Source organism: Loxodonta africana, chromosome 6 (assembly GCF_030014295.1).
Source record: "Loxodonta africana isolate mLoxAfr1 chromosome 6, mLoxAfr1.hap2, whole genome shotgun sequence".
Classification (NCBI taxonomy): Eukaryota; Metazoa; Chordata; class Mammalia; order Proboscidea; family Elephantidae; genus Loxodonta; species Loxodonta africana.
The window spans coordinates 114,393,108-114,537,286 of record NC_087347.1 but is presented as its reverse complement, the minus strand read 5'-3'; the positions used below and the strand labels follow the sequence as shown (position 1 = coordinate 114,537,286).

Here is a 144,179-nt window from a genome sequence, read left to right as displayed (position 1 = left end):
TTTTCTTTAAGCTCTTCTAAGAGAGGCAGACATTTGGTTGATTGCTGTTACTTAATCATCATTATCCCACCCATTAACAGTTATTAAGCAGTGTGCTTGGAACTTTACTGAGGGCTGCAGGAGCAGATGATACACTTGAGATCAGGCCACAGAAAATTTAAAAACCTGTGCACATGTCTGTCCCAGCAAATTGCTTTGCAGTTTGGATTTATGTACACGGGTTTTGTTTTTTTTTTTAATGCAATAGCATTTGCAATATCATTTCAGGTAAAAGAAATGCTTCAGAAACAAGGGGTCATTAAAACCTATCCTTCAATAAAGCTGAAAATCAGCTATTCAAATAACAACCAGGCAAGAAACACATTTTTATATCACGAGCGTATTCATAAAGCAGAAATAAAACCTCAGAGGGATTTATTCCAAGAAAATTATTACCTAGCAATGAAACAACTTATGTAAGTAATGGATTTTTTAATTTACCTCTTTAATGTATACTGTAGCATTTCACAAGAAGTATGGTATCTGTGGACTCCCTGGGTCATGTATGCAATTAATACACTCAACTGCTAATGGAAAGGTTGGAGGTTGGAATTCACCCAGAGGTGCCTTGGAAGAAAGGTCTGGTGACCTGCTTCTGAAAAATCAGCCGTTGGAAACCCTATGGAGCCCAGTCCTACTCTGATATACATTGAGGTGAGTTGGAATCAACTCAATTTCAACTTTTTAAAAAAATGGTAGCTACAATCTAAAATAAAAATTAAGATTTAAGCCAAGCTGCAATCCCAAAATCAGACCTGGGCGATGTGGTCATTATTTGGTCATCCATTGTCTCACACTCTCAGCAGCGGCTGGAGTAGGACAATGAAGATTGAATCGACATATAGCAGTACCCCTGTCTACAGGCCACTCTTGAATCAACATGGACAGACCCTCATTGCTTTATTATTAATGAGCTCCAGGTCTGACCTTCCATCTGCACCTTTCCATTTTGTTTTTTTGATAAGAAAACATTTCTCAGTTTTCATTTAGCATTGTTTTGCTCAATGATTTTAAGCAATAATGTATCATTCCACAGGAAAATCTGTTTTAGCATCTATTGAAGCCCAGTTTAAAATTTCATGATTTTATGCATCATTTATTTACTTGTAAAACAAAATCTTTTTATCATGCTCAACACTTAATTTGGAATCTTATGTAATTAAAGCTCGAAGCAACTGGAATCCCTGTTATGCTGAGAAAACATAGCTAAGAACACATGTATACAATACCGAAGAGGGTATAAGAAGGCTTATGACAAGTAGAGTTAACACACATTTTGGTAAATAAACTAAAATCAAAGAATGTCCCTTGATATCATTCAACAGAAGCAAGTGTTTTTATTATAACTTTTTTGTCATTACTAGGTTAGCCTATGACCTGGAGGTGTTTCCGTAAAGTATTAGAAGAGATTGTCAAAATATTTGAAAAGTCAAAATGAGCTTATTACAACAACTCTAAGGATATAATTATTTGAGACTAAGGCACACTTTCCTCTATCATATTACCTGATGTTTCCCCTCTGGGAGATCCTTCGGGGAGGAAAAAAAAAAGTTGCAACATACAGTATTCTTTAAAACTGGATGAAAAGTAGGGATTTGGCTTACCTATGGTATGTTTTGCTGAAGGAGTTGGTACACAGTAGAAGAAACACCAAGCCAAAGAGCAATAAACATCATCCTAATTTATTGATGCATTGATTTCTGGGATCGTTATCAAGCCACACTTCAACAAGGGGTCCATTTAAAAGCACCATCGATTTAGACTTTTTTCTTTGATTATTTTCCAATGTTGTACAGCCCAAAGTACTTCAGTTAGCTGCAAAGAGACTGCTTAGTTTACGCCTGTCACCCTGGCAACCATCCACTGTGCATCTAGCTTGGAGAATTGAAAGCAGGAATAGCCTCGTCCAGGACGGAAAACAAGTGCACACCCTTCAAACCTACTGTTTAAGTGCTTCGAAGAGTTGGACCCTGTTGCACTTCTGCGATTGGCATGATCACCACTATCGCCTTACCTCTGAGATTTTCTCCAGGAAAGCCATATCTTTGTAGTCAGAAGGGCTCCTTTCCAAATCTAAATATAGGTCACAAATACAGTGAAAATCCAAAAGAGAGAAATCATCAGGGAATGCAAATTCTTACATTAGAACATATTTCTTGTCTAGACAGGTGTGTGGTATCCCAAAGCAAAACTTCAGCAAGTGGACTGCATTTTTATCTGAGTCATAAATGGCAATAAGCTCCACTGAAAGAGACTTCAAACTGTGGACTATAAGAACATGCTCATGAGGAAGTAGACCTAGGGCACTCCAAAACACAAGGTCACCTGGTATTCTTATGTTGCTAGATTTTTTTTGGCCACTTACTGAAAAAAAAAAAAAAAGTTTTGACTGAAGCACACAGGAATTTCTGTTCTAAAGATGTACTTAACATTATATATCCTCACCTGAATAGAGTACAGGTATTTTATTGTAATACCAACAGCTAACATTTATGGAATACTTACTACGACAGTCTTTTACATGAGTGATGTCATTTAATCCTCATAAAACCTATATGGAGTAAGTAGTATAATTATTCCTATGTTACAGATGAAGACACTGAGGCTTAAAAGTTAAACTAACAAATGGTGGAGCCAGGGAGTGAACCTAAGCAGCCTGATCACTATGCTGAAACACTCACCACTATTACCATGCTGGAGCCCTGGTGGTGCAACGATAAAGAGCTTGTCCTATGAACTCAGCTGCTAACCAGCAGGTCAACAATTCAAATCCACCAGCTGCTCCTTGGAAACCCTATAGGGAAATTTTACTCTGTCCTACAGGGTCGCAATGAGTTGGAATCGATTCAATGGCAATGGGGCATTACCATGCTGGAGTTCCTGAGTAGTACGATTAATGCCCTTAGCTGCAAACTAAAAAGTTGGAGGTTGGAGTCCACCCACAGGCACCACAAAAGAAAGGCCTGGTGATCTACTTCTGTAAAATCAACCATTGAAAACCCTACAGAGCACAGTTCTACTCTGACGCACAAGGCGTTCCCATGTGTCTTAGTCATCTAGAGCTGCTATAACAGGAATACCACAAGTGGATGGCTTTAACAAAAAGAAGTTTATTTTCACGTGGTAAGGTAGGCTAAAAGTCCAAATTCAGGGTGTCAGCTCCAGGGGAAGGTTTTCTCTCTCTGTCAGCCTTCTCATCAATCTTCCCCCAGACTAGGAGCTTCTCTCCTCAGGGACCCCAAGTTGTGCTCTACTCCCGGCACTGCTTTCTTGGTGGTAGAACTCTCTGCTCACTTCTCTCTTTTATATCTCAAGAGATTCTCTCAAGACACAATCCAATCTTGTAGTTTGAGTCTTGCCTCACTAACGCAACTGCAGCCCATCCTCCCTCATTAACATCATAGAGGCAGGATTTACAACACACAGGAAAATCACACAATACTGGGAATCATGGCCCAGACCAAACATACACACATCTTTGGGGGGACATAACTCAATCCATGATGCCATGAGTGAGAAGGCAACTATTTTTTTTTTACCATGCTACTAACATACACATATGTGCACACATGCACACACACGCATGTACATGACCAAAAAACCAAAGACCAAACCCAGTGCCATTGAGTCGATTCTAACTCATAGCGACCCCATAGGACAGAGTAGAACTGCCCCATAGAGTTTCCAAGGACCACCTGGCGGATTCGTACTGCTGACTCTTTGGTTAGCAGCGGTAGCACTTAACCACTACACCACCAGGGTTTCCCAAGTACATGAACACACATGTAACTCCAGTGAATGAAAGTTTCAGGGTAAAAACCGGTCAAAGATTGCTAGGTTTATGCACACTCTTTCATCACCCAATGTACTCTGAAGCAGCCTGATGCTAATTCAGACACATACAAGCTGTTATTTTCCGTTCTACTTCCTACACCCTATCTTGTTTCTACTCCCAGCAGAAATTGTATTCTTTCTTAGCTTTTATGTCAAGAAGAAGTTATAAGTACTGTACTTTTTTCAGTTTGGGGATTTCTGCAGGGTTACCCGTGGTTTCAATGAGCCCTGGTGGCACAATTGGCTGCTAACCAAAAGGTTGGCAGTTCAAACTCAGCCAGCCGTCCCATGGGAGAAAGACTTGGTGTTCTGCTTTTGAAAAGATTTTAGCCAAGAAAACCCCATGGGGCAATTCCACTCTATTATATGGGGTCACTATGAGTTGAAATCTACTCAATGACATCTAACAACAACACAACAACAACCCTTGGATTCAGGCTAGTCTGCAATCCCTGAATCTTTCAATTGGCTTCACAAAAGGTAATCCTCCTTCTGTATCTCTCTTTGAGAAATAGTCATTCATTCACATCACGTGTTTTTAAAGAAACTCACCGTTTAATGGATAGACAGGCACACAAAGCAGGACAGTGTTAGGTGACAAGACTACTACAGAGACAAGACTACTACTACTACTACACACTCTAAGGACGTGCAGGAGGCGAGTGCCTGAATCTCTGGGTTGGCGACGGGTAGACTTGGGGAATATTTGAGTTGAGACACGAAGCACAAATAGTTCACCAGGCAAACTATAGGCCAAAGGGTATTTCAGGTAGAAAGACCAACAGTATATCCAGAGAAAAAAAAAACCAAACCTGTTGCTGTTGGGTCAATTCCAACTCATGAAGATCTCATATGTTACAGAACAGAACTGCTCCACAGGGTTTTGTTTGTTTTGTTTTTTAAATAATATTTCAATGTGTTTAAGGTGAAACTTTCCGCAACAAATTAGGTTTCCATTTAGCAATTTCTGCACAAATTATTCAGTGATATTGGTTATGTTATTTTACAATGTGTGATCATTCTCATTTATTCCATTCTAGTTGTACCATTTCCATGCAGTACTCTAGTTTCCCTGCCCTCTTGCCGTTCTATCTCTTTTTTTTTTTTTTAGAGGAACTTTTGACCATTTGGTCTCATGTAGATGATTTTTTAAAGGAGCTCATTACTCACAGGTGATATTCTTTATTTTATGAGCCGATCTGTCATTTAGCTAAAATGTGACTGTGAGGGATAATTTTGGTTTAAGGCTTAAAGAGTATCTCAGGGCGATAGTCTCAGGGAGTCCTCTAATCTCAGCCGGTCCTCTTGGCTGTAATCTTTACAAAAACAGACCACCAGGTCTCTCTTCCACACCAACCTTTAGGCTAGTAGCCTGTCACAAACTGAACAAGGAATATTCTCAGTGTGATTGGAATATAGAATACATAGGGAAAAAGGGGGAAAGGGAGGTTGTTTCCAACTAATTGAGAGAGAAACTAAAGGGTTTCACTCAGAGAGACATGGTTAAATCTGTATTTTAGGAAGATCATCCTGGCAGCAGGATTGAAAATTAACTGGAGGAGAGAGGCAGGTAGAAATGTTAGACAATTATTACAGTGGTTTAGGAAAAAATGAAGGTGACCCAGCCTAAGTGAACGACAGCAGGGATCAAGATTAAATAAAACACATTTCAGGTTTTCCAGAAATGTGGTCACTTAGGTTATTTGGATCAGTCCTTCTACTGAGAACAGCTAAATACCCAGGATGAAATATTTTTAAATTTTCTTAAAAATAGTAAAGAACTAACAAGATAGTAAAAAAAAAAAAAAAAAAAAAACCAGGCCAAAATCTAAGTCAAAACTAGAGATTCCAAGGATGTCTGCTACCACCACTTCTTTTCAACATCGTGCTGGAGATTTTAGCCAGCATATTAAGGTAAAAAGAAACAAGTTAAAGATTAACCCAAACCTGTTGCCATAGAGTTGATTCCAACTCATAGTGACCCTATGTGAAAGAGTAGATATAGCATGTTCATGGATTAGAACATGCTGTAAATTCTTCCAAATTGTCTCAATCAAAATCATAAGTTTTTTTTTCTTTTGGTGGCATTGACAAACTGATTTTAAAATTTGTATGAAAATTTAAAGGGCCGAAAAGAGCCAAGGTACTCATAAAGAAGAATAAGATGAGAGGACTTTTCCTGCTAGATAGAATGAACAGCAGAGACAGCCCCTAAAATACATGGACACTTGGCATTGCAAGTTAGTAGAGGAAGGGTGGTCTTCTCAGTAATGTAAGGCCAGTTGGGTATCCTAATGGGGAACAAAAATTAATTCCATGGCTTCGAGACCTAAATGTGGAAGGCAAAATGATAAAACGTTCAGGGGCAAATATAAGAGGATATATTCATGAGCTAAGCCTAGGGGAAGATTTCTTAAAAAAGACACAAAACATACTACGATAAAGTCAGAGACTGAAATTTTGCCTACATTAAAATTAAGAACTTTTGTTCATAAAAAGATACCATTAAGGGAATATGGCAGACACAGAGATGTGCTACTCAGAAACCCTTTCAAGAAAGGACTCGCTGCTCCGCTGCGAGGAGAGTGGTTAGATGACAGCCTTCAAATGTCAACTTCATCAGGTTCACTTCACCTCAGTTGTGGTGCTAAAGTCATGCTATTATTTGGGTGGTCCCAAAATCAAACACTGAGCAAACAGTTACAGTCAAGTTTACTCTCTTCTCCGAGAGGTCCCAGCCAGTGACCAACTGTGCAAGGCACTGGTACAAGGTACTAGCCCAAAGGAGGACCCTTTTAGTGGGTAATTTTTATCCTGGAGATCCCCATTGGGTAGGCAGAGACTTTGTCAGGTCGAAATTGTGTTCTGCTGGCAATCCCTGCCCAACCCTGCTTCCTCCCTTTTCCTTTCACATGTGTTCCCCTCAATAATCTATTTACACTTCTAACTCCAACTCAGTGTCTGCTTTTCAGCACACCAACTGCAATAGAAAGTAAAAACACAAGCCACGGAGTAGGAGAAGATATTTGATATGTTTATAAACAATATAAGGCTAATATGCAGACTATATGAATAACTTATATATCAATAAAATAAAGACATACAGCCTTATAGAAAAATAATTTTTAAAACTACATTAAAATAATAAATGTAATAATAAATAAGTTTAAAACTTACTTCTCAAAAGTAAGATTTTTTTGGCTTTTTTTTTTAATTGTACTTTAAATGAAGGTTTACAGAACAAACTAGCTTCTTATTAAACAATTAATACACACATTGTTTTGTGACATTGATTGCCAAACCCATGACACGTCAACCCTCTCCCTTCTCGACCTTGGGTTCCCAATCACCCACCAGCTTTTCTGTCCCCTCCTGCATTCTAGTCCTTGTATCTGGGCTGGTGTGCCCCTTTAGCTTCATTCTGTTTTGTGGGCCTATCTAATCTTTGACCAAAGGGTGAACCTCAGGAATGACTTCATTACTGAGCTAAAAGGGTGTCTGGGGGCCATACTTTCAGGGCTCTGTAGCCTCTGTCAGGCCAGTAAGTCTGGTCTTTTTTCTGTGAGTTAGAATTTTGTTCAACTTTTTCTCCTGCTCTGTCTGGGGCCCTCTACTGTGATCCCTGTCAGAGCAGTTGGTGGTGGTAGCTGGTCACCATCTGGCTGTGCTGGGCTTAGTCTGGTGGAGGCTGTGGTAGCTGTGGTTTAGTCCTTTGGACTAATCTTTCCCTTGTGTTTTTGGTTTTTTTCATTCTCCCTTGCTCCCGATGGGGTGAGACCAGTGGGATATCTTAGTTGGCTGCTCATAAGCTTCGAAAAGAAGATATACAAATGGTCAATGAATAAATGAAAAAGTGCTTTACCTCTTTAGCAACCAGGGAAATGCAAATTAAAATCACGGTGAGAAACTCCATACACCCACTGGAATGGTAAACATTTGTTAAATCTGACAATTCCAGTGCTAGTTCAGATATAGAGCAGCAGGGACTCTCATAAACTGTAGGTGGGAGGATAACTGGTAATCCACTTTGGAAAACTAGCTCTATCCAGTAAGATTTATGATACTCATATCCAATGATATGGTAAATCCACTTGCAGGTATCTCTTACAAAGGACACAAGTATAGGAATATTTACAGCAGCATTATTCATAATAACCCAAAACTGAAAACAATCCAAATACCCATCAGTAGTTGAATACATAAATAAATTGTGATCTACTCATCTGATGGAATACCATAAAGCAATAAAATAAATAAATTGCTACTGCACACAGTAACAAGGATGAATCTCATAAAAGCAATGCTGAATAAAAGAAATCACACCAAAAAAATTATACAATGATACCACTTAAGGCGAGCAACACTAAGCTATATTGTTTATAGACAGAATTTTATTATAGATGGTAAAACTATACAAAATAGCAAGGAAATGATTACCACAATAGTCAGGATCATGTTTATCTCTGTGGTGAAGAAGGGACAATAACTGGGGAGGGGGCACATAAATGCAGGCCTTTTACTATTTCTTTACCTGGATGGTATTTCCATGTTTTTTTTTCTGGAATAGGAAAAAACTCACTTTCTTTAGTTTTTTTACTGTTGCAGAGGAGATGCATGAGCTGAGACCTGGCGGATGAAAATGAGCAGATCTTACGGAGAGCTTGGAAGAGTATTCCTGACAGACAGTATCATCAGTGCAAAGGCCCTTGGAAAGGGAAGAACTTAGAGCTTTATTCAAAGAATAAAAGCAAAGAATATGGTTTAAGCACATTGATTGAGGGAGAAAGTGGTAGCTAATGAGGCTTGTGGAGTCCTCGTGGCACAGCAGTTAAGCGTTTGGCTGCTAACCAAAAGGTCGGCATTTCAAATCCACCAGCGGCACCTTGGAAACCCTATAGAGCAGTTCTACTCTGTCCTAGGGGGTCGCTATGAGTCAGGATCAACTCAAAGGCGATGGGTTTGGTTTTTTGGTTTTTAATGAGGTTTGTACAGAAGAAAAAAGCTAGATTATTCAGGCAACAGTGAGAAGTTTGAATTTTATTTCAAGGGTAATGTGAAGCCATTGATAGGTTTTAACCAGTAAATTGGCATGGCCTTATTTCCTTTATTTAAAATATCGTCCTGGTTGCTGTATGGAAAATGAACTGAAGGATGGTTCCACTTTCAGTAACGGCCAAGTAGCTCCAGTTAGACAAATCCTTCTGGGAAAAAATTTTTAAACAATTACTTGAATGTATTGGAGAGTAACCAAAATGAAGCAGAAACTGCAGAGAAGCCACCACTAGGTAGGAGGAAACAGAACTGGGTGAGTTTACCATTTTTAATAGCATTTAGCCTGAAGGAAGGCCTAGTTTGTTTTGCATGGGGTTATTAAAATTTAAGTAGAAACCAGCTGTCTTACCGGTTGTGGAATAAGAGAACAGAGTTGAAGCAACAACGGTGACAGGACAGTGAGGAGGAAGGGGAATCTTGGAGAGAACCACAGAGTGGAAGCAGCAAATTCTGCATAAAAACTCTACCTAAATCTCTGTCTGACTCCTGAGATACATATACGTGAGGAAGACTTCAGGTAACACAGAAAGACTGAACAAGGATTGCGGCTGCCACCAATCGTAACTGAGACAGTCTGGCACTTGAATATAGCAAAGTTGACAGACTGCTAGCACAAAAATCAATGCACTCCAGAGAAACATAACAGCATCCAGTGTCTCTACGATGTCAGGATACAGGCCAAAATGAAGAAACAGGAAAATGTAAAGAAAGAAGACAATCGGTGGAGACAGATCCCAAGGTGAGCTAGATGCTGAAATTAGGAGAGAAAAATTTTAAAACAACTGTAATAACTATTCTAAATGACAGAAAAAGATGCTGATAATACAGGGACAAATATGATAACTCAGGTATATATATATATATATAACAACCAAACGGAAATTCTAGAACTGAAAATTCACTATACAAAATTTAAAATTTCCGGGATGGGTTTAACAGCAGATTGGAGATGACAGCAAAAGTGTCAGAGAATTTGAAGATAGAAATGATCCTATTTGAAGATTAAAGATAAAAATGACAAAAAATATTAACATCCTAAGGAGAGACCCGGCAGCAAGAGAGACCCGGCAGCAGGAGACAGAGCGATGGGCTTCCCGGCCCACATAGAGAGAAGAAAGCTGAGTGTCTTTGGGCAGAGACTGAGAGCCAGGGAGAAGTGTGCCTGAGAGCACAGTTGGGGAGAGGCTACCCTAATGGAAGGACTCTACCCTGAGTGTTCTTGTGGCTGAATTGTAACTGTTACTTCCCTAATAAACCCCATAATTGCGGGGGTGGGGGAGTGGGATTAGCAGTCTGAGTGACAACAGCAAAAGACCTAGCAAACAAAACCCGTTGCCGTTGAGTCGATTCCGACTCAGAGCTACCCTATAGACAGAGTAGAACTGCCCCATAGGGTTTCCAAGGAGCGCCTAGCGGATTTAAACTGCTGAACTTTTGGTTAGCAGCTGAGCTCTTAACCACTATGCCACCAAGGTTTCCAAAGACCTAGCAGATGTGTTATATGACTGTAAAATGGAGACGTTTCCTTATATAGTTAATATGACAAACTTATGTGGGAAGAAAGGACCTGGGGAGCAGGTGTCAATGTCTCAGACCTCTCCCTAATTTCCCTGTGCCTCTTTTTTTTTTTTTTTTTTTCCCTGGGTCAATCGTATTCTTAAAATTATTAGTAAAGCTTGATACTAGGTAAGATCTTTGATTTGTGTGAGTCTGATTTGACAACGTGACCTTTTGTGTTAACACAGGCTTGTGTGCACACACATACACATTTGTCTAATGAGTGCAATTGTCTTTGAAACATGCTTTTGAGTTACCTTCTAAAAGGTGATACCAGATACTGATATTTCAGCAAAGAAGTTAAAATAATAGAGACAATGAAGACTATGTTTTGTTGTTGTTTTGTTTTTTGGTGAAGGAGTCCTAGAATAGGAGTTAGGATTACTGAGCTTTCATCCTAGCTGTGTCACCTGGTCTTAGTTTTTCCATTTACAAGATGAAAATGTTGTATAAGAGGATTTCAAAAATCCCCTCTCGTTGTAAAAACCTAGGATTCCAAAACAGTACAAAAAAACAATTTCTTTATACCTGAAAAACGAAGAAAATGAGAAACAAGACAATGGTCAAGTTCTCCCTCTGGTGGCCAGAATGTTCAAAAGCCTACCCTCATCCAGCTGTACTGAGAACTTTTGTACCTTTCAACCTCCTGTAGCCGCTCTGATCCAATATGGTGTTTTTAGCTGCCATCAGGTCACCCAACTCATGGCGACCCTATGCACAACAGAAGGAAACACTGCCCGGTCCTGCGCCATCTCCATGATTCATTGCAGATTAGATAGTTGTGATCCAATTGGGTTTTCATTGCTGATTTTCAGCAGTAGATCCCCAGGCCTTTCTTCCTAGTCTGTCTTAGTCTGGAAGCTCTGTTGAAACCTGTTTAGCATCATAGCAACATGCAAACCTCCACTGACTGATGGGTAGTGGCTGTACATGGGGTATATCAGCAGGGAATAAAAGGCATGGAAGGGAAAAATTCTACCACTTAACTGCCATTGCCACCCCCAACCCAATGTACTCCCCTCTAATTGTGACACAGTGGTTAAGAGCTCAGGCTGCTAACCAAAAAGTGGGCAGTTCAAATTCACCAGCTGTTCCATGGAAACCTTATGGGGCAGTTCTACTCTGTCCTTTAGGGTTGCCATGGGTCAGAATTGACTCAATGGCAATGAGTGTGTAGTGGTGTGTCTTTATAATTTTCTTCGTTTTTATTTTGGTGAGTAAGTTTATTAATTTTCTTCGTAGTTACTCTGAAATTTACCTTTATCTAAGTTTAAAACAGTCTGTTATTTCTTGATATTGCCTTGACTTCCTCTCCATATGGAAGTTCTATAACTACATTGTGATGGTTAAGGTTGTGTGTCAGCTTGGCTGGATCATGATTCTCAGTGGTTTGGCCGTTATGTAATGATGTAATCGATAAGATCTGCTATGAGCAGCCAATCAGCTGAAAGAGAGTTTTTTTGGGGGTGTGGCCTGCCTGTAGTATACAAATGGATGTCCCAGCAAAGTTCTCGCTATGGACCCTGCAGGCAGCTTTTCACCATCTGACCTCTGGTTCTTGGAACTTGAGCTAGCAGCTTACCTGCCAGTCTTGGGATTTGTCAGCCTCCACAGCCTGTGAGCCAGCAGCCTGCCATCTGACCTGCCAATCTTGAGTTCATCAGCCCCTGAAGCTACGTGAGTCAGGAGAAGCCTCTGACTGACACCTGACCCATGGACCTGGGACTTGCCAGTCTCTACAACCACGTGAGTCATTTCCTTGAGAGAAATCTCTCTCTCTGTCTATATATGTGTGTGTGTGTGTATACGTTTCAATGATTTCGCTTCTCTAGAGAACCCAGCTTAAGATAGACACCATTTATTCCTTTTTTGTTTTTAGATTTGTTGTCATTTACAAATTGACATCTCTGGCTCCCTGTTTTCAATTTTGTAGCTTTATTTTGCTTTTGGAATTTTTTTTTAACCTGGATTGGTATCTGGGTAATTGAGTTTTATTTTTATTACTTCTGGCTAAATGAAGAGGAGGAGAAATAATTTCAGAAAATGATAGTGCCAAACGAGAAGCTTGAAAGGAGGGACCTGGAAGAGATGACGGTTACAGTTTTGAATCCAACATTAACCAGAAGAGAAAAATAATTTTGCGACACCTGGGCAACTCCAGTGTGTTGACTAGAATGGATTAAAGAATATTAAAGCTCTGAAAAGAGCTTTTCTGCTGAGTCAGCAGTGGTTTCAATGTGAGCTGTATCTTCAGCATGTTAAGCATGCCGATTTGTCCCTTGCAAGCAGGCTTGTGGAAAAAGGTGGAATCATTTTCAGAAAGATCATAAAGGCGGATGTTGCTTTTAAAGAACGTAATCTTGCTAGCAACACTTTGACCCAATTCTCTTCTTTTCCCCTTAGAAGCATACGAGATGGTGGAGGGAGTAGGGGTGGAAGAAAAGTGGAAGAGGAACAGGGCATCTCAGTTGGCTGAGAAGAGAGATAAAGGACATCACTGATACCCAAGAGTCAGAGCAGCTGAGAGAAATTTGAGAGAGACTTGGGTTTTCCATGATACTAAACGGGTCTGCTGGTTTCATTCACAGGAGCAATGGTGGTACAATGGTTAAAGTGCTCAACCGCGAACTGAAAGGTCAGCATTTTGAACCCACCAGCCACTCTGTGGGAGAAAGATGTGGCAGCCTGCTTCTGTGAAGATTTACAGCCTTGGGAACCCTGCGGGGCAGTTCTACTCCGGCCTAGGGTAGCTGTGCGTTGGAATCAACCAAACAGCAATGGGTTTACTTTTGGTTTGGTTTCATTAACTAAGGTGTTTTGGTACTCAGAAGGACAATATTAGCAGGGAAGTCCTCGCCTCTATGACATGGAGCCAAATATGACATTCCTTAAAGCACTGGCTCCCAAGAATAATTGAATATAAGCTTCCTCTGAGAGATTGTATAGAAACACAGATTTCCCATAGAAAAACAAGTGAAGAATTTGAAACCACTCTTCACGGGTGAGGAATACAAATGGCCAACAGACATATGTAAAATTGTTTAACCTCACCAAGGATTAGGGAAGTGCATATCGAAACAATTTTTTGTTCAACATTAACGAAAATTTAAAAGATTGGTAATATTAAGTATTGTGAGGATACGGTGCTCCACATGTACTATTAGTGGGTACATAAATTAGTAAAGCTCATTTTGGATATTACAGTCCAGTAGTGCCTATTACGTTTTTAAAATGCACGTACTCTCTAACCCAGCAATTCCATTTCTTAGTATTTATACTAAGTAATTCTCACACACAATCTCACACACAACCACAAAGATGCAGATATAATGAATTTTTACTCTAGGATTTAAAAAAAAAAACTTTCATTATGGAAAATTTAAAACATATACAAAGTAAACATAGTAAGTATAATAACCCCCCATGTACTCATCATCTATGTAACACTGTTACTAACAGCAAAAAATTGTAAGTGGTCTACATACATGTCAAGCCATCAGGACTGCTAAATAAAATGTGGTATATCCATATTTTGACTTTCAGAATGCTGTGCAGCAGTTTAAAAAAGGAGTAAAGAGCTTTAAAAAGTGTCATAAACATGCTCCAAGACGTATTGTTGTTGTTGGTTGCTGTCAATTCGATTCCAACTCAAGGCAACCCCATGTGTGCACAGTAGAACTGCTCCACAGGGTTTTCAAGGCTGTGATCTTTCAGATCACCTGGCCTGTCTTCCAGGGTGCTTTTGGGTGGGTTGAAACTGACAGTCTTTCTGCTAGCAGCTGAGCGCTTACCCATTTGTGCCACCCAAGAACAGCTGAAAAAAGCACGTTGCTGAATAATGCATGTAATACGATACTGGTATGGTAAGGAGGTTCACAGCACACTCTTAGGACCCAGACCACTTGCTTTTTATGACAGTCCTCTCGGTTACTGTTTGACTTGCACAAGTTACTTAAGCTCTTTCTGCCTCAGTTTCCTCATCTGTAAACTAGGGATTATAATATTCATAGTACCTACATCATAAGATTATTGTAAAATTAAATCAGTTAATACGACTAAAGCACTTAAAAGAATGCCTGGCACATACTAAATGTGAGCATTATTATTTGTGCAAAGACATGGATTTAAAAGAAGGTAAAATATTTCTGTATGTACAATTATGTTTGTAAAGGCATAGGAAAGGGTCTAAAAGGATTCATACTTTACTAGTATCAGTGACTAGATCTTGGAGGGTATGGGAGGGATTGAAAAGACAGTCAAGGAGGACATTTGACATATGCATATCCTGTGAATCTTTTACAATGAGAAGACATTCCTCTGCCTTATGGAATATTTAAAACAATTTAAGTTAAAATACAGATTCCCAGGCTTCACTTTTGGTGATAAATAGTGATTTAGTATCTCCTACTTGGCAACCCTGGTGGTGTAGTGGTTAAGAGCTACTGTTGCTAACCAAAAAAAAGGTAGGCAGTTTGAATCCAGCAGGTGCTCCTTGAAAACCCTATGTGGCAGCTCTACTCTGTCCTATGGGGTCACTGTGAGTCAGAATCGACTCGATGGCAATGAGTTTGTTTTTTTTTTTTTTACCTGGCAGTATAAGGAGCTCCGGTGGCACAGTGGTTAACCACTTGGCTAGTAATAGAAAGATTGGCAGTTAGAACCCACTAGCCCATTCTGCAGAGAGAGATGAGACAGTCTGCTGCTGTAAAAAATTTACAGCCTTGGAAACCCTATGAAGCGGTTCTACTCTGTCTTACAGGGCAGCTATGAGTCTGAATCGACTCCATGGCAATGGGTTTGGTTTTGGTTTACCTGGCTATGTATCACAGTGTATAAATGGGCATATGCAAACAGCAGAGATAAATAGAAGATACAAGATTAACTGCAGTAAAATAGGAGAAGCAATTAACATGGAAATCCTTAAACACTAGCAGCTAGATTGACGTGAATGTTGAACGGCATCTGAGGAGCAGGTTAGCAAGCATTCGGAGATGCTGTTACTGTGAACTAGTTAGTGGAACTTAGGACCGAAAAAAAAAATGCATTGCCTTCAAGTCGATTCTGTCTCCTAGCGACCCTATAAGGCAGAGCAGAACTGCCACATGAGATTTTCAAGGACAGGATGGTAGATTCGAGCTGCCCACCTTTTGGTTGGCAGCCAAGCTCTTAGCCATTTTGCTGCTTAGGACAGTATGACACAATAAAGTCAGGATTAGATCTAAGATTTTGCATTTATTAATCACCCATAACTAGAATAGTTCACTATCCCTAACAAGGAAAGATTGGTTGCCGTGATGCTGAACAGGTTTCAATAGAGCCTTCAGACTAAGACAGACTAGGAAGAAAGGCCTGACGATCTACTTCTGAAAATCAGCCAACAAAAACCTTATAGATTATGAGTCCAATCCCATTGTGTATGGAGTCACCATGAGTTGGGGGCTGACTAGATCTCAGATAATAACAAATGTCTTATTTCAGACCACGAGAACCTCAAAGGCAGGGTTCAGGGGTTATTCTTCTATGAATCCTTCCATAGGATGGACCACAGTGTCATGACAACGTTGTCGTTATTAGTTGCCATTAAGTCGATTCCTACTCAGGGAGACCCCCACGTGTGCAGAGTAGAACTGCCTTCCTAGGGTCTTCAAGGCCAAGACCTTTCAGAAGCAGATCGCCAGTGAAAGGGCTCTGAACAATACAAGGTGGATCTTCCCCTCAAAGGCTCTGGGAAAAAGCCAGAGTACCTTACTGAGCAATGATCTGGGCCAGGAAGAAACACACCAAAACACCTGACTTTATGGCAACATCAGTTGGAATCCATTAAATAGTACCAACACTTCCATCCATCACAAAGCAGACATGTTTCTCCTGGCTCCCCTGCACGTATGTATCCTTGCATATAAGCCTTAAGTATATAAACAGCCACCTCTACACTTTGTGCACTGACCTCTACCCAGGTGGTTCCGCACATCACTCTCCACCGCGGGAATCTTGGAGCTGACCTCTGTCTGCAAGTTCCCTAATAAAAGCACGATCTGATCAATCCGGCTTTTTCCACCTCTTTTTTTGGAATCTGACCTGTACCTCTCAGACCCACTCCTGCCACTGGTCCAATGGGGTACGGCAGCCAGCCCTGTCTTCCGAGGCTCCTCTGGGTAGGCTCGAACTGCCAACCTTTCAGCTAGTAGCCAAGCACCTAACCATTTGTGGCAACCAAGGACTTCTGTCATGACAAGAGATGCTTATTAAACATTACTGCACGAATGAATCAATACTGCCCAATAATTCTGATTTAGAGGATTTTTCTCTGAAGTGTTTCTTGTTCTCCTAGCATGTCTTTCTCTTCCAGTTGTACCTCCTATTGTAATTGTCCTCATGGCATCATCATAGAGAATTCTTAGTTTCTCTTTGCTCAAAGCCAGCAAGGTAGATGAGGATGGGGTAGTCCCACTGTTGCTGCTCCTTTCACAAACAATGTTTGCTCTGTCACTAAGACCTAATTAAACTGTTGTGCCACCACATTCCTCTGAGGACTAAACCAAGGCGGATCTTTCAGGCTCCTAATCTCTTAAATTTTCTATGTATCAAAATTCTCTCCATGGCTGTATTGATAACACCTTGAAATAACTGAGAATTATGCCAGAGAGGAAACACGCTTGCATGGAAAAACCCTTGCCTTTTGTTGTGTAGCAAAATAGCTCTTGATACTGAAGAAACAAAATCTTTTCTGTTTCACCAACCAGTGAAAATCTAATAAAAGTGTGTCTCCCCTGGGTACTTCACATCATTAGCATCCCGGCTTCACACATTGCTTTAACAAATAACTTATTTTAAAAATTTCTCCAGGGAGAAGACATGGAGACAAAAATATCTTGGAAGAAAACTTTACCTAACAACCTATAAGGCTGTTTCATACATTTTAAACTCATGTGGCAAAATCTTTGTGATTTTTTCTCTTTTTTCTGATTTGGGCATATATTAAAACTTCTTTATGGCCAAGCAAGGGGAAAACAAGAGCAAAGCCTTCCAAGTGAGTAGCACTTCACGGTTTTCATAGCATATTCATTATGAATGTTACCATAATTGATCACCTACCGTATACCAGGACGTTGTGCTATGTGTTTTACATGTATATATAGAATTTAGTCTTTGTCACAATTGTACGCAGTCCATTTCATTTTTTACAACTTCCAATTTTCCTACGTTCATCCTTTGTACCTCCCAAGTTCTGAACATGAATGGAGGTTTGTAGCTGTTTCTTCACATTTTGAGTCATGCCACCCCAGCAAATGAAGGTTCTGAAAGTTTTACCCCATCCAAGACATTAAAATTGACTCTACTTTGAGAAGGCAGCTCTTCCCCAGTCGTATGTTGAGTGCCTTCCGACCCGAGGGGCTCATCTTCTGGCACTATACTGCTGTTCCGCTGCTATTCCTAAGGTTTTTGCTAGCCAATTTTTTTTTCCCCTAAGTAGACAGCCAGGTCCTTCTTCTTAGTCTGTCTTAGTCTGTAAGCTCCACTGAAACCTGTCCAACATGGGCTACTTTGCTGGTATTTGAAATACTAGTGGCATAGCTTCTAGCATCACAGCAACATGCAAGCCACCACAGTACAACAAACTGACAGACACATGGAAGAGGAATGATGTCACATTCATCGTCAAAAAGAACACTTCAAGATATATCCTGAAAGACAGCACTGTCGGTGATAGGATAATATCCATTCACATTCAAGGAAGACCAGTTAATATGACTATTATTCAAATTTATACACCAACCACTAAGGCCAAAGATGAAGAAACTGAAGAGTTTTATCAACTTCTACAGTTTGAAGTTAATCAAACATGCAATCAAGATGCATTGATAACTACTAGTGATTGGAATTTGAAAGTTGGAAACAGAGAAGAAGGATCAGTAGTTGGAAAATGTGGCCTTGGTGATGGAAATGGTGCTGGAGATCACATGATAGAGAGTTGCAAGACCAACGACTTTTTTTTTTTTTTTTTGGCAATTCAGCAGCTTTATTTTCTTGTTGTCCTTTTGACCTGTTGTAAAAGGAAACAAGAAAGTAATTTCGGGAATACTGCATTAATATTCCATACAAGAAAATTGATAAACTGAATCCCTTGAGTGACAAACAAAGTTGTTACTCAAGTTAGTGGCACAAAGTATGCACCCAAGGTCAGCTGGAGAGGGAAGGAAGCCCAGCCCTGGATGAGGCATGGGTGGAGGCCAGAACCCCCTGTGGGACTGGCTTCAGAAAGAGACAAGACAAAGGGGCAGCCAGTGAAGGCGGCAAGACCAATGACTTCTTCATTGCAAATACCTTTTTTCAACAGCATAAACCTTAACTATACACATGAACATCACTGGATGGAATACACAGGAGTCAAATAAACTACATCTGTGGAAAGAGACGATGGAGAAACTCAGTATCATCAGTCAGAACAAGGCCAGGGGCCAACTGTGGAACAGACCATCAATTGTTCATGTGCAAGTTCAAGCTGAAGCTGAAGAAAATTAGACCAAGTCCACGAGAGCCAAAGTACGACCTTGAGTATATCCCACCTAAATTTAGAGACCGTCTCAAGAACAGATCTGATGCATTGAACACTAATGACTGAAGACCAGATGAGTTGCAGCATGACATCAAGCATATCATACATGAAAAAGCAAACAGTCACTAAAGAGATAGGAAAGAAAGAATAGACCAAAATAGATGTCAGGGGAGACTCTGAAAACTTGCTCTTGTATGTAGAGTGGCTAAAGCAAATGGAAGAAATGATGAAGTAAAAGATCTGAACAGAAGATTTCAAAGGGCGGCTAGAGAAGACTAAGTAAAGTATTATAATGAAATGTGCAAAGACCTGGAGTTAGAAAACCAAACGGGTAGAACATGCTCAGCGTTTCTCAAGCTGAAAGAACTGAAGAAAAAATTCAAGCATTGAATTGCAGTACTGAAGGATTCTACAGAGAAAATTTTGAATGATGAGGGAAGCATCAAAAGAAGATGGAAGGAATATACAGAGTCACTGTACCAAAAAGAATTGGTCGATATTCAGCCATTAGAGGAGGTAGCATATGATCAAGAACTGAAGGGAATGCCAAAAAACAAGGCTCCAGGAACTGAAAAAATACCAATTGAGATGTCTCAACAAACAGATGCAGAAATGGAGATGTTCACTCATCTATGTCAAGAAATTTGGAAGAGAGTTTCCTGGCCAACGTACTGGAAGAGATCCTTATTTGTGCCAATTCCAAAGAAAGGTGATCCAACAGAACATGGAAATTATTGAACAATATCATTCATATCACACACAAGAAAGTTTTGCTGAAGATCATTCAAAAGCAACTGCAGCAGTGCCTCGACAGGAAACTTCCAGAAGCTCAAACCAGATTCAGAAGACATCATGGTTGATGTCAGGTGGATCTTGGCTGAAAGCAGAGAATACCAAAAAGATGTTTGCCTGTGTTTTATCGACTATGCAAAGGCATTTGATGTGTGAATCATAACAAATTATGAATAACATTTCAAAGAACGGGAATTCCAGAGCACTTAATTGTGCTCATGAGGAACATGCACAAAGACCAAGAAGTAGTCGCTCAAACAGAACAAGGGAATACTGTGTAGTATAAAGTCAGGAAAAGTGTGCGCCAGGATTGTATCATTTCACCGTACTTGTTCAATCTGTATGCTGAGCAAATAATCCAAGAAGCTGGACTATATGAAGAAAAACATGGCATCAGGATTGGAGGAAGACTCATCAACAACCTTCAACATGCAGATGACACAAACTTGCTTGCTGAAAGTGAAGAGGACTTGAAGTACTTACTAATGAAGATCGAAGACTACAGCCTTCAGTATGGATTACACCTCAATATAAAGAAAACAAAAATCCTCACAACTGCACCAATAAGCAACATCATAATAAATGCAGAAAAAACTAAAGTTGTCAAGGATTTCATTTTACTTGGATCCACAATCAACACCCATGGAAGCAGCAGCCAGGAAATCAAAAGACATGTTGCATTGGGCAAATCTGCTGCAAAAGACCTCTTTAAAGTGTGTTAAAAAGCAGCAAGTTCACTTTGGGGACTAAGGTATACCTGGCCCATGTCATGGTATTTTCAGTAGCTCAGATGCACGTGAAAGCTGGACAATGAATAAGGAAGGTGGAAGAAGAATTGATGCCTTCTTTGTTGGTAAAAAATATTGAATATACCACGGACTGCCAGAAGAACAAATAAATCTGTCTTGGAAGAAGGACAGCCAGAATGCTGCTTAGAAGCAAAGCTGGCAAGGCTTCGTCTTGTATACTTTGACATGTTATCGGGAGGGACCAGTCTGTGGAGAAGGACATCGTACTTGCTGAAGTAGAGGGTCAGTGGAAAAGGAAGACTCTCAACAAGACAGGTTGATACAGTGGCTGCAACAAAGGGCTCAAACATAGCAACGATTGTGAGGTTGGGGCAGGACCAGGCAGTGTTTCGCTCTGTTGTACATAGGGTCACTATGAATTGGAACCAACTCGACAACACCTAACAGCAATAATCATATGCACTAGTAGGGTATCCTAAGTCTCATTTTACCAATGAGGAAACTGAGGTTTAGAGGAGTTAATTTGCCCAAAATCATTTAGTTGGTAAATGGCTGAACTAAAATTTTAAACCTGGCTCTGTCTGATTCTAAAATCCTTTGACTTATTTCACTTGGTGAGAATCTTAAAAGGTAAGTTAATAAATAATTATTTTTCTTTTGTATATACTATCTAATCTTCTTCATTTCCCATTTCTACAAATCTCCCTGTGTCTGTATCCATCTTCTTTCCTCCCTTCCCTTCTTAAAAAGTCTGACCTCACTTCATCTGCTTCATTTCCTTCTGCTACATGAGCTCTGGATTCCTGGTACCACTTTACTGCACAACTTCAGGGGGCACCACTCACATGGTATTTTCTGTGGTTGGACTATTTCAAAACACAATGTGAATGCTGCCCCCTTGAGTTGCATGACCATCACATCATTGGATTTCCTCCTCTCTCACCTTATCAACGACTATCTTTCAGTTCTCCCCTCTTTCCTACATCATCTCTCTCTCTATCTCCTGATTATTGCCATCAGCATACAAACATGTCTACTATCCTCTACCCCAGAGACAAAAAACCCAAGAAAGAATAACCAATCACCCTTGCCTCTATATTCACCTCCTGAGATCACCCCATTTAGGGGGCAGTGTCTGCAATGGCTCACCTGTCTGTCACTCTTCAGGCTATTCTAATCTGGATCCACTCCCTGAAACTGTTCTTGTCAAGATCACCAGTGACTTCCCTGTTGCCAGATCAAATGGACTTTTTTTTTTTTTAACCTAAAGCTTACTTCCTTTTTCAGCAGTGGTCAATATTTACCATCTTGAAATACTCTCCTCCCTTAGGTTTTGTGCCATCACTTTTTCTGTTTCCCTCCTATTTCTGTAGTCACTTTTCTGCCTCTTTTGTTGGATACTTTTCCTGTATCCAATCTATAAATGTAAAATTTCTTCAGGGCATTATATAAGATTCCTTTCCTTCTCTTTCTATATTCTCTTCTTAAATCATTTCATCTATTGTTGTAATTTTAAATACCATCTCAATTCCTAAATTTATGTCTTCACTCCAGGTCTTGCCTCTGAGCCCTATTCATGCATCTACTTTTCTCTTTGACAACTCTCCTTCAGTATCTCACAAGCCTGTCAAACTTAAACTTGATTTCTTCTGTCTTCAGATCTGCTCCTTTCCGTCTTCTCCATCTCAGGAAATGGCACTAACCTCACACAATTGTTTAGGCCAGATTCCTTCCTTTCCTTTATCCTGTTACCCAATCTGTCAGTAAATTCTGTATATCTTATCTCCAAATTACATTTAAAATATCAATTTACTTCTTCTGCTACCACCTTAGTCAAAGCCTCCATACCATCTTTCATTGGATGCTTTAATAGTCTCTTAGTTGTCACTACTTCTTTTGCCCCTCCAATTTACCCTTCATAAAAAAATTTTCTTTTTTTTTTTATAGTATCCAGAGTGATCTTCTGAAAAATATAAATTGAATCACATCACTCTCCTGCTTAAAACTTTTTAGCGACTTCCATTGCCCTTCAAATAAAGACCAACCCTCACCTACGAGGGTCTAGGTGGTTTGGCCCATGCCAACATCTTCAACTTCATTGCAAACACTATGCTTTAGGTGCAAGACCATCTTTCAGCTCATTAAAAGACTAGGCTTTCCTAACTTAGAGCCTTGGGACATGCTATTACCTTTGCTTAGAATTCTTTCCCAGTCTCCACCTTGCTGCTTTCATCATATCCTTCAGCTCTCTTGACAAGATTCTTCTTGTTAAGGCTACCATTGAGCTCCACATTGCTAAACCCAATAGTCAATCTTCTGCTCTCAGCAGTATTTAATACAAGTGATTTCTCCCTTCTCCTTGAAATATTTTCTTTACCTTGCTTCTATAACATCACTATAGATTTCCTCCTACCTCATGGGCCATTCCTTTAAGTCTCCTACGTTGGTTCCCCTAATCTTTCTCTGTTTACATTTACTCTCCAAGTGACCTTTTCTGGTTTTATGGGTGACATCTTCCAAATTTATTTCTCTGTCTAGACCTCTCCCTTATACCCTAAAGTTATAATGCAAAGGCTTCCAACAGGGTATCTACTAGGCAACTCAAAGGTCCATGTCCAAAAATTAATCTCAGATATTCCCCAACCTCTGTAACCTCCCACAAGTCACTCCTCCTTCCTCTTCACCATCCCAGTATTTACTCTGGCTAAAATACCTTGGAGTCAACCTGAATCCAATACATCAATAAACTTTGTTGGCTCTACCTTCAGAATACACAGAATCTTGAGAACACATGAAAAGACTCAGAAGACAACTTGAAGAGACTCTCACTGGCCAAATCAGGAATAATTTGAACATTAAATAAATAATGATAGTAAAGGGTCATAATTATTTACTAAAATAGGAAACCATGAGTTCATACAGATAGAAATAATAAATTGAAAGCTTTAGGAGGAACTAGATATTTACATAACTCTCCTCCACTAAATACAAAGCAGAAAAGAATAAATTTACAGAGGAGAAGTGTGTATCCTTAATCAAGTGATAAAATGAATAGCATCAGTAATGGAACAAATTGATATCATGCATCTCCAAACAGAATTCAAGGAGAAGAACACAGCCTCAGCCCTGTAACATTCCTGCCAAATATGCATTTTAAAAAAGCACAAACAACCAAACCCGTTGCCAGGGAGTTGATTCCAACTCATGGTGACCTTACTCTAATCGTGAAGAAGCATCAAAAACAAATTGAGAGACATTCTATAAAACACCCAAAGCTGTTGCCACTGAGTCAATTTCAACTCATAGCAACCCTACAGGACAGAGTAGAACTGCCCCATAGGGTTTCCAAGGAGTGGCTGGTGGATTCAAATTGCCGAGCTCTTAACCACTGCGCCACCAGGGCTCTTCTGCAAAACAACCCTTCTATAATTTTCAAAAGTACAAGGTCATCAGAGTCAAGGAAAGGCTAAGGAACTATTCAAGCCTTAAGTAGACTGAAGAGACACAGTAAAGTAAACGCAATGCATGATTCTGAATTGGATCCTTTTGCTATAAAAGACATGGAGAAAATTGAATGGAATCTGAGGATTAGATGGCAGCATAATGTACTGATGTTAATTTCCTGATTTTGTTGATTATATTATGATTATTAAAGGGAACACCCTTGCTTTTAGGAAATTTCATTAACGTATTCAGAGTGATGGGGCTTTAGATCAATAATTTATTCTCAATTGTTTCAGGAAAAAAGTGTTCTTCATATAGTACTTCCAGATTTTCTCTAGATTTATTATTGCTTCAAAATAAAAAAGAAAGAAATGAAAAAAAGAAAAAATATGTCCATATCTGGTTACTTTTCATTACTCCTGCTGTATTCACTCTGGTATGAGTCACTGTCATCTGTAGACTGGAGCATAGTAGCAGATTCCTGACTGCTTCTGGCCTTATCCCCTACCATCTGTTCTGAATTTAGCATCTAGGGTAATCCTTTTAAAAATTAAGTCACATTAGATCGCCCCTCAATTTAAAAGTACTGTAAAGGTACTGGGTGGCAGTTTTGCACTTGACTACTAACCTGCTATGAGTTGGAATTGACTCAGCGGCAATGGGTCTGACTAACTTAAAGGTTGGTGGTTTGAGCTCACCTAGAGGTGCCACTGAGAAAAGGTCTGATGACCTGCTTCCATAAAGATTACAGCAAAGGAAACACTATGGAGCAATTCTACTCTGCCACATGGGGCTGTAATGAGTTAGAATCAACTCGATGGCAACGGGTTTGGTTTGGTTTTGATAGCTTCCTAGCTTTGAGATGTGAAAGAACACCTTAAAACTGAAGCCCTGGCATGACTAAGCAACTGACACAGGTTTGATTTCAAACTTTCCTTTACCCTATATTCTCTTTTTTCTTCTGCTTTCAGAATATGCACATACCCTCTTAAGTTAACAAGTATGTAGTCATATGTCATAGCTATCTAGTGCTGCTATAACAGAAATACCACAAGCAGATGGCTTTAACAAAGAGAAGTTTACTCTCTCATAGTCTAAACCCAAAACCCAGTGCCCTCGAGTAGGAGGCTATAAATTCAAATTCAGGGTGCCAGCTCTAGGGGAAGGCTTTCTCTCTGTCGGCTCTGGGAGAAGGTCCTTGTCATCAATCTTCCACACTCAAGGAGCATCTCAGTGCAGGGACTTGGAATCCGAAGGACATGCTATTATCCTGGCTGTTGTTTCTTGGTGGTACGAGGTCCCCCTGCCTGTCTGCTAGCTTTTCTCTTTTATATCTCAGAAGAGATTGACATAAAACACAACCTAATCTTGTAGATTGAGTCCTACCTCATTAACATACCTGCCTGTAATCCTGCCTCATTAACATCATAGAGGTAGGATTTACAAAACATAGAAAAATCACATCAAATGACAAAATGATAGATGGTCACACAATACTGGGAATCATGGCCTAGCCAAGTTGACACACATTTTTGGGGGACATAATTCAATCCATAACATCATACTTACTATGATAAAAATGTTTTTTCTCAGCAAGAACACTTATAACTGATGTATGATAAAGTTGTAGTTTATGGTTAAGCAAATGATAAGAATATTCCAGGAAGAGAATAACAATAATGCTCCCTGAAAAGATGTTTATGTACACAGTTTGTTCCCAGAAAGCTTGTGATGGAAAATAGATTAACTGATATTGTGAAAGGTTTACTTGTGATGTAGTTTGGCCGCCATGTGATGTGATCACTTCCCTGATGAAATTTGATACAATGTGATCACCTCCATGATGGGATCTGTTGTGGAGTAGCCAATCAGTTGAAAGGGAGTTTATTGGAGATGTGGCCTGCGTCAAATATAGGTGGACTCTCAGGCAAATCTTGTGGACTTTTGCTAGCTCTGGCTCCTGCAGCTGGTTCCTGTTCATCTGACCTCCAGTTCTTGGGACTTGAGCTAGCAGCTTACCTGCTGTCTTGCCTGCCAATCTTGGGATTTGTCAATCTTCACATCCTGTGAGCAAAAGTCCTACTGTCTGACCTGCTGATCTTGGATTTGCCAGCCCCTGTGGGTACATGAATCAGAGGAAGCCTCCAGCCTGATCCACGGACTTGGGAAGTTCCAGCCTCTACAACTGTGCAAGCCATTTCCTTGATATAAATCAGTCGGGAAATCAAATGATGCATTGCATTGGGCAAATCTGCTGCAAAAGACCTCTTTAAAGTGCAAAAAAGCAAAGATGTCCCTTTGAGGACTAAGATGTGCCTGACTCAACCCACGGTGTTTTCAATTGCCTCATATGCATGCCAAAGCTGAATGACGAATAAGGAAGACTGAAGAAGAACTGATGCCTTTGAATTACGGTATTGGTGAAGAATACTGAATATACGGTGGACTGCCAGAAGTACAAACAAATCTGTCTTGGAAGAAGTACAGCCAGAATACTCCTTAGAAGTGAGGATGGTGAGACTTCGTCTCACTTACTTTGGACATGTTATCAGGAGGGACCAGTCCCTGGAGAAGGACACATCATGCTTGCTAAAGTACAGGGTCAGTGAAAAAAGGTGAAGACCCTCAAAGAGATGGATTGACACAGTGGCTGCCACAATGAGTTCAAGCATAACAACAATCATGAGGGTGGCACAGGACCAGGCAATGTTTCGTTCTGTGGTATATAGGGTTGCTATGAGTTGGAACCGACTCGAAGGCACCTAACAACACAACAACAGTACTGGTTTTGCTTCTCTAGAGAACCCAGCCTAAGACATCAGTAGAATGTAAGCTCCGTGAGGGCAGTGACTTTGTTTTTTCACTGTGGTATTCCTAGTGCTAGTCTAGTGTGTAAGGAGCCCTGGTGGTACAGTGGTTAAGCAGCTTGGCTGCTAACCGAAAGATTGGTAGTTTCAATCTACCAGCCACTCCGTGGGAGAAGATTTACAGTCTTAGAAACCCTGTTGGGCAGCTCTACTCTGTGCTATTGCATCACTATGAGTTGGAATTCACTCAATGGCAGCAGTTTTGTTTGTTTGTTTAAGACTAGTGTGTGGAACGTTGTAGGAACTCCATAGATCCAATTAATCAATAATACAAAATGTATGCTGAATGGGTGACTGAATCTTAGCCTAAATTTCTCCTTCTTAGAGAATTTTTCCCTGTCCACCTGCTCTAGAGAGGGCCCCCTCTCCTTTTTATTCTCTATTGCAACCATTGACCTGTTCTTGTGCTTCATGACGATCCCCATCCTATAATTACCTGCTTGTTTGATTTCTTGTTTATTGGCTTACAGTAAGCTTGAAGGTGGGAAGGTCCTTTTCTGTACAACCCTTGCCTTTTGGAGTGCCTGCCACATAGAAGGCAGTTGATAAGTATTTGTAGAATGAATGAATAAACGGAGTTTTTCTCAGATTAAGGCTCAGCATTATAATCCTTTTGCATTTGTTTCTTATTTAAAGTCAACATAAGATATTATAACAATGATACTGACACATGTAGCTCCTCTCCTTTGTGTTAAAACAAAACAAAAAAACAAACCTGTTGCCATCGACTTGATTCCGACTCATAGCGACCCTATGAGACAGAGTAGAACTGCCCCGTAGAGTTTCCAAGGAGAGCCAGTTGGATTCGAACTGCCGACCCTTTGGTTAGCAGTCGTAGCTCTTAACCACTAGCCACCAGGGTTTCCTCCTTTCTGTTAGTGTAGAAAATTTTCAGTTTGTTCACTAGAATCTAAGTTCTTTGACATCGGGGGCAGTTTCTGCAATATACATTCAAATCCCTAGAGCCTACCATAGTGATTGACTTAACCGGTTGCCATCAAGTCAGTTCTGACTCTTGATGACCTTCTGCGTGTCCGAGTAGAATTGTATTCAATAGGATTTTCAATCGGTGATTTTTTTTGGAGGAAACCCTGGTGGTGTGCTGGTTGAGTGCTATGGCTGCTAACCAAGAGGTCGGCAGTGCGAATCCGCCAGGTGCTCCTTGGCAACTCTATCAGGCAGTTCTACTCTGTCCTCTAGGGTCGCTATGAGTCGGAATCCACTGGACTGCAGTGGGTTTTTTTGGGGGGATTTTTTGGAAGTAGATCACCAGGCCTTTTTTCTGAGGTGTCTCTCCCAAACTTTTGGTTAGAAAGTTGCACCACCCAGGGACCCAACTGGTTTATAGTAGATGTTTAATAAATGCTTACGAATGAATGAAGGTACAAGTTGAGTCCTCTTAGGAAAGGTTGCTGCAGTAATAACCCACAGCATCTCACTAATGTAGTGGGTTGAAAGTGGAAGGGGCGTCAAGGACCAAGGATTCAATGCCTGACACTGACGGTAACTATCTGTGGTCAAAATTTTCTGTCTAATCTTTCGTTTCCCCATCTGCTCTATCTACATCACAAATTTCTTACATCTCTACCCTTATTTTAAAATCAAGTATTTTTATTGCCGAAACTTCATTTCTTAGTCCTCCACCTCCAAATTCCCTCTCGGAGTTGCAAAATTCATTAAATGAGATTTGATTTTAAACTTTTAATTATGAAAATTTTTAAACCCAAATAAAAGCAGAATTAACAAAACAAAACAAACAAACAAAAAAAACCTTGCTTTGGGGTCCTTTCTGATTCACAGCGACCCTATGGGACAGAGTGGAACTACCCCCACACAGTTTCCAAGGAGGGGCTGGTGGCTTCGAACTGCCGATCTTTTGGTTAACATTTGAACGTTTAACCACTGTATCACCAGGGCTCCGTATAATAAATAGCCATGTACCCACCCCCTGGCTTAAATAATTAAGGGCTTAAAAAGTGAAGCGTTCATGGACGTGTGTTTGCTCTTCCCAGTAACTAAAAAAAAAACGGAAGTATTATCATTCTATTTCAAGAACAAACTGCGTAAGTTCTTTGTGCATGAGTGTGGATGGGGTGATATTAGGGCACCTAGTTCATTGTCTTGCAACCAATAAGTAGGGGTTGAATGGAAACAAACCACAGCTCTTTGGGTTTTTTAATACAATCTTGGCCAACAAGAGTTTAGGGTCTTGTCCTACCTCTTCCCGGTCCCAATTCATTTCTCTACAGGAAAATTTCAAATGTTATTAAACCAGCTAGAGGAGAGAGAGTTGAGGGCCGACTGAAGTTCTTCTTGCCTGGGAAAACGAAAAGCATTCTCATTTTTTTTAACCTTGTATCTTCCCCCTGAGACAACTTTCGCAACCACGACTTAATAACGGGCGGGTCTCCGCGGAGGCCCCGCCTCCGAGCCAGCTTTTCCCCGCCCTCCTCCTCCCCTCTCCCTGCGGCTCTCCTTCCCGGCAGCCCTAGCGTGCGCCCGGCGCTCCTCAAGATGGCGGCCGACAGTGAGGTGAGGTGTTTGCTTCCTGCTTTTCGCTACTTCTGCCTCTATCCATGTTCGTCTCCCCTCCGAATCAGCGCCCCGGGTTCAATCTCTTTCTTTCTCTCTTTCCCCTTCCTGCAGCCCGAGTGCGAGGTATTTGAGATGACGGACTTCACCACTGCTTCGGAGTGGGAAAGGTAAGTGAGTCACATCACTGGCACGAGCACTCCGGGCCCCAGCGTCCCCCAGCCTCTTCCCCAGTCTAGATACACCCCATGCAGTGCCACTTCTGCGAGGAAAGTAAGACGCTTATAGCCCCTGGTTCTCCGCTTCTTCCCTTCTCTAGCCAGCTTCAAGCCTCTTCCGCGCTTCGCGTCTGACAAGCCCCGGCCCGCCTCCGTCTGACAAACCCCGGAGACTCGGGCTCTCAGAAAAAGTTTTATTTCCTCTATTCTCAGACTGTTTTCTCCATTTCCTAGACTTTTGAGACTCCTTGTTGTCCACCCGCAAAAACAATTTCCGAGGCTATTCCTTGTTTCCTGTTCCATTTCCTTTTAAATTTACTCGGTTAGCTTTAGCGTAAGCAGTGAACTTCGCAGATGCTTTTTATCCCCCTTTACACTGGCATAACCGTTTTAGGAGAAGCTCTTTCTTCAGAGTGTTGATGATTGTCCGTCTGCCACACTCCCACCATCTCCATCCTGTCTTTTAAAATAACATTTTTAATTAAAGAAAAAAAAAGGCTGCATATGGCTTTGGAACGCTTTATTTCAAGTTGTTATATTTCACTGGGTAAGTGCCCAGGCTTCTTGTGCCTATCAAACTCCATTAAACAACTGTCTGTGTGAAACTTGTATCACTGAAATTAGTTGCAAGCCAGGTTTGTGGGGGAGTGAAGGCTTAGATGGAGAAGCTTTCCTATTTGGTGTCACAGAAACCCTTTGGTTTTCTGGGTGTGAAAGTTTATATTAGCTTGTGGAAACATTTTATAATCTTCCTGATATGGGAGAGGAAATTTTTGGACTTAATGTCATTAGATCGCATAGGAAAATATAAAAGATCTTAGTACCCCACTTGCACCAAAAAAGAAAACTCAATAAGACATAACCACACTGGCAAGGCTTTATTGAGCACATACTGTGTGTCCAGAACTACTTTAAGGGGGGAAAAACACAACTTGATCCATATGTTTAAAAGTGAAAAAACCCACCAGCAAATAAGTTGTAAGCCAAGTGATACTAACTATAAAAATAGTAGAAGTTTAAATAAGGATGAGATTGTATAAATTACAGTTGTCAGAGATATTTGCATAGAAAAAATAGGAAATGAACTAGGCCTTGAAAATGCCAAGTGGTTGGTTAGATGTGAGAAGGGACTGTCATAAGCAGGGAGCCCATAGATGAAAATGAACCTTTGGGATTTCATGAAGAAATAGAAGTCTTTTACTATGTATCGAGAGCCCCATGATAGATTTTAGAGTGGCTAAGTGATAGTGTGGAACCAAAAGTTCCACAGTTTGAATCCACCAGCTGGTCCTTGGAAACCCTGTGGGGCAGTTCTACCCTTTCCTGTAGGTAGAGTCGCTATGAGTCAGAATCTACTGTTTGCAATGGTTTTTTTTTTTTTCTTTTTTAAGTGCAGTATCATGAGAGTTGTTTCAGGAGATAATGTAACATGAAGGGAAGTAACTTACCTTGTCACATATTTAGGATGGTGATTTGGGGATTGGAGAGAAAGGGAGGGTAAAAGGATTATAAGACATTTCAAAGAAAATTTAGATAGATAAGCTGGATGGAAGAGTGGGAAGACTCAAACATGGAGCTGCAGTTTCTTGCCTGAAAGAATGAAGGTAAGTAAGTGGCAAATAGAGTTTGTTTTAGACCTGTCAGGTTTGAAACAATATTTCAGTGTCTTGAAGGTAGTCAGAAAAAGGTAACTGGAGTTTTGGAGGTTGGTAATGGAGGAAATATCAAGGTATTTAATGGAAAATGGCTACTTTCCCTTAGCTAAATATTTAGATTGTCCTGAAGTGGAATGTTAAATCCTTTAGTTCCTTGTACAGAAATTCTTGTTTACACAGTTACCAGAATTGTCTCAAAGTCAGAAATCTGCTTTTTGGCTTTTATATTCTTCTAGAGTAAAACTAGTGTTTTACAGTTCTTGAGAAAAAATGTTAAGACTTTGGAGTCTCTTACCTTGAACTTCATGTTTGAATGAAAGTTCTCGTTAATATGTCATGAGCCATATGACAGTCTACTAAGAGAACTAAGTAGAAGTCTACAGCTTTTTTTTTTTTCATGTTGTGCAACGTACTTTAATAAAGTTTTTACATTTAGGGAAGCTCTTACACAAACAAATTCAAAGCTATTTTCTCTTTTCAAATCTTTTGTTGGGCCAGTGTTTTGGGCCAAACACTGTTGCCCCCTATTTTCTGAATTCTTAATTTCTATCATTTCTGCTCATGATGATCTTGGCTGTTCCCCTGGCAAGACATGGCTGTCAGTTAGCCTGACTGCCCTGCTTGAGGCCTGGTGGTTCACTAATAAAAGCCAGAAGGTACATTTGAAAAATAATATTATTTTTTGTTGAAAATATACGCAGCAGAACATACACCAGTCCAACAGTTTCTACCCGTACAATTCAGTGATATTGACTACCCTCTTTTCTCTGGATTGTTGTTCCTCCATTAATGTAAACTCACTCACTGCCCTGTAAGTTCCTGTCTAACCTTTTGAGTTGCTATTGTTGGTTTGATCCCATGTAGATAGTTCTTTAAAAGAGCCCACTGCTCAAGGCAATCATTCTTTACTAATTAAGCTGAACTATTGTTTGGTTTAAAGAAGACTTTAGGGGGTATTTTTGGTTTAAGGTCCATAACTCTTTATCATTTACACACTGAAAAATTTATTGAATGCCTGTGTGTCAGGCACAATCAGGACACTAGAGATGTAGTGATTACTGAAAACAGAGATGGTTCTTGCTCATATGAGTACAGTCCAGTGGAAGAGACAGACATGAACGAAATAATGATACAAATGAGTCTAATTACAAGTTGAAATAAGAGCTTGGAAGGGAAAGAAACTGGGTTTTTCTTATAATAGCATATAACAAAGGAATCTAATACAGAATAAGGAGTTAGAGAAAATGACTGTTCAGCTAAGATCTGGAGAGCTTTTAGGGGAAAAGTTACTAAATTTTTCATCAAATCTCAATACGTACAGAATAGAGTTCAAATTTTTTCTTTTAGGTAGTACTGTTAGAATTCCTACAATAAATACTTGAAGATATTCTTTTAATGTGAACGCTGTGTTATTTTTATTACGGTGGTAGTATCTCATGGTAGAATATTGTTCAAAATACAGTTTGTAATGGGTTTATATTAATCCATTGAATGAATATACCATTAATTTACAACTGTTTGCTGCAGTTCTAAAATTAAGGTAGCTCCTAGTTTTTTAACCTCTATAAATGCAGTGTACATTTCACAGGTAAATTTTTGCTCACATATGGATATATTTTAAATTTTTTATTTTTCTTTTGTAAACATGTTGACTTGTTTCTAGAGCACCCATTTTCTTTTTTTTTTTAAATAATTTTTATTGTGCTTTAAGTGGAAGTTTACAATTCAAGTCAGTCTGTCACATATAAGCTTATATACACCTTACTCCATACTCCCACTTACTCTTCCCCTGAGTCAGCCCGCTCCCTCCTTCCAGTCTCTCCTTTCGTGACGGTTTTGCCAGTTTCTAACCCTCTCTACCCTCCTATCTCCCCTCCAGACAGGAGATGCCATCACAGTCTCGTGTCCACCTGATACAAGTAGCTCACTCTTCATCAGCATCTCTCTCCAACCTATTGTCCAGTCCCTTCCATGTCTGATGAGTTGTCTTCAGGAATGGTTCCTGTCCTGGGCCAACAGAAGGTTTGGGGACCATGACCGCCAGGATTCTTCTAGTCTCAGTCAGACCATTAAGTCTGGTCTTTTTATGAGAATCTGGGGTCTGCATCCCACTGTTCTCCTGCTCACTCAGGGGTTCTCTGTTGTGCTCCCTGTGAGGGCAGTCATCGGTTGTGGCCGGGCACCATCTAGTTCTTCTGGTCTGAGGATGATGTAAGTCTCTGGTTCATGTGGCCCTTTCTGTCTCTTGGGCTCGTAGTTATCGTGTGACCTTGGTGATCTTCATTCTCCTTTGCTCCAGGTGGGTTGAGACCAATTGATGCATCTTAGATGGCTGCTTGTTAGCATTTAAGACCCCAGACGCCACACTTCAAAGTGGGATGCAGAGTGTTTTCATAATAGAATTATTTTGCCAATTGACTTAGAAGTCCCCTTAAGCCATAGTCCCCAAACCCCCGTCCTTGCTCCACTGACCTTCGAAGCATTCAGTTTATCCCGGAAACTTCTTTGCTTTTGGTCCAGTCCAGTTGAGCTGACCTGTGTATTGAGTATTGTCCTTCCCTTCACCTAAAGTAGTTCTTATCTACTAATTAATCAGTAAATAACCCTCTCCCACCCTCCCTCCCTCCCCCCCTTGTAACCACAAAAGTATGTGTCCTTCTCAGTTTATAGTATTTCTCAAGATCTTATAGTAGTGGTCTTATACAATATTTGTCCTTTTGCCTCTGACTAATTTCGCTCAGCATAATGCCTTCCAGGTTCCTCCATGTTATGAAATGTTTCACAGATTCGTCACTGTTCTTTATCAATGTGTAGTATTCCCCTGTGTGAATATACCATAATTTATTTAACCATTCATCTGTTGATGGACACCTTGTTTGCTTCCAGCTTTTTGCTATTGTAAACAGAGCTGCAGTAAACATGGGTGTGCATATATCTGTTCGTGTAAAGGCTCTTATTTCTCTAGGGTATATTCCGAGGAGTGGGATTTCTGAGTTGTATGGTAGTTGTATTTCTAACGTTTTAAGAAAACGCCAGATTTCCAAAGTGGTTGTACCATTTGACATTCCCACCAGCAGTGTATAAGAGTTCCAATCTCTCCGCAGCCTCTCCAGCATTTATTATTTTGTGTTTTTTAGATTAATGCCAGCCTTGTTGGAGTGAGATGGGATCTCATCATAGTTTTAATTTGCATTTCTCTAATGGCTAATGATCGAGAGCATTTTCTCATGTATCTGTTAGCTGCCCGAATATCTTCTTTAGTGAAGTGCACGTTCATATCCTTTGCCCACTTTTTGATTGGGTTGTTTGTCTTCTTGTGGTTGAATTTTAACAGAATCATACGGATTTTAGAGATCAGGCACTGGTCCGAGATGTCATAGCTGAAAATTCTTTCCCAATCTGTAGGTGGTCTTTTTACTCTTTTGGTGAAGTCTTTAGATGAGCATAGGTGTTTGATTTTTAGGAGCTCCCAGTTATCGGGTTTCTCTTCGTCATTTTTGGTAATGTTTTGTATTCTGTTTATGCCTTTTATTAGGGCTCCTAACGTTGTCCCTATTTTTTCTTCCACGATCTTTATCGTTTTAGTCTTTATGTTTAGGTCTTTGATCCACTTGGAGTTAGTTTTTGTGCATGGTGTGAGGTATGGGTCCTGTTTCATTTTTTTGCAAATGGATATCCAGTTATGCCAGCATCATTTGTTAAAAAGGCTATCTTTTCCCCAATTAACTGACACTGGGCCTTTGTCAAATATCAGCTGCTCATATGTGGATGGATTTATATCTGGGTTCTCAATTCTGTTCCATTGGTCTATGTGCCTGTTGTTGTACCAGTACCAGGCTGTTTTGACTACTGTGGCTGTATAATATGTTCTAAAATTAGTTAGAGTGAGGCCTCCCACTTTCTTCTTCTTTTTCAGTAATGCTTTACTTATCCGGGGCTTCTTTCTGTTTCATATGAAGTTGGTGATTTGTTTCTCCATTACATTAAGAAATGTCATTGGAATTTGGATCGGAAGTGCATTGTATATATAGATGGCTTTTGGTAGAATAGACATTTTTACCATGTTAAGTCTTCCTATCCATGAGCAAGGTATGTTTTTCCACTTATGTAGGTCCTTTTTAGTTTCTTGCACTAGTACTTTGTAATTTTCTTTGTGTAGGTCTTTTACATCTCTGGTAAGATTTATTCCTAAGTATTTTATCATCTTGGGGGCTACTGTGAATGGTATTGATTTGGTGATTTCCTCTTTCATGTTCTTTTTGTTGATGTAGAGGAATCCAAGTGATTTTTGTATGTTTATCTTATAACCTGAGACTCTGCCAAACTCTTCCATTAGTTTCAGTAGTTTTCTGGAGGATTCCTTAGGGTTTTCTGTGTATAAGATCATGTCATCTGCAAATAGAGATAATTTTACTTCCTCCTTGCCAATCCGGATGCCCTTTATTTCTTTGTCTAGCCGAATTGTTCTGGCTAGGGCCTCTAGCACAATGTTGAATAAGAGCTAGGGCCTCTAGCACAATGTTGAATAAGAGCGGTGATAAAGGGCATCCTTGTCTGGTTCCCGTTCTCAAGGGAAATGCTTTCAGGCTTTCTCCATTTAGGGTGATGTTGGCTGTTGGCTTTGTATAAAAAGATGCCCTTTGTTATGTTGAGGAATTTTCCTTCAATTCCTATTTTGGTGAGAGTTTTTATCATGAATCGGTGTTGGACTTTGTCAAATGCCTTTTCTGCATCAATTGATAAGATCATGTGGTTTTTGTCTTTTGTTTTATTTATATGGTGGATTACATTAATGGCTTTTCTGATATTAAACCAGCCTTGCATACCTGGTACAAATCCCGAGCACCCATTTTCAACATTAATGATTGTCATTTGATTGAACCCCCCAAAAAGTGAATTGGTATATTAGTACTGTCTTTAATTTTAATGAGGAATTAATTAGCAAGTTCAGTTGAATCATAAACTCGAATTTATCATTACCATCATTACTATTTTACAGCAGAAATGTAAATATTTATGTCACTGAAGGAAAAATCTAATGCCTTTGAATATAATTTTCTAATATTCTGGCAATACTGCCTAGGTGTTTTAGGAAAGGAATGTTGTTATTAGATTGCATCATACTTGTTAACTTAGAAGAAGTCAGCTTCTTAGAGTAATAACAAGTCTTCTCAAAGTGTTTTATAGTATGTATTGACCACTACCACTGAGATTTTGGCAGTTCTCTTTTATTGATGTTGAGCATGTTACTAGTCAAAATTCAATTATTTTTTTAATAGGTCAGCTTGATTGTTAGATTTAGGGATTAGATAGTGAATAGTTCTTAAATGTTTGTTAATTGTTCCTTATAGTTGACAGATCTATTTGTCAGCTGTCCCTTAAAGCTTGTTTTATTTTAATGAGCAGTGTTCCCAAATAATTTTATTTATTTATTTTTTTGGAAGGGGGAGCAAATCAGGGAATTCCTAAATACATTTAATAGAAAAGTTGCTTTGAGTAAGTCAGTTACTTTGAGGTGGGAGGTTTTTTCGGTTTCGTAGTTATCTTTAATAGTATCCTTTTAAACTGTCAGTTTTTACTTCTGTGCCAAATTTGTTATATTAATTTTAATCTCATTTAGACAGATTTTATTTATTCTCAATTTATATTTAGAGAAGGCAGAATGTTGGATAAGCGATAGACTTAAGTCAAAATCTAAGAATTCTTGGGCTAAAGAAGATTATTTTCTGCTTTTATTGCACATCCGTAAATTAGACTAACAATACTAAACTTAATAAACCTTCTCTGATCAAAATGTTTAAATAAAAAAATTCCTTTTATAAGAAATTGTATAGTAATAGGAAAAGATGTGCTATGTTACATAATTAGAAAGTTTTTTCCTCCTTCCTAGGTTTATTTCAAAAGTTGAAGAAGTCTTGAATGACTGGAAACTGATTGGAAACTCTTTGGGAAAGCCACTTGAAAAGGTCAGATCTATTTGCCGATGTGTCTAAATGAATTTTGACTTTGAAACCTCTCTTTTTAAGCCCTTTACTGCATTTGGGACATTTGAATTAAATGTTTTTTAAGTTATGTATAATCTGTAAATATTACCCAGTAGTATCTGGAAGTACTTGGACCTGAATCTGTGGCAAACAATATATGTAAGACTTTTGTGAAATGTTTTTTAAATAATAAAATTTGTATAATACCGTTCTTTGTGAGTGATTTTATTTCCCTGCTTCTCTGAATGTTCACTTCTTTCTGGCCTTCTCCCTTAGAATCTTAGAAAATCTTTTTTCAGTTTTTTAGTTGTCAGAAAAATATTGCAGTTACCAACTTCTTGGGCTGGGTATTTTGCTTACGTAATGAGGAAGCGCTGGTGGTGTAGTGGTTAACAGCTACGGCTGCTAACCAAAAGTTCGGCAGTTCGAATCAACCAGGAGCTCCTTGGAAACTATGGTGCAGTTCTACTTGGTCCCATAGGGTTGCTATGACTCCAAATTGACTCAATAGGAATAGGTTTAATGGAATAAGGAAATATCTTGGTCTTAGAAATTGACCTGCTGTAGTTAGCAGCTATTTTACTCTGTTTTTGTATTTTATGATAACACGTAATATTTGTCCCGTTCCCCTTTTTTATCCTTAAATGAATTTGAGAATATTTGAAAATGGAAAATTTGTTCTTCAGAATTGAGGTAGAACTCTAGTTCTAATCCATGATATTGATGGTTTTATTCATAACCTATACCCCAAGTGTTTAATGAAGAATGTTCTCTGAGAACAAACCTAGGCTTTCTGTGTTTCACTGAAGAAAACTAAATAACATTTTGGTCTTAAATTTATGTAGATGCTTAGTTTGTTAGATACATTTCTTTGAAGTAAAATTGATCATTGTTTTTTTTTTATGAGTCTGTTATTAGTTCTGCAGTTTACCCCTCTGTAAGGAACTCTCCATTCTCAATATTTGCTTCTTAGGGTTTTTCAGCTTTATGGTGATGCTAACAGAATTTGAGACTATCCAAAAGGCTTTAGGTTTTTCTTTTTTATGCATTAGAATATGATCAGAAAAAGTAACACTATGTATAGAAATCACACATGATTTAAAGATTTATTAAAATATACAAGCAAATTGATTTACCATTTTTAAATATTTTTATATTTACATTTTTGAATAAAGAGAAAATGCAAAGTTCTCAAACATTCTTCTGTTCCACTTCTTGAGACAATTCCATAGCAATAATTGCTTTGGATGCCGGCAAAATAAGCTGGATATAGTTAGAGTGGGAATTGATTTGCACTACCAAAAAGAGAGCTATACAGGGTACTTGTGAGCTCTGATAGTCTATTCCTTTATTAAAAGTATTTACTAAGTACCAAGTACCATCTGCTGTGTGCCACGTGTGAGGAAATGGCAAACAAAATAAGATCCCTGTTGCCATAGAATGTAAATTCTAGTGAAGGAGAGAAGTAATAAAGAAGTAAACAAATGAGATTAAAATTTTAGATGCTAAATTCTACTTTGGGATTTAAGTTTTTAATGTAACACATGGGGTCGCCATGGGTTGGGGGCCAACTTAATAGCAGCCAACAGCAAAAATGTATTTAAAATAGGTAGCATACTGCCAGGCATGTGGTGGTGGTGGTTGTCATGGAGTCGATGTGACAGAGTAGTACTGTGCTCCATAGGGTTTTCTTGGCTGAGATCTTTACAGGAGCAGATCGCCAGGCCTGGGTTCCAACTATCAACCTTTTGGTTAGCAGGCGAGTGCTTAACCCTTGCCCATGTAGTAGGGGCTAAAGAAGTGTTAGCTTCCTTTAACTTTTTTCTCCCTACTGCTGTTGTTAGGAAGCCTTGGTGGCACAGTAGTTAAGTGCTTGGCTACTAACTAAAAGGTCTGCAGTTCAAACTCACTCACTAGCTAGCTGCTCCTCAGGAGAAAGATGTGGCAGTCTGCTTCTGTAAGGATTACAGCCTTGGAAGCCCAATGGGGCAGTTCTGCTCTGTCCCATACAGCCACTGAGTGGGAATTGACTCGACGGCCACAGGTTTGGTTTTGGTTTTTGGTTATTAGTTGCTCTTGAGTCATTTCTTACTCATGGCCTCCACATGTGTGCAGAGTAGATTTGTTCCATAGGGTTTTCAAGCATGCACCCTTTTGGAAGGCAGATTGCCAGGCCTATCTTCTGAGACACATCTGGGTGAGTTCAGAATGCCAGCCTTTCAGCTAGTAGTGGAACACTTCACTGTTTGTGCCACCCAAGGTGAATAGAAGAGATATGGAAAACAACAGATTTCAAGGTTAGCCGTGACTATGATGAAAATATTAAAGTGTAAAGGACAGGGATTATTCAGCATACAAAACAAAGTCTAGAGAAGGCCTTAAGAGATTTTAACTTACGTTAAGGGCTTGAACCCATTTCTATAGAGTTGATTCTGACTCATGTCTGTCAGAGTAGAACTGTCCTCCACAGGGTTTTCAATGGTGGATTTTTTGGGAAGTAGTTTGCCAGCTCTTTCTTCCCTTGTGCCTCCAAATGGACTTGAACTTCCACCTGTTTGGTTAGCGGCCAAATGTGTTAACCATTTACACCACCAGGGACTCCTTTTGAAAGACAGTGATTATCAATTGCTCTCCTCCACTGAGGGGAAATGAAGAGAAATGATTTCTTTAAAGAATCTTTAATAATAGAATTTCAAATATATACAAAGTGAACAAATTAGAATAATAAACTTCTATGTACCAATAACCTGGTTTAAACAATATTTTGCTATCCCATGTGGCACAGTGGTTAAGAGTTTGGGTGCAAACCAAAAGGTCGGCAGTTCAAATCCACCAACCCACTCATTCCCTGTGGGGCAGTTCTCCTTTGTCCAGTAGGGTCACTATGAGTCAGAATCAACTCGCTGGCAACAGGATTCTTGTTTCATTAATACCTCTCCCCACTCCCTACCCCCACTAGATTTTTGTTTTACAGTTTTTTAAAATAAAATTTACATACATTGTGAGCACAAAACTAAACAGCTTAATTTTGAGAAATGGCTATATCCATGTAACACACTCCTATCAAGATACAGGATATTTCCATCACCGGAAAGGTCCCTAGTGACCCTTTCTAGTTATCCCTCGTGTTCCTTACCCCAGTTCCCCCCAGCAACCTGCTGTTCCTTTTTTTCCTTTTCCAAAGCATAGATGACTTTTGCCTGCTCTAGGATTTCATACATATGGAATCATACATTATGTACTCTTTGTGCCTGGCTTTTACTCACCTTCTGTTCTTGAGATTCTTCTAGGTTGTTGTATCAGTGTTTCATTTCTTTTTATTGCTGAGTAACATTCTGTTGTATGAATTTGTCACAGTTTTAGTTGTCGGCAGACATTAGGGATGTATTCAGTTATTGTCTATTATGAGTAATACTGAACATTCTTCCGTGAGGCTTTTGTGGACATATATTTTTATTTTTTTCAGATAAGTACTTAGGAGTGGAATTACTGGGTTTTATATTAAGTGTAAAGCTATTTGTACCATTTTACGCACCAACCAGCAGTATATGAGGTTTGAGTTGCTCTACGTTCTCATCAACAATTGGTTGTTATTGGTCTTGTAAATTTTAATAAATATGTAGTTTGTAGTTTTAGTTTGTATTTCTCATTGTGGTTGTAATTTATGTTTCTAATGAATATTGATTTGAACACTTTTTAGCCATTTGTATGTCTGCCTTTGTGAAACGTGTGTTCAGGTTCTTTGCCCATTTTAAAAGTTTGGTTGTCTTTTTATTGAGTTGTAGTTTTGTTTTTTTATTCTCTTTTAAGCCCTTTTTATGTTTTCTTTATTTTCCTTTTATTTAGGTCTGTGATTCATCTTGAACTAAAATTTGTGCATGGTTCCATTATTTGCATAGGGATATTTTGTTGTAGCACTGTTTCTTGAGAACAATTCTTTCCCCATTGAATTGCTATGGTGCCTTTGTCAAACGTTTGATCTAGGGAGTCTACTTCTGGATTCAGTATCCTGTTCTTTAATCTGTTTGCCTATCCTTGTGTCAATACCACATTGTCTTGATTATAAGGTTAGCTTAGGGTTTCTTGACTGTGAAACTATTGATATTTGGGCTGGATTTATTGTAGAGGTGGCTGTCCTGTACATTGTAAAACATTTAGCAGTATCTCTATTCTCTACCTACTAGATGCCAGCAGCAGCCTCTTAGTTAGTTGTGATAAGCAAAAAAATGTCTCCAGACATTGGCACATGTTCCCTGGGAGACAAAATTGCCCCAAATTGAGAGCCACCATATAGTTTTATAGTAATCCTGAAGTCAGTGAGTATAAATCCTGTAGATTTTGTTGTTTGCCCAAGATTGTTTTGCCTCCTCTAGGTCCTTTGTTTCCATATGAATTTTAGAATAAATCTATCAATTTCTATAAAAAAGATTATGATCATGCTGGGATTATAATTGTGATTGTACTGAATTTATAGATTACTTTGGGGAGAAGTGACATTTTAACAATCTTGAAACTTCTATCATGAACATGGTACACCTCTCCATTTCTTTAGGTCATCTTTAATTTCTCTCAGCAATGTTTTATAGTTGTTAGTATAGAAGTCTTGTATAACTTTTGTACATTTACTAGTAGGTATTTTATATTGTATGATATAATTGTAAATGGAATTATTTTAAAATTTTATTTCTAATTGTTCTCTGCTAGCGTGTAGAAATATAATAAAATTTTGTTTATTTGTCTCCTAAGAGCTTACTAAATTTACTCATTATTCATAGCCTTTTTTTGTTAATACTTTTGCATTTTCTATGTTAATAATCACATCTATAAATAGGAACAGTTTTACTTTCTTTTCCATTTTTCTTTCATTTCTTATTCTTGTACTAACCAGGTTCTTGAATAGACATGCTGAGAGTAAACGCCTTTGCTTTCCAGTCTTGGGATGCCGGTGGGGAGAGGTACATGTTCAATATTTCAATATTGAATTAATTGTCAGTGTTCTATAGATGCCCTTTATCAGACTGAGGAAATTCTTTCCTATTCTTTGTTTGCTGAAAGCTTTTTTTTTCTTTAATTGTAAATGGGTGTTTAATTGTCAAATCTTATTTTACATCTATTGAGAAAATCGTGTTTTTTCATTTTTATTCTGTGAATATGATGAGTTATGTTGGTTGGTTTTTAAATGTTAAACCAACCTTGTATTCCAGGGATAAATTCTACTTGGTAATGATGTGTTGTGATTTTTATACGTGGTTGGATTCTATTTGCTAATATTTTGTTAAAGATTTTCGCTTCTGTTCATGAAAGAGATTGTTCTCTAATTTTCTTGTGATGTCTTTGTTAGGTTTTGGTGTCAGGGTTACAGTGGCCTCAAAATAAGTTTGGCAGTGTTTCTTTCTCCCCCATTTTCTGAAAGATTATGTAAAATTGGGATCTTTCCTCAAATGCATGTTGGAATTCAATAGTGAAGCCACCTGGGCTTGGAATTTGCTTTGTGGGTAGGTTTCTGATAACAAATTCCATTTCTTCAGTAGATTGTAGGACTATCAATTTTGTATTTTGCTTTATCAGTTCTGTTTTGTTTTTCAAGGAATTTGTCCATTTCATTTAAATGCCATTTATTTTCATTAAGTTGTTTATGTATTTTCTTATTCTTTTGATGTCTACTTGAGTGTGTAGGGGATATTCCTCTTTCATTCTATAATTATGTTGGTACTTTGTGTTTGCCTTTTTTTTTTTCTTCTTCCATCTTGCTAGCAGTTTATCAGTTTCGTTAATCTGTTCAAAAACAAACTTTTGGCTTTTGAAATCTGTTTTTATTGATTTCTGTTGTTTATAATTTTCCTTTCCCTATATCTCTGGGATAATTTGCTCATTTTTTTTTAGTGGAAAGTTAGGTCCCCATTTTTTAAGCCATTATTTTCTAACGTGAGCGTTTAAAGCTATATATAAATATGTCTGAGACCTGCTTTTGTTCTGTTACATGAATGTTGAGCATTTCTTCTGTGATTTCTTCATTGACCCATGGGTAGAAGTATGTTATTTAATTTCCAGGTATTTGGAACTTTTTCAGATAATCTATTACTGATTATAATTTAATTTTGCTGTGTTTAGAGAACATACTCTAAAAATTTTTCATCTTTTGAAATTTATTGGAACTTGTTGTATGCCCTAGGGTACGGTTTATCTTGGTGAACATTCTGTTTGCACTTGAAAAAACTATGCACTCTTAATGTTCGGTGTAGAGTTTTATAAATGTAGATGAGGCTAAAGCGGGTGATTGTGTCATTTATATTTTTTTATATCTTTATGATTTTTTATCTAGTTGTATCAGTTGAGGAAGGTGTGTTAAAATCTCCAATTGTGAATTTATTTATTTCTCATTCAGTTCTGTCAATTTTTACATCTCCTATTTTGGGGCTCTGTTAAGTGCATATACATTTATGATTTTTATGTATTCCTGATGTGTTCACTCTTTTATCATTATAGATGTATCATTTTCTGTCTTTTGTAGTATTTCTGGTCTTGAAGTCTGTCATGGATGAATTGTGTCCCCCCAAAATATTTGTCAACTTGGCTAGTCCATGATTCCCAGTATTGTGTAACTATCCACCATTTTGTCACCTAATGTAATTTTCCCATGTGTTGTAAATCATATATCTATGATGTTAATGAGATGGGATTAGCAGCAGTTATGTTAATGAGGCAGGACTCAATCTACAAGGTTAGATTGTATCTTAAGTCAGCCTCTTTTGAAATTCAAAAGAGAGAAGCAAACAGAGACAGGAGACCTCATACCACCAAGAAAGCAGCACTGGGAGCAGAGTGTGCCCTTTGTACCCGGGATCCCTGCGCTGAGAAGCTCCTGGACCAGAGGAAGATTGATGACAAGGACTTTCCTCCAGAACCAAAAGAGAGAGAAAGTCTTCCCCTGGAGGTGGTGCCCTGAATTCAGACTTCTCGCCTTCTAGGCAGTGAGAAAATAAACTTCTATTTGATAAAGCTGTCCACTTGTGGTATGGTTGTTGTACCAGCACTAGATAACTAAGACAAAGTCTAATTGTCTGATAGTATATATAGCTACTGCAGTTTCTTTTGGTTACTATTGGTAACATATCTGTATTCATCCTTTTACTTCCAACCTATTTGTATTTTTGTATTTATAGTGCATGTCTTACAGATAGCATGGTTCTTGCTTTTATATCTAGTCTGACAGTCTCTTTTGTTTGGAGTGTTAAGTATAATTTATTTATTTAGGTACCAGCTTCACTGAGATATAATTCATATACCATAACATTCACTGATTTAAAGAGTACAATTCAGTGGTTTTTAGTGTATTGACAGGGCTGTAACGCCATCATCACAACCTATTTTTGAACATTCTCATCACTCCAAACAGAGAAACCCCGTACCCTTTAGCTAGCACTCACCCAACCCCTTAATGACTCTCTCCCTTATCCTTTCTGCTCTCCTTCCCATGGCAACCACTAGTCTACTTTCTATCTCTGTAGTTTTACCTATTCTGGACATTTTGTTTAAATGGAATTGTATAATATGTGACCTTTTGTAACTGACTTCTTTCACTTAGCATAATGTTTTCAAAGGCCATCCATGTAGTATGTATCAGCACATCATTCCTTTTTATTGCCAAGTAATACTCTGTTGAATGGATATATCACATTTTATTTATATATTTATCAGGTGGTGGATATTTAGGTTGTTTCTGTTCTTTGGCTGTTATGAATAATTCTGCTATGAATGTGTACTACTTTTTATGTGGACATATGGTTTCATTTCTCTTGGGTATAGGAGTGGAATTGCTGGGCCAAATTTTAACTGTATGTTTAACCTTTTGAGGAACTAACAGTGTTTCCCAAAATGGCTACACCATTTTACATTTCCATCAGCAGTTTATGAGTGTTTTAATTTCTCCATATCCACATCAAAACTTGTTACTACCTGTCTTTTTTATTGTAGCCATTCTAGTTGGTATGAAATAGTATCTCATTGTGGTTTTTATTTGTGTTTTCCTGATGACTAATGATATTGAACATCTTTTTATGCGCTTAATAGCTGTTTGTATATGTTTAAAAAAATGTCTGTTTGGATCCTTTGTCAATCTTTTAATTGGGTTATTTTCCTTTTATTATTGAACTGTAAGAGTTCTTTATATATTCTAGGTACAAGTTCCATGTCAGATACATGATTTGCAAATATTTTCTCACATTCGGTGAATTATTTTTTCACTTTCTTGATGGCGCCCTTTGAAGCACAAAGGTTTTTAATTTTGATGAAGTCTAGTTTATCCAGTTTTTTTTGTTGCTTGTGCTTTTGGTGTCATATCTAAGAAACCATTACCAAATCAAGGTCATGGAGCTTTTACTCCTGTGCTTTTTTGTAAAAGTACATTGATTTTTTTTGTTTTAATTATTGTTGAAAATATACACAGCAAAACATACACCAACTCAGCAGTTTCTCCATGTGCAATACAGTGACATTAACTACATAATCTCACCCACCCCTTTCCAATATGTTCCTTCCCTATTGACATAAACTTGTTTCCCCCTAAGCTTCCTATCTGACTTTTGAGTTGCTGTTAACAATTTGATTCCATGTAGTTAGTTTTTTAGAAGAGCACAGTGCTCATGGTAGAAATTCTTTGCAAGTTAAGCTATACGCCTGTTGGGTTTAAAAAAGGCTTTGAGAGGGATATTTTTGGTTCATGGTTTCACGGTTAAAGATTACCTCAGGGCAGTAGTCTCAGGGTTCATCCAGCCTCACTAGCTCCAAAAAGTCTGGACTCCATGACAATTGACATTCTGTTTCATGTTTCCTCCCTTTTGGTCAGGATTCTTCTATAAAGTCTTTTTTTTTTGTTTTGTTTTAGTTTTATTTATTTTATTCCACTAACAACCTCTGTGAATTGGGCGGGGGTGTGAAGGCAAAGGGATGGAGAACAGTTATCTTGGAAAGAGCAGAAGAAAGTGAAGAGGCAATAACATCATTTTGGGGAGTACCAAAAACAGGAAAATAGTTAAGATAGAGATGGCCTGGTTATGACATTCACAGTGAATGTCTTCTTCAGGTTCTCAGAACTGATGCCATAGCTCAGTCCTGCACCAGTTTCCGAGTTAATGGGGAATAAACTAAGGAATGAATGAACGCCTAAGCCCAGGGAATCTTGGCCAGTTAAGAACGCCAGTCTCAAAAGTCACTCGATGGCTGTTCAGACCCAGGAACCAGTCCTTCCAGAGATGATCCCTAGAGGCCAATGAAGAGTCACAGCTCATCCTGTCCCTCTCTAATGTTGGGCAACTGGATTTCTGCTATGATCTCTCCTCAAAATCTAATAATGCAATCCAGCTGTCCTACCTTACTTGTGCCAGGCTTTTCCAGGCTGTGTAACATCTATTACCAAAGTTTATGGCTAGGGTTCTGCCACCAACAGATTTTCCCCTAGATCTCCACTAGGCCATACTTCTGGGTGTGAGGTATGGGGCATTACAGTCTAACAGGGAAGGAGCCTATAGTCAGGTTTTTCACATGAAAGCCATATTCTTAGATCGTTAGCCACAGACCATGTATCTCTCCTTGATGAAAGGCCCAAATTCAACATGAAATGATATGACTACACTAAAAGATTTTTTTTAATTCCCATTGTTCTATCCATTTAACTATTTCAATTTAGCTTTATATCTTTTTAGACTCCAAGACAGAGCAGTGATACTGAATGTATTCAAGTTATAGCCAGCATTTATCAATTCTTTGATTCTAGTTTTTAAACTGCTTAGGCTTGAATCCAGAACCCGAGGACTTTCAGTTATTTGTGAAATGTTAATTTTTTCTTGTATGAGGCAGTCTATTTTGTCATTAAACTTTTCTTTGGCCAAGAAGATCATATCTGGATAGCTTAAGACAAACTTCTGCACCTCTTCTTCGGTACACCCACGAGAACACAGCTTCTCTTTGATATTTGTGTAGTTTCTTTTGGCATAGTCATTGGAAAGGTCTAGAATTTCAGCTCCTGGGCCACATATCAGAGCCACAGCTTCTCATTGTTCAAGTTGGAAGGTGATTGTAAAAACTCAATGTTAGTTTTCACTCGTTTGGTGCTCTGAATTAAGATAAAAGGATTTTTTAAAATTACCTTTCTGACAAAATCTGCAGGATCTTTGTGGCCCAAGGACAAACGGACTGCTTGTAAAAATTCAACCATCTGGTTATTCAAATCAAGACTATTGGAGAAGGTACGTGGAGCATTAGTCAACAATCGACAAAGGCATTTATGGGTCAGTCCAACTGAGTAGAGGAACTTTATATTATTCTCTAAGTTTAGATTGTTATTGGACTGAAAAAAGGATTCTGGAGAATGCTCCAAAATATTTACAGTTTCAAGATCTGATGCCATAATCTTCCTCCACAGATCCCATCATTTTGAAAGGCTTTCAGATGTCCAAGTTATGGCTCGTGGATATCTTGATATGATGCTAGGAATCACTTCTTTGCTAGCTCCTTTGGACAAAAGGAACATCTTCAGGTACTGCTCATTAATAACCATCCTATTAAAAACTCCAGGCTGTTGTTTCTTCACCATGTCAATATCTACTCCCATAGTAAGTAAGTTGTTCAGGAGCTCATCCTTCTCTAAAGACTCACCGTCTGCATTATTACACTTCACGCCAAAAAGCCTAAATGAAACTGATTTGAAGAAGATTTCTGTTGAAAATTGGATCATCCAAAATCTTGAACCAAGGAGAAAGTTACTTCTCATATACAAGAGGTTTCTTGGTGCCATAATGGTCAGGTAGCCCATACCTTTTGGGATGCTCATTTGTCTAAAGGAAGGGGACTTTGCATCTCTCCAGAAAGCCTCGAAATTAGCTGTTCCTGTGTGCTGTAGATGGCACTGACTTCCTGGGCTGAGGGCCGGAGCCTTCTACAAAGTCTTTGATCTAAACGTTCAGTAGTGATAGCTGGGCACTATCAGTTTCTTCTGGTCTCATGATAAAGAAGGCAGTTGTTCATGGAGGCAGTCATCCACATATTCCATTTCCTTTTCCTATTCCGACTCTTTCCTCTGTTGTTCCAGATGAGTAGAGACCAATTGTTGTACTTTGGGTGGCCACTTGCAAGCTTTTAAGACCCCAGGCACTACGTGGTGAACTAGGAGGTAGAACAGAAACACTAAACATGATGTTAGGCCAATTAACTGGGATGTCCCATGAGACCATGACCCTAAACCTCCAAACCAATAAACCACATCCCATGAGATATTTTGTTTGGTTTTTAAGTACATTGATTTTTAATTTAATTATTGATGTGATAGTATTAAGATGTACCATTTTGCTATTTGTTTTCTATTTATCTGTTTTTGTCTCCATGTTTCTCTATGCTTTATTTCCTGCCTTTTTTGTGCTAATTTAATACATTGTTAGCATTATGTTTTAATTCCTCTCTTACCTTTCTAGCTAAAATATTTAAAAAAATTTTTTAATCTTTATTTTTGATGATTACCTTACAAGTTACAATATACACCTTTAACTTAGATTTAACATTGAATTCCTTCAGGTAAAATATATCAATTTTGCAACAGTGTATTTCATTTATTATCCTGCCTTACCTGTCTTTGGTGCCATTATCTTTTTTTTTACTCTGTACCCTTAAACCCAACAGTACAGTTGTAATTTTTTATTTAAACGGTTGTATGTATTTCTTAGAAATAAAGAGACTAGAAGAAAAGATGTGTGTATAGTCTTATTTGTTTACCCACGTATTTATCATTCTTGGTGCTCTTCATTTGTTTCAGTAGATCTGAGTTGCCATTTCTTTTTAACTGGAATTCCCTTAGTAATTCTTGTAGTGCAGGTTGGCTGGCTGTAAATTGTCCATATTTGTGTACTTGAAAATATTTTTATCTTTGTATTTGAGGGATAGTTTTGCTGCAGAACTCTGACTTGACAGTTATTTTTCTTTCCACTCTTTTAAGATGTCCCATTGTCGTCTGTTCTTTATAATTTCTAAGGAGAAATCAGATGTCATTCATGTTTTTTTTTTTTTCCTCCACTTTGCTTTATTCTCTCTAGCTACTTTCAAGATTTTTTCTTTCTGTATGTAAGTTATCTGACTATGATATGTAGGTAGGTGTGTTTTCTTTGTATTTTTTCTGCTTGGGGTTTGTTAGGAAACCCTGGTGGTATAGTGGTCAAGTGCTATGGCTGCTAACCAAGAGGTCATCAGTTCAGATCCACCAGGTGCTCCTTGGAAACTCTACGGGGCAGTTCTACTCTGTCCTGTAGGGTCACTGTGAGTCGGAATTCACTCGACAGCAGTGGGTTTGGTTTGGGGTTGGGGTTTGTTAATCTTACATATATAGTTTATTGTTTTTTCCACCAAGTTGGGAGCATTTTGGGCCATTATTAAATACTTTTTCCACTCCTTTTTTTGTCACTTCAGTTATACCTTTAGACCTCTTAATGCTGTCTCACAGATCTCTGAAGTTCTTTTCTCCTTACTCTTTTTTTTCTCTCTCGTTCTTCAGGTTGGATAATTTCTATTGATTCATCTTTGATACTCTTTCTTCAGTTTCCAATTTGCTGTTAAGTACCTGGTGTATTTTTTCAGTTCAGTTATAATTTTTAGGTCTAGAATTTTTTTTTGGCTCTTTTTTATAATTTCCTATTCTCTGAGATTCCTCATCCCTAAATTTGTTTTGAGAATATTTTCTTTTTGCTCTTGAACATATTATAGCTGGCCTAAAGGTCTTGCCTTTAGATTGAAACACTTAAGTCTTTTTTTGGGTTGGTTTCTGTTGACTGTGTTCTTTCTTGAGTATAGGTCACATACCTTTCCTGGTTTTTTTGTTTGTTTGCTTGTGTGCCATGTCTGTGTGTATCCAGTGATTTTTAATTTTATGTTTACATTGTGAATGAAATGTAGAGACAGGATTCTGTTGTGTTCCTCTGAAGGGTATTGATTTTTGTTCTAGCAAGCAATTAACTTGGCTGGATTAAAACTCCATTCTCTTACTTCTCATTGGTGGGCAGCACCTGAAGTCTTTACTTTCAGACCCTGCTTTGTAGCGGTACCCAGGAGAATGGCCAGCACATATATGATTCAGTAGGTAACCAAGTTTGGGGCAGAGTTCATATGCAAAGTTTGGGGCTTACCCCCTGTAGTATTCTTCCCTTCTAGAATTTACACCTTAACCTTAGAACTGTCTTGCCAGCCTTGAACTCTGTCCTCTGACACTTGAAGCTGCATCTTCTTGCTGCCCTGAGCTGTGCACAGCTTAGAGATTGCCCTTGCATCACCATTTCTCAGTATATGGTTTGAGGGCCCCTGTGGATCCCTGGCCAAAAGATCAGCAGTTGGAATCCACCAGGTGTTCCTTGGAAACTCTGTGGGGCAGTTCTACCCTGTCATGTAGAGTCGGTATGAGTCAGAATTGCTTCAGTGGCAACAGGTTTGGTTTAATGGGTTTGGTGGGTCCCTGAGGCCCTTAGAAGGGTTATCAAGGCTCTCCCTATTCTAACTACATTTGTGTGAGGCCATATTTTCTTCATATACTTCAATCAAAACAGTGTATCAGAAGATTGAATGCAGAAGCAGACATGGTAATCTAGTTGTATTTCTTTTAACCAAACATGAGAGTTGCAAGAATGTACAAAATTCTACTCTTACTAATTTCCTTGTTTTAGAAAATATCATTAGAACTTTATTTTAATATGTGACAAGTTTATTATCATTTTAGTGAATTCCTTTTTAATTTCTTATATGGAGTCCTTAGTAATTTTTAAGAGTATAAAAGGGTTCTGAGACCAAAAAGCTTAATTACTCTTGCCTTAGACAAAAAGCTACAAATGTAATTCTCGTCAGATACACTTCCTCTCTTTCATGGGCATCCTTTCTAGTTTCTCTCTGCATTTGGTCACTTTCCAGAGCCTTGAAAAATTGTGTTTTCATCTGGATTTTATACATTTTATTTGAGGGAGGATTAATCTGACCAAGCTACTTCACCATTACCAGAAACTCGAAGTGCTGGGAAATGATTTTAAGAGGGGAAGAAGTGGTAATTGCTGAGCATCAGCTGTGGTACCATGCACTGTAATAGGGACTCTGTCTGTTAACCTATTTAATCTTTGGGCAGATTTCAGTGATGAGATATTACCTGTGTTTTGTAGACAAGAAATGAGGCTTTGGGTAATTTTAGTCATTTGTCCAGTACTGTTCTACTAGTAGGTGGAGTAAGCAGAATTAAACCTAGATCTTGCTTGCCTTCAAAACCCATGTTACTTCTGTTTTACTCAGAGTATTAGAATAGATTGCTAAGGCATGTTTTGGAATTTTACTGTCTCGGGGCTTAATAAAATAGATAAAAGTCTAGGGTAGTATGGGTATGATCGTGCTTGAAGGCAGGGGAATTAACCTTTTAAATTCCTTTTAACCTTGTATGTGATTCTGGTAACTAGCAAGAATTATAAATACTCTATGAGATGTTAAGTTTAGATATGTCATGATCTTGCAATAGACTATTTGGTCAGTGTTACTGACTCTTATCCCACTGAAAAATTATAGATGAAGAATCGTTAACTTCAGTATGCAAATAGAAAAACAATAACTACAGTAGTAGTGAAATGAGTTCAGATTTTTCATACCCACTCAGTAGACTGGAATGACATTTGCTGGTACTTTATTACTTGAAGCTCATATGGCAAATTTAAAATAACTTTGAATTATAGGTTTTTATTAGTTTGAAACAATTCCTAAACTAAGTTATTATAACAAGAAAAACTTGGGGTTGATACTAGCATTATAAGCAATGTAGGTCACTTTATTTATGTTCTCATGGACCATTGAAGTGTTTTCTGGATATTACAGTGAGGAGAAGAGCCCTGGTGGTGCAGTGGTTAAGTGCTTGGCTGTGAACCAAAAAGTCAGCAGTAGGGACCCCCAGCCACGCTGCTGGGGGAAGATTTGGCAGTCTGCTTTCATAAAGATTACAGCCTTGAAAACCCTATGGGGCAGTTCTGTTCTGTCCTGTGGGGTCACTAAGAGTTGGAATCAACTGTATGGCAGTGGGCTTATGGTGAGGAAGTAGAGATTTTTTAAAGTTGAAGTTTTTAGATACTACAGATTGGTGAAAATGCAGTGTTTCTGAACTGAATAAAAGCAACAATGAGCTGCCTACATCTTTTTTTTAAGACTAGGACTGTATTCTTATATTCCCTATTCTTTCAAATTGGAAGTTTTTGTTGTTACAGTTTTTATTATTGTGAGGTAAAATGACAGGCGATATCACTGAGAGGTAGCATAGCATAGTGGTGAAGAGTAGAACCAACCTGTTGCCTGCAAGTCACTTCCGACTCATAGCGACCCTGTAGGACAGAGTAGAACTGCTCCATAGGGTTTCCAAGACTGTGATGTTTACAGAAGCAGACTGCCACATCTATTCCTGTAGAGCAGCTGGTGGGTTTGAACTGCCAGCCCTTTCAGTTAGCAGCTGTGTGCTTAACCACTGTGCCACCAGGGCTTCTTTTGTGGTGAAAAATATGGGTCCTAATGTCCTACTTGCCAGGCAGTCCTTGGAAACTCTATGGGGCAGTTTTCTACACTGTCCTATAGGATCGCTATGAGTCGGAATCGACTCAACAGCAACGGGAGTGTCCCATTGCTTGTGTTAGAATTCTAATTCTACTGCTCACTTGCTTTGTGGCATTGGGCTGTCTCAGCTAGTTTTAGCCATTTTTGTTATTATTTTAATTATAATTACCTCTTTCTAATAAAATCATTCACAAAATTATATTTGCTTAAGTGGAGTGGAATGTTAAATAAAATTACTTAACACATTTTTGTGATGAAAACAATTCATTGTTTCTGGAGAGCACCTGGCTGTTAGGGACAAAAAGCTTCATGTAATGCGTTCTGGCTTTTTTAGCTCAGGTTTAATCTGGAATCCATGAGAGATATTTGTAAATGTTTTTAGTTCTGTCATCTCCTAGTTCTTACTTCCTTTTGTGTATTTTAAGAGAGTTTTTTGCTTGCAACACAATACTCTTTCAGTGTGCTAGGTAACATTTTCAGTAGTCATTACAAATTTGACTTTGAACTTTAGTTATTATAGGACACGTAGCATTAAAGCAAGTAGAATTAAAATATTTCTAAACAAACAAAAAGCGCTAGCCAAAGCCATTTACTCACTTATTCTTGTTCTTAATTGCCGTTGAGTCTTTTCCAATTCATGGTAAGTCCACATGCACAGAGTAGAATTCCTCCATAGGGTTTTCAAGGCTGCGTTCTTTTGGAGGTAGACTGTCAGGTCTTTCTTCCAAGGTGCGTCTGAGTGAGTTTGAACCACCAACCTTTTAGCTAGTAGTTGAGTCCTTAACGATTTGTGCCACCCAAGGACTTGATTCACTTGTTTTAGGCACTATTTCATACAATATAATTCTCTACAACGTAACTCTAAAGAATACCACAAATATGCTATGTGAGCTATTTATAAATTAATACTCCATTTCATTCACTTATATCTTAACACTGAATTTGCTGTAAATCATATTTTATTATAACAAATGTGACAAAAATATTTTTAGCAAAAAATAAATTAACAAAGCCATAGTCATTTAAGGAGGATTTTTGCCAATTAAATCTCTATTACTATGACTTTTAACCTTTTTTTCCTTCTAGAATACAAACAGAGGTTATGGCCCAATACCATTAGTAGTAGTTCATTTGCTAATTCATTTATTACATACACATAACACATTGCCTGATACATTGTATGTGCTTAGTAAATGTTTGCTGATCGGTTAACTCCCAGAATGTGTGAATAAACCCTTTGAATTTGTTGTGTTTACCATCTTTCCATAAATAAAATACAGTGAGAGCCTGAACTTGATGGGCCTGCCTTGTTTTTGTGGGTATCGCAAGCTTTCTACCTCTGACAGGGTGCAGGCTTACCACTTTTCTGTTGCTCTCCATTAGGGGAAAATATTTGAGTTTTCCTTCTCTCACAGGTTTCTACCGTATGCAGGTCCTGGCTTTTGCAGGTTTTACTGTACTGTGTACAAGCTCATATTTAATTGCCTGGGGTTTTTGTTAAAAGTGATTGGTGCAACTTTAAATAATTTTACTAAAGGTAGAAAGTTTTTTCCAGATTGTCTGGTACATTTTAAAGTAAGTATTTTCTTTTTCCACCTTCAATTTAATAATTGTTTTACTGAATTTTATATATACTATAATCAGCAAGTTTTATGAATGATGTTTTTAAAAATGCATTTGTAAAAATGGTAGAGAATTTCAATTGGATTTTTCCATAGGGGGAAAATATTTATGTTTCCAGAGTAGCACACAAAAGCTTTATTAAGTTTTTCTCCCTACTTCTGGGCTATGTCTTTTTCAGCCACTTCCTTTTGTTCATTTGTTTTATTCATTCATTCATTCGTAGAGTGCCTACCATATGTATCAGGAATTGTTCCCCTACTTCCAAAGCAACCTTTCCCCCCTACCTTCCCTCACCTCCAAGTTGTTAAATCTTTTACCCCTTTGCTCTACAGTCATTTTATTCAACCCTCAGCTGTCAGTGTTCTCTCTATTCCTCCCTCCATGAAAGGCGTAACCAGTGACTTGGAGCTGTTCAGGAAGCTAATTCCCAGCCAGGTTTCTGAACTCAGTTGTATAAGAAAATTATAATGAAAGTTAGGTTTTTAGCATGTTATTAGAATTAGAGTTTTAAGGTTCATTAAAAAACAGAACCAGTGGGAGGGAGGGAGGGAGGGGTGGGTGGGGTGGAGGGGGTGGGTAGGGTGGATGGATGGAGAGGTATTTACTTCAAGGAAATGGCTCACGAAATTGTGGGGGCTGACAAGTCCCAAATTCTTAGTTCAGGCATAGCTTTCATCAGATACCCAAAGGAGCCCTTGACCCAAGAAAAGTTAAATAAAAGCTATTGTTTTACATTTTATTTTGTATACATTTATTTATTATTTCTAAAGTTAATATGTTTGGTTTTGGTGGAATACATACCCAGAAGCTTGCTTGAACACGAGCTTTCAGGATGGTATATCATGGAGACTACAAGTCTGTGTGGTAGCAAGAAGAAACCAGAGCTTCTGTGCACTCAAGAAATCTGCCTTTAGAGGCTTCCCTGTATAATCACTGGGGTACTGTCCTTCCTGACTGCCTTTTTTGCTCACCTTCTCCTACTGCTGCCCTCTCTACCTTCTCCTTCCCATTTCCTCTCTCTCTCCTTTCCAGTGTATTCAGAGAAATCTTGCTAAGCAAATGTTGCCATTATGTCATCAGCCAGCACAGAAGCCTTCAGTGGCTCCCTGTTGCCTCTAGAGTGAAGTCTAAACTCTTAGGAGTCATATTCCTAGGCCTCTGTTGTCAGATCTCTTATTTTTCTTCACTGTCTACGGGAAACTTCAACTGAATTGGGCTATTTGTTCCCTAAATATGCCATCCAGTTTCCTGCCTCAGAGCCTTGTTTGTTCTTCTTTGCTGTATCCTTTAAAAGCTAACTGGGATCCAATATTCTGCATGAATCTATTTCTGACTCACTTAACTGGCACTTACCCAACCATCTTCTGAAGTTCTGACTCATTGATTGTTCTCACTGCTCGTATTCTTTCCACTAGAGGTTAAGGGGGTGGGGAATATATATATATGGAGAGAAAAAAAAAGTGTGTGTATATATATATATATATATATATATATATATATATATATATATATATATATATATATATATTTTTTTTTTTTTTTCCCCCCTTAGCCTCTAGTGGAAAGAAAAGGGCCATACTGGATCAAATTCTAGCTTTACCGCTTACTGATGTGGTAACCTTGGACAAGTTTTTTTTTTTTTCCTAATTTTTATTGTGCTTTAAGTGAAAATTTACTTATCAAGTCAGTCTCTTATACAAAAATTTATGTACACCTTGCTATATACTCCTGCTGTTCTCCCCCTAATGAGACAGCACACTATTTCCCTCTACTCTGTTTTCATGTCCGTTTGGCCAGCTTCTGACCCCTTCTGCCCTCTCATCTCCCCTCCAGACAAGAGCTGCCTACATAGTCTCATGGGTCTACTTGATCCAAGAAGCTCACTCTTCACCAGTATCATATTCTGTCCCATAGTCCAGTACAACCCCTGTTTGAAGAGTTGGCTTTGGGAATGGTTCCTGTCTTAGGCTAACAGAAGGTCTGGGGACCATGACCACTGGGGTCCATCTAGACTCGGTCAGACCATTAAGTCTGGTCTTTTTACAAGAATTTGAGGTCTGCATCCCACTGCTCTCCTGCTCCTTCCGGGGTTCTCTGTTGTGTTCCCTGTCAGGGCAGTCATTGGTTGTAGCTGGGCACCGTCTAGTTCTTCTGGTCTCAGGCTGATGTAGTCTCTGGTTTATGTGGCCCTTTCAGTCTCTTGGGCTCATAATTACCTTGTGTCTTTGGTGTTCTTCATTCTTCTTTGTTCCAGGTGGGTTGAGACCAGTTGATGCGTCTTAGATGGCTGCTTGCTAGCATTTAAGGCCCTAGATACTACTCTACAAAGTGTGATGCAGAAAGTTTTCTTCATAGATTTTATTATGCCAATTAGGTGTCCACTGAGACCATGGTGCCCAAACCCCCATCCCTGCTACGCTGGCCTTCGAAGCATTCAGTTTATTCAGGAAACTTCTTTGCTTTTGGTTTAGTCCAGTTGTGCTGACCTCTCCTGTATTGTGTATTGTCTTCCCCTTCACCTAAAATAGTTCTTACCTACTATCTACTTAGTGAAAACCCCTCTCCCTCCCTCCCTCCCCACTCTTGTAACTGTCAAAGAATATTTTCTTCTTGGACAAGTTTTTTAATCTCTGAACGTTTTTCTCATCTCTAAAATAGGGATGGTATTATATCACAGTTTTATGAGATTAAAATGAGATTGTGTATATTCCCATGCGTATGTACATACTTATGCATTAATTATTTGGCTTAGTAGGCACTCAGTCAATGTTAGTTTCTATTCTAAAAGGCAAGGAGTGAATCTGTACAGTCTGCTTTTACATTTTAAAAGTGTTTATAATGAACTTCAGGTGTGTGCAAATGAATTAGTTAAAAATCCTTGGCAGATGTACATAAATGTCATATGTATCCAACCAGATGAGAAATTCGTATATACATATATACAGATGAAGAAGTCAGATTAGAGATAAAACACTAGGACTTAAATAGTAAGCCAGGCTGGCTCAGAAAGGAATGTCGGCTTTGACTGATGACGCAAGCACAAGTACCAGTTAGAGCTAAGTGCCCTACATGACACTAAGGTTACTTCTTCCTCTAAAGAAGACTTACGGGTGGTGCAAATTGTGCTCTGCTACTAACCTAACAGCATTGTGAACCCATCCAGCAGTGCTGCAGAGAAAAGGCCTGGTGGTCTACTTTTGTAAAGACTACAGCCACAAAAACCCTATGGAGCAGTTCTACTCCATAATGGGGTCACCATGAGTTAGAATCGACTCGATGGCAGCGAGTTTGGGTTTTTTTTTTTAATTATTTGTTTAATCGATGTATTTTATGTCTTCTTGAATCTACCTAGCTAGGTCTCTTCCCTGAGTATTAGCCTGTTATATTTGGTGTAGCTCACTTACAGTTGGCTGTGTCTCTTTGCAGTTTTAGGTTTGTAGAAAAATTCTGCAGAAAGTACAGAGAGTTTCCATATAACCCTTTTCCACCTGCACAGTGTTACTTCTGTTATTGACGTCTTGCATTCATGTGGTACATTTGTTATATGTGATGAGTCAATGTTGATACACTATTATTAACTGGTCTGTAGTTTACATTAGGGTTCATTCATTGTATTGTGCAGTCCTATGGGTTTTGACATACACATAATGTCGTGTGTTCACCATTTCTGTATCACAGAATAATTTCACTGCTCTAAAAATTCCCCATGTTCCAAATATTCATTCCCTCCCACCCCTTTCAACCACTGATCTTTTTATTTTCTATATAGTTTTGCCTTTTCCAGAATGTCATATAGTATGTAGCTCTTTCAGACTGGCTTCCTTCACTTAGCAATATGCATCTAAGATTCCTCCATGTCTGTTTATAGCTTAATAGCTCATTTCTTTTTACTGCTGAAAAATACTCTGTTGTATGGATGTATCACAGTTTGTTTATATCCATTCACCTATTGAAGGACAGACATCTTGGTTGCTTACAATTTTTGACAGTTCTGATTAAAGCTGCAGTAAACAGTCCTGTGAAAGTTTTTGTGGGGACATACATTTTTAACTCATTTGTGTAAATACTTAGCAGCGTAATTGCTAGGTCACGTGATATGCTTATGTTTAGCTTTCTAAGAAAATGTCAGAATGCCTTTCAAGGTGACTGTACATTTTGCATTCCCACCAACAGTGAGCTAGATTTTTTGTTATCCACGTCCTTGGCAGCATTTGATGTTGTGAGTGTTTTGGATTTTAGCCATTCTAATAGATGTGTAATGGCATTTCAGTGGTTAAGAGCTCAGAAATTCACCAGGTACTCCTTGGAAACAGTATTGGGAAGTTCTACTCTGCCCTATAGGGTTGCTGTCAGAATCAGCAAGTTATTTATTTTATTTAACTCCTTTAATGACACATTGAGTATTTTTTCATACACGTTTATATTTCAATAAGGCAAACAGTCAAAAGGATTTCTTCTAGCAATAGATGGAATTGGAAAAGGAAACTTTCATTTTTAGGTTTACACCAGTGGTTCAATACCCTGCCTGCACATTAGAATCACGTGCAGATTCTCATTTAGCTGATCTTTGTTGTTACCTCGTATCAGTATTTTTTAAGCCTCCTAGATGATGATAACGTGTGGTTAGGTTGAGAACTACTGCTTTATACTACCACTCAAAGAGAACTGCTCAAATAAAAAAAAGAAAAAAAGTTCCACTATTATGTATGCTTTTCCATAGTTTCCTCCTTTTCAATAATGTGTTCATTTTGTAATTGGAATAAAACAGTAACTTTTTAAAAATGGAAGATTATATTTTTACATGGTATATGCTAAGATGTGAAATTTGTAGCTAGTAAATCCTAAAAATGGTTGTGTTTGAATGTTACAGAAAACATCTTTGTCCAGTAAGACAAAGAGCTTACTGGGATCTATCAATTTGACCTTACCTGTGCAATGAGGAAATACATTTCACCAAGAACTCAGTGTAGAGACAGATGTATACACAGAGCTCATAGGGAATATCTTTGGGATAGGGTGGTGTACTATTTCAGGTTGTTAGACTAAATCACGGTGTTATCCAGTTATATGATAATATGCTATACTGGTTGTTTTTCATCACTTCTGGGCTATATGGGGCTTATGAATACTGAAAAAGGCAATTCCTTAGATATTTATTAAGCATGTAAAAAAGCACTGTTAAATACTGAGCTAAAGACATGAGTAGAGCGTAGCCTTTGTACTTCGCAATCTAATAAAGGAAGAAACATGTAAATTAATAAAATAAGATGCCATTGTAGTGATGTGAATAAGATACTAAGAAGGAATTGCTAACTGCCTGGAGATAATCAAAACAGATTTTCTATAGCTTTAACATTTAGATTGAGTCTTAAAGAATGAATAAAAGTATGCTAAAAGAATAAAGTGGAAAACAGGATGAATAGCCTCTGTACAAGTGTGAAAGAGAAAGCACACATCTAGGAGAATACAAGTTGTTAGGCATAATTGGAATACAGATAGCTGTGGGTGGTAAAGCTGGAAAGGATTGGGGCCAAATCTGTGGGCTTTGTATTTCTACTAAAGTGGGTACGTGGCACTCTTGGAGGTGCTGGTGATGAGTCTTTTGTGTATTATAACTTCTAATTATATTACATTTACATCCATTTTAAAAATTTAATTTTGTTTAAGTATAATGTACGTTCTGCTGCTATTCATAAGGTTTTCACTGGCCTGTGCTTTTCAGAAGTAGACTGCTGGGTCCTTCTTCCTAGGATAATTGATAATTACTGGCAATTGGAATGCAAAAGCTGTAAACAAAGAAGGATCAGTAGTTGGAAAATATGGCCTTGGTGATAGAAACAATGCCAGAGATTGAATGATAGAATTTTGCAAGACCAACGACTTGTTCATTGCAAATACCTTCTTTCACCAACATAAACGGCGACTATACACATGGACCTTGCCAGATGGAACACACAGAGATCAAATTGACTACATCTGTGGAGAGAGACGATGGAAAAGCTCAATATCATCAGTCAGAACAAGGCCAGGGGCCGAGTCAATTGCTCATATGCAAGTTCAAGCTGAAACTGAAGAAAATCAGAGCAAGTCCACAAGAGCCAAAATATGACCTTGAGTATATCCCACCTGAATTTAGAGACTATCTCAAGAATAGATTTGGCACATTGAACACTGGTGACCGAAGACCAGACGAGTTGTGGAATGACATCAAGGACATCATCCATGAAGAAAGCAAGAGATCACTGAAAAGACAGGAAAGAAAGAAAAGACCAAGGTGGATCTCAGAGGAGGCTCTGAAACTTGCTCTTGAGCGCCGAGCAGCTAAAGCAAAAGGAAGAATCGATGAAGTAAAAGAACTGAACAGAAGATTTCAAAGGGCCTCTCGAGAAGACAAAATAAAGTATTATAATGACATGTGCAAAGAGCTGGAGATGGAAAACCAAAAGGGAAGAACATGCTCAGCGTTTCTCAAGCTGAAAGAACTGAAGAAAAAATTCAAGCCTCGAGTTGCAATAGTGAAGGAGTCCATGGGGAAAATATTAAACGATGCAGAAAGCATCAAAAAAAGATGGAAGGAATACACAGAGTCATTATACCAAAAAGAATTAGTCGATATTCAACCATTTCAAGAGGTGCCATATGATCAGGAACCGATGATACTGAAGGAAGAAGTCCAAGCTGCTCTGAAGGCATTGGCGAAAAACAAGGCTTCAGGAATTGATGGAATATCAATTGAGATGTTTCAACAAACAGATGCAGCGCTGGAGGTGCTCACTCGTCTATGCCAAGAAATATGGAAGACAGCTTCCTGGCCAACTGACTGGAAGAGATCCATATTTATGCCTATTCCCAAGAAAGGTGATCCAACCAAATGTGGAAATTATACAACAATATCATTAATATCACACGCAAGCAAAATTTTGCTGAAGATCATTCAAAAACAGATGCAGCAGTATATTGACAGGGAACTGCCAGAAATTCAGGCCAGTTTCAGAAGAGGACGTGGAACCAGGGATATCATTGCTGATGTCAGATGGATCCTGGCTGAAAGCAGAGAATACCAGAAGGATGTTTACCTGTGTTTTATTGACTCTGCAAAGGCATTTGACTGTGTGGATCATAACAAACTATGGGTAACACTGTGAAGAATGGGAATTCCAGAACACTTAATTGTGCTCATGAGGAACCTTTACATGGATCAAGAGGGAGTTATTCGGACAGAACAAGGGGATACTGATTGGTTTAAAGTTAGGAAAGGTGTGCGTCAGGGTTGTATTCTTTCACCATACCTATTTAATCTGTATGCTGAACAAATAATCTGAGAAGCTGGACTATATGAAGAAGAACGGGGCATCAGGATTGGAGGAAGACTCATTAACACCCTGCGTTATGCAGATGACAGAACCTTGCTTGCTGAAAGTGAAGAGGACTTGAAGCACTTACTAATGAAGATCAAAGACCACAGCCTTCAGTATGGATTACACCTCAACAGAAAGAAAACAAAAATCCTCACAATTGGACCAGTGAGCAACATCATGATAAATGGAGAAAAGATTGAAGTTATCAAGGATTTCATTTCACTTGGATCCATAATCAACAGCCATGGAAGCAGCAGTCAAGAAATCAAAAGACGCATTTCGTTGGGCAAATCTGCTGCAAAGGACCTCTTCAAAGTGTTGAAGAGCAAAGATGTCACCCTGAGGACTAAGGTGCGTCTGACCCAAGCCATGGTATTTTCAGTTGCATCATATGCATGTGAAAGCTGGGTAATGAATAAGGAAGACCGAAAAAGAGTTGATGCCTTTGAATTGTGGTGTTGGAGAAGAATATTGAATATACCACGGACTGCCAAAAGAACAAACAAATCTGTCTTGGAAGAAGTACGGCCAGAATGCTCCTTAGAGGCAAGGATGGTGAGACTGCGTCTTACATACTTTGGAAATCTTGTGAGGAGGGATGAGTCCCTGGAGAAGAACATCATGCTTGGCAGAGTACAGGGTCAGCGGAAAAGATGAAGACCCTCAACGAGGTGGATTGACACGGTGGCTGCAACAATGAGCTCAAGCATAACAACGATTGTCAGGATGGCGCAGGACCGGGCAGTGTTTCGTTCTGTTGTGCATAGGGTTGCTATGAGTCGGAACCGACTCGACAGCACCTAACAACAACATAATATACATAATATATTAAGGACAGTAATACATACTTTATGAACGAAAATATACATATATAGAGGTGTAACCTCAAATTTTTACTGATAGAATACATGGCGAAAATCATCTAGGGACCACTGTTATGGATTAAGGGAAGCTGCTGAAGGGTTTTAAAGAAGGGAGAAAATGATACCTGTTATGCATTTTAGGAAGATAAGTGATAAGGAGACCACTGGAAAGATACCGTGAAGGGCTTCACTAAGGCAGTGATCTTCATCTTGCTGAGGCCTTGAAACCTCCAGTGTTCTAGTTCAGTATATATATTAGATACTTAAAGTGTATTGAGTAGGTTGAGAGAAAAGTAGAAAGAATTGTTACATCCAAAGTATGATCAAGTTCAATACAATATTGGTCTTGTGAAATTGTCATTATTTGCTTTTCTTTTGGAAAAAGAATAACTTTCTCTTGCCATCCCCTCATTTTTCTCTGATTTTTTGGTCCTATTTCCTTATCCCCCCCCACCCCTTAATGCTATTTTACTGATTTTTTTCTTTATTGAGTTATAATTTACATGAAGTAAAATGTGCAGAACTCAAAGTGTACAGTTTGATTTGACAAATCTATGTACCATGTTATTACTATCCAAATCAAAATGCAGAAGTTTTTTTTTTTTTAACGTACTTTAGATGAAGGTTTACAGAGCAAATTAGTTCCTTATTAAAAAATTAATGCACATATTGTTTTATGATATTGGTTGCCAACCCGATGACATGTCAACACTCTCCCTTTCTTGACCTTGGGTTCCCCATTACCAGCTTTCCTGTCCCCTCCTGCCTTGCCATCCTTGCCCCTGAGCTGGTATGCCTGTTTAGCCTTGTTTTGTTTTATGGGCCCGTCTAATCTTTGGCTGAAGGGTGAACCTCAGGAGTAACTTCAGTACTGAGTTAAAAGGGTGTCCGGGGGCTGTACTCTTGGGGTTTCTCCAGTCTGTCAGACCAGTAAGTCTGGTCTTTTTTTGTGAGTTAGAATTTTGTTCTATGTTTTTCTTCAGCTCTATCTGGGACCCTCTATTGTGATCCCTGTCAGAGCAGTCGGTAGTGGTAGCCAGGTACCATCTAGTTGTGCTGGACTCAGTCTGGTAGAGGCTGTGGTGGTTGTGGTCCATTAGTCCTCTGGACTAATCTTTCCCTTGTGTCATTGGGTTTCTTCATTCTCCTTTGCTTCAGATGGGGTAGGAGCAGTGGAATATCTTAGATGGCTGCATAGTAGCTTTTAAGACCCCAGACGCTACTCACCAAAGTAGGATGTAGAACATTTTTGTTATAAATGGTTTTGTGCCAGTTGAGTTAGATGTCCACAGAGACCATGATCTCCAGCCCGCAGCCCAGCAGTTTGGTCCCTCAGGGAATCTCAATGTGTCTCTGAAGCTTCCAGCACCTTGCTTTGGTTGAGGTGTGTTGACTTCCCCAGTATTGTCTACTATCTTACCTTTCACCAGTTACTACTTATCTATTGTCTAGTTAGTGTTTTTGCCTTCCCACTCCCCCCACCCCCAGTAACGCCCTGGTGGCGCAGTGGTTAAGTGCTACAGCTGCTAACCAAAAGGTCGGCAGTTCAAATCCACCAGGTGCTCCTTGGAAACTCTATGGGGCAGTTCTACTCTGACCTATAGGGTCACTGTGAGTTGGAATCGACTTGACGGCAGTGGGTTTAGTAACCATCAAAGATTGCGTTTCTTTCTGTTTGTAAACCTTTTCATGAGTTTTTTAAATAGTATTCTCATACAGTATTTGCCCTTTGTGATTGACTTATTTTGTTCAGCATAATGCCCACCAGATTCCTCCATGTTGTGAGATGCATTGCAGATTCATCATTGTTCTTATTGTTGCTTAGCATTCCATTGTGTGTATGTACCATAGTTTGTTTATCCATTCATCTAATGATGGGCACTTAGTTGTTTCTATCTTTTTGCTATTGTGAATAATGCTGCAGTGAACATGGGTGTGCATAGGTCTAGTCATGTGCTGGCTCTTATTTCTCCAGGATATGTTCCTAGTAGTGAGATTATTGGGTCATATGGTATTCCTGTTTCTAGCTTTTTATCCATTCTGCCACTCTCTCTGTCTCTTTATTGGTGCATTTAGTCTGTTTACATTTGGTGTAATTATTGATAGGTTTTTTTTTTATGAGTACAGTGCTGTCATTTTTATGTATTTTTTGTGTGTGTTGACAATTTCTTCCACTTAATTTTATGTGCTGAGTCGTTTTTCTTTATGTATTTTCTTTTCATTGTTGTTGATTTCGTATTTGCCAGGTGTTTTGGTTACCTTAATATTTACTTCTGTTTTGCTGAGTTAAAGCCAATCTTTAATTTCTTTTGATCACCTTGACTTTCTCTCCATAGGAAAGATCTATGACTACATTATTTATTCCCTCTTTTTTTGTTTTAATGTCATATTTTACATATTGACATCTCTGTTTCCCTATTTTCAGTGTTTTAGCTTTAATTTATTTTGTGACTTCCCTATCTGGGTTGGTATCTGGTTGTTCTGTCCTGTGGTCTAGTCTTGGGTTGTTATCTGATGTTAATGGATTTTCTAACTGGATGACTCTCTTTAGTATTTCTTGTAATTTTGGTTTGGTTTTTACAAATTCCCTAGACTTCTGTTTATCTAGAAATGCCCTAATTTTGCCATCATATTTGAGAGACAAGTTTGCTGGATATATAATTCTTGGCTGGCAATTTTTTTTACTTCAAGGCTTTATGTATGTGACCCCTTTGCCTTCTTGCCTGCATGGTTTCTGCTGAGTAGGCTGGGCTTAGTCGTATTGACTCTTCTTTGTAGATGACTTTTCATTTTCCCCTAGCTGCTCTTAAAATTCTCTCTTTATCTTTGGTGTTGGCACGTTTGATTATAATATGTCTTGGTGAGTTTTCTTTTGGGATCTACCTTGTGTGGGGCCTGATGTGCTTCTTGGATAGATTTCTTCTCATCTTTCACAATATTAAGGGAAGTTTTCTGCTAACAAATATTCAACAATTCTCTGCATTTTTTGTTATCTGCCCGTTCTGGTACTCCAGTCACTTGTAGGTTATGCCTCTTGATAGACTCCCACATAATTCTTAGGGTTTCTTCATCTTTTTAAATTCTTTTATCTGGTTTTTCCTCAAATAAATTAATTCTAAGTGCTTTGTATTGAATTTCACTAATTCTGACTTCTGTTGCCTCCATTCTGCCCCTATGACTTTCTACTGAGTTGTCTAATTCTGAAATTTCATTGTTAATCTTTCAGATTTCTGCTTGCTGTCTCTCTATGGATTCTTGCAGCCTGTTAAACTTGTCATTACGCTCTTGTATAACCTTTTTTTTTTTTTTTTAATTTTTATTGAGCTTCAAGTGAACATTTACCATTCCAATCAGTCTGTCACATGTAGGTTTACATACATCTTACTCCCTTCTCCCAGTTGCTCTCCCCCTATTGAGTCAGCCCTTACAGTCTCTCGTTTCGTGCCAATTTTACCTTCTTCCCTCTCTCTCTATCTTCCCATCCCCCCTCCAGTCAAGAGTTGCCAACACACTCTCCCGTGTCCACCTGATTTAATTAGCTCACTCTTCATCAGTATCTCTCTCCCCCCCACTGACCAGTCCTTTTCATGCCTGATGATTTGTCTTCGGGGATGGTTCCTGTCCTGTGCCATCAGAAGTTCTGGGGAGCATTGTCTCTGGGATTCCTCTAGTCGCAATCATACCATTAGGTGTGGTCTTTTAATGAGAATTTGGGGTCTGCATCCCATTGGTCTCCCGCTCCCTCAGGAGTTGTCTGTTGTGTTCCCTGACAGGGCAGACATCGATTGTGGCCGGGCACCAACTTGTTCTTCTGGTCTCAGGATATTGTAGGTCTCTGGTTCAAGTGGCCCTTTCTGTCTCTTGGGTTCTTAGTTGTCGTGTGACCTTGGTGTTCTTCCTTTGTCTTTGCTCCCGGTGGGTTGAGACCAATTAATGTATTTTAGATGGCTGCTCGTTGGCATTTAGGACCCCAGGTGCCACAATTCAAAGTGGGATGCAGAGTGTTTTCATAATAGAATTGTTTTGCCCATTGATTTAGAAGTCCCCTCAAACCAAGTTCCCCAGACCCCAGCCCCTGCTTCGCTATCCTTTGAAGCTTTCATTTTATCTCGGAAACCTCTTTACTTTTAATCCTGTCCAATTAGGCTGACCTTCCTTGTTTTGAGTGTTGTCTTTCCCTTCACCCAAAGCAGTTCCCATCTACAGATTGATCAATAAAAAGCCCTCTCCCTCCCTCCCTCCCTCCCCCCTTTGTAACCACAAAAGTATGTGTTCTTTTCCGTTTTTTCTATTTCTCAAGATCTTATAATAGTGGTCTTATACAATATTTGTCCTTTTGCAACTGACTCATTTCGCTCAGCATAATGCCTTCCAGATTCCTCCATGTTATGAAATGTTTCAGAGATTCGTCACTGTTCTTTATCGATGCGTAGTATTCCATTGTGTGAATATACCACAATTTATTTACCCATTCGTCCGTTGATGGACATCTTGGTTGCTTCCAGCTTTTTGCTATTGTAAACAGAGCTGCAATAAACATGGGTGTGCATATATCTGTTTGTGTGAAGGGTCTTGTATTTTTAGGGTATATTCCGAGGAGTGGGATTTCTGGGTTGTGTGGTAGTTCTATTTCTAACTGTTTAAGATAACGCCAGATGGATTTCCAAAGTGGTTGTACCATTTTACAATCCCACCAGCAGTGTATGAGAGTTCCAGTCTCTCCGCAGCCTCTCCAACATTTATTATTTTGTGATTTTTGAATTAATGCCAGTCTAGTTGGTGTCAGATGGAATCTCATCGTAGTTTTAATTTGCATTTCTCTAATGACTAATGATCGAGAGCATTTTCTCATGTATCTGTTGGCTGCCTGAATATCTTCCTTAGTGAAATGTGTGTTCATATCCTTTGCCCACTTCTTGATTGGGTTGTTTGTCTTTTTGTGGTTGAGTTTTGACAGAATCATGTAGATTTTAGAGATCAGGCGCTGGTCTGAGATGTCATAGCTGAATATTCTTTCCCAGTCTGTAGGTGGTCTTTTTACTCTTTTGGTGAAGTCTTTAGATGAGCATAGGTGTTTGATTTTTAGGAGCTCCCAGTTATCGGGTTTCTCTTCATCATTTTTGGTAATGTTTTGTATTCTGTTTATGCCCTGTATTAGGGCTCCTAGGGTAGATCCTATTTTTTCTTCCAAGATTTTTATCGTTTTAGTCTTTATGTTTAGGTCTTTGATCCACTTGGAGTTAGTTTTTGTGCATGGTGTGAGGTATGGGTCCTGTTTCATTCTTTTGCAAGTGGATATCCAGTTATGCCAGCACCATTTGTTAAAAAGACTATTATTTCCCCAATTGACTGACACTGGTCCTTTGTCAAATATCAGCTGCTCATACGTGGATGGATTTATATCTGGGTTCTCAATTCTGTTCCATTGGTCTATGTGCCTGTTGTTGTACCAGTACCAGGCTGTTTTGACTACTGTAGCTATATAATAGGTTCTGAAATCAGGTAGGGTGAGGCCTCCCACTTTCTTCTTCTTTTTCAGTAATGTTTTGCTTATCCGGGGGTTCTTTCCTTTCCATATGAAATTAGTGATTTGTTTCTCTATTCCCTTAAAGTATGACATTGGTATTTGGATTGGAAGTGCGTTGTATGTATAAATGGCTTTTGGTAGAATAGACATTTTTACTATGTTGAGTCTTCCTATCCATGAGCAGGGTATGTTTTTCCATTTAAGTGTGTCCTTTTGAATTTCTTGTAGCAGAGTTTTATAGTTTTCTTTGTATAGGTCTTTTACATCCTTGGTAAGATTTATTCCTAAGTATTTTATCTTCTTGGGGGCTACTGTGAATGGTATTGATTTGGTTATTTCCTCTTCGGTGTATAACCTTTTTAAGTTCCTCTTGCTTTGTCTTTGTATTCCTTGGCTTGTTCTGTGTTTTGCCTGATCTCCTTCCTGATCTCTTGAGGAGCTCTGTATATTAATCTTTTGAATTCTGCCTCCGGTAATTCCAAGAAATTATCTTCCTCCGGGAGGTTTCTTGATTTTTTGTTTTAGGAGCTTGCTGAAGCCATCATGGTCTGCCTCTTCATGTGATTTGATATAGACTGTTGTCTCTGAGCCATCAATAAGTTATTGTATATATTTATGTGTGCTTACTGTGTCCTAGCTTCTTGTTTTGTTTTGATATGCCCAGATAGGCTGGTTGTGTCAAGTGTCAGAAGTTTGCCATTCCACCTTATAGCTAATCCCAGTTGAAAATAGGCTTCAGGTATATATCCTGATGTACTGTGCTACTGAGGGCCTATGCTATTGAAATGGGCCCACACAGGTCTGTGCAAAGGTGAAAGGCATTCAGAATCCATGGACCCATTATGCCTGTGCTTAGGCAAAGGGGCTGTGCCTGCTCTGCGTTCCCAGTTTAGGGGAACTGGCAGATTATTTTTTCCTGTTTGATTATTTCCCTCTCCAAAGGTGGAAGAATGGCTCAGGGCACGCAATGGGTCCTACTTCCGGCCCAGGGGATGCAGCAGTTGCTGAAGCTGGCCTGGGACCTGGTGCATAGTGGGGAGGTGGTAGGTAAATGGGAGAGAGGTTCTTCCCAAAGGAGATATTTTTCAATCCGTGCCGTAGGTTAATACATGTACTTATCTTTTGCCAATCAAATGCCACTTCTTTCTGGTTCTGGAGGCTTGAATAGACTCTCTGCCCCTCGTTCTCTCCCAATGTGGAAAACGCATCCCAAGTGCTACTGCTTGCCTCACCGCATGTGCCAGCCAATCCAGCCTGGAGGGTGCTGGTTCCCACCAGGTCAGGTCTAGCAACTCCTTGTTGCATCTGAACTGTCTCTCCCTCCCCCTGCCTCTCAGTCCAATTCCTCAACTTTGCTTTGATGTTCAGGGCTCCTAGATTGACATATAATTTGTCATAGCCAAATTTTTTTCCCCAGTCTGTAGGCTGTCTTTTTACTCTTTGATGAAGTCTTTTGATGAGCATATGTGTTTAATTTTTAAAAGATCTCAGTTATCTAGTTTATATTGTAGTGTTTCTGTATTGTTATAGTTTGTGTTCTATTTATGGCATGTATCAGGGCCTCTAGGGCTGACCCTATTTTTTCTTCTATGATCTTTATTGTTCTTTGTTTTGTATTTAGGTCTTCGATCCATTTTGAATTAGTTTTTGTGTATAGTGTGAGGTATGGGTCCTGTTTCATTTTTTTACAGATGGACATTAAGTTTTGCCAGAGCCATTTGTTAAAAAGACTGCCTTTTTCCCATTTAATGGACTCTAGGCCTTTGTCGAAGATCACTTTTAGGCCTTTGTCGAAGATCACATGACCATAGGTGCTTAGATTTACATCTGGGTTCTTGATTCTATTCCATTGGTTAGTGTGTCTGTCATAGTACCAGTACCAGGCTGTTTTGACTACCTTGGCTGTATAGTAGGTTCTGAGGTCAGGTAGTGCGAGTCCTCCTACTTTATTCTTCTTCTTCAGTAGTGCTTTACTTATCCAGGGCCTCTTTCCTTTCTATATGAAGTTAATGATTAGTTTTTCCATCTCATTAAAGAATATTGTTGGTATTTGGATCAGGATTGCATTGTATTTCTAGATTGCTTTGGGTAGAATTGACATTTTCACAGTGTTGAATCTTCCTATTCCTGAGCATGTTTGCTTTTCTCTTTATGTAGATCTCTTTTGGTTTCTTGCAGTAGTGTTTTGTAGATTTCTTTGTATAGGTCTTTTACATCCTTGGTTAGATTTATTCCTAAGTATTTTATGATTACTCTGTTTTGTGTCATGTCTAAGAGATCTTAGCCTATTGAAGGTTGTAAAGACAATCTTTTTGTTTTCTTCCATGTGACTTTCTAATTGTTCTAGGACCATTTGTTCAAAAGAACATCCTTTCTTTCACTGAAATGCTTTGGTACCTCTACTGTAAAATCAAGTCACCACACAAGTGTGAGTCTATTTCTGTACTCTCTATTATTTTTCGTTGACCTATTTTTCGTTATGCAAATCCTACACTGCCTTTATTACTACAGATTTATAGTAAGTCTTGAAACCAGGTAGGGTATTTATTTATCAAAATTCTTTTAGCTATTTTAGGACTTTGGATTACCATATTAATTTTAGAATCAGTTTGTCAATTTATATGACTTCTGGGATTTTGATTGGGATTGTATTGAATTTATACTTCGGTTTGGGGAAAATTGACATCTTAATAGTCTTATGTCTTCCAATCCATGAACCTGATGTATCTGTTATGTCTTTTATTTCTTTCAGCAATGAAGTTTTGAAGTTTGCTTTGGTAGAGTTCTCACTCATCTATCATTAAGTTTATTCCTAGGTATTTGATTTTTTTAAAAATTTTTATTGTGCTTTAAGTGAAAGTTTACAAATCAAGCCAGTCATATAAAAATTTATGTATATCTTAACTATGTACTCCTAGTTGCTCTCCCCCTAATGAGATAGCACACTCCTTCCTTCTACTCTCTATTTTTGTGTCCATTCGGCAAGCTTCTGAACCCCTCTGCCCTCTCATCTCTCCTCCAGACAGAAGCTGCCCACATAGTCTCGTGTCTACTTGATCCAAGAAGCTCACTCTTGACCAGTATCGTTTTCTATTCCATAGTCCAGTCCGAGCCATGTTTGAAGAGTTGATTTTGGGAATGGTTCCTGTCTTGGGCTCATAGAAGGTCTGGGGACCATGACCTCTGGGATCCCTCTAGTCTCAGTCAGACCATTAAGTGGTTTTTTATGAGAATTTGAGGTCTGCGTCTCACTGCTCTCCTGCTCTCTTAGGGGTTCTCTGTTGGTTCCCTGTCAGAGCAGTCATCGGTTGTAGCCAGGCACTATCTAGCTCTTCTGGTCTCAGGTTAATGTAGTCTCTGGTTTATGTGGCCCTTCCTGTCTCTTGGTCTCATAATTACCTTGTGTCTTTGGTGTTCTTCATTCTCCTTTGCTCCAGGTGGGTTGAGACCCATGGATGCATCTTAGATGGTCACATGCTAGTATTTAAGACCCCAGACACCACTCTACAAAGTGTGATGCAGAATGTTTTCTTAGTAGATTTAATTATGCCAGGTGACTTAGATGTCCCCTGAAACCATGGTCCCCAAACCCCGGCCCTGCTATGCTGGCCTTCAAAGCATTCAGTTTATTCGGGGAGCTTCTTTGCTTTTGGTTTAGTCCAGTCGTGCTGACCTCTCCTGTACTGTGTGTTGTCTTTCCGTTCACCTAAAATAGCTCTTATCTACTGTCTAATTAGTGAAAACCAGTTTCCTTCCCTCCCTCCCTCTCTCCCCACTCTCGTAACCATCAAAGAATATTTTCTTCTCTATTTAAATTATTTTTCAAGTGCTTATAATAGTAGTCTTTTACAATATTTGTGCTTTTGCTGCAACTGACTAATTTCACTCAGCACAATCCTTCCAGATTCCTCCATGTTATGAAATGTTTCACAGATTCGTCATTGTTCTTTATTGATGCATAGTATTCCATTGTATGAATATACCATAATTTTTTTATCCATTCATCCAATGATGGGCACCTTGGTTGCTTCCATCTTTTTGCTGTTGTAAACAGTGCTGCAGTGAACGTGGGTGTGCATATATCTGTTTGTGTAAAGGCTCTTATTTCTCTAGGATATATTCCAAGGAGTGTGATTGCTGGATCATATGGTAGTTGTACTTCTTATTGTTTAAGGACGTGCCAAATCTATTTCCAAAGTGGTTATACCGTTTTACATTCCCACCAGCTGTGTATAAATGTTCTAGTCTCTCCACAACCTCTCCAACATTTATTATTTTGTGTTTTTTGGATTAATGCCAGCCTTGTTGGAGTGAGATGGAATCTCATTTTATTTTGATTTGCATTTCTCTAATGCCTAATGATCATGAGCATTTCCTCATGTATCTGTTAGCTACCTGAATGTCTTCTTTAGTAAAGTGTCTGTTCATATCCTTTGCCCATTTTGTAATTGGGTTATTTGTCTTTTTGTAGTTGAGTTTTTGGAGCATCATGGAGATTTTAGACATCAGACGTTGATCAGAAATGTTATAGCTAAAAACATTTTCTGAGTCTTTAGGTAATCTTTTTACTCTGTTGGTGAAGTCTTTGGATGAGCATAGATGTTTAATTTTTAGGAGCTCCTAGTTGTCTAGTTTCTTTTCAGCATTGTTAGTAATGTTTTGTATAATGTTTATGCCATGTATTAGGGCTCCTAGCATTGTCCCTATTTTTCCTTCCATGATCTTTATTAAGATTTTATATTTAGGTCTTTGATTCATTTTGAGTTGCTTTTTGTGCATGGTATGAGGTGTGGGTCTTGTTTCATTTTTTTGCAGATGGATACCAAGTTATGCCAGCACAGTTTGTTAAAGAGACTGTCTTTTTCCCATTTAACTGACTTTGAGCCTTTTTCAAATACCAGCTGCTCATATATGGATAGATTTGTGTCTGGATTCTCAATTCTGTTCCATTGGTCTATGTATCTGTTGTTGTGCCAGTACAAGGCTGTTTTGACTACTGTGGTGGTATAATAGGTTCTAAAATCACATAGAGTGAGGCCCCACACTTTGCTGTTCTTTTCCACTAATGCTTTACTTATCTGGGGCCTCTTTCCCTTCCATATGAAGTTGGTTATTTGTTTGTCCATCTCATTAAAAAATGTCAGAGGAAGTGGGGCCAAGATGGCAGAAGAGCCAGATGCTTCCTGCAATCCTTCTTACAACAAAGACCTGAAAAAACAATGAAATGATTATACTTATGACAAGGTAGGAGCCCTGAACATCAAAAGCAAAATTAGAAGACGGACTGTGCGGCAGGGGAAGGGAGAGACGGTTCAGAAGCGGAGAGAAGTCACCAGACCTCAATCACTGGGATCCCTCAGGCACCATTCCCAGGAGCGATGGTGGCGGGCTGGTAGTAGCGTTTGGCCGCAGTTTCCCCAGGGAGAAGTGCCAACCTTGCAGCCTACTTACACGTGGAACCAGAGAAGAACAGCGCTCTCGGCAAAAGCTAAGTACTCGCGTGTATTTCACTGCACCCCCAAACGAGCTCCAGTGGCTGTTGATTTCCCTGGGCCTGAGATAGGCCCTGTTGAGCACCCACAGCCTTCCTCCCGGCCTTGGAGAAGGAATAAATTTACAACTGGGGTAAGAGATAATTTGCTAGTTCCACTAACTGGTGGAGCTCAGGACAGAAGCGGCTCCTGTCCAGGCATAAATGGTCCGTGGACTTTGAATACGTTTCCCCCCTGCCCTGGACCTGCGTGGGCCTATTTCAGGAGAATAGGCCCTTGATGGCAGACTGCAACAGTTTCTGCCGTGCGGTGAAGAGGTGGGTGTTTGATATTTGACACCGCTTTGCCTATTAAACAGGGTCCTCACCTACCCACATCAGGGGCCAAAGGACTGGTAGCTCCACTCAGGTCATCCAGCCACCTGTGATGCATCCAAGGATAACTGGTACCTCCCAGTCCTTAGAACCAAAAGCATTGGGTGCCCATGGCCCATCTGCAGAACCCACCCACCCGTATGCTGTAGGGAACTGGGACACGCTTTCCTCATAGACAATCGGGGGATGGTTGTCAGGCCCCTGCCTTGTTCAGAGTGTGACCCCTGCTGCAACCAGATAGTGGTACCTACACCAATCACCCCTGCCTCTCTCAGACTGTAGAGCAGAGCCTGTACCACATATTTGATGATCAGCTACCTGGACACCTGAGCTGAATTCATACAAGAAAACTGAATGGACTCCTAGACTGATATACCTGATAACAGCTCTAGCCATCTAGTGACAGGATGTCGGAGCTTCAAAGGTGAACATAACCAAGCTAGCTTACTCAAGCAACCCATTTGGGCATATCAAAACAAAACAAAGCAAGAAGGTAGGATGCAATAAGCAAACATAGAATAAACTAATATAATAACTTAAAGATGGCTCGGAGATAACAGTCAATATCAAGTCACATAAAGAAACAGACCATGATGGCCTCAACAAGTTCTCAAAACAAAGAATCAAGGGATTTCTGGATGAAGGTGAATTCCTGGAATTACTGGATACAGAATTCAAAAGATTAATATACAGAACTCTTCAAGACATCAGGAATGAGATTAGGAAGGAAATCAGGCAATACGCAGAACAAGACAAAGAACACACAGATAAAGTACTTGAAGAAATTAAGAAGTTTATTCAAGAACATAATGAAAAATTTAACAAGCTACAAGAATCCCTAGAGAGACACCAATCAGGAATTCAGAAGATTAACAATAAAATTACAGAATTAGACAACTCAGGAGAAAGTCAGAGGACCAAAATTGAGCAAGTGGATGGCAGAATTGGTGAACTTCAAGGTAAAGCACTTGGCACCAGTATATTTGAAGAAAAATCAGATAAAAGAATTAAGACAAATGAAGAAAGCTTAAGAATCATGTGGGACTCTATCAAGAGAAATAACCTACAAGTGATTGGAGTATCAGAACAGGGAGGGATAATAGAAAATACAGAGAGAATTGTTGAAGATTTGTTGGCAGAGAACTTCCCTGATACTGTGAGAGATGAGAAGATATCTATCCAAGATGTTCGTCGAACTCCACATGAGGTAGATTTTAAAAGAAAGTCACTAAGACATATTATAATCAAACTTGCCAAAACCAAAGATAAAGAGAGAATTTTAAGAGCAGCTAGGGATAAATGAAAAGTCACCTTCAAAGGAGAGTCAATAAGAATAAGCTTGGACTACTTGGTAGAAACCATGCAGGCAAGAAGACAATGGGATGATTTACATAAAGCACTGAAGGAAAAAAAGTGCCAGGCAAGAATCATATATCCAGCAAAACTCTCTCTCAGATATGAAGGTGAAATTAGGACATTTCCAGATAAGGGAAGTTTAGGGAATTCGTGAAGACCAAACCAAAACTACAAGAAATGCTAAAGGGAGTTCTTTGGTTAGAAGATCAATAATATTGGGTATCAACCCAAGACTAGAACACTGGACAGAGCAACCAGATGGCAACCCAGAAAGGGAAATCACAAAAATAAATCAAGATTAAAAAACCCTCAAAACAGGGAAACAGTGACATTATTATGTAAAAGAAGACAACATTAAAACAATAAAGAAGGAGTAAGAAATGTAGTCATAGATCTTTGATATGGAGAGGAACACAAGGTGATATAAAGAAATACAAGTTAGGTTTAAACTTAGAAAAATAAGGGTAAATATTAAGGTAACCACAGAGGAGACTATCCTACTTATCAAAATAAAATACAAGAAAAAAATACTCAGCAGAAACAAAATCAGCAACAATGAATAAGAGGAAAAGACAATATATAAAGATAAACTACTCAGCACAAAAAATTAAGTGGGAAAAAGAGACTGTCAACAACACAAAAAAAGACATCAAAATGACAGCACTACACTTAATACCTATCTATAATTATGCTGAATATAAATGAACTAAATGTACCAATAAAGAGAGAGTGGCATAATGGATAAAAAAAACACGATCCATCTATATGCTGCCTACAAGAGACACACCTTAGACTTAGAGACACAAACAAACTAAAACTCAAAGGATGGAAAAAAATATATCAAGCAAACAACTATCCAAAAAGAGCAGGAGTGGCAGTATTAATTTCTGACAAAATAGACTTTAAAGTTAAATCCACCACAAAGGATGAGGAAGGACACTATATAATTGTTAGAGGGACAATGTACCAGGAGGATATAACCATATTAAGTATATATGCACCCAATGACAGGGCTTCAAGATACATAAAACAAACTCTAACAGCATTGAAACCGAGATAGTGCCACAATTATAGTAGGAGACTTCAACAAACCACTTTCGGTGAAGGACAGGACATCCAGAAAGAAGCTCAATAAAGACACAGAAGAGCTAAATGCCACAGTCAACCAACTTGACCTCATAGACATATGCAGAACACTCCACCGAACAGCAGCCATGTGTTCTTTTCTAGTTCACATGGAACATTCTGTAGAATAGACCACATATTAGGTCATAAAGCAAGCCTTTGCAGAATCCAAAGCATTGAAATATTACAAAGCATCTTCTCTGACCATAAGGCCATAAAAGTAGAAATCAATAACAGAAAAAGCAGGGAAAAGAAATCAAACACTTGGAAACTGAACAATACCCTGCTCAACGAAGACTGGATCGTAGAAGACATTAAGGATGGAATAAAGAAATTCATAGAATCCAAAAAGAATGAATGAAAGTGCTTCCTATCAGAACCTTTAGGATGCAGCAAAAGCAGTGCTCAGAGGCCAATTTATATTAATAAATGCACACATACAAAAAGAAGAAAAGGCCAAAAATCAAAGAATTATCCCTACAACTTGAACAAATAGAGAGCAACAAAAGAAGCCCTGAGGCACGATAAGAAAGCAAATAATAAAAATTAGAGCAGAATTAAATAAAATAGGTAACAGAAAAACAATTGGAAGAGTTAACAAGACCAAAAGCTGGTTCTTTGAAAAAATTAACAAAATTGATAAACCATTGGCCAAAATGACAAAAGAAAAACAGGAGAGGAAGCAAATAACCCAAATAAGAAATGAGATGGGCGACATTACAACAGACCCAACTGAAATTAAAAGAATCATATCAGATCACTATAAAAAATTGTACTCCAACAAATTTGAAAACCTAGAAGAAATGGATGATTTCCTAGAAACACACTACTAAAGTAATACAAACAGGTAGATCAACTAAATAGATCTATAACAAAAGAAGAGATTGAAAAGGTGATCAAAAAATTCCCAAGAATAAAAGTCCTGGTCCAGACGGCTTCACTGCAGAGTTCTACCAAACTTTCATAGAAGAGTTAACGCCACTACTGCTAAAGGTATTTCAGACCATAGAAAAGGATGGAATACTCCCAAACTCATTATGAAGCCAGCATATCTCTGATACTAAAACCAGGTAAAGACACCACAAAAAAAGAAAATTACAAGCTATATCCTCATGAACTTAGATGTAAAAATTCTCAACAAAATTCTAGCCAATAGAATTCAAAAACGTATCACAAAAATAATTCACCACGACCAAGTGGGATTCATTCCAGGTATGGAGGGATGATTCAACATTAGAAAACCAATGTAATCCATCATATAAATAAAAACAAAGGACAAGAACCACATGGTTTTATCAATTGACTCAGAAAAGGCATTTGACAAAGTTCAACACTCATTCATGATAAAAACTCTCAGCAAAATAGGAATAGAAGGAAAATTTCTCAGAATAATAAAGGGCATTTATACAAAGCCAACAGCCAACAAGTAGGCTCGGGGGCGGGAGTGTGGTCAAATATATGCAAGTACTTAGCTTTTGCCAAGAGCGCCATCCTTCTCTGGTTCCACAGGTGTGAGTAGGCTGTGCGGCTGGCTGTTTCACCCTGAGGCAACTGCGGCCAAGCACTCCCAGGAATGGTGCCTGGGAGATCCCAGAGATTCTGGTCCGGCAACTCCTTTCCGCTTCTGAACTGTCTCTCCTCCCTGCCGCTCAGTCTGTTTTCTAACTTTTCTTTGATTTTCAGGGCTCCCAGGTTGTCATAAATATAATCGTTTCACTTGTTTTTTCGTGTCATTGTTATAAGAGGGATCAGCAGAAGCATCTGGCTACTCTGCCATCTTGGCCCCGCCTCCGATATTTGATTTTTTTAATGTTAAGTAATTTGCAAATTTTACTTTGTAGTTGTTTGCTGTTAATTTGTAAAAATATAGATGGTTTTTAATGTATTGACCTTCAATTCCACAACCTCACCAGTTAGTTTTAGTAGTTCATAAATTCATTTGGGTATTCTATATACATAATCAGGTCAACTGCAACTACAGAGAGTTTTAATTCTTTTCCAATCTGTATGCCTGTTTTTTTTTTTTAATTACTGCACAGACCGGGACCCTTAGAGATTATTTTTAAATAATTACTAGATTTAATTTTGATAAACTAGAGTTCTCACTTCTGGTTCTAATAGTAAATGTATACTGTACTGAGATTTGGTATTTATTTAGTTTATATGGTAAATGACAATATCATAATACAACTGAAGGAGGGAGGTTAGACTGTTGTTTTTCATTTGAGCTAAATTACCTTGAAAAGCTTGTTTTGGAGACAGAATCAGGATGTTTTCTCTTTATTGAAGACAACCAAATCCTTGAGATAGACCTGTTGGTAAGGTTGACAGTAGTACCCAGAATCTAGGATTAGGGTCAGTCGGTGTCTCCGTATATCATTAAAGTAATATTTCAGCTGTACCGCAAGCTCGAGAAGGGGACTTATGTCTCCTTCTCTGGACTTTTCTCCTGTCTTAGTCATCTAGTGTGCCATAAAAGAAATACCACAAGTGGATGGCTTTAACAGAGAGAAATTTATTTTCTCACAGCCTAGTAGGTTACATGTCCAAATTCAGGGCATTAGCTCCAGGGGAAGGCTTTCTGTCTCTGTTGGCTCTGGTGGAAGGTCCTTGTCCTCAATCTTCTCCTGGTCGAAGAGCCTCCAGGCATATGGCCCCCGTGTCCAAAGGATACACTCTGCTCCTGGTGCTGCTTTCTTGCTGGTATAAGGTCCCCAACTCTCAGGGATGTGACCTGGGTAAGGGTGGTGTTACAATCCCACCCTAATCCTCTTTAACATAAAATTACAGTCACAAGATGGAGAAAACCACAGAATACTGGGAATCATGGCCTAATCAAATTAATATATACATTTGGGGGGGGGGCATAATTCAATCCATGACATCCCCTTTCCATATTTTAGCCATATTTGCTTTATATTGTGTTTTCCTCCTAGCAAATCAAGCTCTTATGTATACCATAAATTACTTAGGGCCGCTTAAGACGTTGGATGTGGGCCACATATACCTTAATTTAACACATTAACCTCACTTTAAGGAAAACCCACATACAAGAATCATGGTTTATGATATATATCTTAACATAAGATATATCATCTTTTCTTCTAATAGTACAATTGATGTTTGATGTAGTTACATAATAAGATGCCTGGTGTTGTTAGTTGCCGTCATGTCGATTCCGACACATGGCGACCTCGTGTTACCGAGTAGGAGCGCTCCATAGAGTTTTCTTGGCTATAATCCTAATGGAAGCAGATTACCAGGCCTTTTCTTCTGTGGTACTGTTGGTGGATTTTAATTGCCAATCTTTATGTTAACAATCGAGTGCAGATTGTTTGTGCCACGTAGGGCTCTTGCTGTTGCAATCGAGTCAATTCCCACTCATAGAGACCCTATAGAACAGAGTAGTACTGTCCCATAGGGTTTCCAAGGAGCGGTTGGTGGATTCGAACTGCTCACCTTTTGGTTAGCAGCTGAGCTCTTAACCACTGCACCACCAGGGCCCTTAGAACATTTAAAATATGATTTAACTTAATTCAGAATTATAAATAAATTGTCAGGAACACATATAAAACATTTGAGTGCTATGCATTATATACATCCATGAAAATATTTTTTAAAAATTCAGTAATTTATGGAATCATTGCTTACATATTTTCTACCTAGTTTGGAACTATCTCTGTGCTTGGCAAGTGGTATGGTTGGTATTCCTACTTCATGTGGCACTGTGCTGTCATGAGTGTTTACCTTCCCACTGGAAAGAGTAACTATGGGAGATTTGAGGCCTGGGGAAAAAAATCCTCCTTTACAGTTATTTATATAAGTAAGGGGTTCTTTGGAAGTCTTAATTAAAATGTTTTCTATTTAAGAAGTTCTGTTTAAATGAAAAGATTTGAATGCCAAAGCTTGATAAGAGCTTGAGGAAACCTGTTAAATAAGTACTACAGATAATCACTACATTTAAATTGGTTGTACAGACTGCTTCCTTATGAAACAGTTACTGATCAGCAGTGCTGTGTGCTGTAATATATAGTGATGTTATCAGATTTGAAACTTTTATAATGAAAATGTATTTTTTCAAATGTTTAAAATTTAATGAGTAATTATGAAATATTATGTTTAAATGTAATTTTCAGTTAAAGTAACTAACAGAGATTCTGCTGTCGGTAGAGAGGTTTTATTTGCATGTGGAGAGGCATGAAATTAATTTTGTTTTCATGATTTTATGGACAGACTCATCTCACAGAAAAATTATTTGGAAACTATAATTTTGTAAGTCACTTAATGGCTACCTTTTTAGGGAAATTTCCTATTTAAAGGAATACTGTGATACATACTTTTTAAATAGATTCCTCTTGGTTTTATTCACATGTATATATTTTTTCTTTATTATGTGGAGGATAGCTGCTATAGGATAAAACTTTCAGATTAATTGACAGAAAAAGGGAAAAATTCATGTGGTTAGTAAACGTAATGGTAACTGTTGAATACTTTAAGGTTGATGCTCTTGCATTTTATTTTTAAATTCAGGGTATATTTACTTCTGGCACATGGGAAGAGAAATCAGATGAAATTGCCTTTGCTGACTTCATGTTTTCAGTCACTCATCATTATCTTGTACAAGAATCCAGCGATAAAGAAGGAAAGGATGAATTATTAGAAGGTAAGTTTTTACTGTGTGAATTTTAACTCTTTAACGGTGTTTGTAATTTGGAATCATGAATTTAATTCTCTTAATTCAGCAGTAGCCTCTGGAAGTGTTTTACACGTGCAGACTTGTTTCACCACATCTGAAGTAGAGTATATCTTTTCAAAGAGTTACAGTATACTCACTTTAAGATTAATTAACTCAGCACATATTTATTGAGTACATAACACAAGCTAAAGGTTCCTGGGTGGTGCAGACAGTTTGCTCTCAGCTACTAATTGAAAGATTGGCAGTTCAAATCCACCCAGTGGCACTGTGGAAGAAAGGCCTGGTAATCTATTTCCGTAAGATTACAGGCATTGAAAACCATGGAGCGCAGTTCTACTCTGACACACATGGGGTCACCGTGAGTTAGAATTGGCTCTACAGCAGGGTTTTTGTTTTTTTTTTAAGCATGTGCTGAGTACTCTTCTAAGCCCTGTTGAACCTCTAAGTAAGTAATTTAAGAAACTTACCTTCTAGTAGGGGAGACAGGATCTATAAGTTAAATAACAGTAATAACCCAACAGAACCCAGTGCTATTGAGTCGATTCTGACTCATAGCGACCTTATAAGACAGAGTAGAACTGCCCCATAGAGCTTCCAGGGAGCGCCTGGTGGATTTGAACTGCCAACGCTTTGGTTTGCAGCTGTAGCACTTAACCACTACGCCACCAGGGTTTCCATAAATAGGAGGTAGAAAGTGATAAGTGTATCCCAAAGTAGAGATAAAGCTCTGTTGGTGCTCAGAGGAGAAAAGGTTACTTTTAATTTTGGGAGGTCCAGAGGTGTTGTGGAGAGTGAGGCACCTGAGCTGGACCTTGAAGGAATAAAAAAATATGTATATATAATTTGTCTCTTGATCAGGCAACACGTGTTGTGTTTTATATATACCCCAGATTTTGGCGGCAAACTAAGATTAAAATTCTGGTTTTTCTACTTGATAGCTACTTGACCTTCCTAAGCCTGAATTTTCTCATTTGTAAAATGAAGTAATAATACTTGGAGGGCTAATGTGAAGATTTAATGAGATATTGTACATATGCCCCATCCTAGTACATGGCCCGTGGTAGGTACTCAAAGGTATTTATAGTTGTTAATAGGTCAGATTGTCTGGTCTTTTGATATACTAGTGTATAACAGTGAGTGAGTACGGTATTGAATATATTTTGGACCTATCACTCAAAACCTTTCTTGGTTCACTCAGAAAATAAATATGTAGATTCTGTGTTAATTTTTTTCTGGTCAAAACATTATAATTTATAAGCATAGACACAAAAATATTTGTGTCTTATATAGAAATAAAATTGTATTACCTTTTCTAGTATATATATTCTCACAAACAAAACAATTAGATAGCATGTGCATGGAGATTCATAAACTAGGATAGATAACATTGACCATGTGTACATATGTTTAAAATAATTATATAGAAAGATAAAATAACTAAACCAGAATGTGAGTATGTGTATCTTAGGAGTAAGGGGAAAGGGAAATGTATGCAACTGATAGGAAATGTGATACAGTCCTGAGATTTCCAGGTTCGACATTCTGTTTGTTAATGAAGGAAACTGTTCAAGAGAGAAATTTTCAGCGCTGTTAATTTGAGGAAAGATCATACATCAAGGAAAAGCTGTTGTAGTAATAAGCTCTTTCGTCAGAAGATTTTAAAATAAGAGTGGGAATACTGCTTAGAATCAGTGTATTTCTGAGATGAGCAGATGAAAGGGACTGAGGTATAAGAGAAGATCAGTGAGTTTAAGATAGGTAAGGAATTATCGTTGAACGGGTGTTTGTACTGTGAAGGATTTTTTTGTTTGTTTTAGTTTTGTTGTGATTGAAGCTGTAGCTAATGGTGGAAGTTACAGGCAAATCATCAACTGAGTTAATTTGGGGGTACATGTTTTGTTAAAACGTCATCAGAGGTCAGAAGGTTTGCACACTGATCTTTTATTTAGTTGAAGTTGCTTATTGTTTTTAGTCAAGTGGAGAGTCAAGTCATTAGTGTTCTCCCATTTACTCTTTCAACAAATTAACAGAATATAAATTTCCTAAGCAGTTACAGCTATAGAGCAAAAGGAACTATTTTTATGAACTGCTGTTCCAGTATGGTTTGAATTTATTATGCATTTTAAATATACGTAATAATCACTGGTGTTAGGATCTTGTGGTGGACGTGAATTCAAATGCTGTCAGTTATGTGGGTTAGAAGTGGGAAGCAGGGCAGAAGTTTTACAAGAACATTTAGGGAACTCAGTGGGGCAGAAAAGGCTACTCATGGCAGGAGATGAGTTATCAGACTTCTAAGTAGAATAATACATTTAAAAAAGAAAAAAAAAATTTCTAGTAAGGATGAGGAATTGTATGAGTCATGATTAAGAAGAAAGAAAAATATTATAAATGTAGGCTCTGGTGGCAGAATGGTTAAGCACTTAGCTGCTAACCAAAAGCTTGGCAGTTCAAACTTACCCAGCCAGTCTGCAGGAGAAAGACCTGGTGATCTGCTCGCCTAAAGGTTACAACCTAGAAAACCCTATGACGCAGTTCTCTTCTGTCATATGAGATTGCTATGAGTTGAAATCGATTCGAGGACACTTAACAACAACAAGTAATAGTATGTCTATTTCATAGACTGGCTTTCTTTAAAGAAAAAGAGAGAGAGACCCCCTTGCCTTAAATCTCAAGTTAGCCCTAGATATAAATCTTTAAACAATTGCAAAACTGCATGAGCTAGCAAGACATATGTTTCCTCAAAGCTTATTTTAAAATTCTGCCTTAGAACGAATATACTAACTTTTTCATTATCAAATGTTTTTATAGATGTTATTCCACAATCTATGCAAGATTTGCTATGCATGAATAATGACTTTCCACCAAGAGCGCATTGCCTGGTAAGATGGTATGTATACATTTTACTCAGGTATCTTTTTAGTATGTGTTTCAGCCACGGGCCAGGATCACATCCTCCCCTACCCCAGGTTCAGTGCTTTGCTAGGAGGCCTCACAGGACTCATTATATGGCTAAGATTTATTCCAGTGAAAGGATACAAAGCAAAAATAACAAAGGGAAAAGGTGCATGGTGTGAAGTCCAGAGGAACCCAGTGCAAGCTTCCAAGAGTTCTTTGCCAGTGGACTTGCATGGGACACACTTAACTCCCCTAGTAACAAGTTGTGGCAATACATGTGAAATGTCTGCCAGGGGAGCTTATTAGAGGATCAGGGCTTTTATTCCAGGGTTATTATTGGAGGCGAGTCATGTGGGCACACTCTGACTTGCACCACCAAAATTTCTGACTCCCAGAAGGAAAGCAGATATTCAGCATAAATCATTTTTTTATGCACAGTTAAGGCACTCTATCAGAATGAGAAATCATTGGTGTGAACGGTGGGAATCCTCCTGAAATCCACATTCCCAGACACCAGCCAACAATCAACCTAGAAAGCAGGCCTTTCTAAGAGTAGCAGTAGCAGAGTAGTGTTCTGCTGTTAACTCTTTTCTGCATAGTGTGTTTCATAATCTAGGGTAGTGCCTAGCTATAAATCTAATGCCTGGTACAGAGCATTTAATACTTATTGTTGAAAACTAAATTGAAGTAAAATGAACACCATATAGGAGTCTCTGGGTAGTACAAATGATTAAAATGCTCAGCTGCTAACTGAAAAGTTGGAAGTTTCGGTCTACCCAGAGCTACCTTGGAAGAAAGACCTGGTGATCTGCTTCTGAAAAATGAGCCACTGAAAACCGTATAGAGCACAGTTCTACTCTGATGCACGTGGGGTCACCATATGTTGGAATCGACTCCATGGCAACTGGTTACTGGTTATATGATAAAATTAAAGCTCACTCATGTCCAAACTGTAAAGGTGATACATTAACGTAAGAGATGCATCATATTTAAAAGGTCTCTTCCATCTTTTTCAATTATTCGAAGTGTGTTTGAGCTTTTTTAATTGGGAGGAGGGGCAGGGAGAGGCATTAAAACACCACCACCAAAATGACCCTAGTGTGAGTATTTGGTCCAGAAAGGAGACCTAGTTAAAGACAGTTTACATACTGGTTTTAAATTACTCGATTGGTGTGGGTTGGTGTTTTTGAATTGTTTATTAAAGAAAAATCTGTAAGGGAGGAGAAAATGCCAATATCTGTGTTTTTTTTTTTTCTTGATTTCACTGGGATTACTTTAACAAGTAGACTACGTGGCACATTAAAAAAAAAAAAGAGGAAAATTATTTGTGAGTACAAAGAAACTGGGTGTTTCATAAATATTCCTGTTATTTTAGTGTGATCTTTTAAAAGCTATGAATTTTAACAATGTAAAAAACTAAAAAAAAATTTACTGAGTACATTAAATTATCAATTATTTAAATCCTTCTAGATTCTCTTCTGATCTTTTAAGATGAGAATACATGCATTTAACGTGGTTAAATGTACAGGAAGGCAGCGTGGTGTCATAGAGCATGGAACTTTGCATGCACTTATTTAGTCAACATTAATCGAATACCTCACTCTTGGGCCAGGCACTGAGGTAGAAGAACAATACGTTCAGTTCCTAGTTCAGGTACTATCTCTGCAACCTGGGCAAGTTACTTAATTTCTCTCAGTTTGCGTCTACATTGGTAAATTCAAGAAAATAAATTATATACATGTTTTTAAGGTAGTTGTAAGCATTAAATAACGTAATGGTTCGGAGTTGGTTTATCAAAATCTGAATGCTGTTATATAATTTCTGTTCAGTTTTTTATATGTATTTTCCAGTACTGTCTGGCACATAGTCCATGGTTAAAAAAATTCGTTGAATGAATAAATAAAACCTTTCTATGTTTTAATGTAAATCACTTGTCTGTAGTTTTTTTAACCTTCCCACTTTTTATAATTTTTCTTTAACATACAGTAAAATTGACTTTTATTGTGAACAATTCTGTGAATTATATAGATTTTTGTAACTACTACCTCAAACAGGATATAGAACAGCTCCGTGACAAAAACAATCTCTGTCAAGTAGTCCATTTATAGTAGCGTCCTCCTCATATCCTTATAACCTCTGGCAATCACTGTGTTCTTTGTCACTATAGCCTTGTCTTTTTAAGAATCCTATATAAATGGACTTACACAGTATATAACCATTTGAGATTGGCATCTTTCACTTACATAGTACATTTGAGATCCTTTTGAAGTGGTTATAGCAGTATTGCTTACTGAATAATATTTCATTGTAAGGCTGTACCAATTTATTCATTCGTTCACCTTCTGAAAGATATTAGGATTGTTCGTGTACAGACTTGTGTGAAAATAGGTTTTCAATTCACTTGGGAAATACCTAGAGTGGGATTGCTAAGTCATATGGTAAGTATATGTTTATAAACTACAAAACTGATTTCCAGAGTGGCGCTCCCACCAGTGTATGAGAGTCCCAGTTGCTCTGCCTCCTCATCAGCACTGGGTATTGGGATTATTTTTTATTTTGGCCATTCTAATAGGTGTGTAGCAGCATCTCAGTTTAATTTTAATTATGAACATCTTTGTATGTGCTTATTTGCACATACTTTATGGTGAAGTGTCTTTTCAAGTCTTTTGCCCATTTTTCGATTGAGTCATTTGTTATTGTTGAGTTTTGAAAATTCTTTATATATTCTGGATACAAATCCTTTTTCAAATGTGTGATTTGCAAGTGTTTTCTTCCAGACCATAGCTTATCTTTTCACTCTCTTAGCATTGTCTTTTCCAGAACAAAAGTTTTTAAATTTGATAAAGTTCAGTTTATCAATTTTTTACTTTATGCATTGTGGTTTTGGTGTCATGTCCTTCAGGTTATAAAACCTTCTCTTACTTATTTTAAACAAACTTTTTATTTTGGAATAATTTTAGGTTTGCAGAAAAGTTGCAAAGATAGTACAGACTGTTTCAGTATATGCCTCACTTAATTTTCTCTATTTTTAACATTTTATATTACCATGATACATTTGTCAAAACTGAGAAACCAACGTTGGTATGTTGTTATTAGCTAAACTTGACTGAACAAGTTTTTTTCCAGTAATGTCTATTTTCTATTCCAGAATCCCAGCCAGGATACCATATTGCATTTTGTCATCATGTCTCCTTAGTCTTCTCGAGTCTCTGAAAATTTTTGTCTTTCCTTGTTTTTCATGACCTTGACAGTTCTGAGGAGCACTAGTTAGGTATTTTGTACAGTGTCCCTCAGTCTTTTTGTTAGAAGTGTTTTATCATGATTAGACTGGGGTTAGGAGTTTCAGGGAAGAGTACCACAGAGGTGAATTGCTGTTTTTGTCACATTATATCGGAGGGTACATGCTGTTAACATGATTTATCACAGGTGATGTTAACCATAAGGTGCCCTGGTGGTGCAGTGGTTAAGTACTCAGCTGCTAACTGAACAATCACTGTTCAAATGCACCAGCTGCTCTGTGGGAGAAAGATGTGGCAGTCGGTTTCCATAAAGATTACAGCCTTCAAAACCCTATGGGAAAGTTCTGCTCTGTCCTGTAGGGTCACTGTAAGTTAGAATTGACAGGACTGCAGTGGGTGGGACTGTTAACCTTGATCACCTAGGCAATTCTGCTGTGCTTTATTCTAAAAGTTTTATGCTTAGAGTTTACATTTATATTATCCATTTCAAGTTAATTTTTGTCTAAGGTATGAGGCTTAAGTCAAGACTGTTTTTTTAATATATGGATATCCAGTTATTCCAACACTGTTGAAAAGAGTATCCTATCTCTTTTGAACTGCCTTTCTACTGTAGCCATATATGTGTGGGTCTGTGTGTAGACCCACATATGAATTCAGTCTGTATGCTGAGCGAATAATCAGAGAAGATGGACTATATGAAGAAGAATGCAGCATCAGGATTGGAGGAACACTCATTAACAACTTGCAATATGCACATGACACAACCTTTCCTGCTGAAAGTGGATAGGACTTGAAGCATTTACTAATGAAGTTCAAAGACTACAGCTTTCAATATTGGATTACACCTCAATATAAAGAAAACAAAAATCCTCACAACTGCACCAGTAAGCAACATCACGATAAACAGAGAAAAGATTGAAGCTGTCAGGGATTTCATTTTACTTGGAACCACAATTAATGCCCATGGAAGTAGCAGTCAAGAAATCAAACAAAGTATTTCATTGGGCAAATCTGCTGCAAAAGACCTCTTACAAGTGTTAAAAAGCAAAGATGTCACTTTGCGGACTAAGGTGTGCCTAACGCAAGCCATGGTATTTTCACTTGCCTCTTATGCATGTGAAAGCTGGACAGTGATTAAGGAGAACCAACGAACTGATGCATTTGCATTATGGTGTTGGCAGAGGATACTGAATATACCGTGGACTCCAGAAGAAGGAACAAATGTGTCTTGGAAGAACTGTAGTCAGAATGCTCCTTAGAAGCAAGGATGGCAAGACTTTGTCTCACGTTACTTTAGACATGTTATGAGGAGGGACGAGTCCCTGAAGAAGGACATGTTTGGTAGAGGGTTGGCACAGTGGCTGCAACAACAGGCTCAAACACAGCAATGACTGTGAGGATGGCCCAGGATTGGGCAGCCGTTCGTTCTGTTGTTCATGGGGTCTCTGTGAGTAGGAGCCAACTCGATAGCACCTGACTAGGCACTCCATCCTGTGTTTTGATCTGTGCACTTCCCTTCTTTGGTACCATAATGTCTTAATTTGTATATACTTAAAATAAGTCAAAGTTGATATGATTCCTTCAGCTTTGTTTTTCAAATTTTTTTTTTACTGTTCTAGTTCCTTTGCTATTCCGTTCACTTTTTAGGATTGTTTTGCCCATCAAAAAAGTCCTGCTGAGATTTTGTTTAGAATTGCCTTAAGTCTATAGATCAATTTGGGGAGAATTGACATCTTTACTATGCTGAGTCTTCCTTTTATGAACATGGTCAGTGTCTCTAATTATTCAGGTCTTTGATTTCTTTCATCAGCATTTTGTAATTCTCAGCACACAGATCCTGTATATGTTTTATTAAATTTATACCTAAGTATTTCTTTTTCTTTCTTCCTTTTCTGTTTGAGGAGCTATTATGATGGTATTATTTTTTAAATTTTGATTTCACATTGTTGCTGGTATGTAAGAATATGATTGATTTTTGCACATTGAGCTTGTATCCTGTGAGTTCGCTACATTGAATTTTTAGTTCTATGAGGTTTTTTGTAGCTTCTTTGGGATTTTCTATGTAAACCATCATGTTGTCCACAAATAGAATTTTATTTCTTCCTTTCCAATCTCTGCCTTTCCCCGCCCCCCTTATGCTTTTGCACTGGCTAGGGCTTCCAATAAAATATTGAATAGTGGTGGTGAGAGTGGATGTCTGCCTTGTTCCCAATCTCAGAGAGAAAGTATTTACTCTCTTACCATTACGTATGACGTTAGCTATCGGTTTTTTTAGATGCCCCTTAGTAGATTAAGAAAGCTCTCATCAGAAGCCAGAGGAGGACAGTAGCTGGTTGAGTGGACACAGGGAATACAGGGTGGAGAGGAGAAGTGTGCTGTCCCATTAGGAAGAGAGCAGCTAGGAGTACATAGCAAGGTGTGTATAAGTTTTTGTATAGAGAGACTGGCTTCGTTTGTAAACTTCCACTTAAAGCACAGTAAATTAAAAAGTTCTCATCTTTTTTTGATTTTTGTCATTTTCAAAAAATAATATTTTGTGTTTTCAGGGAAGGTTTACACAGCAGTTTAGGTTCCCATTCAATAATTGCTACAGGTTGTTCAGTAACATCAGTTACAGTTTTCATTATGTGTGAACATTCTCATTTCTGTTCTGGTTATTCCGTTTCCATTAATCTATAGTTTTCCTACCCCCTTGCATTCTCATCTTTGTTTTAAAGTAATTGTTGACTGTTTGGTCTCATATAGGTCATTTTTTAAAAGGAGTACAATACTTATGGGTGATATTTGTTATTTTTTGAACAAATTTGTTATTTAGCTACAAGGCGACCTCAGGGGTTAGTTTCAGTTCAAGGTTCGAAGAGTATCTCAGGGCAGTAGTCTCAGAGAGTCCTCCAGTTTCAACCAATCCAGTAGATTTGTTTGTTAATTTGTTTGTTTTTAAAGGAATTTGAGGTTTTGTTCTACTTTTTTCTCCCCTTCTGTCAGGGTCCATCTGTTGTGGCCCTGATTATAGAACAGTTAGTAGTGGAGCCAGTCACCATCTTGTCCTGGTCACAAGGTAGATGAGGCTGTAGGTTGTATAGACGGTTTGTCCTGTAGACTAGTTTCTTCTTTGAGCCTTTGGTTTCCTTCTTTCTCTTTTGCTCCAAACGAGTAGAGACCAATAGTTGTATTTTAGATGACCACTTGCAAGCTTTTAAGACACTGCTTACCAAACTAGGATGTGGTATATAACTTTATGAACTACATTATGCCAACTGACCAAGATGTCCCATGAGACTGTGGTTTTAGTCCTTCAGACCCAGAAATTCAATCCCATTAGGTGTTTGGTTATGTCTAAAAAGTATCTGTAACTGTGCCACCTGTGTGCTTTATTACATATATGAATATATGCGTACAGTCACATAGATGCATATACATATACATACACCTATACGTACACACATGTACATACCTATACACATATATGCCCTCATACATATGTATATACCCACTGTCATGGATCGAATTGTGTCCTCCAAATATGTGTGTGTACTTGGCTAAGCCATGATTCTCAGTATTGTGTGGCTGTCCTCCATTTTGTGATCTGATAATCCTAGGTGTTATAAATCCTAACCTCTCTGATATTAATGAGGCAGAATTAGAGGGCAGTTATGTTAATAACGCAGGACACAATCCACAGGATTATGTTGTATCTTACCTCAACCGCTTTTGAGATATAAAAGAGAGAAGTGAGCAGAGAGGGAAGGGACCTCATTACCACTAAGCAGGAAGAGCCAGGAGTGGAGCACATCCTCTAGACTCGAGGTCCCTGTGCTGAGCATAAGCTCCTAGACCTAGGGAAAGATTGATGATAAGGACCTTCCCCCAGAGCTGGCAGAGAGAGAAAGCCTTGCTCTGGAGCTGGCACCCTGAACTTGGACTTCTAGCCTCCTAAACTGTGAGAGAATAAACTTCTGTTTGCTAAAGCCATCCACTCGTGGTATTTCTGTTATTTCAGCACTACGTAACTAAGACACCCACACATGTACTTTTTGGTTGTTTTGCCGTTGGTTCAAAATTATATATGATATGTCATAGCAATTACCAGCAGGTTTTTTTTTTTTCTTGTGTACTTTATAGTGGAATCATTTACCTATTTTTGTCATTTTAAATTCTGTTGAGAGTTTTTATCATGAATGGTTGTTGAATTTTGTCAAATGCCCTTTCTGCTTCAGTTGATAAGATAGTTTGGTATTTTTTCTTTAGAGTTTTAATATGGTGGATTATATTGATTGATTTTTGGATATTTAACGAAGACAGTCCCTACTTGTTTATGATGTAATTTATACACACACACGGCTGGATTTCATATGGTGATACTTTGTTGAGAACTTTAGCATTTGTGTTCATTAGGGATATTGGTCTGTAGTTTTCTTATACTTCTCGATTTTGGTATCAGACTAATACTTGTCTTATAAAGTGAGTTGGGTTGTGTTTTCTCCTGTTTTCTGGGAGAGATTGTGTAACATTGGTGTTCATTAAATGTTTGCTAGAATTTGCCATTGAAACTCTCTGGGCCTTCTGTTCTCTCTTTATTGGGGTGGCAATCCTTTATAGGGTCCAGGCTTTAAGCAGAAGTCTCAGTTCCAGTTCCTTGCCTCATGCACACCTGTAACCCTGAGTGGCCGTTCAAAATATTACAACCTCTGTACTGATTTGGATTGATGCAAAACTCATGTACAGATAATACTTGAATAAATCTAAAGGATACAGAAGGAAGCTGGTTCACTTAGGATACGTAGCAGAGTGATTGGTGGCACTATCCAGAAGACGTACAACTTCCCAGGCCCAGTGCTTCATAAGCAGGTATACAGTTGTAGATGATAGTGTTTGACTGATATTATGCTTCTGTAAGCAGTTTCCAGGTGTCGCTATATTTATATTTATGAGACTCTGGAATTCTCGAACATAGACTAGCCAGGATACATGCCAGAGACCACCTCTCCTGGGCCAGGTATACCTCATCATTCTCAGAGTGATATAATTCATATTATAACTGCTATGCTAAAATATGTGGTATTCTCAGACATAAACAGCCTTTTCTTTTCTTCCATCATTCTTAGCCTCCCCAGTTTGTCACGACATGGTCTAAGTATATTCCTAAACTTAATAATGCTGAACTAGAAGAAGGGTCAGTTTTGCAGACATCTCTATGAGTCACACTAACAGGTTTTTAGCAGCTAAAAAGGCTTATCCTGTAAAATCCCAGCCCCCAGTCCTTACCCGTTAGGGCCTGTCTCCAGAGCTGATAATTCCCTGGGTTTCTTCAGTGCCAATTTGGATTCTTACTTCTGCCTTTTACAGACAGTTTCCGCACCATGGGATAAATGTTCTTATAGAGAGCAGCACAGGGTTTGATGTAAACTGATGTCAACAGATTAACCCATTGCTGTTGAGTCGATTGCGACTTATAGCGACCCTATAGGACAGAATAGAACTACCCTAGGCACTGGGGTGGGGGTTTGGGGATAGGGTTTCCAATACTGCAGTCTTTTTGGAAGCAGACTGCCACAGATTTCTCCCATTCAGCAGCTGGTAGGTTTGAACAGCTTACCTTTCGGTTAGCAGCCGAGTGCTTAACCACTGTGCATCCAGGCCTCCTGTAGACCAATTAACCAAAAAAACAAATTAGGTCAGGAAAATGTTTTCAAAAGAGGTGATACCTCACCTGAATTCTGAAAGACAAGTGAATATAAGCTAGACGAAGTCAGGTAAAAAGATGTTCAAGGCGTAAGGAATGGCATTAGTAGAGATGAGGATTCCCAAATGAACTTGAAAACTGCCTATGATTTTTCAAGCCTGGAGTATAGCAGACGAGTTGAGAATGGCAAACAATGAGAAGAACCTTGGTATCTGGGTATATAGTATAGTTATCTTATTTCGGGGTATAGTGGATACAAGGAAAGATAGAAAATTTCTGGAAGAATACCAAAGAAACTGTTGGCAGTGGTTTTATTCTCGTGTGGGGGATGGCCAGGGGGTACATTCACCAGTTTTTTGTTGTTTCTTCCTTGGACATTCCAAAAAAAAACTATTTTTAAAAACCTTTAGAGCTTAAAATTTACAGCTCTTGGTTCTTTCCAGTATTTAATGCTGCCTGTACATAAACACTTTTTATTTCAGGGATAGGAGGGTGGAGGAGATGAAATGAGAAGTAATTGCCATCTAAGCAATAAACATTGATTAGACTTTTTAAAAATCTTTATTTATTGCTATTTGGGAGATTTCTTGAGAATAAAAATAAGCATTTGTAACTATTTACATACCCAGAGATTAAAATAAATTAGGCAAACAAGTAACACCTTTCATAAGTTATTTTATTATCTTTTAAATTATTAAATAAAAATACATCGAGGAGTAGATAGCAGAGGGATTTTCAGTAGGCAGGGTTGCCAAACTTTACATGTTTGTAAAATTTGGTGCATATATGAGACTTTAAAGTCCTTGAGAAATAAGTTTTCATTATTGTAAGATAGTTATATCAGTAGTAAGCTCTTTCCTGATAATTTTATGACTTTTATCTAGTATGTGTTATTGAGTAGAAGAATATAAGAATTTCTTAGTTAGGATACCTAATAAACAGTGTTCTCATTATTACGCAGCATAAGAACATCCTAGCTCATATTTTTCTGTAATGTGGGGAATCTATCGTAGAATTTATCTTCCCACATGGCTGACTTAACACGGTCGTTTAATTAAAGCAAGATTTCAGTGCTTCCTTTCTTTTATTTTGGAAATTTAACTTAAAAAAAAAGTATTGTGGTAAAATATATGTAACAAAATTTGCTATTTTAACCGTTTTTATGTGTATACTTACCGATTTTAGATATTTCATGTAAGTGGAATCATATAGTATTTGACTTTTCTCAGACAGCATGTATTAGAATAATATTCCATTGTATGGATATACCACATTTTGTTTATCTCTTTGTGAGTAGGAAACCCTGGTGGCATGGTGGTTAAGTGCTAGGCTGCTAACCAAGAGGTCAGCAGTTCAAATCCGCCAGGTGCTCCTTGGAAACTCTCTGGGGCAGTTCTACTCTGTCCTATAGGGTCGCTATGAGTCGGAATCGACTCGACGGCAGTGGGTTTGGTTTTTGGGTTTTCTTTGTGAGTAATACTGCTGTGAACATTGGCATACAAGTCTGTGTTTGAGTCTCTGCTTCCAATTCTTTTGAGTATATATACCTAGGAGTGAAATTGCTGAGATATATGGTGATTCTATGTTTAATTTTTTGAGGATCTGCCAAACTGTTTTCTATAGCAGTTGTACTATTTTACCAGCAATGAGTAAGAGTTCCAATTTCTTCATACCCTCTGCAACACTTGTTATTATTATTATTATTTTTAATAATAATAGCTGTTCCACTGGGAGTGAAGTGGTTTCTGATTGTGGTTTTGATTTACATTTCCCCAGTGACTAATAATGTTGTACTTCTTTTCATGTGCTTATTGGCCATTTTGCATATTTTCTTTAGAGAAATTTCTATTCAAGTCCTTTGCCGATTCTGTAATTGTGTTGATGGTCTTTTTGTTGTTGAGTTGTAGGATTTCTTTATATATTCTGGATATTAAACCCTTATCAGATAAATGGTTCGCAAATATTTTCTCCCGTTCTGTAGGTTGTCATTTCACTTTCTTGATAATGTCCCTTGGTGTACAAAAGATTTTAATTTTGATGAAGTCCAACTTTTATCTATTGGAAACTTAAATTTTAAGGCAAATTATTTGATGTTCTCTCTTTCATCATTTCAGCTAATTATGTCTAATATGTAAAGAATAGAGGTGAGATGATAGGTGAATGATAGAAGTGGTTTCTCTAAATAGGAAATTCAACATTGGTATTCGCTTAGTTGTCACTAAAAAAAGACACACTTTGTAGTTCAGACCTGACCTCTTAAATATCCTATGGGGAAATTTTTTCATGATTTTCAAATAATGAAGTTTTGTATTCTGAAGTGTTTCCCTGTTTAATGGGGGTAATTCTTTTTTTTTTTTTTTTGAGGTATGGACTACGTGAATTTGTGGTGATTGCTCCTGCTGCAAACAGTGATGCTGTTCTCAGCGAATCTAAGTGCAATCTTCTTCTGAGTTCTGTTTCTATTGCTTTGGGAAACACTGGCTGGTGGGTAGACATTTTGAAAAATATAAACAATAAGGTTAAATATTTAATAATAATTTATGAAAAAACAGTTAATAAATGTTAGTTTTTAAAAAGTACTATTAGGACTGTAATACATATACGTGTATATTTTATTATATTGGAATTTTGTATGTAAGGATAAAAGTGATAAGACCGTTACAGAAGGCATTTCTAAAGGAAAATTTATTAAAATGTTCAGTATATATTTGAGATGAAGAATAAATTGTATCACTTATTGTGCTTTGTTTTTGAAAGCATAGTTTATCTACATTTTGTTGTAAAATATAATTTTAAAATTTTCGCACTTTCAGGTATGATTTGCAATAAATCTGTTTAAAAATCTATTTTCAGATATTTAGTGTGATAGTTCCTATTCTAAAAGGGAACTGTTTAAGAAAATGTAATTTGTTTAATCAGTATTCTATTTTGATTTATATTTCATTTGCATATCAAATAGAGTGAGAGATACTACATGTAAACTTACTGAGGAAATAATAACTTCAGTTTTTGTATAAATTTTGTACAAATTTTGTGTAATTTGTGCTTTATAGTCTATCAAGTGAATAATGTGGGCTCTACTTTAAGGAATGATTTAGAATGTTACTAACATAGCATTATTAGCTTGGGGAAAGTATTATATATTTATAAAATAAAAGTATTATTTGAATTATTTAATCCTGTGAATCAGGTTTTATTATAAATTTTGAAAAGACTAATGAAATATGATCACTTTTATTTAAGAAAACTTTTAATTCTGCTGTTTTATCACTTTTAACCATTTTTAAACAGGTGATTTTTCTGACTAATCAAAGTCACTAGATGATAGTTTCTTTAGTTTATTGGTGTGAGGAGAAAAGTAACCAGGAGCAGCTATGTTATAAATATAAATCTGGTTTTTTTTGAATAATTTCTTGTTTACTACTTTTCAATATTTGAGATTCAAAAATTTATCAATAAAATAGTGTAACACTGGGAAATTTTGAGAATTGGGAATTGTTCACTATTTAATGAATGAACCTGAAGCATATTCTTACTTTATCATGTCCTGCAGTCAGGTGCCACTCTTCGTGCAAATACATCACAAATGGCGAAGAATGTATGTGGGAGAATGTCAGGGCCCTGGTGTCCGAACTGATTTTGAAATGGTTCATCTTCGAAAAGTGCCAAATCAGTACACTCACTTATCAGGTCTGCTGGATATCTTCAAGTCAAAGATTGTAAGTTTGCATTGGTATTTTCAGTCTTATATATAGATGTTTCTCTGTAATATCAATAATGTAATAATTTATAAGATGTAATTTACTGTATGAACTACAGTGTATGTTTAAAGAAACAAAATATCCAATTAGATTTTTAGTGCACAGTGTTAAAGAAACAGATAATTAAACTGATTTTTGTTTGTTCATTCTGTTAGTATTTATCTACTATGGTATGTCTTTCTACTCCTTGTTCTCTAAGTATTGCCAGCCTCCCCAGCCCCCAGGACTTCAGGTAACTGCTTGTTTGAGGCTTTGGCTATGAGCTTCTTGAGGAACTTAATTTCATAAAAATGTGTTTTCAGTTTTGAGGCCCTAAAATAGTGTAGTGACAGGATTATAAATGCGGTTGACATTTAAAAAAGAGAGAGAAAAAAGTGACACATGTACCAGGATAGGCGATTTAAGTAAAATAAAAGCTTCCCTTTGTCTTTCAGTCTATTTCCTCAGAATAGCTATTGTTAAAAAAAAAATCATAGAAACATATATTTTAGAGAGTTTCATGTATATATGTAATATTTAAAACAAACAAACAAAAAAGACTTCCTAGACTCTGAAATAACTTAAATACTGCAGAATTCTACTTTGGTGTTTTGGGAAATTTTTGAGAAAGGCAATTAGATGTTAATTTCTACTGTATTCATTTTCCTTTCCTCTAATCAGAAGTCTTAAATAATATTTAAATACCTTACATCAAATTTTTGGTCAGATGCAAATACTCTACTACTTATTAAAAAAAGTTAATAAAGATTATTTTTGTGGATTTAAAAAAATATTTTGTGTGGTTTCAGTGGAAGTTTATACAGCAAATTACCATTTAACAAATTGTTCAGTGTCATTGGTTACATTTTTTAGTCTGTCAACATTCTCTTTATTTCTGTCTGGTTATTTCATTTCTAGTAATCTGCCCCTTTGCCTTTTCATCTTTGTTTTAGAGGAAATGTTTACCATTTACCACCGAATTATTTTATGTTTGTGATTTTTTGATGATGTCATGCTTTTTCACTAATTGAATGCATGCTGAATCATTGAGCATTGGTAATTTTTTGTTATGTGTTAAGGGTTTTTATGAATATCATGTGGAACATGTATGTCCCTGTGGACTCTAGTGGTAGATTTTTTGAAATGAGGCAGGGAAAAAATGTTTTTTTCTTATCACTTATATTTTGAATGAAAAATCTGAAAACGTGGGGTAACACATAAAGGCTGCGCCTGACTGTTGTTCCAGTCTGCTGCTTCTTAGTGCTGCGTTCTCCGCACCACCTTCTGGTTGACCTGGCAGGTAAATCTTTCCAACCTGTACAAGCTGGACGTTATCTGGCACCTCACTGCTCCTTTGCTTGTTCCTGACAAGATATGAGGGTCTTCCTTTGCTTTTGGTTTCCTGGGCCACACTAAACTGTCTAATGAGAGTGGTCCTGAAGTTGGCGACACCTACCCCCGTACACTGCTTTGAGCCGTAAAATGACTAATCCACTTGAATAGTGAATTATTTCACTTGAGTCGTCCTGGAAGCTACACCTTCCCAATGATACACAAGAAATAATTAATAAACTTACAAACCTTATCCTTCTGTTTACAATGCTGAGAGATGAAAAATAAAAATGGCACTTATCTGTCCTGTGGGAACGAAGTACGTCAAGAATGCACTCTTATACCGCTTTGAGCCGTAAAATAACTTACTCACTTGAATATTGCCTCATCCTGGAAACTGCACCTTTCCAACAGCGCACAGAAAATGAGTAAACTTGCAAGCCTTATCCTTCTGTTTAGAATGCTGAGAGGCAAAAAATGAAAATGGCACTTGTGTGTACCTTTAGGAATGAAGTACATCTAGAATGTGCACTTATACTGTTTTGAGTACCAAATCGTGGAAACCATACCTTCCTGCTAACACGTGGGAAATAGTGAGTGTACTTACAACACTTATCCTGTGGTACAGAAGCCCAGAATGAACAGAAGTTTCACAAAATCACCCTTCCAGGATGCATACCTCATACAGATGTCTCAACACTTAAATGTGCACTAGTCGATTTCCTGATTTTTCAGGTAGTTACAAAAGCCCCAGCCCCTACACCAGCACATATTAAAGTGGTACTAATGCCTGCCAATAAGCCTCCAGAGACAGAAAATGTACATGGTACTTCTATGTACTATTAGTTACGAAAGTATTTTAAAGGGACATGGTACTTACAGGTGGTACTTATTTTATGAGCCAATTTGTTTTTTAGCTAAAAGGTGACCTCAGGGAATAGTCTCAGTTCAAAGTTTAAAGAGTACCTCACAACAATTCTCTTGGGGAGACTTCCAGTGTCAACTGGTCCAGTAAGCCTGAACTTTTTAATAATTTGAGTTTTGTTCCACATTTTTCTCCCATTTTAGCAGGATCCATCTATTGTGTACCTGATTAGAACAATCGAGAGTGGTAGCTGGGCACCATCTAGTTCTTCTGGTCTCAGGGTAGGTGAGGTTGTGGTTCCTGTAGATTGTTAGTCCTGTAGACTAATTTCTTCTCTGTGTCTTTGGTTTCTTTCTTTCTCTTTTACTGCAGATGAGTAGACCAATAGTTGTATTTTAAATGGCCACCAGTAGGCTTTTAAGACCCCAGATACTACTCACTAAACTAGGATGCAGAACATAAACTTAATGAATTATATTATGCCAGTTTTCCGAGTTGTCCCATGTATTTTCATGGATTTTTTTGTGTCACTCCTGTATGTAGCTCAGCTTCTTTTTTCTGAAACTGATCTGTGGGTTCAGAGTTATATTTTGACCTTTTGCTAGTTATAGTTTAAAAAACTATATTCTTAGTTGGTTTATCAAGTCATCTTTTATAACATTCACAAAACCCACTCTCCTAGATATGAAACATCTGTCAAAATTGATTTGGTAGGAATTGAACTTATTGAGACCTGATTTGGGTAACTTTAGAGGTTTCATGTAGTTAAAATTATGCAGTATGTGAGTCTCCTTTACCAGCTTTATTAATCTATCTTCAGAAAAATGACTTTTTAACATCTGTTTGAAGAGCTCCAGGGCACCCGGTCTTCCCTGGCAGTTTATTTCATTTTCACACAGATCTAAGTATTAGAAAAGGACCCTTTGGAACCACATAAAATTTAAATTTAAATCTTCTGCCAGAATCCTTTAAGTATTCGAAAATTCTCTCATATCCCGGTCTTTCTTTTCTTTTCCAGTTAAGCATTCTTAGTTCTTTCAGATGTTCTTTATGATTCATGGCTTTATATTCTGATGGTTGATGTGGGTGATTGTCTCTTTTAGCACTGCATTTCTTTATGTTTTGAGGAATTTTTGTTTGCAAGCTAATTTGAATGAGGGTTCTCTATTTTAAACTTTAAGCTTCTTCTCCCATTCTCTGTAGTGATTTTGCAGTTTTGTGGTTGTTCCCCATCTGCTAGAATACTTCAAAACTAGGCCTTAAAATAGCGTTTGAGCCTCTTGCACTGTGGTGATGTTGAGGGTATTACATATCTGGTCTTAGAATCATTGGATTGCTTGCAGATGAGTGGGTTTTTGTCTCCCCATTCAGTAACTCCTCTGCCCCATAGCTTCCAGTGAAGCCTTTGTACCAAGCAGGGTGCCTTGCCCCAGTGTCTGGTTACACAGAGAGCCTTGCAGTGCCCTTACTCTGGGTAGAATACTTTTGGTTCCATCTAATACAAAGTCTGTACTTTTAGGCTTCAGTTCCTTCTTCCACACCTAAAGCCCTGCAGGTATTTGTCCCACTCATCACTTTGAGTTTTCTGTACCTTTTCTAGGGTCAACAAAGATGTGTCTGTCATATTTGATCTCACTTATTTCTTTTTTGGTTACCTCTTTCTGTATTTATCTATATTACTATGTGATTGGAGCAGAGGTTATATGTCAAAGTGACCTTGTTATGGTTTCTAGACCATTTGCATCTTATTATTGGTGAACTCTCATTTGATATCTAAACCTGACTAAAAAGTTGATACATATATCCTGACCACCTTGCTTGTCCTTTATATAGCAGCCCAGAATTGAAGAATTAGCCTTTTTTGGCAGTCACTTTATATTGTGACTTCAGATTGAATTTATTTTCAGTAAAGCTAGTAGTGACTTTTGCAGATGCTGCTGCTAATAAGCTAAATGGCTTTTATTCCTTTGCTTCTCCAAGTATGGTCTGCTGACCAGCATCATCAGCAACAAATTGAAACTTGTTCGTATGCAGAATACTTCTCAATGTGCATTTCCCCAAGATCCCTAGGTGATTCCTATGTATATTATTCCAGTCCTAGTCCATTATTAGTGGAGATGAAGCAATCTGAAGGGAAGCTGAGATTATAGGATGCTTGGATGATAGTATTAATTTTTGTGATGTTTAATGAATTTAAAGACAAATCTAAGTTTTCTGTTGTTCACCCACTAATTAATATAATCTGTTTTGCATGAGTAATCATTTATTTGTCGTAATATAAAATTCTGGTTGAATTCTTGCTTTGTGTTTATTTTCCCTTGAAAGAAAGAAAATACATCATCTCCTCAAACCTGGTCTTAGACTTTATAGTAGTTTTACCTTATTTGAAAAGTTAATCACATTTTTCATGTTAAGTATATTTGAAGTGACTATTGAGAAATTGTATTTGTTTAATTAAAGTTGCATGACATATTTTGAAAGACCATTTTGTTTAATAAGAATTTAATATCCCTTTAGTGTTAGCAACTTTCATTTTAAAATAAAGTAAAAGTTCTCTGGCATTGTTTTAAGAAACTTTTTATCGATGCAAACTTTTCATCAAACGAAAGCATTTGTGGACCCAGTATACAAAACTTGTGGGAACCCCCTATACACATACATGCATGTACAAATATACAGTGATTCCTTCAGGTCTAATACTTGCTGGTACTACTCTTTTCGTAGGATCTTCTCTCTTCCGTGATTCACCTCTTGAGCTTTGGGGCTGTAAGAATTTCTCCCATAAAAATGATTCCTGAAATCCTGCACGTTTAACTTTACTGACCTCAGTGGCTTGTTTTTCCTTTTTAGTGGCTAGAATATCACACTTACCAGTGCCTGGTATTGTCTAACACCATAATATGAAAACCCAGGTTTCATAAAGGTAGTATTTTATCCATTCTGTAAGTTTGAAATTTTGCTGTTGAATTTACATAGAACAAGAGTACCGGCATTTATATGGTATTATCTTTATGTTTATTTCCTAGGGATGCCCTTTGACTCCGTTGCCGCCAGTTAGTATTGCTATCCGATTGACCTATGTACTTCAGGATTGGCAGCAGTATTTTTGGCCTCAGCAACCTCCGGGTGAGATAATTTAGAGCTTTATTTAGTTTATTGAGTATAAATAGAAAAGAAAATATATTCAGAAACTAAAATTGCTTAACAGCTTGTATCAAGTGTTTTAAGTTAGAAATATTTATAATTCATTTTAGATATAATATTGATGATTTCATTACCTTTATCATTTCTTTTTTCTCTTAATAAAAAGCTATGTAGCTTGTTCTAGAGACGGTAGTACTCTGTATTTGGCAGTGTGTCTTTGAAAGCTAATATTATGTATAACGCACCCCCTGCTGTGGAACATCATGTGCTTTAAATTAGTCTGTAGTGAATGATTAAATTGTCTGATATTAGGACATAATAAGAGAAGCCACCCTCATAAGTGAGAGCAAACATACAGAGAGCTTAATAGAGAATACAGTTTGAAGAAGAGGGGTAAATAAGCAGAAAAGGAAAAAAAAAGCATGTGGATATAGAATATGCACCCATTGTGGGTAGGGCTGTAGAATATTTTACTTTAATTTGCATTGTATAAAAATGTAATCAAAATCAGTTTGCCTGCCTAGTCAGTGATACCTTGATTCATTCAGCAATCATTAATTGTTAGCCTGTAGTTAGCCAGGTTGTTCTAGAGATACAAACATTACCTAAGTTCTAGAGAAGCTCAGTCTTACAGATATATATATATATGAAATTATATCTATATATAGATATATATATCTAGCCTAACTAAGTGAGGTTTGGAAACCCTGGTGGGGTAGTGGTTAAGTGCTACGGCCGCGAACCAAAGGGTCGGCAGTTCAAATCCGCCAGGCGCTCCTTGGAAACTGTATGGGACAGTTCTACTTTGTCCTATAGGGTTGCTATGAATCGGAATCGACTCGACGGCACTAGGTTTTTCTAGGTTAAGTGAGGTTTTGGTTCTTGGGTATTTCTCTCACATATAACTATAATCATATTCAAGCGTATCTGTTAAAAAAATACAATGCAAACTTGTAAATAATTAGAACGATTTTACTAACCTGTAAACATTTTTTAGTCTTAACTTCCCCAAAGACACATAAACTTTATTGTTTATTTTTCTTTCAAGTAGTTGGTTATTTATAAGATTGAAAATAATAAATCATTAGGCTTGGGATAATGGTAAAATTAATGTAGTACATCCTTAGCTTTTAGCAGTTTACAGTACTGTTGTTTCATTTTATGTCCCACTGAATAATTGAAACTCTAATGGACAGTAAAAGGACTGCATATAAACTACAGCAGAGGGAAACAAAGCTAAGCTGAGATTTATATTAGAAGAAAGGCTTCAATATCTGCTTTGGTAGTTTTAATTCCTACACAACTGCACTGTTTAGACAATTTGTAGTCCTCTTCAAGTTAGAAGTTTCAATTTTTTTTTTTTTTTTACTTTTTTTCAAAGCTAATTTATTACTGAGCAATTTTAAAGATTTCTCAAGGTGTTATGGTCTGTTGACCTAAGAAGCCCAAGAGCCAGAATCACCGTTGTAATTCTGATTGCCAGTAAAGTCTTTGTTAATGTTCTATTGCCAGTTTTTTAAAAATAGGGATAAAAATATTAACCTTCTCGCCTAGTAGATTCAGGGCCATATAAACTCTTATTAAGGGGAAGGCCCTGAACATGTAATATGGGCCAGACACTGTGCTGGACATTTTTATGTACTATTTCACTTCATTCTCATGTACTTATGTGACAGATGTTATCTTTCTTTTATAGAGAACGTAAGTAATTGGCCCAAAGTAACATGGCAACCAAGTGATATAAAGTTGGAACTCAGACACCAGTCAGTCAGACTACAAATCCTATTGTTCTTTTCATTCTATAAAGTTGCTTCTCAGCTTTTAATTCAGTTAAAACCTTCCTTTAGTTATATTCTGGTTAGAATTACTGCTTTCTAATGTACTAAAATGTGCTTATTATAAATTTAGGAGCTCTTAAAAAATTCACATCTGGTAATAAAGCTAGTCATTGTGATCTTTATTATTGTAAGCATTCTGTACTTGCAAAATGGAATTAATTGGCTTGAGAAAATTTACTGAATCAAATAATTGAGCCGTATTAAATGACTAACTTTAATAATTTAGTTAGGGTGTAAATAATTGTCAAAAATGATATCAGATCTGGGGAGTGTTTATAACTCAGCAATAGACTTAATATTAGGAATTTCCAGTGTAGTATGAATAATTACAAGCAACCATCTGTATTATTTCAAAGAGAAATAAACCCTCTTGATGTCTTTTTGAAGTGTTTATTACTTCTTCAGGAGGGACATAAGTGAGGTGAATTACCCTCTAAATGCTCGTTTCATCTCAGACACCATTCATAATGGAGGAGATTCTTGTCTGAACTTTAAATATTTCCATGTATCTCAACCAAAAATATAATTTTTTTAATGATGAGAAATTTGCTAATTTGCTGTTTATAAATTGTTGACAGCAAAACTGACATACATAGGTTGGAGATTAAATTTTTAATACTTGAGTAATCTTAATTTAGATGGTATTAATCACATTTTTTTAAAATGCAAATAAAAGTAACAGGAATAATATTCTGTCTTGAGTAATGCTTAAGGAGTATTCCAGACGGTTAAAATATAGAATGCATAGTTTGAATGAAACACTGGCCAAATAGGGGAAAAGTGTGTCCCTTTTATTCTCAGAGGAGGTCTTTAGGACCTGATGTGTGCCCTTATTTTAGGCATTTTTAAAGCTGTTATCTCCCAAAGGGCTTAACCTTAATAGATTAGATTCTTACTTCTCTATTTTCTGCCAAATAATGGAAAAATATTTCTTTTGTTTAGATATAGATGCTCTTGTAGGAGGAGAAGTTGGAGGCCTGGAATTTGGCAAGTTACCATTTGGTGCCTGTGAAGATCCTATTAGGTGAGAATTTCGTTCTGTTACTTCAATTATGAGATCATTTTACTTTAAATTTGCATTCATAATTGTCTTTACTATACTTTGTCATACTTTATAGGCTGCTGGAATGAATGTAGTACTGGAAGTAGAGACCTATACCTAATAATCTGTTCATCTGTGTTTTTCTCCGTAATTTAAGAAATAAGAGGTTTTAAAATAATACATAAAAAGTGGATATTACCATTTATCGGTTGTTCCTTATAGAAGTGACTATTGGTCAGAAGATATATGCAGTTTTAAAGCTTTTGGATGTGTTTTATGTTTTGTGTGTCTTAGTGAACTTCATTTAGCAACGACGTGGCCTCACCTGACTGAAGGGATAATTGTGGATAACGATGTTTATTCGTAAGTACGTTAAGCGTAATATATTAAGATCCAAAAAGTTGGTTAAGTAAACTGCCGAGTTGTTAGGAGTTTCTTTTTTTATATCAGTTTCTGAAAAGATTGATTTTTTTATTTTTAAAGGTCACTTTCTAGACAGATTAATATGTATTAGAGATGTATTTTAGGATGCTTACTTTGGGGGTGAATCATTAGTCAGAGATATGAACAATCCGAGTCTTAGTTGGCTTTAGGAAAGAAGGTACCTCTAAGCAGTTTGGGGTTCAGTGCATAATTCCGTTGAGCTCCTCTTAGCTGGTCAGAAGCATTTCATGAAGTGTTCGTGAAGAGATGATGGTCATCAAAATGTACTAGAGTGATATTTGGTCATTTAATGTTGCAAATAATAAAACATCCACGTCATATACTCCTGTGCGGTGCAAACAACTTGGAAATTATAGCAAGAATTGTTTAGGAAGAATATGGGGAAAGAGGAAGGCAATTTACGTTATTACTTCTGATGTTTGATGCAGAACAATGAGAAATAGAGCATACTTTATTTCATAGTTAGAATAAATTTGTGGTATTGATAATAAAGTAACGTGAGTGTGCTTAATTAGAGAATTCGTACAGGTATGTAGAAGAAAGCAAAGACTGCCTATAAAAAATAGCCAGTTAATATATCATTTTACATCTTTTGTGCCCATAAATTTAGGTCTCTGTTGTCATTTTTAAAATGGCTGCACATAGTTAGGTTAAGTGTATACATCATAATCTATTTAACTGGTAAAATAGGGCATTTTGATCTTGTGTAAAATTTTGCAGCCTTTTTTTTTATTGATAGTGATATATAAAAAATAAGTTGTTTAAGATAATTAAACATAATTGCTATTTCTCATTTCTTTTTCTTAAAATATAATTCTCTCGTTGTTGCGTGCTATGGTGTTGATTCCGACTCATAGTGATGCTATTGACAGAGTAGAACTGCCTCATAGGGTTTCCTAGGCTGTAAACTTTAAAAGGAGCCCTGGTGGTTTATTGGTTAAGAGCTCGGCTACTAACCAAAAGGTTGGCAGTTCAAATCCACCAACTGGTCCTTAGAAACTCTATGGGGCAGTTCTACCCTGTTCTGTAGGGTCAGGAATCGACTTGATGGCACCTAAGAACAACGACAGTCTTTACAATAGCGGATTGCCAGGTCTTTTCTCCTGTGAAGTGGCTGGTGGGTTCAAACCACCAACCTTTCAGTTAGCCAGCTGAGTGCTTAACCATCGAGCCACCAGGGCTCCTTAATTCTCTCATTAGGTTATCAGTGTACATTACTTCTTCTTGTGTGTACTTTTTGATCATTTTGTTTTTACTTTTATGCTTTTTTCATGTAAGAAATACAATTTCTTAAAGTTTTTTTTAAAACTTATCAAAATGGCCTTAAATACCTGGAAAACAGTAAGTTTAAGAGAGGCAAAATGGTCCTCTTGTCCTTTTATGAAATTTTTTCATTAGACTCTAGTTTGGTAAGTCCACAGATTTGCAAATCGTCATGATTAGAATTTTTATCATTTTACATTTTAGTGATTTGGATCCTATTCAAGCTCCCCATTGGTCTGTTAGAGTTCGAAAAGCTGATAATCCTCAGTGTTTGCTGGGTAAGATATATTCCTTTCCTGAAATTTCGCTTATCTGCTCATCTTCCAAATAAGGAATACTGAATGTGTGCTTTATGCTCTGTTGCCCATATCCAAAATTGTTTTTTACACTGGTGTCCTCCTTGGTGAAAATTGTTGTTGTTTTTTAAGTCATTGCCAACAGCAGTGAATTGTTCTTCTAGTTACTCTTGAACAGCACTAGCAGGATTTCAACTTCAAACTCTCTTTTAGTTTTAACCAATCTACACCTTAGAATTCTCTTAATATTTTCTCACTGAGTTTTATTTGTCTGATATTTTTATGTTGTTCCCTTTCCTTCTTCCTGTGGCATAGTCTGCACTGTCCATTCCAGCTAGTGGAACCTTCTTTGCCTTTTCTTGTTCCTCTGGCCCTGTGGAACACGATGGGAAGAACACTGATTTTGCCAGTCTGGATTAGCTTCTCTGTAGAGTTGTATTGTTTCTGCAGGCCTGTTTACTGATGTAGGGGAAAGGAGTATAAATAATCTTGTACACCTCACGGGATTATTTGAAGAATGAAGTGAAATAACATAAATGGAAAGACTTTGAAAAACATCAGTTGCTATTCAGATAGTAGTAGTATTTTTTTTTTAATTGTATTTTAGATGAAGTTTACAGAGCAAATTAGTTTCTCATTAAAAAATTAATACTCATATTGTTTCGTGACATTGGTTGCCAATCCCACAACATGTCAACAGTCTCCCCTTCTCGACCTTGGGTTCTCTCCCCATTACCAGCTTTCCTGTCCCCTCCTGCCTACTTGTCCTTGCTCCTGGACTGGTGTGCCCAGTTATTCTCGTTTTGTTTAATGGGCCTGTCTAATATTTGGCTGAAGGGCGAACCTCAGGAGTGACTTCATTACTGAGTTAAAAGAGAGCCGAGGGCCAGACTCTCAGGGTTTCTCCAGTCTCCTTCAGACCAGTAGGTCTGGTCTTTTTTTTTTTTTGTGAGTTAGAATTTTGTTTTACATTTTTCTTCAGCTCTGTCCTGGACCCTATATTGTGATCCTTGTCAGAGCAGTTTTGGTGGTAGCTGGGCACCATCTAATTGTGCTGGACTCAGTCTGGTGGAGGCTGTGGTAGTCATGGTCCATTAGTCCTTTGGACTAGTCTTTCCCATGTGTCTTTGGTTTTCTTCATTCTGTCTTGCTCCAGATGGAGTGAGACCAGTGGAGTACCTTAGATGGCCATGCTCAAGCTGTTAAGACTCCAGACGCTACTCACCAAAGTAGGATGTAGAACATTTTCTTTATGAACTGTTATGCTGATCAAGTCAGAGCGTATTATTCTTCCCCATGTCTGGAATTGTCTTTCCCTTCCCATTTTTATTGGTGTATTTCTTTCATGAAATCTACTAAATTTATCTCAGTGTGCCTTTCTTTTTCTCCCTCATATTTAGTACACATGAAAACATTTTCTCCATTTCCTGTGTTTATCTGTATCACCTTGTCTCCATGTCACATACATCACCATTCAGTGGATGGCATTACTAAATATTGATGATAGTAACAATGTATTTTTCTAAAGCATCATTTTTGGGGGGCTCTTTACCATTCATCATATGCTATTCATCACATGCTAATTAGCACTTGCCATTTGTGCTTAAGTGTATTACAATAGTGAACACAGTGATGGATAAAGTAAACTTCCTACCCTTGGTGACTTTGTCTGGAGTTTATGGGAGATAGGATAGGGTCAGTATCAAGAGCTTTAAAGTTGGACAGATCTCAGTTCAAAGCCTAAATCCACTGGTTTGGGCAGTTGATCTTTTCAAGCCTCAGTGTCTTCACCAGTAAAATAGAAATAATAATAGTAGATACTTCATAGGGTTGTTTGGCAGATCAAATGAGATTATGTACCTGTATGTATGTATGTGTGTATCACACTTTACACAGTGTCCTATCTCAGTAAATTATTTCTGTTGTTTTAGCCATTCAGTCATTAAATTACTTACTAAATTTCTTTTCCTAAATCCTTATTGTTCCTCATCCACTGATTTCTGTGATAATTGCAAAGTGTTTTAGGATTAAAAGTATTCTCATTTTAAGTTACCGTTTTATGATCTCACCTTGGCTCTTTGACTAGAATATAGGACTTTCCTACTTTTCTAGAAAAATGCTCTAGGTTTATTCTGAACTAGTTGGTGAATTCTGAAACTTAAATGTACTTAGTAATTTGTATTGTATAATAATTTTAGTACCAGTGATTCTTATTAAGCAAAAATTTTTTGTGTAAACAGACCTTATTGCAGCTTGTTAGAAGATACTGAATCCTTTTCCCCTTATAATAGTGACACAGAGCGTATCATTAATAGGCCACTGAAGCTGAAATACCTTCAGCCTGTATGATTTCTGAGTCCTGTAGAAACATACCTTAATGCTTCCTTTTTATTTTTATTTTGTAATGGATTCAGAGTTACAGTATGGTGGTGCTTGGAGAAAGAAGCATACTGTATACATACAGTAATGTTCTTGTTACTTATGGATCTTCATGACAATAGATAGTACTTGTCTCATTGAGGCATACAGTGAGTGCTTAATATACTAGGTACATTCTGGAAGGAATTATAAGGGTTTTTGCTGTTGTTGTTTTTAATATCTTGGGACATGGAGAAAAAGGAAGACAGAACAAGGCTGCCTTTAAAATAGGATTAATTTCTGGCTTCTCAGGTGGAAAAACTACATGGTTTCTTTTTCTACCATATCTTAATTAATAGTGTTTTTGAAAAGATGTGTAATTTATAGGATTGATTTCTTTGAAGTTAGGTGTGAAAAATATGTAACTTTTTTCCTATGTAGGTGATTTTGTCAGTGAATTTTTTAAAATTTGCCGTCGAAAGGAGTCAACTGATGAGATTCTTGGACGATCCACATTTGAGGAAGAAGGGAGAGGTGACCTACCTTTTTTTTTAAGTCATTTTCAAATGTCTCATCCTTTTTCTTTGGCACATTTTCCAGCAACTTTTCATCTATTTTCTCGTTTTAAATTAAGTTGGAGAAGCAAGTTTTGATGGACTAAACAACTACCATTTCTCTCCAGGGTACACCCTGAGCTTGTTAAGACATTAGTATATTTAGTAAATTCTTTCCACTAAGACTGTAGAGTGTTTTAAAAAGCAGAGTTTAGAGGTATATCTTTGAAGTCCCCTAGGGAGAAATAATTTGTATGAAACTTTGGTCAGTCATACTTGCATATAAAGCTGAATACATGTATTAAAATTTTATAATTCTGAGACCTTGTATCACTAGAGTGACTAAAATATTCTATATAATCATCAATTTACTCATGACTTTAACCTGCTAATGTAGCTGATATAATTCATATTCATTTCTATTCTTTTTATAGAGATTACTGATATAACTCATGCTTTGTCAAAGTTGACAGAGCCAGCACCTGTTCCAATTCATAAATTATCAGTTTCAAATATGGTGCATACTGCGAAAAAGAAAATACAAAAACACAGAGGCGGAGAAGAGTCACCACTGAATAATGATGTCCTGAATACCATTCTCTTGGTAAGTAAATGTAGTGTTTTTTAATGTCTGTATGTATAATCGTTTATTCATTACATATTAAATCCCTTTTATGTGGTAGGCACTGAATTGGGAATACAAAATGAGCAAATAAGAGTCTCCACACTCAGTTCCCAATGTAGTGGGAAGAAGGAAAGTAAACCAGTACAATACGATGTTGCCTGTGAGACGTCTGGCAGAGGGGCTGTGAGATGCAGCTCTCTCTGTCTGGGCAGCGAGGCTTCATAAAGAGCACACTTGAGCCGAATCATGAAGAGAAGAAGGCGTTAGAAGCAGAAGGATAGCAGAGGCCTGAGAGGGCATGTTGAGCAGTTTGGTATGTTGTAGGGTGCTTCCCAGGGAGTGTCCAGAGATGAGGCTGGAGAGGTAAGCACTGGATTTTATCATGCAGTTTAATATTTTAAACAGAAGGTTGACATGATTAGAATTGTATTTTTTGAAAGCTTCCTTTGACAACAGTATAGAGAAAGCTTTGTAGTGAGGATAGAGGTACAGGTCTAGGGTGGCAGCTGGGTATAGCATGGTGGAATGGGCCCAGCCTTGGAGCCACACACACCGGGGTTTAATCTTGACTTACTGCATGACTTTGAATGAGTCATTTAACTTCATTTTGCTCGTCTGTAAAACGAGCAAATCTAATAAAACGTTATGAGATTTTTGTGAGGGTTAAAGGAACTCCTGTTACAGCCTGGCATATAACAGGCCTTTGGTAAACGATAACTATTCTTAATATAATTGTAGTTAAGATCATACACATCTGGCAATTTGTGCATTAAGACAATCCTGGAGAAAACACTAAAAAGTATTGTGATGAAAAGAATGCTGGACTTGGAAACTTGATATTAATCTTATTCCTGCCATTTATCTGAACAAGATTCCTAGCTGTATTTTCAGTTTCTACATGTCTAAGGTGTGTGTGCGTACACGTTAGCTCACACAGTGGTATGAGAATAAGATGTTTATAAGTGTGCCTAGTACCGGGGCTTGACATACAGTAGTTCCTCTCAAGTTTTAAAAATCTCTTGAGCAAGTTTTATAATGTGTGGCAAAGTATACATAATAAAAGGAATTATTAGCTAGCAGTACTGGAAAACAGTTATGAGAAAGAGCGATAAAAGGACTGAAAATAAATTTCTGTAGAGAAGATTCTTTCGTAAAAATGCATCCGTAGAGATTTTATTCAAATTATATAATTCAGTTATCATGTATACTGAATTTTTCCCCAGGTCCATGGCCATCATAAGCTTCTATAATAGCACCAATTTAAAACTTTGAGTTACTTAGAATGACTGAAAAATTATACAAAGTATACAATAAGGGAGCAGAGTGACAAGAAGTCATTAGAACCCTCTACCCCCCCACCCCCACCCCAACACACACATATATTAACATGTATATACAGAATCCATATAGAAAAGGTACACTGGTCATATAGGTTTAGACTGCTTCCTACTTTCAAGGAGTATCTGGTAAAATATAGTTATGGGTCTTGAATATTGTGCCTTTCACATATGTTATAATTCCACAGAGCCTCATGAGTATATAGGTATTGAAAAATTTTTTTTGGCTTTTTAATACTATTAATACTTTAAAGAAATTTTCCTGGCCTTGGGTGAACATGAAGAGAGATTTCATTTTGCATTCTGTTCAACCACAGTATCAGGTGGTTACTTTTCTTTTAAGAAAAATCTGATATTTAAAATTGGTTAGTTATTGAAGCCCTGTGTATTTTCTGAAGGAAAATGGAAAACATTTGAGATCGTATAGAACCAGCTACCCAATACAATAGGAACGTTTCCATTGTTTTTAACAGTGAAACCAGTAAAAAGTCAGATAATGTCTATATGACTTGTAAACATCAACAAAATAGGAAATTTGGTCTAAAACGTGAATTTTTTTTCTTCCCCTAAGTTCTTATTTCCTGATGCTGCATCTGAGAAACCACTAGATGCAGCCACTTCTACAGACACCAATAATCCTCCATCAGAGAGTGAAGAATATGTAAGTTGATTTAGTTTCAGTATTAAATTACATAAAATGCATTGAATTTCTAGGAGCTTGTAATAGTTCTGACTTGGTAGCATGAGTATCTTAAGAAAGCTGAGTGGATTTCATGGCCTCTACGCAAGTAATGACCTATTATATAACACTGGCATAGCTATTTTGGTTAGCAAGAATTTTTTTGGAAACAGAATTGTAGGATTTCCCTCATTTTAGAGTTTTGTGAAATTATCAAATTGATGTTTTGCGACAGTGATTCCTCTTTATATGTCAAAACTAGAAAGTGAGTGGAAAACCCTATAATGAATTAAAATGTGAAGTTGTCGTGTTCTCTTATCCAGATTTTATATAAATGGAGAAATGAGAGTTTAACATGTAGAGATACCCCAAGCTATTTACAGTTGTTATTGTTGGTAGTAGGTTTCACTGAGTGAGGGGAAAAGCAAAGGCTTTTATATTTTTAGTTTGTAAAGGTCTGATTTTGTTTTGGTTTAGGGAGGGGGGTTGTTTATTTTACAGCAAGCTTGTATTCCTTTTGTAATTAAAAGAGATTTTTAAAACAACATGTGAAATTTGGAATACATCTTAAAGATTTCACAGGACAAAATTGAAAGCTATAACTTTAGCTTCACTTAACTACTAAAGTACAATTTTTTAACCCTAGTAGGAATCTTGAAAACATGGCACTGCCTAGGAACAATTTAGATAGCAGTGTAGTATATATTTCATAAAAGCTAGCTTGGATAGGATAAGTTAATTTTAGTAGTCAACTCTCTCCCTATACAACTTATTGATTGTACATGTCAATAGGCTATCAACAAGTTTTTTATTGTTTCTTTTTTGTTCAATTTAGAATCTCTACAATCAGTTCAAATCTGCACCATCTGACAGTTTAACATACAAATTGGCTTTGTGTCTTTGTATGATCAATTTCTACCATGGAGGGTTGAAAGGAGTGGCACACCTCTGGCAGGAATTTGTTCTTGAAATGCGTTTCAGATGGGAAAACAACTTTCTGATTCCAGGGTAATAATTTCAATTTCCAGTTCTTTAAATAGCGTTTTTGTTTGTTTAGCAGATGCATGACCTTTGGGCCATTAATTCTCCCCTTCTAGAATATCTGTCCTAAAATAGTGGTAAGAAGCTTGGAGATGATTTGTGTACAGAGGTGTTCACTGCAGCAGATTTATACTAGGAATAAAAAAGATGGAAACAATAAGAAAAAAAAAAGTTAAATTATATATTTCTATACTGGAATATTATGGAGCTATTAGAAACTTTTTTCCAAAAACATGCAATAGCATAGAAAATGTGCATAATGTTTGTAGTATAGTGTCACATATACAGAGTACTTTAAATTATGCTAATATATGTATAGAAAAAAGATTAGCAAGAAATGCAGCCAGTTCTTAACAGTGGTTTTTTTCTAGGTGAGAGCTATCACTAGTTTGCCATTATGTCTTGAAGTATGTATTATCCTTGCTGTTGGTGATTTCTGGACCAGGAGGACAAAACAGAAGTGAATATATAACTCTATCTTTTAGTCTTATAGTTTCTTCCTTTCTGAAACTTAGGAGACCTCGTGGTGCAGTGGTTAAGAGCTTCGGCTGCTAAGCAAAAGGTCTACAGTTTGAATCCACCAGCCACTCCTTGGAAACCCTGTGGGGCAGTTCCACCCTGTCCTGTAGGGTTGCTATGAGTCAGAATCAACTCAACAGCAATGGGTTTGGGTTTTGGTTTCTGAAACTTTGTTACCTTACTTACAGAAATCTAGTTTTGATATCTCATCAGTATGGCTGAAACTTACGGCAGTATGAAAAATAAGCGTATCTGAAGCAATTTTACTAAAACTAAGATTTCTTTTCCTACTACTTTATTTGATAGATTAGCAAGTGGACCCCCAGATCTGAGATGCTGTTTACTGCATCAGAAACTACAGGTAAAGATTACTTAATGCCAGTATAAATGTGATCTTTATTTAATCAGAGTATTTTAAATACTAGATATAATAGCTCAAACTCTGTTCTCATTGTGCTGCTATAGGTTACGATAGTCACTGTTATTCACAAAATCCTGAGAAGGGGTGGAGAATAAGAATTAAATTTTCAAAGAATGGGTAGTTTTTTTTTTTTTTTTATGGTAACTGATTGAGATATAAATGTTATTTCTATTTTCTTAAGATGTTAAATTGCTGTATTCAAAGAAAGAAGGCACGTGATGAGGGGAAGAAGACCAGTAACTCAGATAACATGACTAACACATATCCAGGGAATGCTGGAAGAACTGGAGACCAGTTGGGGTCAGATAATCTGAAAGATACAGATAAGGAAAAGGGAGAGGTGGGAAAATCTTGGGATTCCTGGAGTGACAGTGAAGAAGAATTTTTTGAATGCCTAAGTGATACTGAAGAACTTAAGGGAAATGGACAAGAGAGTGGCAAAAAAGGAGGACCTAAGGAGATGGCAAATTTAAAGCCAGAAGGACGTCTCCTTCAGCACGGGAAGCTCACACTGCTTCATAACGGAGAGCCTCTCTACATTCCAGTGACCCAGGTAGGCCATGACATGACTTTCTAAATTTAAGTTTTTATTTTGTTTATATAACTTCATTCTAGTAGGAGATGATTGCTTTGGGTAGGGGGCAATTCCTTAGAAGGTCTGTGTCCAAAGATTTAAGATTTGAAATCTAAATAAACATTGGGGCTTTTAGATGTACATGCTATTTCTGAAGCTGAGAAATGTTTTGAAGTTTAAGTAGATAGCACATCATGTAAAAGGTGATCTACTACTTTATAAACTGAGTGGTGAGTACTCAGATGTTATAAAACAAAATCCAAAAATGTGGAGGGGAATGAACAAAAGTAAAAACCCTTTAATTATGTGGTTAAGTTTTTATCTATTCAAAAACACAATTTATCTGTCCCAGATAAATTAATTCTACCATTAAGTAGAATAGCTTCTGCATCCCACTTTGGTGAGTGGCGTCTGGGGACTTAAAAGCTAGCAAGCAGCCATCTAAGATGCATCAGTTGGTCTCAACCCACCTGGAGCAAAGGAGAATGAAGAACATCAAAGACACAAGGAAAATATGAGCCCAGGAGACAAAAAGGGCCACAAAAGCCAGAGACTCCATCACTCTGAGACTGGAAGAACTAGATGGTGCCCGGCTACCGCCAGTGACTCTCCTGACAGGGAACACAACAGAGAATCCCTGATGGAGCAGGAGAAAAGTGGGATGCAGACCTCAAATTCTAGTAAAAAGACCAGACTTATAATGGTCTGATTGAGCCTGGAGGGACGTCAGAGGTTATGGTCCCCGGACTCTCCGTTAGCTCAAAACTCATTCCTAAAGCCAACTTTTCAGGCAGGGATTAGACTGGACTATAAGACATAAAATGACATTGGTGAGGAGTGTGCTCAAGTAGACACATGAAGCTGTGTGGGCAGCTCCTGTCTGGAGGCAAGATGAGAAGGCAGAGAGGGACAGGAGCTGATTGAATGGACACGGGAAATACAGGGTGGAGAGGAGTGTGCTGGTATATGGTAGGGAGAGCAACTAGGGTCACATAACAATGTGTATATAAGATTTTGTATGAGAAACTGACTTGAATTGTAAACTTTCACTTAAAGCATAATAAAAAAAAAGTAGAATAGCAACAACTCAACACCAGAGGCTGGTGGTTTGTTTTTGCATAAGTAATATCTGAATACATTTTTATTGTGAAAAATTCAGTCTAGAAAAACTTAAAGCTACCACCTACATCTCCAACTTGCATCTGTAGAAGTAACTACTTTTATCAATTTGCAGTTAATTTTCTTATACCTGTTCCTATACATCAATGTATTTGTGTGTATGTATATCTATATACATACACACATGCATATTGATACGTAGATTTATGTCTTTTTTTAAAATGTGCATTGATGCACAACTTATTTTTAACTTAATATGCCTTCAGGATCTTTCTGTGTCATTACTTACAGATCAAACAACTTCATTTCCCTTTTAATTGCTGCATAATATCCCATGGTATGGGAGAGCCGTAATTTTATTTAATCATTCTCCTCTTGATGCACAATGCATGTTATTTGCAAGTTTTTGCTGTTACAGACAGTGCTACGATACTATTTCTGTGTGTTGTGTGTTCACATGAGTGTTTCTCTAACACAAATAACAGGACATGGAATTGCTAGGTATACCAATATACAAGTTGCCAAATTGCCCTTCAAATAGGCTTCGCCTGTTTCACACTCCCATCCATGGTGTGTAAGGGAATACCCATTCCCTTCGAACTTTACTTCGTCCCTTCTTTCCTTCTACAGATATTGTGTGCCTGATATATACAGAGCACTGTTCTACGCCTTGGAAATTTAGTAGCAAGGTAGATAGAAAGGCTCCTGCACAGGAGGTGCTTACATTCTACTTAATTTCTTATCAGCAATTGACATTACCGATCGTATCTTTTTTTGCTAGTATGATGGACAAAAAGTACTATCTCAGCGTTTTACAGTGTATCCCTGATTTTTAATTAACCTAAGCATCTTTTAATGTGTTTATTGTCCATCGTTCCCTGTGGATTGCCTACCTTTTTTTTTTTTTTTTTTGCCGTTGTTGCTATCCTTTTCTTAATAATTTATATGAGTTCTTCATATTTTAGAAATGAATCCTATGTTATATTTATTGTATATGTTTTCCTAGTCACTTAAAAATTTATTTGTATGTATTTAAGATATAAATGAATACAGTAATGTGTGCAAATAGTATACAAATTGGTGAATTTTTTCATATGTGTACACCCATGTAACCACAACCCAGATCGAGGTATAGAAATTTCGCGCCATCCTAGAACAGTGTTCATCAATAGAACTTTCTCTGAAGATAATAATGTTCTGTATTCTCTATATCCATGAGATTATCCCTTGGCTAATTTTCAGAAATAGATTGTCAGGTCTTTGTTCCTAGCCTTTCTTAGTCTGGAGACTCTGCTGAAACGTGCACACCACAGGTGACCCTACTGGTATTTGAAATACCGATAGTGTAGCTTCCAGCATCATAGCAACGCAGAAGCCACCATAATATGACAAACTGAAAGACAGGTGGTGGACCTTCTGTCAGGCACATACCAAAACTTTAGACTCCCAGAAGGAAAGCAGGTATTCAGTATAAACCATATTGTTTGCACACAGTTTAGGTACCCAAAAACCAAACCAAACCCATTGCAATTGAGTCAATTCTGACTCATAGTTTAGGTACAGAGAGCCATTTTTATCAAGTTTTTAGATGCCAGCCATGGGTCAACCTCGCAAGCAGGCCTTTCTTAAGGGTAGAGCAGTCTCAGGCTTGCTATATTAACTCTTTTCTGCACACTTGCTATTGTCAGTCATTTTAATTTTTGCCTTTCTGGTGGGTACATAGTAGTATCTTGTGTTTTTAAGTTACATTTCCCCGATGAATAATGATATTGAGCACGTATTGCCCATTTCAATATCTTTGTTGAAGTGCCTGTAGAAGGCCTTTGCCTATTTTTTTTTTAATATTAGTTGTCTTTTTTCTTACTGTTTTGTAGGAATTCTTAATTTATTGTGAATATCAGTCCTTTTCAAATACACGTATTGCAGATATTTTCTCCTGGACTGTGGCTTGCCTATTCACTGTCTTTATGATGTCTTTTGATAGGCAGGAGTTCTTAATTTAAGTAAAGACCAATTTACCAATGTTTTTCTTATATGGATAGTCCTTTTTGTGTCATATTTAAGAAATCTTTGCCTGTAAGTAATTTTTTTTTTTTTTTTTTTTTTTTTTTGTAGTTTTGGTGAAGGTTTACACAGCAGTTTAGGTTCCCATTCAACAATTTCTACACAAGTTGTTTAGTGACATTGGTTACATTCTTCACAGTGGGTGAACATTCTCTTTATTTCCATTCTGGTTGTTCTGTTTTTATTAATCTAGTTTCCCTGTCCCCTTACATTCTCATCTTTGTTTCAAAGTACTTGGTGACCATTTGGTCTCATATAAAACCAAAATCAACCAAACTCGTTGCTGTCAAGTTGATTCTGATTTTATAGCGACCCTATAGGACAGAGTAGGACTGCCTCATAGGGTTTCCAGATGCAGCTGGTGGATTTGAACTGCCGACCTTTCAGTTAGCAGCCAAACTCTTAACCACCGCACCACCACAGCCCCAGGTCTCATATAGGTGGCTTTTGTATGTGTGTGTGTGTGTATATGTGTACTTTAGGTGAAAATGTACAGCTCAAGTTAATTTCTCATACAAAAATTTATACACATATGGTTATGTGACCCTAGCTGCAATCCCTGTAATGTGACAGCACACTACCCCTTTCTACCCCAGGTTTCTTACGTCCATTTAACCAGTTCCTATCCCTTCCTGCCTTCTCATTCTGCTTCCGAATGGGAGCCACCCATTTGGTCTTGTGTATCTTCTTGAACTAAGAAGCACACTCTTCATGAGTATATGTTTTATAGTGCAGTCTAATCTTTGTCTGAAGAGTGGTTAACAGAGCCTCCAGGGACCACGGCTTTGGGGTTCCTCCCGTCTCAGACCATTAAGTCTGGTCTTTTTATGTGAATTTGAGTTCTGCTTCATGCTTTTCTCCTGCTCCGCCAAGGATTCTCTGTTGTTTTCCCTGTCAGGGTGGTCATTGTTGGTAGCCAGGTACCGTCTAGTTCTTCTGGTCTCAGGATGATGGAGTCTTATGTGGCCCTTTTGACTTTTGGGCTAATATTTCCCTTGTGTCTTTGGTGTTCTTCATTCTCCTTTGCTTCAAGTGGGAAGGGACCAATTTATCCATCTTAGATGGCCACTCAAAAGCTTTTAAGACCCCAGACACCACTCACCAAAGTGGGATGCAGAACATTTTCTCAGTAAATTTTGTTATGCCGTTTGACCTGGTTGTCCCCTGAAACTTTTTTTTTTTAAGGAACACAGTACTCATGGGTGATATTCATTATTTTTTTGAGCCCATTTGTTATTTAGCTACAAGGTGACCTCAGGGGTTAGTTTCAGTTCAAGATTTGAAGACTATCTCAATAGTTTGTGAGTAGCGTTTGGGGTCTTAAAAGGTTGCAAGCAGCCATCTAAGATACATCTGTTGGTTCCATCCCATCTGGAACAAAGGAGAATGAAGAAAATCAAAGACACAGAGAAAATATTAGCCCAGAGGACTAAAGGACCACATAAACCCAAGCCTTCACCTGCCCGAAACCAGAAAAACGAAATGGTGCCTGGCTACCACCAGGGATCACTCTAATAGGGATCAAAACAAAGAGTCTTGGACAAAGCGGGAGAAAAATGTAGAAAAAAATTCAAGTTCATGAAAAAGACCAAACTTACTGGTCTTGTAGAGACTAGAAGATCCTCTGAGACAATGGCCCCCAGACACTCTGTTAACTCAGAGCTGAAGCCATTCACACAGCTCACTTTTCAGACAAGATTAGACAGGCCTGTAAAACAAACAGTAACACATGTGAGGAATGTTCTTCTTAGTTCAATCAAATATACAAGACCAGATGAACAACGCCTGCCCCAAAACAAGACAAAATGGCAGGAAGAGACAGGAAAACTAGATGGATGGACATGGAGAACCGAGGGTGGAAAGGGGGAGAGCGCTGTCAACATCGTGGGGATTGCAACCAATGTCACAAAACAGTATGTGTATAAATTTTTGAATGAGAAACTACCTTGAGCCGTAGACTTTTCACCTAACCCAGCAAAGCACAATAAAATTTAAAAAACAGCATCTCAGGGCAGTACTCGGGGAGTCCTCCACTCTCAACCAGTCCAGTAGGTCTGCTTTTTTGTTTTGTTTTGTTTAAGGAATTTGAGATTCTGTTCCACATTTTTGTCTCATTTTATCAGGGTCTATCTATTGAAGCCCTGATTAGCACAGAAGGTAGTAGTAGTCAGGCACCGTCTAGTTCTTCTGGTCTCAGGGTAGGTGAGGCCTGGTTCATATAGACTGTTCTGTAGGCTAGTTTCTTCTCTGAGCCTTTGGTTTCTTCCCTTCTTTTTTGCTCCAAACAAATAGAGACCAATAGTTATACCTCAGATAGCTGTTCACAAGCTTTTAAGACCCCAGATACTACTCACCAACTGTAGGTAATCTCTTATGTTTTCTTCTAGAAGCTTTATTGTTTTACCTATTGCAGTTATGTTTGTGATCGACCTCAAATTAATTCTGTAAGGATATCCAGTTGTTCCAACACCGTTTTTGAAAAAATATGTCTTATCTCCGATGTGTTTGTTGTAAATCAAGTGGCTGTATGTGTGTGGGTCTGTTTCTGAACTCTTTGTTTCTTTAGTGTCTTTGTCTACTTTTTTGACAATATTGTGGTGTCTTTATTGTAGCTTTATAATAAGTCTTTATAGTTGGTAGTGTACATCTTTCAACTTTGTAGTTGTTTTTCAAGATTGTTTTGGCTATTCTAGGTCCCTTCATATATAGTTGAGAATCAGCTTGTTAGTTTCCATAGAAAAACCCTACAGGGATTTTTTGTCTGAGTTCTTTCAGCATGATTATTTTGAGATTCATGCATATTGTTGTGTATATCAATAGCTCATTCATTTTTATTGCTTAGTAGTTTTCCATCATATGGCTGTACCACAGTTTATCCATTCACCTGTTGACGGACAGTCCAGAAGTGGACATGAGGAAAGTTTTGCAGTTGATGGATTTATTCATTATTTTGATTGTGGTGATGTTTTCATTTGTATATATATGTCAGAACTTAACAAATTGTACCCTTTATTCTTTATCAGTTATACACCAAAAAGCTGTTAAAGAAGTTAATTTGCCTTCTGATCAGTGCTTGGCAAGGAAAAGAAATTAGAATATTTGTTTCTGTCTTCTAACTTAGTTCCAGTTTTAAAACTCTACTTATTTATTTGTCTAATAAACAAATAATAAGTACTAAAAAAAAAAATAATAGTTTGTACTACTCTAGGTTGTAAAGGATTAAATCACCTTAAAAGCACTTGGCATGTAAGTTCTCAAAAAAGATTGTTTTTTTTTTTTTTTGTATCCTGTCTCTTTTCACGTTTTAATTAATAGTAGTTCTTGTTTTTAGTTAGCTACTTGCATATTTGTTGTACTAGTTTAACTGGGCTATTAAAGAGTCTGAGAACGTTTTTCTGAAAACTTAAACTTTTTTTCTTGAAATAAAAATAACACTTTTTAATTGAATGCTTTATTTTTCTTCAAAAGGATATGTTCCCTCATTTATTTCAGATGCTTAAATTTTCACATTCAGATTTATACCGCAAATCTGGAATAATTTAAATTTACTTTCTTTTCAGCTTTCATTGTGTATGTTTAGAAATTAATTTTTATACCTGACCATTAGGTAATTCTGGACAATTTTTTTTTTTATCCATTTCACTGCCTTACTTTAAAATTAATTTTATTTGAATTAAACCATTATATATGTGCTTATCTAAAATGGTTAGAATTCAGAAGGACCCTAACTGAAACCAATATAATTTCAAACTTTGATGTTAGCATAAAATGCTAACATCAGTTGCTTACTTCATCAAAAAAAGTAATAAGACTTTATATAGGTTCTTGCTTTCTAAGAATGTAAACATATTCCTGTATCCCTTTCATAGAGACTTAGGTCACCTTTGGTTACCTAAATTTTATGGCTAGATAAAGCTTAAAGACTTCGCCCAACATTCTACAGCCAGGGCTAGAAGAGAGATCTGTGGAGAATCTGTTAGAGAAGTCCTTAGCCAGTGGATTAGGACCAAACTAGTAGTTCTCAATTTAGCATTAGATAGATGTCCTGGATTCTCTATTCAGTTTGCCACTGGGTGATTTTGCCACTTCATGATCTTGGGAAAGGCACTTTATCTTTCTGTACCTCAGTTTCATCTCTTGTAAAATGCCCAGGCCACCTCTCAGTGGTCATACGAGACGATGTATATGAGAAAGCTTTGGGCATGTTCAGAAGTGGTATATATGAAAATGTATGGTCTTCATGCTACTTGCTGCTTATTCTCTTCCTCATTGCCATGTCTGTCTTCACTTACAGTTGGCCAAGAGTCCTGTCGTCATCTCCTTTTTTCCCTTCCATCCTGTGATTTCAGGGCTATAAGACAATGAAAAGTAGCTCCTTCTGAATAAAATGATGGCCTTTGCCCTTGAGTGTACTGCTTCATCAGAGCTTCATATAATTTGTGAACTTGACAGAGATACTTAGATAAGACCACGTTCTCTTAGACACAGAGAAAGCAGAATATGAAGCTTATGATACAACCTAAGTAATTTGTCTTTAATTGTAAAGTTTTTCGAGGATGTGCTAGATTTATTTTTTACAACCCGATGAGGTACATAGCCTACATTCTTATGCCCAGTTTACATTTGAGGAATCAGTCACCGACAGGTTCGGGGATGGATTCCCCAAGTCACAGAGCTGGGATTCAAATGCAGGCATAATTGTCTTTGGAGCCCAAGCTCTTAATTAAGATGTTATACTGCCTTACTGTTTATTATTCAGTCCTGAGTGTCAGCAAAGATCCAGTCTTAAGTTTTCGGTGTGAGATTTTTGCTTGGTATTTGTTGAGTATTTAAAAGTAATACATGTTCAGGGGACATGTAAGTCAATTGGCATAATAAAACCTATTAAGAAAACATTCTGCATCCCACTTTGGAGAGTGGTATCTGGGGTCTTAAATGCTAGCAAGTGGCCATCTAAGATGCATCAATTGGTCTCAGCCCACCTGGAGCAAAGGAGAATGAAGAACACCAAAGACACAAGGTAATTATGAGCCCAAGAGACAGAAAGGTCCACATAAACCAGACACTACATCATCATGAAACCAGAAGAACTAGACAGTGCCCGGCTACAACCGATGACTGCTCTGACAGGGAACACAACAGAAAACCCCGGAGGGAGCAGGAGAGCAGTGAAAAGCAGACCCCAAATTCTCCTAAAAGACCAGACTTAACGGTCTGACTGAGACTAGAAGGACCCTGGTGGTCATGGTCCCCATACCTTCTGTTAGCCCAAGACAGGAACCATTCCCAAAGCCAACTCTTCAAACAGGAATTGGACTGGACAATGGGATAGAAAAAGATGCTGGTGAAGAACGAGTTTCTTGAATTAAGTAGACACATGAGACTATGTTGGCATCTTCTATCTGGAGGGGAGAGGAGAGGGCAGAGGGGGTCAGAAGCTGGCAGAATGGACACGAAAAGAGAGAGTGGAGGGAAGGGGTGTGCTGCCTCATTAGGGGGAGAGCAATTAGGAGTATATAGCAAGATGTATATAAATTTTTGTATGAGAGACTGACTTGATTTGTAAACTATCACTTAAAGCACAATAAAATTTTTTTAAAAAAGTAATGCATGTTCATTTTAGAGAAAAAGAAAACAAAAACCTAATTTCATAACCCAGAGATAGTCACTGTTAGAGCAGTTCCATCGCATTTTTTTCTGTATTGCACCATTTCCGTACTATCAAAATTTGGATTCTTTCTAGTTGACATGCTGTTAAAACTAATGCTGTGGTGGTATTTTTAGAAGTGGAATCATTGGGTTAGAGGGCGTGATCATAAATGCTTGACATATATTAATTGCCAGATTGTTGTCCAGTAAGGCTTAATACACTTACTTTATATTCATTCCCTTCTGCAGTTTTTGAAAGTGTCCCATTTTAGGTTTGTCTGTCTCAAACATGAGGATGACACAAGAGAAAAGTTCCTTCCTTTTGTTTGTTGCTATATGTTTTGAATGCCATAGCTTTACCATGCTTCTACTTTATTTCTGACAGGTTTTTGTGAAAAATTACTTATCTTTATGGCAGTGGTTCTCACCTTGGGAGTGAGTTTGTCCTACAGGGGATACTGGACAATGTCTGGAAACGTTTTTGGTTGTTGTGAGGTGGGAGTGCTGCTACAGGCAGTAGCAGGTAGAGACCAGGGATACTGGCAAACATTCTGCACAACACAGGACAGCCACCCCAGCAAAGGACCATCCAGCCTAAGTGTTAGCTAAGAAACCCTGCTTTAACCCCCAAACTATTATCCTGAGATAGGTAATCTTTAAACCTTAAACCAAAGTCTCTAAAACTTAAACCTTGATGTCTTCTTAAAACCAAACAGTAGGAGCATTGTGCTCTTTTAAGAACTATCTATATGGGGTCAAATTGACAACAGTGACTCTGAAAAATTAGGAACCTGAGGGGGCAGTGAGTTCATGTTAATGAGGGAGGAACATATTAGCAAAGGAGGATGAGAACAGATACACAGTTTGAAGGATAGAATCCATGTCTTTGAATTGTGTATGTAGAAATTGTTGAGATGGTATATGTCCTGCTGTGTATAGTCACAAGAAAAAAAAAAACCCTGCTTTAGAGTAAGCCCGTGAAATCTAGAAGGAATCTAATTATTGACAAGGTGCTCTAGATACTTAACCTATTTCTTCAGCTAGTTCTTAACCTTATTCTTATCTAAGGATAGAAATGCTCACGTTTTTCCGGCTTTGGCAACAAGCAGGTAAGCTTTGTTTTGGGTGGCCTCTAGATTTTTGAGTTTTTCATATTTCATATCTAAAATCTGATGAAATCAATTCTTAGAGAACTTTCCTAAGCCCCTTTCAGCAGTTCTGAAATCATCTCTTAATGATTCTACAGATGAATCTTCCTTTAAGTTTGCCTTATCTGCTTTTTATTTGGAGTTAACCACTAAAATATATAATATCTCTGAGCCTAAAGACAGAAAACCAACAGCTTCTTAGGGAAATGAATCATTAGAACATCTTAGGAACCTAAACTCAAAACAAATCCTCTGACATAAAACTCATTTATTTGGGGGTTTTTAGTTGGGGTTCAATTCATTTGTGTTTATATATGTTTTTTAATTTTCTTGTTATTTATAATAAAAATCTAGTTGCACCTAGATGACATACATAATAATATTAAGACTTCATTTCTTTATTATTAGCAGACAAGAAAATGTTGCTCAGCTGACCCAAATCTCTGTCTTTTAGTTATCAGTCCTCATAGAGGGAAATAGAAATCACATCTGAGCAACTGAAAGTCATGTTTATTCTTTCTTCTTAATTTGTTACTTTTTAATGTAGGTTCTGGAGAACTTCCATTTCTCAGAATTCTTTTAAACACACGTCTTGTGACTTCTGGAGCTGAAATAATTGTTGTCTCCATCTATTTTTGTAGTTCTGCTTTGTCTAAAAAAAGTCTGTTCGTGAGCTTTGTCCTTTTGTGCTTCACAGGAACCAGCTCCTATGACAGAAGACCTGCTAGAAGAGCAGTCTGAGGTTTTAGCTAAATTAGGCACATCGGCAGAAGGGGCTCACCTCCGAGCACGCATGCAGAGTGCCTGTTTGCTCTCAGATATGGAGTCTTTTAAGGTGGGTCACACTTTCAGAGCTCTGTGCTCTATTTTGAGCTATTCTGGGATGGAACTGTGAAAGTCACTCTACAAAGTGATATGAAGGCCTGAATGTCTTTTTTGTGAAGTGTTTTGATTTCATTAGTAGTTACAACACTCTGCCCTCACCTCCCAAAGGGCATAGTCAAACTTGTTTCTTAAGTTTAAAAAAAGAAAAAAAATCAATCTTTGAATAGTAGTTGAAAGTTGGGAATTGAATCATTTCTATATGTGCGTTGTATATTCAGCCAATTTAATGCAAGGCTTTTAGGAAACTTTTAGGATTTAATGTAGGTGGCTTTGTACAACAAACGTTTGACTGCCTACTGTGTGCCTTGCACTGTGATTAGATGAGGAAGAAATAATGTTTATCCTCAATTACAGCTTGTGAGGTTTTGGGGAGGAGATCATGAAAGGTTTCATCAGAAGAGTCATTTAGGATGAGTAGGCATTTGCTACCTGAAGAATATTCTAGGCTTAAATATAGACCTGTATCTAAAAGTATCGAGGATTCAAGGGGTGGTGACATTTGGCTTCATTCCAGAAATGAAGGACGAAGAAAGGACTTTTGTGATTGAATTATTTATTCTTGAAAGCAGAGTCAAACCTTGTGTATATTAAAAAAAAAAAAAAGTGGGTAGCCCAGTGGGCCACAGGACTTCCCTTTGCCATTGCTGATACCCCAAACTGCTCCCTGGCCTAGACTCTCTCTCTCATCCTGCTGCTGCCTTGTGACAGCCTCCGTCTGCCCAGTCTGTAGCCCTCCCGGCTCTGCTTCTGTGCTCTTTGGCCAAGCCTGAATTTGATTTTCCTCTGAAATACTTGTGCTTTTTTTTTTTTTTTTTTTTTAAACATAAGCGCCCCATGAACACCTGTGGCACTTGCATCCTTCCCTTCTAGTAAATTTAAGTGACAATAAAAGGGAGCCTTTTTATTCCATGTTTATTTCCCACATCTTTATTAAAAGGAAAAATCTTTAGAAAACCTCTTAAGAGCTGCATGTTTTTCGTAGAAAACATGAATTCAGTGAATTCTCTTCTGCAGTAAGACAAGAGAGAAATGTGTTATTTAAAAAAAAACATCGTTGGTGACAGTGAATAAAGAAAAGCCTGTTGGCTCTTAGGGCATGTTTTGTCTACCAAAAAGGTAGAGGAGGGAATTGGCTTAGGGCATGTGCGCACAGCAGGAAGTACTAGCCTCCACAGCAGCTGCTCTTCTCCTGACCTCTAGCTGCTTTCCTAGTCATCCCTTTCTGTCCTGCCACAGTGTCCTTGCAGAGGCGTGCGCAGGAGGAAGCTCCAAATTGGAACCGTCAAAATTTTCCCATAGAAACACATTTGGCCCTCATTGTAAGGTTCTGTAGAATTCCTTTAACACTGCTTAAGCAAAACTGTGGTTCAGTAGGCTCTTTCAGACTAATCTAGGCACAAATGTTTCATCAGAAAATAGATCATATTTCTGTTTTTTGCTTAAGCAAGTTAAAATAGCCATCTTATTAAGCTCCTAGATTCAGACAGGGCACAGTGGGGATGGCTTGTCTATGTTCCATGATATCTGGGGCCTCCGCTGAAAAACTTGAATACCGGGGACTGAAATAATCTGAAGGCTTATTCTGAGGCCTAGGTGTGGATGGCTGGAAGACCAGGACTGCCAACTGAGCACCTAGACATGACCTCTTCATATGCCTTGACTTCTTCACAACATGGCGGCCTAGGGGGTCATTAAAGTTCTTAAGTAGAGTCTAGGCTGTGCCGCCTTCTATGACCTATCCTCAGAAGTCACATTGTGGCCTGTGTACTGTAATCTGTTGGTCATAGCACTCATGAGCCCACCCAGAAAAGAATTACTACAGAAAAGAATTCACAGATTTTCTGTATCTTTTTAGTCTCTAGGGAAAATATGTAGCCCTTAAGGGGTTTTCTAAAGACTTTTCCTTTTAATAGAGATGAGGACAATAATAAGCAGGAAATAAAAAGCCTCCCTTTTACTGTCACTTAAATCTTGCCAGAGCAACAAGATCGTATTGTAAAAGAGCATATAGGATGAGGGACATTGTTGTGACCATCTTTGGAAAACACAGTTTGCCCCTAAGAGTATACTTAACATGAACCAACCAAATGAGGCTGATGTGTATAACCCTATTTCTTAAATTTGACATGAGAAATATAACCACCAAGGAGAATATCTGTGCCTATGGTCAGTGTATTCTTTCCCTTGAGGGAAGTTTCCAGAAGCTGCCAATGTTTTAAAGCATGGGAACTCAAGGAATGGAGTGACAGTGGCCAACAAGAAAACAGATTATATTTCAAATAGCCAATGTCCCCATCTGCCCCATATGGGAATCAGATAATATATTTAAGGAAATATGTAGTCACTCTAAAACAGATATGGTTGCCGTTTCCTTTTTGTATAGGAATGACTGGGTATTAGAGGTCTAAGGAGAGTTCTTCATCCCCTCACCAGGATTTCTAAGCTGGTGGGGGTAGTTAAGCCAGTGAGCCCAATGAGAAGAAATTGGCAATTTTGTCCAGTTTTGTTATTGCTTATATCACTTACGGTTACAGGCAATTAAATATAATACTCATAAGCAAGAAGAATATGATATGATTGCATGATAGAGAATATAATCAAAAGTGTATATATTTAACATATGTACACATATCATTCTTTGTATTCAAGGGGATGATTTTTTGTGTGTGTGTGTGTGTGTCCTTTAATTAATTAATGCATTGTTGGTAGTTGTTAATCAAGTCAATTCAGTTTTAATACATTATCAGACACTTTTGCAAAAAAGACCTCCATGCCTTAGCACTAATGCTGTGAAGCCTCTTCATTTTTCCAGGCTTGAAATTACAAAGTTTTTGGACTGCGTCGTTGTTAATTATATAAAATTAATCACTGAATAAAACTTTTATCTAATTGCTTGGGTTTTCAGAATTCTGGAAAACAATAGTTTGAGTTCCAATTCCTTAACAGCACAAAACACAACTTTATATGATGGTAAATTTGTTGCATAAAGCATGAGAATTGAATGGCTAAATAGAACGTTTTTGAAGTTAGCCCATATTTACTGCAGTACCAGTATTGATTTATTGAGGAAAAAAAGAGCAGAACGTTTCCATCGTGTTGTTATTCTGATCTGTATATTATTTAATTTACTTGACTTGAGCTTATGTGACACTTTTCTAAGTGTTGAGCAGTTATTACAGTATAATTTTAAAACTAAGTTATGTAACTTTATAATCTGTTTAAAAATTTATTTTCACTTTACATCGAGTTTTTATTTCCAAATTCATCACACGAAAATGATTTTGTTTTTTCCTTATGTAACTGAGATAGCAAAAATAAAATGTTTTTGGTACTTCAGCGTCTGACTTGTTTTAAAGGAGACATCCAAACTTATTTTACATGTTAGATTGTAAAGACTAGATACTTACGAAATCATACCTGTGAAAGCATGATTTTGCAAATATATGTTTATCAGTAACCATTGATTTTTATTTGATTCTGCTGATTTTTTTTTTTTTTTGGTTACCTTCTAGGCAGCTAACCCAGGTTGTTTCCTCGAAGATTTTGTGAGGTGGTACTCACCCCGGGATTATATTGAAGAGGAGGTGATGGATGAAAAGGGCAATATGGTTCTGAAAGGAGAACTGAGTGCCCGGATGAAGATCCCAAGCAATATGTGGGTAGAGGCCTGGGAAACAGCTAAGCCAATTCCTGCTAGAAGGCAGAGGAGACTTTTTGATGATACGCGGGAAGCAGAAAAGGTAATCAGGGTTTGGATCTCTGATACTAGAATGATAATTAATATTTTGACATTTTAAAAACTCACTGTCATAGATGTGAGAGCTTTGGACATACTTGAAAAGCAGAAGCAGAGCATCGAAATCCAGTGAGCCTTTTATATATCTACCTTTCACGTTTAATACTTTAAGAGTAGTTGCAAAGAGACCAAAGAATTTGACATGCGTATTTTATTTAGAATACTTACATCACTGGACTCTTTCAGAGTATATGTTAAAAGCCTTCAAAAATGGGATTGTCCTTTGACCTAGCAGTTCTGCTACCAAAATTTTATTAAGGAAATCATGAGAAGTATGCAGAGACCTATGTACAAGAATGTTTAACAAAGTTCTGTAGTGAAAAAATAGAGACAACCAAAGTTTACAAAAATAGGGGCTTTGCTCAATAAATTATGGTACGTCCATTCAGTGGGCTTCTACGTAACTATTAAAAAAAAAAAATCTGATAGTGTGAAGAATAGTGGAATAGTAGTGTCTCTGCTATAAACAAGAGACACACGTAAAATTCAGTAATTCAGAAAGGCTACAAATTAAAGGATGGACAAAGATTTACCAGGCAAATGGGAATATAAGAAAGCAGGGCTTGCACTCCCAGTACCAAAGTAGGATTAAAGCAAAAAGGCATTAAATGAGAGAAAAAAGATGCTTTAAAATCTAAAATTCGTAGTTCACAATGAAAATACAAGAGTTAGGAATGTCTGTGTACTAGGTCATGCAGTAACCACCTATATGAGGCAGATGCAAGGAGAAATAGATCAAAACGCTAACAACAGGTCGCTTAATACATTATTCTAAGTACAAGGACAGTAAAGGGGCAAAAAATAGGAAAGATATAAACAAGATAACTATTAAGGTCAATCTTTTAGATACATATCAAACATTAAAAAAAAAGTACACCTGGATAATAGAGAATGTACCTTCTTTTTAAATGTATATGGAATATTCACAGAAATTGATATATTGGGGCACAAAGAAAGCTTAAGTGGGTTTCATAATTGAAGTATTACAACCAGTACTCTATATGCAGTAAACTAGAAGCTAAAAACCAAAACAAACCAAAAGAGGCTTGCAAATTGAAAAAAAAAAAAACCTTCTGTTAACTCTTGAGTGAGAGGGGAAATAGGAAATGATGGAACTGGTGAAAAACAGTAATAATGCAGACACTACATGACAGAACCTATAGGACATTTTTAGAGAAGTGATCAAAGGAAAATTTATAGCCTAAGCACATGTATCAGTAAAAACAAAAGAATGAAAATAAGTGAAGTAAATTCTCAACTCATAAGCCTAGATAGAAAATGGGAATCAAAAGGAAGGAAATAATAACAATAAAAGTAGAAAATGAGGTACAGAACAGAAAAATAGATTAAAATAGCCAATTAAATTTTTTTTTTTTTAAACCCAACAAAATAGATAAATCATTAGACCTTTAACCAAGAATAAAAAGGGAAAAGCACGCATATACACAGTAAATGATGAGAGGCAAATAAGTATTGCTACGAGGGAGATGTTAAACTACTTTTTACATTTCCATGCAAATAAATTTGAAAACCAAGATGAAATGGATAGTTTTTCAGGAAAATACAGTGTACCAAAACTGACCCCAGTTGGTAGGATTATGGGGAAATTAGAACACTCATACACTGCCACTGAGAATATAAAACGGTGCAGTCATTGTGGAAAACTGTTTGGCATTTCCTCAGAAAGTTAAACATAAAATTACCATTGTTGTTGTTAGCTCCCTTTGAGACAGTCCCTGACTTATGGTGACCCCCACCGATTCCACTCTTAGGTATATACCCAAAGTAATTGAAAACAGTGACTCCCTTAGATAGGTGTACCCCAGTGTTCACTGCAACATTATTCACAAAAGGTAGAGGGAAACCACCTACCCATCAGTGGCTGAATGGATAAACAAAATGTAGTATATGCCTGAAGAATGAACAAATCTGTCTTGAAAGAAGTACAGCCAGAATACTCCTTAGAAGCGAAGATGGTAAGACTTTGTCTCACATACTTTGGACATGTTATCAAGAGGGACTAGTCCCTGCAGAGGGGTATCATGCTTGGTAAAGTAGAGGGTCAGTGAAAAAGAGGAAGACCCTCAACTAGATGGATTGACACAGTGGCTGCAACAATGGGCTCAAACTTAGCAACAATTATGAGGATGGCGGAGGACAAGGCAGTGTTTTGTTCTGTTGTACACAGGGTCTCTATGAGTCAGAACCAACTCAATGGCACCTAACAACAACAGTATATGCACATAATGGAATATTATTCTGTCATAACGAGAAATGAAGCTCTTATACGTGCTACCACATGGATGAACCTTAAAATTGTTACGCTGTGTGAAATAAGTCAGACACAAAAGAACAAATACTGTATGATCCTACTTATATGAAATATCTAGAATAGACAAATTCACCAGGACAAAAGATTAGTGGTTACCGTGGACTGGGAGGAGAGGGAGATGAGGAGTTAAAGAAAAAAAAAGAAAACTGATCCCAGTAAAGAGAAAGTGTAAACAGACCAATTTTCATAGAAGAAATAGAGAAAGTTATCAAGGAAATGCCCCATAAAACACCAGGCCTAGATGGTTTCACAGGAGAGCTCTACTAAATGTCAAAAGACCAGATAGTCCTAATGCTACAAAAATTGTTGCAAAGCATAGAAATTGTAGGAAAATTTCCAAATTCTTTTTTTTTGAAGCAAGTATAACATTAGTACCTAAATCCGGTAAAGATAGTATACCCTTCAAAATTACAGACCAGCAATACCCTGCTACCACTTTAGGAAAATAATACACCATGACCAAGTTCAGGGATGATTATTTGGAAATCTGTTGATGTAATTCACTAATTAATGAGTCTGATTGTCTCCATATATGGTGAAAAAGTCTTTGTTAAAATTTAACACTCATTCCTAATTAAAAAAAAAAAACTCTTGAGAAAATAGGAATGAGTGGCCACTTCTGTAGCATGATAACAAATATGCAGACCTCAGTCCTAAAGCCAACCTTATTTAAAGGCAAAATTAGGATGCGTGCTATCTCCAATGCCTTTTAAAGTTATTCTGGAAGTATTAACCGATAATTAATTCGCCGAGAGAAAACAGAATTGAAAAGAAGAAATACAACTGTTTGCAGATGATGTTACAGTATACCTGGAAGAACCTAAAGAATCAGTGATGGAACTAACTCAAACTAAAAAATTCAGCAAGGTAGCAGGATATAAAGTTAATAGACAGTAATCAGTAGCGTTCATATACACTAATGAGTCAGAAAATGTAAATGACATTTTCTCTTCATTATAAGGGTTAAAAAAAGGGGTGGGGGTGAAATGCTTAGGAATAAACTTACCAAGAAATGTTTCAAATCTAAGTGAAGAAAGCAAAGCACTCCTGAAAAACACAAAAACAGTTGAACAAATGGAAAACTATCCCTTGTTCTTGGTTAGGACGCTCAACATCGTGACTTACAGATCTAGTGCAATCCTGATAAAAATACAGCACGCTTTACTATGGAGCCCGACAAGCTGACAGTAAAATTCGTATGGAAAAATAAACAGAGGAGCCTAGGACTGGAGAAGCCAGGGGAGATGGGTAATGAGTGCTAATGAGTTTCTTTTTGAGGTGATGAAAATGCTCTGGAATTTCATAGTGATGATGGTAAATTGGCCAGAAACCACTGAAATGTACTTGCAAACGGTGAATTTTAGAGTATGTGAATTATATCTCAGTTTTAAAAAACTAAGGAAATCTGAGTATGGACTTAATTTAAAAAATGTGGGTGGGGGCTGGGGAAGGGATATAAAAGACAGACTGAGGAACTATTCCAGGTTAATTTAGATGATAGAAGTACGATAGTTGAAGGGAATACACATAATCTTGACTGGATCCTGTGGCTCCTGTTCTGGTGTGGGGAAAAGGTAATAAAAGACATTTTTATTAGGTCAGTATGCAAAATTGTAATAAGAATGACAGATTTGATTAAAACTATTTTATCAGTGTTAAATTTACTTTAAGAAAGTGTAAGAACATATTCTTTCTTTTAGACAGTACACACAGATATATGGGGATAAAGGAGCACAGGATATGCAGCTTACTCAACTTATGCAGAAAAAAATGTGTGTGTGTGTATACATATGCAGATAAGTGAATCTGGGTAAAGGATGTGCAAATATTTTGCATGATTCTTTCAAACTTGTTCCTGTAAATTTGAAATTATTTCCAAATAAATTAAAAAAAAATTTTGGAACAATAAATTCATTGAAACACTTTGTAAAATAATTTAGCATTAACATGTACATTTCCTAATTCCATTTTAGGTATATCCTAGAGAAAATTTTCTACATGTGCGCCAGGAAACATACACCCAGTGGCGCCCCCCCCCCCCCCGAAAAAAACCACTAACGTTGAGTCAATTCTGACTCATGGTAACCCATAGGATAGAGTAGACTGCTCCAGAGAGTTTGCAAAGCTGTAAATCTTTACGGAAGCTGACTGCCACATCTTTCTTCCAAGGAGCAGCTGGTGGGTTTAAACTGGTGACTTCTTGGTTAGCAGCTGAGTGCTTAACCACTGAGCAACCAGGGCTCCTTAGAAACATGCACAAATAATGTTAATAGGAGCACTATTTGTAATAAGCAAAAACTAGAGAAAAGCACAAAAGTCCATCAACAGTGGAGGAGCATTTTAATACAACAGTAAAAATAAATAATGTATAGCATGTGTCAATATATGTAAATGTCAGAAACATAGTGCTGGATTGAGAAAAGAAGTCACTGAGGGCTATGAACAGGAATATTACATTTCTATAAGGGTCAAAACCACGCAAAACTAATTAATACCTATGTGAGAAAACCATAAAGAAAAAAAGAATGATGAGTCGTTACTTTGGGGGCGAGGGAGGGAGACTTGGATCCTGTAGAGCACGGGGGCTTGAAAAGTACTGTTGATGAAGTTGGGTGGTGGGTGTTCATGTGTTAGACTACTTATAAATATTGTGGTGTGTGTAGTCCATGTTTTCTTTAGATTATTTATAAATTCTGTGTTATGTGTAATTCCTAATTTTAAAAGTTTTAAATCACACAAAACCCTCCAAAGCCAAAAAATAAAAATCCACGAACAGTCACTAAGTGAGCAAAGCAAGTTATAAAACAGTATGTATAGTGAATTTTTGTTAGGAAATTACGTATATGTCTATATTTCCATGTTTAAATGAGCACAGAAGCAAGTCTGAGAGGATAAACTCAAAAAGTATTATTCCTTGGAAAATAAGATTTCAGGAGAATTTTTGCATTATACTTCTGTATATTTTTATATTCAGAAAAATAATAAAACAAGTTCCATTTTGGAAAAAGAACAATAAACAGTAACTGAAAGAAACCAAAAAAATTAATGGAAGGTTATTAGCAATGTTTAGAAATATTAAGTGAGAAAAACAGGTTATAAAACATCATTTTACATACTTGATATTCATACACTTAACATATTAAGTGTATTCTATATCTTAGAAAAATCCTGGAATGAAAATGCACCCCTGTTAGCAATTATTATCACTAGGTGGTGTCATTTACAGATGGCTTTTGTTTTCTTATATTTTCCTAGTTTACATGCATTACATATATAAGCAGGAAATACATTAGAATATTCATCCTTTATATGTAGGGTCACTATGATTCGGAATCGACTCCACGGCAGTGGGTATTCATCCTTTTTAGTGATTGAAGTTCTTCGTTGCTTTCGGTAACATTATTCTTACCTTTGAGAATAGTAGCAACTTACTTGGATGAGTAGCAGTAGGTGCTAAGTAGAAAAGAGAGCTCTTCTGCTCACTTGTTAGGGATGTAAGTTCATTGGTCCAGAGGATCTTGTACTCAGGTAAATGGCTGCTTCATCCTTCGACAACTGCACTGATCTTTTATGTAACTGTTCCTCCTTCAGGTGCTACACTACCTGGCAATCCAGAAACCTGCAGACCTTGCTCGGCACCTGTTACCTTGTGTGATTCATGCAGCTGTTCTCAAGGTAAAAGAAGAAGGTAAATATCTTATTTGATTAGTCATTAGTTCATTTTCAAAATAAAGCTATATTTTGCTGAACTTATTTAATGATGGCTGATCTTTTCAAAAATAGAAAGTCTGGAAAACATCTCCTCAGTTAAGAAGATTATAAAGCAGATAATATCCCATTCCAGTAAAGTTCTGCACTTCCCCAATCCAGAAGACAAGAAGTTGGAAGTAAGTTCAGTGTAGTGTCAGAACCTTGCCAAGTGTTCTCCCCACTTGGCAATAATTAAATAAAATAAATAATTAAAGACATACATACATATATATATATTATATATTTTTAATGCTTTGCTTTTTGTTATCTTCCAATATATGTGTCTCCTTTTCATTGTTAGGAAATCATCCTTCAAATTACTAATGTGGAAGCTACAATTGCTAGAGCCCGGTCACTGAAAGCCAAGTTTGGAACTGAGAAATGCGAAAAAGAGGAGGAAAAGGAAGATTTAGAAAGGTATTGCTGCTCGGCTAAGAGTATTCCCTACAGAAGGAAAAACTACCACTCTCTTCAGGGAAATTTTAATAGAATATTGAAATTCTACTTTGGTACTCATATATTATTTGAAATAAGCACTGACTAGGAGTTGTGGTGGCACAGGGGTTAAGAGCTTGGCTGCTAACCAAAAGGTCGGCAGTTCGAATCCACCAGCTGTTCCTTGGAAACCCTGTGGGGCAGTTCCACTCTGTCTTAAAGGCTTGCTTTGAGCCAGAACCAACTCAAAGGCAGTGGGTTTGGTTTTGATTTAGAGACGGAGAAATATAATTATCATAAGATTTGACCTTTATTATATTTCTGAGTATTTGCCAGGTGTTCTTCTTTTCGAAAAGTCTACTACTAGAGTCCCTTTTTCTCGGGATTTCCTTGTTTGCTCTTGAAGAGTGTGGTGCCTGCAGTTTCCTGTGGAGGAGCTACTGTTACTTTCAGTGCGCCAGAACTTTGCTTTCTGCTCTGACTGTCCCCCTGGCCACAGTGTGATAGGTTCTGTAACTGTATTTCTGCTGATTAGTCCTAGTTGTTTATTTTTAGAAAGATTTGTGATAGCAAAGGTGCACATCCTGTGTATCTTCCCAATATGTTTTGAAAGAGTGACCAGATGGCCCCTCCAAGATGAAACAAATAATTGGGTCAGTCTTTTTCTCTTCATGAAACTTGGCACCATTGCCAGTGGCGCCCTATCAATGTGAGTCCTTACTTGTTTCTCCATAGTACTTCAAAGAACAAAGAATGTGTTTCCAAATTAGCATGTTCAGCAGCTGAAATTCGTCATTTTTTAAAAATTTGTCTTCAGCCCTAAAATTCCACAAGTGTGGAATTAGTATTATATGACAAGGCATTTGCTATAGCTTTGAATAAGTTCTTGTTTGAAATTTATTTTGTCTTTTGTTGAGCGAAATTTTCTGCCAGCCTGCTTTGCTCCTGAAAATTTCTTCCTTTTAAAAGAAATCGTTTCTAAAGTAGCAGTATGAATTAGTGAGCAGGTGGTGCGTGCATGGTGGCTCTGAGCCTCCAACTCTGTTAGCTCCGCCACACGTTATCTCTGATATACTTGGAATTACAGTGTTCCAGCACATAATGGCACTGTTTACAATTGAGACTTTGCCCAGCAAAACATGTATCTTAAGCATATACAAACATACACGCACCTACCCCACTTAAAAGAACATGAACTAGAAATATGGGTTATTGCTTTGCTGGATACATAAAGCTTGGTTTCTATTGTCCCCCCCAAAATTGATCTTGTATTTAGTGTAGCATTTCTTAAGCTTCTAGTCTCAAAAAGATTGACTGTTTCCATATACTTTGACAGAAATAGGGTTTCCAAATTTTTTCTGAAAACAATTGAAGAGAGAATTTATGGTGATTCTAAATGTCAGTATATCCTGTTCTAAAATTTTCACTGCCGTGTTGGTAGATTTAGCCAGTATCATTTTGACCGTTTGTCAACAAAGTTAATCTGGGAGGGTTGACACAAATGTGAACTGAGCAGCTTGCTTTCCATCCTTCCATTACTTCTCTCCTAGGTTTGTGAGTTGCCTTTTGGAGCAGCCTGAAGTGTCAGTCGTAGGTGCAGGACGAGGACATGCTGGCCGGATCATTCGCAAGCTGTTTGTGAATGCTCAGAGGGTATGTGAGATTCCTTATTTACTGCGTCATCACCTCCCCAGACTGCTGCTACTCAGGAAGATGCAGCTTTGACTTCTATACGTGGCTGATTTTACAGCTGCTGACTGTAAATCTGGCGTTGGATTTGAGCACTGAAGGAGCAGTGACTCTTATTGTGACTTCTAAGTCTTTGAAATTCATTTGCTTTTCTACATTGGTTTGAGTAAAATGGTAAGTATATTTTAGGACCTAAATTTCAGGAATTAGAAGGGTCACAAATTCATCATTAGAGAAGTTGGTAAGTACTCAGCACTGGCCAGTGCTGTGTTGTGGAAAAAATGTTCACAACTTTCAAATTAGAATAGAGTTCAGTTGTTACCATGTTTAAACCCCATGTACAGGCGGTCCTCAGGTTACGGACGAGATCTGCCCCTAAGTCTGTCTTTAAGTCCGATTTGTAGGTAAGTCCAACAGGTACATACGGTTCTTACTTAGCATCAGTTAACCAAGTGTTTATCTTAGTATATAGTATATGTTTTACCTTTCTCTGCATATATAGGAAACCCCATGGCGTAGTGGTTAAGCGCTACAGCTGCTAACCAAGAGGTTGGCAGTTCGAACCCGCCAGGCACTCCTTGGAAACTCTATGGGGCAGTTCTGCCCTGTCCTATAGGGTCGCTATGAGTCGGAATCGACTCGACGGCAGTGGGTTTTATGCATATATAAAACTTAGGAAACAGTTCCAAACCACACAGTGTTTTCTTAAGCATCACCAAGTAGTGTGTGTGTGCATTATTACGAACAGTTGTATGTATTTAACTCAAATGTTTAATACAATAGGCCTTTTACAGTCCATTTTCAAGTACGCGTTGTCTTTAAGTCGGACATTCGTAACCTGGGGACTGCCTGTACTGCAGGTGGATTCACAACTTAGCTTGAATTGTAAATATAACTGTTCTTGTAATAGTGACGAGATCTAACATTAGAGGTCTCCTAGGAAGAAAGAGGAATATTTCAGATTTTTAGGACTACAGAAACTGAAGCTTCAGCACAGAAAGAAAGCTCAAATTGGAAAATTAATTCATCTTTACCTCTACTAGTTAAAGTTTAAAATTTATGTAGTCCCTTCTGACATTCTAAAACTATTAAGATTTGAATTTTTATGAAGGTGACATTAGGTAGGTCTACTTTGTACTGATACTCTCTTAATGGTTTACAAAGATCGTATTTCTTGGTTAGGTGCTCCTTCATATCAGAGGTTCTGATCAAAGCAGCAAGACGTGCAGCATCTCCTCATTGCCCCTTGCTTGGCACCGTGATGACACTAGAGTGACGCAGCTTTGAGGGAATAATTCTCAGAATCAAATAAGAAAAATAATCTTCATAGGTCTACACACAATAATCCCTTTGGAGTCCATCTGGAATACATCTGCTTAATATATTCAGAACAACAAATACTGATATGAATTTTTACCAAAAGCTAAAAATTGAGATTTTTGGGGAAACTCCCTAAATTTAAGAATTTCAAGTTAAAAACCAAGTATTTTATTTCCTTATAAGCTAGAGTCCTAACAAACAGTAGATGCTTACTTTGATTTATTTCGTTTTTGTCTCTGGCATGAAACCAAGAACCCAGTTTGTTTTCACATCCTGTTATATCTTTGCCAACTCACTAGGCAGAAGCTTATAATTATGTTTCCTTGTTACCACCAGTGTGACTTTTCCTCAAATTGCAAAAACACCTGCCTGTTTGATCATTTTTAAAAAATCATATAAGGATTTAAAATCTAAAGTATTTATATTTTTAATACTGAAAATGTTACTTGTTTGGATGGGTAAGCAAAATTATTTTCCCCAAAATGGAAATAGCTTCCCCTTGCCCACCAGACTATAAATAACGGTTTGTTATAAAAATTTAGGTAATACAGAAAATTTTAAAGGAAAAACTAATCAAATAATCACACTATCCACTGATGATCACTGTCAACATTTAATATATAAATACATGTATATTTTATAAAAATAGGATTATATAATTTACTGTGTTCTTTCTACGTCAATAAATGTAGTAGTATATCATCTTTTTTAATGTCCTCATTGCATTTCATTGTATAAGTAACTAATTCCCTGTTAATGGATACTTAAATTGTACGTGCATCACACAATTTTATAATTTCAAGAGATTCCAAACTTCACACCTTGTAGTGTGAAGTTTTTAGGGAATTTTAGACTATGTAACCCATGTAAGAGGCAGTCTGGTTGGTACATTTTTAAACTCGGCTCTTAAATGTGTGGCTAAAGTAGACTGCTAAAGTTATAAGAAATTTTTTTTTTCATAATTAACTGATACTTTGCATTTTGCTAATAAATCAAGGTTTTAACTTTTTTTAAAGTTATGATATTTTGCTGAGTATTTTTTACAGCATAGTCATTTTATGTACTTAAATTTTTTTCTTAAAAGTATAAATTCTTAATAAACTTGATCATATGTATGGTTCTGTAATCCGTAGATATTTAAATGGCATTGAGCAAAGAAATGACTTACTGGATTTTACTTCAGCCTTAGACACCTGTTCTTAAATTCATTGGATTATCTGTTTTTCAAGCCATGAGCACGTTTTTCAGCATCTTAATTTTTCACTAGAAGAGCTAGGCTTTTGTTGTACTGTTTTCCCATCGAATGGCACTTTGTACCTCACCTGTTGGCCCATCAGATGCATGACTAGTGGGGTGTGTCTGCTGTATCTGACAGCTGGATGTACCGTGTGTGAGTGAACTTTGTGCGTCTTGATATTCTTTTGATAGGATCATGTTCCTTAATGCAGTGCATGTTGTCTCTGAAATAATCTTGAAATCTCTTGTCTAGCCCTTTTTAAACCATCTTGCTTGTTTCCCTTTCATCACTCTTTCTTTTCTCACTCTTCCTCAAGCTGACTGAATCTTCTGATGAGGTAACAGTAGCCTTTGTCCCTCATAGTTCCTTGTTCTTTCCCATCCCTCTAACTTCATAAGGCCATTAAGACGAACCACCTCTAACAGTCTGGATTTGGCACACCTTTCTTGCTGGTGTTTAGTGTAACATGATTCCATGTTTCTGTTACCAAAATGATTGGTTGGTCATTTTTTTTTTTTCCAAATGGATGATGACGTTCTTTTAAAGACATATGGTGATCAGAGTTTAAAATGAAGGGTCTTACTAAATATGTATTTTATGAAATTTTAAAGAAATAGGTATGTTTACTGTTATGAACTCTGTTTTGTGAGCATTGCTACGTGGACTTTTACCACTTCTGGATCCCATTAGTGGCCCAGCAAACAAAACCAAATTTCCCAGTTTTAATTTGGCAAATGAATCTTTAAAAGTCAAGGTAAAAATCATCTTTCCAGACTGTGGAGAGAAACAGCTCTTTACTGGACTGCAGGCATCAGACTTGGGCTGGGGTCATTGCTAGAAAAAAGTATGGAAACCAGCAGAGTTCCATTATATTGCCCCTTTTCATCAGTTTATCTGAATATGCTTTTCAAAGCAGATTGCCTGACAGGCCTTATTCCTTTTGTCTCTACCACCAATTTATTTATTTATAATCGCTGGCTGTTCATCCAGTGTTTCAGGCTTCTTGCATTTTCTGTGTTGTGCTTTTGAGTAATCATAACATAGCTGACTGCATTACTGAGTAATGTAGAACATTTTGTGATGTATATCATCATGTTTATTCATCTGTCTTTCAAAAATAGCTGTTTCTCACTTGACCCCCTTTTGAATTTAGCATTTTTTCTCTTCAAGGCCCCAATTGTGGCTCCGCCAGAGGTGGAATTGAAGAAAATGGACTCCGCAGAAGAAAGAAGGCAGAACTCCTCGTCAGACTTCCCACCCCCTGCTGGCCGGGAACTCATTTTGCGCACCACCGTGCCCCGCCCTGCCCCTTACTCCAAAGCTCTGCCCCAGCGGATGTACAGTGTTCTCACCAAGGAGGACTTTAGACTGGCAGGTGCCTTTTCATCAGATACCTCCTTCTTCTAATGCTTTTAGTGTTCCCTCATTTGTGGCTTCAGAGACAGCGCCGCCCCCTTCTGTGGGAGGGAGGGTGTGCCAGTCAGAACCTGAGAGTCACGGAGAGGGCCCCTTCCAGTCAACGAGCGGGAATCATACCAGCATCGGAGAGACTTTCCAGTGCCCAGCTTGGGCTCTGTTATATTTTGATGAGGGCAGAGGGAGTGGGTTGTGCTATCAAAAGATGTCTGCCCCTTGTATATGGTGGGGAAAAAACCACAGTAGGTCTCTTTATGCAGTCTGGTGGCATAGTGTTCGTTATTTTTCCTGACTATCCTCTAGGTTATTGCCTTGGATTTGTAGTCTGTGTAAACACTTAATGGTTATATTTATTATTATCAAGTATGCAAAGTAGAGTATCTGTTAATTCAGATTTCTGGATATTTTGGTGGTAGCTTCTATTCTCAGAATTCGTTTTTAAAATACTAAGTGACATTCTGTTTATTCAGTCACCTGGTGGTCATCTTTATTGTACTAATTAACTTTTGATGAGCATTTTGAATATTCTAGGGGAAAGTGTAGAATTTCATATAGTTTGTGTTTTTCCACATAATTGTGACCTAAATGTATTCCTCTGATAGAACTGTATATTAAAAGTGACTGTAAATTAGTTTTATATATATCTTGTAAGATTTATTTTCTCTTAATTTGTTTTGTCTTGCTGTGTAAGATACCAGGTTGCAAACTGTTCCTCTCTTGCTGTAGAGTATGCATTCCTTCCTTGTTACTGGCTGGATGCCCGTATTTAAGGAAGCAGAGATGAGCACATGCTAAAACACAGCCCTGGTACAACAGAGATTATCAGGCCGTTATTGTCATTTGGTACGTGTGCTAGCGTAGTGAGTGAAGGGTTATTTTGCTTTTGTATTTTAGTTAAAATCCAGAGGGACGTGTAGCACCCAATATAAAGATAACCGTAACATATTTCTAGTTATGTGAGAACCAAGATTTATTATTGAGTCTATGTTGCTATATGGCCTCTGTTCGGTAATCTTAAATCGATTTTTTTGGTGTAAAATTCCCACTTTAATCCAAACTTAAAAGTGGTCATACTGAAGCATAAATCTTGCCTGTGTAACTTAAAAGAATTAATAGAGCTGTGTAAAATCTGTACTGTATTATTTTTTGTAAAATTAAAAATGTATATACATATGTATGTGTGTGTGAAGTCGGGGAGGCCCTGGTTGATTACCTCCTGGCCTTCACAGTGCTGTTCTCTGAGATGCTGGCCTTTATTACAACTGGTCAACTATATATGGGCGCAGGCCTGAGAATTGAGTGCTGTACCAAATGCTGAAAGAAATTGAAGAGCAAGTAGAAGACGTATCTTTCAAGGACAGAGTTTCTCTGCTTTCTAATGAGAAAGTTAATAACAAAGACAAAATATACAAAGGAGAGATTGGACTTTAAAATGGCTTCATAAATCTAATAAAAAGGAGAGTATTGCTTTCTGTGGCTAATTTTCTCTTCTCCCCTCTGATGCGCATTTCAGCCTTATTTCACTTAATTGTATGCTATCTCAGCTCTTCCTGAGTGTTTGCAGCTTGCTGAGTCTTGCAAAGCTGAGGTCTCAAGAACATACTCTTTGTGCCTTTTTAATGGCAATTACCCTTTTTTATTTTCCTTATAGTTACGTGTTTTTTTTAAGGACGTTTTTAAATGTCTGCTTTGTATCAGGTACTACACTAGGCCGTGAAGATAAAACAAACTAAAATACGTACCGTCCTTTCACTGACCTCCCTGCCAAGTAGGGAAGACTGATACGACTTTGCCATAAAATGGAGTACAGCCAACTCAGTACTCTGCACTGGAGGTCCAGCATTTATCACATAAACTCATTCATTCATTCCTTGACAAGAGGGAATAATAAATGTAGTAATAGGTGGTGTAAGGTATTAATGGGAGAAGTTTTTCACTCAGGCTTTGGGGATCAGGAAAATCATCCAAAGGAGGTAATTTTTAGACCGAAAGCAGAAGACGAGTAGGAGCTGCCAAAGGGGTGAAGAAGTAGGGTAAGTTGTTTGTAAAGAAGAACCCCAGAAATTCTTCCCATTCCTGTTTGTCCCATTCATTGTGGCTGCAGCTGCTGCCATCAGGAAGTAGAGTTTATTTCTCCACTCCTCGAATCTGGACTT

At 37.7% G+C, this 144,179-nt stretch overlaps 1 protein-coding gene and 1 pseudogene across 4 annotated transcripts; one reads left to right on the top strand and one right to left on the bottom strand.

The window, feature by feature from the left end:
* Nucleotides 1-29,352: 29,352 nt before the first annotated feature.
* RAB3GAP1 (RAB3 GTPase activating protein catalytic subunit 1) lies at nucleotides 29,353-143,504 on the top strand. Of its 4 annotated transcripts, none has more exons than XM_003405864.4 (24): nucleotides 29,353-29,423; nucleotides 29,538-29,593; nucleotides 37,187-37,262; nucleotides 81,126-81,258; nucleotides 84,103-84,181; nucleotides 95,476-95,595; nucleotides 96,665-96,830; nucleotides 102,075-102,174; nucleotides 104,973-105,054; nucleotides 105,367-105,435; nucleotides 106,984-107,057; nucleotides 109,875-109,967; nucleotides 110,422-110,591; nucleotides 112,521-112,610; nucleotides 113,464-113,636; nucleotides 114,495-114,549; nucleotides 114,791-115,162; nucleotides 125,861-125,998; nucleotides 129,561-129,788; nucleotides 135,768-135,864; nucleotides 135,960-136,063; nucleotides 136,228-136,343; nucleotides 137,912-138,014; nucleotides 141,778-143,504. In XM_003405864.4, exons 1-24 carry the CDS (start codon nucleotides 29,406-29,408, stop codon nucleotides 142,012-142,014), a joined length of 2,949 nt encoding a protein of 982 aa, XP_003405912.1. In that variant the 5' UTR covers nucleotides 29,353-29,405; the 3' UTR covers nucleotides 142,015-143,504. The 4 variants fall into 4 exon arrangements, with proteins under 4 accessions (XP_003405912.1, XP_023398775.1, XP_064143339.1 ...); XM_023543007.2 differs by lacking the exon at nucleotides 29,353-29,423 and adding an exon at nucleotides 47,701-47,814 and having other exon boundaries at nucleotides 29,576-29,593; XM_064287269.1 differs by lacking the exons at nucleotides 29,353-29,423; nucleotides 29,538-29,593 and adding an exon at nucleotides 71,001-71,064 and having other exon boundaries at nucleotides 37,202-37,262.
* LOC104845481 (transcription termination factor 1, mitochondrial-like) lies at nucleotides 46,940-48,485 on the bottom strand (annotated as a pseudogene).
* Nucleotides 143,505-144,179: the final 675 nt, after the last annotated feature.

Coding starts and splice junctions, on each gene's coding strand:
- RAB3GAP1 (XM_003405864.4), top strand. Junction 105,055..105,366: donor GCCTGTGAAGATCCTATTAG/GTGAGAATTTCG, acceptor TGTGTGTCTTAG/TGAACTTCATTTAGCAACGA. Junction 110,592..112,520: donor TCCTGAATACCATTCTCTTG/GTAAGTAAATGT, acceptor TCTTCCCCTAAG/TTCTTATTTCCTGATGCTGC.